Raw genomic sequence first — 144179 nt, 5'->3', positions numbered from 1 at the left:
GTTTTGCAGTTCTGTCTTCTCTAAAAAAAAAAAAAAACAATCTATCCCTGCAAGCTGCAAACCATTTGAGTCTGATGTCATTTTCGTATAAATCTTGACTCCAGCATCTGCATGTATATGCTACCGGGTTGTGTATGAGCACTTCATGCATAAAGATAGTTGAAAATCATCTTGTGAAGATCACAATTTCTGTAAAAAACAGGTGAGGACAGCCATGCGAGTTGAGATCACATGAATGGAATAGACTTGACGTGATGGACATGTGAATACACCCTGACATGACAGTGCCATCATGTCATGATTTCATGACAGCCACTGTGAATTGTTCTTAATTCGTTTGCAAATGTGTCAGTCTTTTCTATGGTTTCTATTCTGATTGGTAGTTAGTTTCACCAGATGATCAACTTGTTTTGGCTATTTGTTCACACTTGTGTGTTTCATGCTTCATCTGCGAATTACTGACAATGACAGTTCACTCCTAATGGAGAGAGCGAGAGAGAGAGAGAGAGAGAGAGAGAGAGAGAGAGAGAGAGAGAGAGAGAGAGAGAGAGAGACTGACAGACAGAGAGAGTGAGAGCACGCTTATATTTATGTAACTTTGAATATTACAGAACATACTCCTATTAACTTAATAAGGTAGTCCCAGAACCGTGTAGAAATGCGAAGGTGAAAAAAAATTCAGGTACAACATGACGCAAATCTGCTATACAGCTGCACTATGCTCTGCAACTCAACACTTATAAACACTACATCATGATGAACTAGCCATGGCTTGCCTTTTGTGCAGTAACTTAGATTTTGTAGCAAGAAGTGATATCAATCGCAGTGACAAAGACTTCAGTGACCTATTTCAGTGTTTGCTATCTTTATGTATGTAGTTCTTTCCTCTTGTTCTATATACAATTTTGGCGCAAACGAGCAGCTCTCGTAAGTTCTGTTTTTAGAAAATTATATTGTTTTATCTTGAACGTGTGGTCAGTGTATTCTCTTTTCATCACTACCATCCACCATAAATAAGATACACAAAGTGATGACTACAACACAAGAAACAAGATATCATGGATAACAATACAAGCGAGACTACAGCAGTCACTGCAGCACGTATAATGTTAATGCAGAGGTAAGCTCTTCACATGCACCTACAGTAGGGTTGCCATACGCCACGGACTTCACGGACAGTCCGTGATTTTAGGGTAAATGAAAACGTCCGGGCCGAAAAGGCAAATGTCCGCGATATTTGCTGGATTTGAAGTCAACTTCCGGTAATTTCAAAAATTGCTGTCAAATAAGCATCAATATATTATCTCTTTGCCTTCACATTATATAAAAATTGTGGAATTTTATTTCTCCATTCCCAGTCATAACGCCAATGTAGAGAGAGTCTTTTCCCTCATGAATTCTCAGTGGACAGAAGAAAGGAATAGGTTAACAGTAAAATCAGTTAATGCAATGATGCAAATACAGTACAATATGAAAAATGTAAGTTGCAGTGAATTTCATAAACTGATTGAGAACCAGATTAAGTTCCTTTCATCTATTCAAGGTTCTGAGAAATACAATTGGTATAAGAAAAGCTCAAATGATGACAATAGAACTTCGTGTACTGAATAATGTAATGCATATTCTTATTTTTTGTAATAAATGCTTTCTTAATGAAACAGTCCTTCCTAAACTCTGGATCATTAATTAAATGCACATTTCCCTTAGCTTATGGGCGTGAGGACTCCTTATTCCTCTTATTTCCTTGGATCGGCTATGGTGACCGTAAGTTTTATCCTGGTTTTGGATTCCGAGATTATGGCAACCCTAACCTACAGTCTCTACAGGAGATAGGAACTTCAGAAATGTAAAACTTCCTACATTTTTGACTAAATGACCACATCTGTGGTTCCAGCATATAGAGAGTATTTTTCGCAACATGGCATTCTGGCTTCGCTGGACAGATTTCATTGCGTGGTGGCGCACTTGGATGATGCCCAAGTTATGCATGCAGAAGATTTGTCACCTTCGCAAAGTTATGAGATCTTTAACACAGGTTTCATTAAAGAATATTCTTTAACTCGAGAGAACAGATTACATAAACTAGTATGAGGGACGCTGACCAGTGACTTGTCGCCAAAACAAATTTTGGAGGAGTTAAAATCACTAGCAAGTAAGTATTTGTTGACAGAAGCTTCCCTGCATTTATTATGATTCAGACAACTTCCGCAAACAATTAACATAGTCTTGACAGCATGTACTGATTTGCCTTTGGCAGCCTTGGCAGATAAATCAGAGGCGATGGCTATGTATTCGTAACATAAATGTGGTAGCATCGTGCAGCAGAGTGGCAAAGCAGTAGGCCCTAAATCCAGCATCAGCAGTGAATTTGGACAATGTGGCCCTAACATAAGTACATCACTAGCCACAGCTGACTGTTTGCATGAAATATCTACATGAAACAGTGGCAGCACTGAAATGCTATCGAGGATTCACGCAGGAACGAAAAGTAAAGACATCTGAGCAGATGACGTCAGTGCAATTTCCCAAACTTTTTCGACGCCCCCGTCAGGGTATAGATCGCCGTCAGCATAAAATGCGCCCTACTATTTCCATTTCTCCATTATCTACTTCACCGGTTTTTAAGGAGTCGAACGATCCTGTACATGGGGAATGTAGTATAGACCCAGGTATGTCACTCAAGAAGATTCGTGGAGGCTCGTCGTTCAATGATCAGGAACTGTTTTCACACCTAAGGATGGTATTAACTAAAATGCAGAAGCCTACGAGAAGACAATATGTGTTAGTGAATGAATCTGAAAATTGTAGTTTCAAAGAGCTCTAGTCTGCAGATAGTATACAACTCACAAAAAAAGATTGGTCTCTCGAGTTCCATGGAAGGTCAGTCTCGTTGATTATTTGTGAAGGACATGAAGCGAGGAACGACATTTTTGACTGACAGTGGCTCTGACTGCAGCGGTTTCCTGTTCAGACACTTCACGGGAAATAGTTTGAAGGTACTGATTATGCTAATAGCATCAAATAATTCTGGTATTGGTAAACAAGTATTTTCACTGGATTAAGGGCTACAACGTACATTCACATCGTTTTTCATCGTGGAAAATGTATCACAGCTGATCTTATGAGCTGACTTTTGTATTTCTTCCAATTGGCTCCCTATTTGTCAACAAACCTCTTGCTCAAGGTAGATCAGTTAGCAACAGTTAACAAAGGATCTGACGCAGATCTGCACGATTTCCTATAAATAATGGAGGTTAGGAGACCAGGAATGGTTTGCAAGCATGAATGACTGCAGTACATTCAGGCATCATGTAGTCCTCTGGTACTGGCTTGTCCTCTCAGGCTAACGCCAGAAAAATTTGTTGTGGCTAAAGAGGACTTTGACAGACAAATTAGTGAAGGCATTGTGTCTTCATCGGATGGCCAATGGGCATCAACTATCCGTCTGCACAAAAAGAAGGATAGTAAATGGCCCATGTTCGAGTATTACAGAGTCGTAAATTCTTGTACTATTCCCAACAAATATCCATTACCTCAGGTGCCTCAGTGCAACAACGACGAGCAGGAGCGAATGTTTTCAGTGTAACTGACTGCCGCAAGGCATATGTGAAAATACCGGTGGCAAAGGGTGACAAGGAGAATACTGCTGTCACTATTCGGTTCAAATTGTTCCATTTCAACTTTGTGCCCTTTGGTCTCGAAAACGTGATGCAATCGTGGGATACAGATCTATACACCAAGTACTAAGAGACCTGTGCTTTCTGTTCTGTTATGTGGATGATATTCTCGTCTTCCCAGATTTAATAGAGCAACATGAAGTGGATCTACGAACGCTTATCCAGATACTTAAGGCTTTTGAAATGGTGATTAACAAAGACAAATGTATTTTCGGTAAAGACAGCGAGCAATTTCTGAGCTTTACCATTTGGCAGAAGGTTTGTCACCAAACCCCGACAGTGTGCATATAATTCGTGATTTTCTGGTTGTGAAGACTTTCAAGGAACTGTGACGAATTTTGGGAGCAATTAATCTCTATCGCTGCCGTCTTTCACAAGCAGTTGCAAAACAGACATCACTGACAGAACTTTGCAGGGGAAAATTCACCTCCGAGAACAAAAAATTAACTTGGAATGAGAGATTGTTTGAGTTGCTCAAGAAGATGAAAGATGCAATTGCTCATGTCGTACTATTGAATCATCCTGTCAATAACATCAAATTTGCAATCATGGTCGACGCCTACCAGGAGACAGAGGATTGATGGTCACTGGCAACCATTGGCATTTTTTACTCTTCTCGTAACAGAGGCACAGCATAAATGGAGCCCTACTGATCGAGAACTCGTCGCCATACATGCAGTGGTAAAATTCTTCAGGGAATTCCTGGAAGGCAAACACTTTACTGTATACACAGACCATGCATAGATTACAACATTTTTTCCAAAACTACGGACCTAGCTCTGCCATGGCAGTGTTTGATGGCAGAATACGTGCACAATACTCCACCAACGTTAGGTACATCTGTGCTGAGGACAGTGTCGTTGCTGAGTATTTATCATGTAGCAGTACCAATGTGAAAGCAGTCTACTGGGAGAAAATAACCCGATATCAATAAGACAAGACGGAATTACCACAATTATTGTCAGCTCAATCATACAGCTTGGTGTTGACCCACACGGAAATTAAAGAAGTGGGTACTACTTTATGGTGTGATGCATCGCAGAAGAGGCACCTTGCATACATTCACTAAGACACAGATGAGATGATTTTGGCACCTCCCCTAATCCAGCATAAGGGCTTCCATTAGATTGCTGTCAAAATGTGTTGTGTGGCACAGGATCAGGAAGGATACCCACTGTTGGGTACAATATTTTTTACAATGTCAAAAAACAAGGTATATCGACACATACCATTCGGATCATTTCCTGAGCCTACCTTCCGCTTTATGCATTTACACATTCATCTGAGTTCAGAGAGTTACACCTTCATGATGACAGTCATGGATCAGTTCTCTCCTTGGCTGGAGGAATATTCCATATCCTATATTTTAGTTGACATGATAGCTGCGACACTACTATATGGCTGGTTTGCCGACTGAGGGGTTCTGCAAGTCATTACATCTGACTCAGGGAGACAATTTGAATTCTATTCAGATCCGGAGCTTCTTCTGATGTACTGATGTCACACATCTGGACAACGAGTTACCATCCAGCAAGCAGTGGGTTAGTTGAAACATTGCATCAGATTCTTAAGGTAGTATTAATGGCACATGGTTCGAAATGGATCGAGGTTTTGCCTTTGGGTGTTATTAGGCCTTTATTTCCTTGTGAAACACAACTATCTATTTTCTCACATGATGTGTTGAGTGCTGTCGATAAGGGATATCAGATTTATTTCATATTTCTAGATTTTGACACCATACTTCACAAGCAGCTTGAAGTCAAACTGCGTTCTTATGGAATATCGTCTCAATTATGTCACTGGATCCGTGATTTCATGTCAGAGAGGCTACAGTTCGTAGTAATTCATGGATAGTCATCGTGTAAAACAGAAGTGATTTATGGCGTTCCCCTTGGTAGTGTTATAGGCCCTCTGTTGTTCCTTACCTGTATAAACGATTTAGTAGACAATCTGAGCAACAGTCTTAGGTTGTTTGCAGATGATGCTGTCGTTTATCGTCTAGTAAAGTCACCAGAAGATCAAAACCAATTGCAAAACAATTTAGATAAGACATCTGTATGGTACAAAAATTGGCAATTGACCCTAAGTAATAAAAAGTAAGAAGCCATCCACATGAGTGCTAAAGAGAATTTGATAAACTTCAGATATACGATAAATAAATCAGATCTAAAGGCCATAAAATCAACTACATATCTAGGAATTAAAATTACAAACAAATGAAACAGGAAAGACATAGAGAAAATGATGTGTTGAAAGTGAACTGAAGACTGCATGTTATTGGCAGAACACTTAGAAGATACCACAGATCTACTAGAGAGACTGCGTACACTACACTTGTTTATCCTCCTTTGGAGTACTGCCGTGTGGTGTGGGATCCTTACCAGATAGGGTTAATGGAGTACATAGAGAAATTTCAAAGAAGAGCAGCGCATTTTGTATTATCGAGATATAGGGGAGAAAGTGTCATGGACATGATACAAGATTTGGGGTGAACATCATTAAATAGAAGGCGCTTCTCGTTGCGGCAGGATCTTTTCATGAAGTTTCAATCACCAAATTTCCCCTCTGAATGCGAAAATATTTTGTTGACCCTGACCTGCATAGGGAGAAACCACCATTACAATAAAACAAGGGAAATCAGAGCTCGCACAGAAAGATATATTTGTTTGTTTTTTCTTTGTACTCTTTGAGAGTAGAATAATAGAGAATTAGTGTGAAGGTGCTTCGATCAACGCTCTCCCAGGCACAGAAGTGTGATTTGTAGGTTAGCCATGTAGATGTAGATGTAGACGTAGATGTAGGATGTTCACCTGTGGAGCTGGTTTTTGCGAAGATGCACGCCTTCCTGCAGATCTGCTTACTGACAAACCAGCAGTCCTTCCATCCGATGAGTAAGCGTCAGATTGGTGTTGGCATTTCAATAAAAACAGTATCGCTGATCAACATGGACTCCCAACATCAGGGCATCAGAACAGTATTTTACACAGGGATGTGGCTACATCAGCACACATATGGATACAGGATGACACTGTCTGTCCTTCTCTTTGCCAGCCTCATATGCGGCCTTTCCGAGTACTACAAAGATTATCCATCAACATCGAGATAGACTGGTATGGAAAACTGGAGTTAGTCTCCATACAGCGGCTGAACCTGCGCAGCTCGACGCAGATCAGTTCAGCAGCCAGGATTAACAAATCTCCAGTTTGCAACTAGACCTTGCTCTACGGATCTCACCAGTGTACCAGAGAGCACGCCAACATTTGCACTGGTGATCAGCAGAGCCAGAAGGGTCGTTTACCATCAGTACCCTGGTATTCCCAGGGCACTGGACTTCAGAAAGGGGGACTAGCGTAGCGACAAGTGATATCGATTGGTTTCAGTGTTTGTTATCTTTATGTATGGAGAACTTTGTTCTGCCACAAAGGTTGCAGTGATCTGCTTCAGTGTTTGTCATATTTATGTATATAGTTCTTTGTTCTTGTACTATGTGTAATTTTCGGAGCTAAAGAGTGGATCTCATAATCTGTGTTTTTAGAAAATTATACAGGCTGAGTCAAAAAGAACTATAAAAATTTGGAATGATATAGAAATTTACTGAGATAGCTTACAGAATCGGTAGGTGATTCATTTTGTAGCAAACAATCTCAAGTTTGATCCACGTGGTGCATCAGTACGCGTTCCGCCACCTGGAGCGTCAGCGTAGTGCACAGTTCAAATAGCTACGTTCATTGATACGGAGTGTGCTCGCTGTGTGTTTTGGTTTCATGAAACGAACTCTGCAACAACTGTTCGGCATAAATTACGCACCAGATACGCTAAAGAACCTCCAAGCAGGCCTACTTTTGGCACAAGAACTTTGCTGAGGTGGGTTTTTCACTGCTATTTGACAAATCACCAGACCGCCCGAGGGCTTATGATTAGGGAGAGTTTCGCCCACAGTCCAAAAAAACATACACGAGGGTGCCTCATGAGACTGGCATTCCACAAAAGACTGTTTGGTGAGTACTGCGTGGATGTTTACACTTGAAACCATGCAGATTAACAATAGCACATCACATTAGTGATGCAGACCATGCTTCTTATGGGGAACTCTGTACGGATATGTTGCATCATTTCGAAGACTAATCGACATTCCGGAACACAATAATCTTCGGCAATGACTCAACATTTCAGATCAGTGGCATGGTGAACACCGACGACTCCAGAGTATGAGGCAGCGAGAAACCACACACTGTCCTGAAACACGTTTGTGACAGCCCAAAGTTTGCACTTAGAAAATTGAAAGTGTTCGGCCCTTTATTTCTCGTGGGGAAAACTGTCACTTGTATTGTGTATATGGATATGCTTCACAGCTTTTTAATTCCACACATCGATAAATATGACCAACTTGGGATGGTTTATTACCAGTAAGACGGTACACTACCTCATTTCCTCACGGAAGTTGGAGGTTTCCTCGATAATCGCTTCCCAGGTGGGTGGAATGGCCATGAAGGGCCAATCACAAGTTCACTTCGCTCCATAGTCTTGAAACCACTGGACTTCTTTCTCTGGGGTTTTATCAAAGACAGTTGTTATGTTCCTCCCCTACCAAACAGTTTTAGCTGACCTGGAAAGTCGTATCTACATGGCTTTGCGAAATTATACCTGATTTGCTGCAATGCTTGTGGGAAAAAATTGATTACCGAGGGGATGTTTCCAGTATCACAAATGGATTCACATCGAATCAAAATGAAACTTGGCACTTCAGATTGTTTACTACAAAATGATATGTGTACAGATTGTGTAAATTATTTCAGTAAATTTCTGTACCATTCCAAAGTTGTAAAGTCCTTTTTGACTCACCCTGTGATGTGTTATCTTACACATGTGGTCAGTGTACTCTCTTTTCATCCCTATCATCCGCAGTAAAGAAGATAACCAAAATCTCATGAAGGCTTTAACTGCCAAGACATCATCATGTGACATTTAATTACATCTAATTTCACCAGAAATGATGTGTTTTTATTAATCTTCAATTTGCCATTTCCTTGATACGAAATTACAGAATCCAATATTGTATTTCACAAGTGCGCAGCATCGAATGTTAACAAAAATTAACTGCATTTCCAGTGGTCTTCGATCTGTGTGTGTGTGTGGCATTAAGACAACCTCATCTTTACATAAAGATGTTTACCCCATCCCAGGCTACAGCATCAAGAGTGCCAGACGCTATGGTGGCAACTGCTGGTCTTCATTCAACATGTATTTAACCACAAACAGGTAAGGCCTGAAATTTCCAGGCAGAAAAGTAAAGTTCGGGTCTCTGTCTGGCACAGTTTTAATCTGCCAAGAAGTTTCATATCAGCATGCACTCCGCTGCAGAGCGAAAATTTCACACAGGTAAGGCTGGTTCACACTGGCCGTCACATCAAAATATTCCACACTGCAGTTCAAATTGTGTCACTCACATAGACTGTCACGTCACACCACACCTTAGAGCAATTCACGCTGGCTGTTATGGCACATCACATCAGGGTGTATTCACACTGATCTTCAAGTCAAATCAGTACAATTCAAATGACGTGATGTCAATTTGAAACGCTATTTTTAACTGTGTGAATCAATATAGGCGATTCGCACTAGCCATCATGAAACTGGCATGTCAGGGTGCATTCACACTGTCTGTCACAACATGTCACATTGCATTAAATCAGGTCACATGATCTCAACTCACATGGCTTTCTCAACAGCTTACAGTCAATAACTAATAACAAAAAGTAACATAGAATGAATAACGAAGACGTAGAATAACACCTAATATCAACCACTAAAACCACGACCTAACAAAAGCATGACAAAACGAAGTATGGAGGAAGTCTCAGCCGCTCCTTATACTATCACGAGAAAATGAACTTGTAGCTCACGTGATCAACAACAGACAATGACGTGACCTGTCAAAATTTTATTCCCGAGAAAACTTGGCAGTGCCGTGATGTGACATGAAGGCCAGTGTGAACGCTGCTATTTGAAATTCATTTTGGAATGTTCTGACATGCTGTGGCGTGCTTTGATGTGACTCCCAGAGTGAACTGACCTGAACAAATAACGAATAATGACAATGATCGAATAAAAAAGACATAGACGAACAACTGATATCGATCACAAAATCCAAGACATAACGAAAGCACGACATAACGAAGTATTCATGTTGAGAGCATGGCTGTATATTGAGAGTCACGTGATCTACAATGTCATTCATCAAAACTTCGTTCCCAGGAAATATTAATGGTGCTGTGATGTGTTGTGCTGAGACGTGAATGCCAGTATGAATACTGCCATTTGAAAAGCATTGTGGAATTTTTTTACATGCCATGACATGACGCGCATTGGAAGTTAACCCATTTTCGCTGCACTCACTCATTTATTTATTCATCCAAGGAACATCTCACACTGATAAAGGATTTATTGAGGAAATACTGTGCCAATTAATGGGCCAAAATATAACACACAGCACACATAACATGCTTTACAAGGATAGCATAGATAGCCTAAGGGGACAGGACAGGTGGTCGACTGTGGTCTTCAATAAGGAACCCTCCTGGAAATTGCCTTAACGATCTAGGAGACAGGGATTAGCCACAGTATGGGGGATGTTTACAGAACGAGATTTTCACTCTGGAGCACACAGTTTTAATATGCCAGGAAGTTTCATACCAGCACACACTCTGCTGCAGAGTGAAAGTCTCATTCTGGAAGCATCCCTCAGGCTGTGGCTAAGCCATGTCTCCGCAATATCCTTTCTTTCAGGAGTGCTAGTCCTGCAAGGTTCGCAGGAGAGCTTCTGTAAACTCTGGAAGGTAGGAGACGAGGTACTGGTGGAAGTAAAGCTGTGAGGATAAGGCGTAAGTCGTGCTCGGGTAGCTCAGTTGGTAGAGCACTTGCCCGCAAAAGGCAAAGGTCCCAAGTTCAAGTCTCGGTCCGTGCACAGTTTTGATCTGCCAGGAAGTTTCATGTACTCACTTGTAGTAAGGATGCTCAATTTTTTGAATAGCTCTTAACAATGTACCTGACTACTACTTTCAGTTATTATTCTTATGGCCCTTTGCTGCATTTTAAATACTGTTTTGTGCCTTTGATCGACAGAAAAGAATCTCATAGCTAAGAATTGATTGTATATGGGCATAGTATGTCGTTAAAGAGTACTGGATGTTACAAACTGATGTTAACACCCAAAGAGCTCAACATCCTGATGGCATTCATTTTGCCAGTATCTTTATACACTCCTGGAAATGGAAAAAAGAACACATTGACACCGGTGTGTCAGACCCACCATACTTGCTCCGGACACTGCGAGAGGGCTGTACAAGCAATGATCACACGCACGGCACAGCGGACACACCAGGAACCGCGGTGTTGGCCATCGAATGGCGCTAGCTGCGCAGCATTTGTGCACCGCCGCCGTCAGTGTCAGCCAGTTTGCCGTGGCATACGGAGCTCCATCACAGTCTTTAACACTGGTAGCATGCCGCGACAGCGTGGACGTGAACCGTATGTGCAGTTGACAGACTTTGAGCGAGGGCGTATAGTGGGCATGCGGGAGGCCGGGTGGACGTACCGCCGAATTGCTCAACACGTGGGGCGTGAGGTCTCCACAGTACATCGATGTTGACGCCAGTGGTCGGCGGAAGGTGCACGTGCCCGTCGACCTGGGACCGGACCGCAGCGACGCACGGATGCACGCCAAGACCGTAGGATCCTACGCAGTGCCGTAGGGGACCGCACCGCCACTTCCCAGCAAATTAGGGACACTGTTGCTCCTGGGGTATCGGCGAGGACCATTCGCAACCGTCTCCATGAAGCTGGGCTACGGTCCCGCACACCGTTAGGCCGTCTTCCGCTCACGCCCCAACATCGTGCAGCCCGCCTCCAGTGGTGTCGCGACAGGCGTGAATGGAGGGACGAATGGAGACGTGTCGTCTTCAGCGATGAGAGTCGCTTCTGCCTTGGTGCCAATGATGGTCGTATGCGTGTTTGGCGCCGTGCAGGTGAGCGCCACAATCAGGACTGCATACGACCGAGGCACACAGGGCCAACACCCGGCATCATGGTGTGGGGAGCGATCTCCTACACTGGCCGTACACCACTGGTGATCGTCGAGGGGACACTGAATAGTGCACGGTACATCCAAACCGTCATCGAACCCATCGTTCTACCATTCCTAGACCGGCAAGGGAACTTGCTGTTCCAACAGGACAATGCACGTCCGCATGTATCCCGTGCCACCCAACGTGCTCTAGAAGGTGTAAGTCAACTACCCTGGCCAGCAAGATCTCCGGATCTGTCCCCCATTGAGCATGTTTGGGACTGGATGAAGCGTCGTCTCACGCGGTCTGCACGTCCAGCACGAACGCTGGTCCAACTGAGGCGCCAGGTGGAAATGGCATGGCAAGCCGTTCCACAGGACTACATCCAGCATCTCTACGATCGTCTCCATGGGAGAATAGCAGCCTGCATTGCCGCGAAAGGTGGATATACACTGTACTAGTGCCGACATTGTGCATGCTCTGTTGCCTGTGTCTATGTGCCTGTGGTTCTGTCAGTGTGATCATGTGATGTATCTGACCCCAGGAATGTGTCAATAAAGTTTCCCCTTCCTGGGACAATGAATTCACGGTGTTCTTATTTCAATTTCCAGGAGTGTATGTTCACTCGATATTTACTGGTAATCAAAGTTCATCCCTAAAACCTTTGTGTTTGCTACAAAATCTACAGATTTATCATCTATGCTTAAAGTGACAGACTTGCTTTCTCTCTTTATGCTGAAGTAGATATTGCTCATTTTCTTCATGTTAAACGTAAATTTATTACATAATAGAGGGTGTCATGCCTTTGTTACTTCTTAATCAGTGTTTTATTATTATGCTTTTTTTGTGGCTGACTTGAAATTTTCCATGACGACTTGAAGGTTTTTTTTTCCATTGAGTGTTCTTTGGCAAGCAATGTTAGATGCATGAGACTGAAAAATTATGTAGGTTTTACAGTAACAGAACAGAGCTGAAACCACACAGTATGTAAATAACAACATAAGTCGATGAAGCAATTTTCGTTCAATAACGTTTTAAGTTCAAAAGTTAGCTCTAAGGAATGAGAAAAATACATTTGTTTATGACTTTATATAAGAAGAAAACAAAGGCCAGTTTACATTTGGTGTCACTTCACATCATGTCATAGTATTGTCACAACATGATGTTTTCATTCTGTCCATTATGTAATGTCAATTCACTTAGGACTGTTCAGAATGGTGAAAATGGTTCTACGAGTCACCGTAAATGATACAAGAATTCGAGACTACACTATCAAAACTTAGGAACTAGCAAGAATGAAGTTTAGTAATAGCCAAAGCAACTTCATGATGTATATCCTTGACGAATATTGTGCAGTAATGTGCTGAGAAGTGAAGCAACATTTCGAAACATCGACATTTATTTACTTGCAAAAATATGTACATACAACTTCATCAAACAATATTTATAAGGGATAAACAGAGCATGTTTACCTTATGCATTGCTTTTTCCTTATTTAGGTAATAACATAACAAACAACTTCAGTTTTCTACTTCATTAGGGCTGACTTTTTCACTTAAATTGTTATTAAATGAAAACTGCTTCATCAACTTTTGTTCATATTTCACAGTGTGGGCATCGGCTTTGTTTTACTGTTGTAAAACCTAAACAATTTTTCACTTTCAGATATCTGCCCTCGCTTGTGGAAAAACACTCAAGCTGGCCACGGTGACCGTGCGGTTCTAGGCACTCCAGTCCGGAGCCGCTCTGCTGCTACGGTCGCAGGTTCGAATCCTGCCTCAGGCATGGATGTGTGTGATGTCCTTAGGTTAGGTAGGTTTAAGTAGTTCTAAGTTCTAGGGGACTGATGACCACAGCAGTGGAGTCCCATAGTGCTCAGAGCAATTTGAACCATTTTCAAAAATGCTCAATCGAAAAAACATCCAGGTCATCATGGTGAATTTGCAATTGCCGGGAAAAGAAAGCACAACAATAAAATAATGATTATGTGGGCACAAAAAACTGAAATCACTATTGTAATAAAAGTTCACACAGTGAAAAAATAAATTCATTTCCAATGTTAGTAACGATGACGCCGTCAAAACTTTCTTCACAAGAAATATTGACATGATGTGACATGACAGTCGTTTGACAGCTAGTGTGAGTGCCGCTATTTGAAATTTACTTTCGAAGGCTTTGACGAAATGTGACAGCCAGTTTGAATTTGATTTAGTGGATAAGGTAAACTAGCTCTACTTACTCTGTTATTGGTACGCATGTGACAGCATGTGTTGTCTGATATGTTCCAAAATGCTGCTCACAAATCGAGATTTTTCTGGGACTCATACCTCAGGTTGTACTGGCAACAGGAAGATATGGTCAAGTGTTTTGGATAACCCCTGGGCTGGCAACCGTTTGTATACTAAACAAAAGGATAGTCTTAGTGTCAATAGCCTACAATACAGAGTCAAAATACACCATGTGATTAAAAGCATCCAGAAATTCCCAAAAACATACGTTTTTCATATTAGGTGCATTGTGCTGCCTCCTACTGCCAAATACTCTATATCAAAGACCTCAGTAGTCATTAGAAACCGTGAGAGGGCAGAATGGGTCGCTCTGCGGAACTCACGGACTTTGAACGTGGTCAGGTGATTGGGTGTCTCTTGTGTCATATGTCTGTACGCTAGATTTCAACACTTCTAAACATCGCTAGGTCCACTGTTTCTGATGTGACAGGGAAGTGGAAACATGAAGGAACACGTACAAAATGTAAGCATACAGGTGGATCTTGCCTGTTGACTGATAGAGACTGCCGACAGTTGAAGAGCTTCATACTGTGTAATAGGCAGACTTCTATCCAGGCCATCATACAGGAATTTCAAACTGCATCAGGATCCATTGCACGTTAGGTGGGAGGTGAGAAAACTGGGATTTCATGGTCGAGAAGCAGCTCATAAGCCACACATCACTCCGGTAAATTCCAAACGACGCCTCGCCTGTTTTAAGGAGCATAAACATTGGACGACTGAACAGTGGAAAAACGTTGTGTGGAGTGACAAATCAAGAACACAATGTGGCGATACCATACATTCCCAATACCTCGAACTCGAGCAACCTTGAACATTTTATTGATGTTCTTATCCTGTTACAAGATATGTTCAAAGGTACATTACATGTACTCGTAAAATCCGATTTGTGGTTAAATTTACATAATAAATAACCGCAGCAAATTGCTCAAATTTTAACGTTATGTTCTTTAGATATTTATCTACAAGTACCATCTTCCTGGTTTCAAAAAAAATGTTATGTTTTATCGGGAAACACCGCAAAATCATGATTTTTAGGCACCAAAACCGAGGCGCTTATTTCAAGCTGGCTGTCCACAGCATATGGTTGTAATTTTTACAATATATTCCCAAGGTCTCGAGCGACTTCGAAAATTTTTCTGCTATCTTCATCAGTTTCAGCGATACAGTGATTCAAAATTACCCTAATTGTACAAGTAAAATATGCACTTAAAATATGGTGTGAGGTGGATACTTAGTTTACAGTGATGTATCACAGAAAAATAAGCTTTAAAGTGTTTCCATTATCATCAGAATTGATCTGGGAACTCCATGTTTTAGAACTGAAGCGCACGCAAAATTTTTGTGCCTTTAAAATCCGATCTGAGATATAAAATTAGTTTTGCGTTACTTCATTTTCGCATAAGTAAACTATCAAAATTTTCTGATCTATAAAGTTCTTTTTGTATGGGCGACATGCCATGTTGTGGCAGGGAAAACTAGGGAACCAGTGGAAAAATGCTTCTATTGGAACACAAAAAAGGCGAGTATGCTCCTGCTCAAAGGGCTCTGACTGTAAAATGAGCTGCCAGCTCCTCATTCTATCTTCCTCAGCACCTTTAAAAATTACCCCAAAAAATTTAGTGTACAAATATATGGCTGTGTGAAAGAAAGACAAGGACACTGTGCCAGTGTAACATTGTTGACAGTGACAGAATGATACTAGAAAACGGTTGGAGGAGAGGAATAAAGAGAAGGAGAACGTGAAAGTCGATGAGAGCCAGTGATAATGAGATACAGGCTCTATGACAATGACAAAGTGGAGGAGAAAGATAGTGACAGTGAGAAGAGACAGGAACAATGCGAAGGAATGAGTGAGAGAGCAGCAGTAAGAAAGAGCAAGAATGGGACAGTGACAGTGACAGGAGATGGTTACTAGTAACAGTAGTAGGACAGAATGAAGGAGACTGTGGCTGCGAGACAGGAGACAGTGACAGAAAGACACAAAGAGATACTGACAATGTGTTGGACTGCACTAGGGTGTGGCAAAACGGTACTTACTTTAAAAAACACCCATTGCACTTTGAATACATGATATTATTTAATTTTCTTTATTGTCACAGGTATGCACTAAAAAGTAGTTTCGGTTGAGAATGTACGCTTTTTTGGTAATGGACTTTTCTGTGAGTGTATCTCTGGAAGTCATCAATCTTTCTTGTTTTGTAATCATGTGCATGACTGTTCAATGTTGACAACTGCTGATTAGTTTTCAGAAAGCACACATGTTAATAAATATGTAAGCCAAGAAGTGTGACTATTTTAAATTCCTTAAATATACCTTTGCATAACCCTCTAAAGTGAACACCTTTCATTATTCTAAAATCCCTTTTTTGAACTTTGAAAGTCTGTTTTGCCTTACCTTTATTTCCCCAGAAGATCACACCATATCTAAGCAATCTGTTCATATAAGCATAATAGACACACAACAGTGATTCAATGCTGCAACGGTCCCAAATCTTTCTTAACACATAACAGCATTCACTTAGTTTTTTATTCAAAAACTCTGCATGCTTCTCCCATCTCAAGTGCTCATCAACCTGTATGCATAGAAAAACTGTGGATGGAGCTTGTGCATAGTTACCTGACTCAGTTATTTCACTACTTCTAGCTTTACTTCTAATATTTTTTAATTCATCCATACTGTTTTTTCCTCATTTGTGACCAAAGCATTATACCTAAACTATTTTACTGCCGCATTTATTGTCTTCAAGACATTCTGCTATAGGTCATCCATTGTGCATAATTTTATAAAAATGTCTACATCATCAGCAAACATCACTGTGTCTGTGGTGCTCAAATGGTTTGGGAAATCATTTATATATACCAGGAACAACAGAGAACCTCATACAGAACCCTGAGGCACTCCATAGTTTTTCTTATATATTTTTTTTTAATCTGAAAAGTATTCCTTGCATTCATGAGATATTTGTATTCTCAGCTGTCTATCAGAGAGCCAAGACCTGAACCATTTTAAGGCCAGTCCATGGACCCCTCACTAATCTAGTTTCACAAGCAGTAACTCATGGCAGACTAGATCAAATCCAGCTTAGAATATCCCATAGCTTAGTTCGCTCCTATCCAAGGCATGTAGGGCCATTTTCACGAACTGAAAGACTTATGTTTTTCTAATCTTTTCTATCTAAAGCAATTTTGAACATTAGTCGGTATTTTATTTTTATTTGGGAAGTCAGATAGCCTTTTATATCTTACTCTTTCAATTACTTTAGAAAAATATGTCAGTAGTGACACTGGTGTAGTATTACTTATTTCAGTTGTACTAGCCTTTTTGTACAGTAGTTTAGTTGTGGATAACTTTAATTTTGATGGAAACACCTCTATCCTGAAAGAAATATTAATAATGTCAGCTGGCTCAGAATCTATGCTCATGGAGATATGTTTGACTACCTTGTCCAAAATTCTCTTAGTACTACTAGATATTTTATTTTTTAACTTATTGATGGCATTTCTTGCCTTATGTTCTGTTACTGGATACAGAAACATTTTCTTTTCACAATTTGGCACTTTCTGTTTTGATTCTTTGAGTTGTATATACTTTTAATTAGGTTTGGTGATACATTCACATATTGTTCACAGAATAAACTGGCAATCTGTTGAGAATCGCCTATCACTTTACCCTCACTTTCCATTTTGATGTTATGGGTTTTAGATTTACATTTTCCCATGGCGTTGTTTATAACCTTCTAAATAGATTTAGATTTGTTGCTTCCCCTTTGGTATATGAACATTGCTTAGTCTTTTAGCTGTATGTCAAAACATTCCTACAGATCCTTTACTACTTTCTATAGTATGGTTTTATTGTTGTATTTATTTTGACATTCCTGCTTATGTTTCTAAAGGTGATGGCCTATTTCTTAATCCCTTGTATAATCTGTGGCTTCTCTTTGACTTGAATATTTTTAATGGGAATGCCACATCATAGCAATATTTGCAATCAGTGAAAAATGTTGCATACTTCTTGTCTACATCACCAGTTTGTTCTCTTTCCCAATATATCTTTTTTAGTATACTATTAAAAATCCTTATGTTGTTATAATTAACAATTTTTCTCATTACATATTTTCAGTGGCTGTACATTTCTTATTGTTCCCATTACTTATCACTAATTTTAAAGCCATGTAATCAGAAAGCCAGTATTTTTTACATCAGTAGTATAGTCACCACCCTGTTTGTTGGTAAATATTTGATGAGGTGTTGTTTTGCACTCGTCCCCATATCTGGTAACTACCTCCACAGTTGCTTGCAGCTTGTATGAGCTAAAGAATTTAATAAATTCACCTTCCTCCCATTACTTTTGTAAAAATTAATGTTAAAATCATCAACACTATTATGCTTTTTGGCCTACTTCTCAGTTCATTTCAAATATCATCTACATAACGTAAGAATTAGGGTTTAGTCATTTGATGGGAACCTGTAAATGCAAGCATTGATAGTTTGACAGTCTGGCAGTTCACATATACAATATTCAAAAAAAATTTCTGCACATTGTACTTTGTAAAATTTTGCTTCTTATAGACACACACTTCCACATTTATAGGTTTTCCTGCAAAAGCTACTTATCAGGTCAAAGGCTGGTAGTTTTGCTGTGTGTCCCGTAGCCAGTACTCATTAATGCACAACACAGAAACATCCTTAAGATTACGATTTAAAATGATTTCCAGCTGACAAAATCACGCCATTTACATGAGGCTCCCGAAACCGGATTTATCGGTGGTCATGTAAACACGTCAAAACCGATTCTGGAAATCTGCTTCTTGTTGCCGGTTTTCCTATTCCGCAATTGATTTTCGCTCCCATGTAGAGGCAAACGGGTTTGAAATGTGGTGGAACTTACCGGTTTCGTCTTGTTTTTAAAAATTTTCGGCTAATATAGACGATGTGGCTTTTTGAACAGTGAAGGATAAGCATAACCAGTAGACTGAAGCTGTTTATGCTTCGTCTAATTGGAGAGAAATATAAATAGGTAAACTGTAACAGCTGTTTTCCAGGCTCCATATTTAACTTGGCTAGCAAATCCGGTTCAGACCTTAACATGTAAACACAACAGTGAAAAACGATTTTGTTGTTGATTTTGATGCAACGAATTTGGTGGCTCCCTCACCTTGGTGTCCCCTTCAGTCTGTTACTTGCTCAATTCCAATACTACACTCCGACTTCTTGTATTACGTTCACTTTCATCATTCGGTATTGTTAGGGTTACCAAATCACATGATTTATCTGGATTCCACCAGGTTTTTTACTGCTCTGTTTCAACCCACCGTTGGTAAATTTCTAAAACAGAAAAAAAATGTTTGAGGACTTCCACTTCAAGTTGTTCTGTGATATCAGATGTCATTTGGAGGACTGAAATTTAAACTGGGCATAAGTGGAGAGATAAAAGTACGTTGGAAACACATCAGGCGGTCGTCGATTGTTGCTGTACGGCTATCTATTCTATTTTTCAGTTTCCCTCTTCTAAAGTAGCGTACTTCACCTGGGGGCGCAGTAAGCAATGCTGAGAAAGTAATGCGTTTTCTTTGATGTGTGCACGACGTCAGAGTGGAAGCAGTTGCGACAAACAGTACACTAGTTCGTGTAGTGTGTAATAATTTTCGCTGTATTTGGTGGAGTACTTTGACGCAGTCAACTCGCCAGCTTTATGGTTTATGGTTTGTCCTCTAAAATACCCAGTGAAGAACGTACTAGTTAGTGTGAAAATTAATTTTTACAGTGCCAGGCTGTGCTTTTACGGGCTGTTTTTCCTACAACCGGAACACACTGGGAACTGACATAATATATCAGTTTCTGGCATAATGAAACATTATAAAAACTATGGCTGTCCAAATGTTGTAAGAAAGACATTGTAAATGTTGTGTATGCACGAATATGATCTCGCCATTTCACAGAAGGAGATTACATGAGGGATTTATAGCCTAAAATGCTCAGTTTGCCCTGAACAAGAAGCTTCAACTCAGATGCAGTATCGTTGTGCAGTTTGCCCTGTAGTGGTGCGATGTTCAATGTGTCACCTGCAACGGAAGACAGAAGCTAACGGTATAAGAAACAAGAACTACATAAAAGGTCTCATAAAGCCCAGGAAAAACTGTCAGCAAATAAAAGACATTTTAATAAGGGCACATTTATGGATGACAATCTTTCTTCTGGCACAGACTAAGTTACTTTGATCAATGTCATAGCAGCGTTAGAACCAAGGAATGCTGCTCTTTTATAAACAATTGTGTGCAACTTAGAGCATGTAGTAAAGAGCCTCAGAGTCATTTGTCGAACACGACTTCTGTGGGAGGAAGAAATTAATAAGGGGTTCTTACGTCTAACTGAATTACTCGAATGTTAAGGAAAAACGTCTTCATCCAATAAAATAAGAAGTTTATTAAATGACTCAAAAAGGGTTCGATGGAATACTGAAGATATTCATAAATAAATTACTCTGGGTGCTATATTTTGGAAATGTTTTAATTTTCTGAGGAAAAATGTCGGATATCCTCTACTGGCAGTGTCTACATTGAAGGCCTGTATAAATCTCTCCTTCAGTTGCACTCCTGGCACTTTGAAAGATGTTTTAATTATGATGAAAATGGAGGCTGAAACATTCACCAACAGGTCTTAGTAAGTTGCATGCAACGCTTGGTGAGTGATCCTCCAATATATACAAAAAGATAATTAGAATTTACGCTAGAAGCCGCACATATTTTTGTTTACAAAGAAAGAATATCTGAGACAACTCGTCGGAAAAACGGAAGAAAATGGCTTACATCATTACAATTATCAGTTCAGAACGTAGTCTGTTTTGTAAATAACAGTTGTGCATGCAGGTACATACATTTTCGTCAGAACTATTGTATGAGTATATACACTCCTGGAAATGGAAAAAAGAACACATTGACACCGGTGTGTCAGACCCACCATACTTGCTCCGGACACTGCGAGAGGGCTGTACAAGCAATGATCACACGCACGGCACAGCGGACACACCAGGAACCGCGGTGTTGGCCATCGAATGGCGCTAGCTGCGCAGCATTTGTGCACCGCCGCCGTCAGTGTCAGCCAGTTTGCCGTGGCATACGGAGCTCCATCGCAGTCTTTAACACTGGTAGCATGCCGCGACAGCGTGGACGTGAACCGTATGTGCAGTTGACGGACTTTGAGCGAGGGCGTATAGTGGGCATGCGGGAGGCCGGGTGGACGTACCGCCGAATTGCTCAACACGTGGGGCGTGAGGTTTCCACAGTACATCGATGTTGTCGCCAGTGGTCGGCGGAAGGTGCACGTGCCCGTCGACCTGGGACCGGACCGCAGCGACGCACGGATGCACGCCAAGACCGTAGGATCCTACGCAGTGCCGTAGGGGACCGCACCGCCACTTCCCAGCAAATTAGGGACACTGTTGCTCCTGGGGTATCGGCGAGGACCATTCGCAACCGTCCCCATGAAGCTGGGCTACGGTCCCGCACACCGTTAGGCCGTCTTCCGCTCACGCCCCAACATCGTGCAGCCCGCCTCCAGTGGTGTCGCGACAGGCGTGAATGGAGGGGCGAATGGAGACGTGTCGTCTTCAGCGATGAGAGTCGCTTCTGCCTTGGTGCCAATGATGGTTGTATGCGTGTTTGGCGCCGTGCAGGTGAGCGCCACAATCAGGACTGCATACGACTGAGGCACACAGGGCCAACACCCGGCATCATGGTGTGGGGAGCGATCTCCTACACTGGCCGTACACCACTGGTGATCGTCGAGGGGACACTGAATAGTGCACGGTACATCCAAACCGTCATCGAACCCATCGTTCTACCATTCCTAGACCGGCAAGGGAACTTGCTGTTCCAACAGGACAATGCACGCCCGCATGTATCCCGTGCCACCCAACGTGCTCTAGAAGGTGTAAGTCAACTACCCTGGCCAGCAAGATCTCCGGATCTGTCCCCCATTGAGCATGTTTGGGACTGGATGAAGCGTCGTCTCACGCGGTCTGCACGTCCAGCACGAACGCTGGTCCAACTGAGGCGCCAGGTGGAAATGGCATGGCAAGCCGTTCCACAGGACTACATCCAGCATCTCTACGATCGTCTCCATGGGAGAATAGCAGCCTGCATTGCCGCGAAAGGTGGATATACACTGTACTAGTGCCGACATTGTGTATGCTCTGTTGCCTGTGTCTATGTGCCTGTGGTTCTGTCAGTGTGATCATGTGATGTATCTGACCCCAGGAATGTGTCAATAAAGTTTCCCCTTCCTGAGACAATGAATTCACGGTGTTCTTATTTCAATTTCCAGGAGTGTATGTGTAGCTGCAGGTGATATTGTGTTTGTAAACATCTCCCGAATTTTGCCACAGCGTTACAAGACTGATGATACCAATGCTTTTGCATATGTGCAAGATTGCCTGGCAGTTTTTCTGAAGAGGAGAAATGGTAAGTAAACTTGTTGTTTATTTATATAGTCATACTTCACAGCAATTACATTCTTATGTAAATTTGCTTCAATGTGATTATAGTTCCTGCTTTATTTGAGTCAACATTCCGCATTTCAAGTGTGTCAATGTGGTTGTGATCTGATATTTTACCGATGTGTAAGCCATAAGCTACGCTAGATCATATCTAAGAAAGAGTTACTAAACGAAATTTCGAGGAAACGTGATATATAATTTCGTGAAAATGTAACCCACTGTGGTTCAAAGTAAATAACGTTTGTAAACCCACAATTTTTTAGTTTGGGAACATGTTAACGATAGATGAACTTCTTGTTTGTTTAGAGGATTTAGAAAATGTGGGTGGAATAGATGTACTATGCCTGTCTCAACATCATATAGTCACAGATATGGAAAAGGTAAATATAGGATAATTTAAGCTTTCGGTGCATGTAAGTAGAGACACTATGGAGAGAGCAGGACTTGCCATATATTTTAAAATCTGTCATAGTATGAACAATTTAGAACTAAAAAAATTTGTGTAGAGCATCATATAGAAGCATGAATGTGAGCTTAAACTAAATAATGGTACTTTCTATAATTGTTGTCTTGTATAGGTCCCCATCGGGAAATTTTCAGCTATTTTTGAAAAACGTGTATTCTTTGTTGTGCTATCCATCAGACAGATAAAGCTTGACCTTGAAGTATTAATTGGTTCTTTCAATTTGATGTCAGTTGTTGAGTTTCCAACTGGGTGGCACAGGAAAGCAGCACACTGAAAGATATTGTTTTTATAGACCAAGATAAATTTAATTAAATAAAAACTTTTCCTGTTAAGAATGGCCTGTCTGATCATGATGCACAGCTACTTACAGTATATGACATAGCTCCATACAGTAACGCAAAACAGTCCCCCAAAATAGCACATTCAATAACTATGCAACAAGTGAAAATTTTAGGGAAGGCCTGCAGCAGTTACACTGAGATGAGGTGTACAACGAACCTGATACTAATTTAAAATTTAATTTATTTCATGACACCTTTGTGAGCGTATTTGAAACAGTTACCCCAAGGAAACAGAGAAATATAATTCTAAGAAAGCATTCAAAACGCCATGGCTTACTAAAGGTATAAAATGAACGTGTAAACAGAAATGGAATTGTATCTTATAGCTAGAAGGAGTAATGATCCAGAAACAGTGAAACATTATAAAAACTACAGCCTGTATTAAAAAAAAAGATATTAAAAAAGTCCAGAAGAATGTGCATTATGTCTAAGTGTAGCACATCTGATAATAAAATTAAAGCAATTTGGAATATTGTTAAAAAAGAAAGAAGGAAACGGAGCACAGGAAGACTGTATTTCTATGAAACTCAACGAAAAGTTTGTCAACAGAAAGTGAGAAGTAGAAAACATGAAATAGGATCCAGCTATTCATTAGAAAGTGCAAGACAGTATATGGAAGAGGCAGTACCTATGCAATTTGATAAAATTGAAATTCAAACCATCTTTCCTAATGAAATTAGGAAAATATTAAATTCAGTCAAAACTTAAAGCTCACATGAAATTGATGGCATTTCCAACAGAGTACTTGTTCTCAAGAAATGAATAGGATTCTTAGTCACATATGTAGTAGCTCACTGAAAGATAGACTGAAATACTTCATTGTAAAACCATTGTATAAAAAGAGGAGACATGTGATGCCAGCAACTACTGCTCAATTTCATTTCTGACAGCTTTATCCAAAATTCTTAAAAAAGTAATGTATTCAAGAGTAGCATCACATATTTGAAAAAATTAAGTACTAACAAAACTTCAGTATGCTTTTCAGAAAGGCTTTTCAACAAAGAACTCTATATATGCTTTCACTGATCAAATATTAAATGCTTTGAATAACTGAACATAATCCATTGTGAAATTCTGTGATCTCTCAAAGGCTTTTGACTGTGTGAATCATGCAATTCTTTTAGATAAACTTAACTATTGTGGTATGAGTGGGACAGTGTAAAAATGGTTTACTTCATATTTAACTGGAAGAATGCGGAATGCTGAAATTAATAGTACAGATAACCTGCAAAAATCGGCAGAGTCCTCTAACTGGGAAGGTAGCAAGATTGGTGTCCAACAGGCTTCAGTCTTGGGTCCCTTATTGTTATTAATGTATGTTAATGACTTATCACCCTATATTCATTAAGATGCAAATCTCATTTTTCTTGTTGATGATGCAAGTATAGCAATCACACCCAAAAAAAAGAATAAGCTGAGGAAATAGTAAATAATGTCTTTCAGAAAACTATTAAGTGGTTCTCTGCAAATGGACTCTCGCTAAATTTTGAGAAAACACAATATATACAAATCTGTACAGTAAATGGCATAACACTATTGATAAAAATAAACTTTGAACATAAGTCTGTTGCTAAGTCAGAATATTCAAAATTTCTAGGTGTGTGCATTGGAGAGAAATTGAAGGAAGAAGAACAGTGATGATCTGCTGCTAGGTTCAGCTACTTATGCTATTAGAGTTGTTGCAAATTTTAGAGATAAACACGTCAGTAAATTAGCCTACTATGACTATTTTCAGTCACTGCGTTCATATGGCATTATATTTTGGGGTAACGCAACATTAAGGGAAAAGGTATTCATTGCAGAAAATCGTGTAATCAAAATAATAGCTGGAGCTCACCCAAGATCACCTTGCAGACATTTATTTAAGGAACTTGCGATAATCACAGTATCTTTGCAATATATGTATTCACTTATGAAACTTGTTATTGATATACCATCCCAATTCAAAAATAGTAGCGAAATGCATAGCTGCAGAACTAGAAGAAAGGATGATCTTCACTATTCTGGATTATATCTGACATTGGCACAAAAAGGAGTTTATTATCCTGCCACCAAAGTATTTAGTCATTTGAAAAACAGCATTAAAAGTCTTACAGATAGCCAACCAAGATACAAAAACAAATTTTGTAAACAAAACTTATGTTAAACTGACATATTCCACATCGTTACATAATGTCGTGTTCATGATCTATGGAACAGGTATTAACATAATGTAGGTACTGGGCTACGCGAATTGTTGTGACGTGACGTGATGGACAATGTGAATACATCCTGCCATAATGGCTATTGTGAATTGACCTTCAGCCTAACATAACAGTAGCGACACTCACTGCTGTAAAAACTTGACAGCTGTAGCGACACTAGGGCTCCAAGCAGAGAGAAAGGAGAACGTGAGATGCGTCGTATGCATAATGTTTGTTTCGCTTATCTTTCCTATGTGATTTACGAAATATTTGAATTACTTTTTTGCCCTCAAGATTTGTGTAATATCAGAAGGCATAGCTGTTTCTAAAAGAGATTCTAAAATAAGCGCAAGTATGGATAAAGCTCATGAATTCAGTGACAAGTTACAGTACATTCGTGAAGAAACACTTGTGAGATTGGAAAGGACTACAGATTATCACTTGATATCGAAGGAATACAAACACACAGATTCACTCATAAGAAGCACAGACATGTACCTCTACATGCAAAAGGGATCGATGCCTCATTTGTCTGTCCTTAGGTATACTGTGTTTTAGTCATTGTCATCTGTTGTCACAAGTAGGACCTTTATCTTTATAATATTGTAAGTGGGACAAGCAACTGCCAGATAGTGGGAGAAATATATTGTACATGAAAACCCCAAGTCCTCAAAGCCAATAACACTGTCAGAAGTGCTGTCATATGTTAAATGTGCAAATGGAGACTTTTTTTTATCCAATGACATATTCTCTAGGTTATCAGTATAGGTGAAATGTTGTACCTTATGCTTTAAAAGGTGGAATATGTTGCCCAGTAATAGTTTTGCATGAAGCGTAACGATCTGCGCATTCTAACACTTCACACCCTTATGAAAGACACGAATAACTGCACTTAATCTAACCACTTCATCGTCAAATCAGGTGTCTGTTGACGATTCAGATAAACCTGGGACTGGAGAGTTGTTCTGGCTGCTTCTGTGCCACAGGAGTGTTTTAAAGCTTTAGACGGATTGCTGGACTTTTGTGGCAGTTTCCTCTTCGTCGTCAGTTCAGGTGGTTTACCAGGCATGTAAAACGCGGTGGGTACTGTATTCCACATGAGTTTGTTACTGTCTGTATTCATGTACCGGTTTTGTTCGAAAGTGTATCGAACAAAACTTAACAGGGTCTTTTTTCATAAGATCTTCTCGTCTGCTGTTCATTAGCCATTTTCTACTCCTAAAACGAAACATCAATCATTAATACACATGTAATCTGCAAGCGAATACTGACGATATAGTTTAGTAACATGATGGTTTATGCCTCTTAGGGTCTTAGGCTGGGTGCACACAGGTCCAGCATTTCATCTGAAGCAAAATGTTGTGCAACGTTTTGCTGCAAGCGTTTTGCTTCTTTGCTGCTCCAGTGTGTGGGAGGTAATATTTTTTCTTCAAGCAACATTACATAATATTGTTTGTATTGTTCTCCTCCAGTAGTGGCACAATTAACATGTGTGACGAGGAAGTCAACGTAGCTATTGCTTTATGGCAGTTATTGCAAATGCTGGACTCAAATGAAAGGAAACATTGGGCTCACCCAATCAATCAGAGGAGAGACATTAAGTCTTTCCTCTCAGAACTGAAATCAGATCTGGGAAAATTTTACAATTATTGTAGGAAAGGTTCAAATGGCTCTGAGCAATATGGGACTTAACATCTGAGGTCATCAGTCCCCTAGAACTTAGAACTACTTAAACCTAACTAACCTAAGAAGATCACACACATCCATGGCCGAGGCAGGAATCGAACCTGCGGCCGTAGTGGTCGCGCGGTTCCAGACTGAAGTGCCTAGAACCGCTCAGCCATACTGGCCGGCTAATTATTGTAGAATGAGTGTCAATAGTTTTGAAGTGTTGTTGGAACTCGTCAGAGACAAAATTTCCAAAAAGGACACTAGTTGGAGATGCAGCATCCCTGCTGAAGAACGACTGTTAACAACTTTAAGGTAAGGTTAATTTACTGCAATTACGATTCAAACGGTTATGTAAAATGTGCAGTTATCACAGTGGTTTCCTACGATGCTTGATGAACTTTGTAAGTGCCGTAATTAGCCTCATAATAACTTTATAATTAAAATTTATAATTATATTTTGTAATGTGGAACAACTGTGCCAGTGATCTCAACCTTTATACTGCTGAGGACCACTTATTACCCTTCAGAATCCGAGGTGGACCACATACAATATTTCGTTTTTAAGGCAGTCATGAGAATATATTTTTTTCTTTTTGGCAGCAATTCACAGTTCATATATGTAACAGAAATAGGACATCCATAAAAAATCAATTGGCTAATTCGTGTTCTAAATTTGTTTCTTTTCTACATTTATCAAGAAAATAGTTGAATTTATTTTGTACCTCTTTGTTTCTATATGTTGCTCATATTGTAATATGATGGTACAAAAATTCAAGTCTTTAGGCTTACATGTCATGCTCGTAGAACATAATAAATAAACGTTACTTATTTATACACTCACACATGTCATTAGGCAAAATGAAATGAAACCTTCAGTTTTAGTAACATATTTTATTAATTATAAAATAAAATTGATACCAAACGAAATAAAACAATACTTTTCAATGGAAATTCAAAATATAATTGTTACATTATAATGAAATGTCAAAAAATATTTTTCAAGGAAGAGTTAATTTTTGATGAACCACAAAAGGTTATTTGTATTATGATAGTCACCAAGCTATAAAAGATTATATTCGTCATGAGCAGATATCTGAGATGGTGTCAAATGACCTGCCATGAGAACTGCAGGAAGTTGATGTTGGTAAAATTTGAGGGACATTCAGTTGTCCTGAATAAACTCCTACTTCTTGATCTTCATCTGTTTTACAACAACCATTTTGAAACGTCTATGAGTGGTGTCAGACAATTTTTCAATTTCTGGCATTAGACTTCTAAAATAAAGCATCATAGGATGTTCTCCTGATTATTTTTTTTGGGTGATCCATTTAATATATGCAGCCATTGGTTCAGCCACTACCTCCACTGGTGTCTCAGCCCTTTTTTTCCTTGGATTCATTTCGACCGCTGCTGTAAGTGAAGATGAAATACCAGCGACTGTGGCAACATCTCTCTCAGTTGTGGGTTATTCCAAGGTCTCTTCTGTCCCTTCCTCAGCTGCTACATCTGTTCACGTTCGAACCATATTGCTGGTTGTACTTTGTGGATGCCCAATGCAGGGCAGCAAAAAACTCATTGCGCCAGCCAAATACCATTTTTTCTTGTTCCCACCTGATCCACTTGGCATTTTTTTCAATTCACACAGATATCTCACATATGAGGACCTCAGAATGTGCCACTTGGACTTGCACTCATTACCTAAAACAAAACAACAAAAATTAGTAAAATAAGTTAAAAACTATTTGTATGCTAATGGTATTTGGTATTTTAAGGTTTCTGGCTACTGGGGATGGATTTCAATACGTCCATTACAATCTTCATGTTGGTGTGACGACAGTCGGAAATATAGTAGCTGAGACATGTACTTATATTTGGGAAGTACTGTCACCATTGTATATGATGACTGAGCCTACACATGAGAAATGGGCATTGGTAGCTGAACGCTTTGAAGACTTGTGAAATTTTCCAAACTGCTATGACGCAGTAGATGGAAAATATATAAGAATTAAGGGTGAACGGAACTGTGGATCAGCCTACTACAATTACAAGAACTTTTACACTATCATGCTACAAGCAGTGATAGATGCTGAAGTAAACTTTTTGATAGATGGCGTAGGAGCACTGGGAAGAAACAATGATGTTGGTATTTTTCTCTCTTCGAGCTTTTGACAGAGATTCGTTGACAAGAGATTAAATCTCCTTGTACCCCGATTGTTGAACCCAAACAAAAACGTTTCGTTTCCTTAAGTGTTAGTAGCTGATGATGCATCCGGTTTGACTATCAATATGATGAAACCATTTCCAAGATCAACACTTCTAAGTAATAATAGAAAAATATACAATTACAGGTTATCTAGAGTTCGCAGAATAGTAGAATGCGCGTTTGGTATGATGGTTAAAAAATTCAGAGTTCTTGAGCAAGCAATGCTCGTTCACCCAGATGTCACAAAACAAATTGCATTAGCCTGTTGTGTGTTGCACAATTTCATAAGAAAAAGGGAGGGAAAACTAGCAGAAGGCTATGATGAGCTTATGCATATTGTTGAGGTTGATGAAGAACCACAGCAGGCTGGAACACGAGTGCTTCTGAGAGCAGCCATATGCGTTATTTTAATGTGTCTTGTTTTAGGTATACTTAGGTAGGCACAGAATTAGTCATTCACGAGTCGCCAATGTTTCAATCAAATGATTGTATATAGCATGTCATGTGACGATAAGGCATCTATGCTAGTATAATATAAACAACTACTTTTGGCTCTGAGCACAATGGGACTTAACATCTGTGGTCATCAGTCCCCTAGAACTTAGAACTACTTAAACCTAACTAACCTAAGGACAGCACACACATCCATGCCCGAGACTGGATTCGAACCTTCGACCGTAGCAGTCACGCAGTTCCAGACTGAAGCAACTAGAACCGCACGCTCACACCGGCCGGCAACTACTATTCACTTTCGCTTTCTGCCTCTCTGAACATCGTGTGACTACTGGTATAGATATGTTAAATCTTACAGAATTTCAGTTAGCGTCTTACTTCTGTAGACAAAATATGGAGAAATGAGGAATTATCACATTTGTTGAAAACAGTTTTAAATTTAAGAATATTGGCATTAACAAATTTTTCTTGGAGCAGCACATAGAAGCATGTGCAACAAACATAGAATTTCATAAAAGGCCCCTTATAATAATAGCCATATACAGAGCACCTTCAGGAAGCTTCAACCTGTTTATAAATGGTGTTGGAAATTTATTACCTCATCTAAAATTAAGAAACAAAGAACTAGTGGTTGCTGGTGAGTTTTATATAGATGTCCTGAAAAACACTGTCAGTGAACAGTTACTGAAATCAGTTACATTGTCATTCTATTTAATTTCTACTATAAATTTCCCAACTTAGGTATACAAATATTCTAAGACTGCCATTGATAATATCTTTATAGACGATTTTAGGCAACTAGGACACATTACAAAACCAGTAGTAAATGGGCTATCTGACCATGACATGCAACACCTAACATTAAATTTTGAAATATGTGAATGAAGTTTTTCGCGACGGCACTTATATATAAAACATTCTCAGTATTCTTGCCACGTCAGTTCTAGATAAAATCTCGAGCTTTCGACGATTACCTCCATCATCATCGTCAGGAGCTAACTGTCTTAACTGCTGCTGTGGTAGCCTCTATATAGCCCGAAGACGGCTTCTGATTGGTCGGCTTATGATTGGTCGGCGATTACATACTGCTGTTTCAGACCGTGTCACTGTGTGCGCCGTTTGAACGTAAACCTTAATTCCCGCTCACGCTGCAGAGTTAAGCATCGCTGATTGTCGCTGTTGCTACTCGAGATGTCGGGACACGGAAGGGGACGCAAAGCTGCTGCCTTGGCGGAGTTGCTGCTCACGCTAGCAGGAACATCTACATCTACATCTACATCCATACTCCGCAGGCCACCTGACGGTGTGTGGCGGAGGGTACCTTGAGTACCTCTATCGGTTCTCCCTTCTATTATATTCTCGTATTGTTCGTGGAAAGAAGGATTGTCGGTATGCCTCTGTGTGGGCTCTAATCTCCGGGAAGAAGGAGAGGAAGACTGCAGCGCAGTGCTTTCGCTGCCAAAAGCTTGGGCACGTCGCCAAGCACTGCAGCGGAGCAGTTGCGTGCTTGAAGTGTGCGCAAGCACACGGCACACGCGACTGCAAAAAGCAGAAGGACGCTGTACCTGCGCCAACTGCGGCGGCGCACACGCGGCCATCGCCCGTTCCTGCGCCTAAAGAAGAAATTGGCGCGGACCGGAGAAGAAGACGCAGAAGCAAGTGACCACCACACACGAAGAGGTGGTCACTTGTACAGAAGATGTCGTCACCAGGCGCCTTAACGACGCCGTACAAGAAACCATGTCCGCCTTCAAATCCGCCATGGCGGAAGAGAGGGCGGCCATGCTGGCGGAACTGGGCGAGGCTCGGCGTCAGATTGCTGTGCTGACGCAGGAGCTTCGCTCAGCCAAAGCAGCTTCCGCCAGAACAGAAGACACCGCCACCCAGACGACTCCTCCACGTGAGAAGGAGTTCGCGACGGTGGCCACGCAGACCGACGAGCCTGCCGAAGGGGAGGCGACACAGCACAAGACGGACACCGAAGCAGCAGTGCAAGAAGAAGAGTGGGAAGAAGTCCCATTCCACCCGCTTCCAGATATGTACAGTGCAAGCGCTGTAACGGAGAAGATCGCTGCATCGCTTCGCGATGGTACATACCCCCACCACGACAACCCTTATCCTTTCGTTCCACCTAACTATCCTAAACCTCTACTCCCACATCGCCCAGTTGGGTATCCAGAAGGCCTTCTTGGTCTTTCTAGGGAGGAATTCAATCTGATTGATTCCTACCCTATCTTCACAGAGTGGCAAATGCGCTGTATCATCATCGCTCTGGTCAACAGAGAATATGATAAAGCAGGATACATTACGCACAGTGTCCCAACCGAGGGAGAGCCCTCAGCAAAAGCAAGAAGAAGAAGAAAAATCGTCGTATCGACAAAATCAAGAAATAGGACATCGGCACTCCTTGCCAGTACAGATCCAACCACCAGTACAGACAGAAGACTCTACAAGATTCCCAGGGGAGTAAAGGCCAACAGGCCACAAACTTCCACTCGAACCTCCTCACAGTGAGGAAGTCATAAAAGGAGCAGCAGCACGTAAACCTTGGAAGGAACGTCTCTGCTGCTTCTCTGCATCAAGCGCTCGTTTCCATGAACAGCTCAGATGGTATCCGCTATCGCAGTTAAAGTTCTTTTGGCTCATTCTTATTTCAACAGCCTCCTTAATAACAGAAACCCACTACGTGGAGGCATGGGACAGAATTTTAGTTTCATCGAAAAATATTTCATGTTTGTTCGTGAGGCTGTGCTCCGCAATTGCCGATTTCTCCAGTTCTCTATTGTTAATGTGGCGTTGGTGTTCTGCACAGTGGTTGGAAACGGTACGAATCGTCTGACCTATATAATTTAAACATAATTTAAAAGAATTTTTGGTGGCCAACTTCTTCCATTCCATCCATGAATTTCTCAACAAGTGCAGTAGACCATTTTAATGAAAATTTATTATACTTTAATTTTTGACAATACTTGGTTGTAACAGCCAAGTAACTAGCTACTATGTGAATGATCGATTTAATGAAAGCAGAAGTAAGTATTAAACCCTTAAATATTAGAAGTTTAATTTTAATTCTTGTAGTTTACTGTTTATTGACTGAGCATCATTACAATTAATGAAACTCAAGTTTTTCTAATCGAGAGGTATGTACCATCATGTAACTAAACTGTATCGTCAGGATTCAATTGCAAACTACATGTGTATCAATGATTAATGTTTCGTTGAGGGGCAGAAAATGGGTAGTTAATAGCAGAGGAGAAGGCCTTATGAAAAAAGACCCAGTTTACCTGTATAATAATATTAGGTTTTGTTCGCTACATTTCGAACAAAACTAGTTCATGAATGCAGGCAATAATAAACTCGTGTGGAATGCAGTACCCACACTGTTTGATATCCCAAATAAGCCGCCTCAACTGACGATGAGGAGGAAAGTGCCACAAAGATTCGACAATCAATCTAAAGCTGTAAAACAGTCCTATGACACAGAAGCAGCCAGTTCAGCTCTCCATGTATCAGTTCCAGGTTCGTGTGAATCGTCAACACAGACCTGCTTTGACGACGAAGTGGTTAGATTAAGTGCAGTTATTAGTGTCTTACAAAATCGTAATGTTTGGTATGTATTTCATTCACTTCTGTTGTTAGTCACATAATTTTCCTTACTGCCTTCGTGTGATGACATTATTTTGTTAGCACCTTGGTCACTGACAGATTGTTTGAAAATTATTCAAATATTTGGTTTTTCGTGAAATGCAATGTAATCAGCTCATTATAATGTTTTCACTATATTTCACCCATTTTTTGGTAGTTGCTTGTCACACTTAGAATAATATAAAGATGAAGGTCGTACTTGTGGTAACAGGCGACAATGACAAACACAGTAGGCCTACAGAACGATAAATGAGCTGTCGATCGCTTTTGCATGTAGAGGTACATATTCTTTTGATATCAACGAGGTAAGCTGCAATTCTATCCAACGTCACAAGTGTTTCTTCACGAATGTGTTGTAGTTTGCCACTTAAAAAAAAATGGCTCTGAGCACTATGGGACTCAACTGCTGAGGTCATTAGTCCCCTAGAACTTAGAACTAGTTAAACCTAACTAACCTAAGGACATCACAAACATCCATGCCCGAGGCAGGATTCGAACCTGCGACCGTTGCGGTCTTGCGGTTCCAGACTGCAGCGCCTTAAACCGCACGGCCACTTCGGCCGGCGTTTGCCACTCGATTCATGGTTTTTGTCCATACTTTCGCTTATTTTAGAATCATTTTTAGAAAAATATATGCCTTATGTTAGCTCACAAACCCTTGGAGGCAAGAAAATAACTCAAATATTTCATAAATTTCGTGGGAAATGGATGCAAAACAAACGTTATGCATACGACACGTCTGATGTTCACATTACTCGCCACTTCGAGCGCTAGTGTCGCTCCATCTGTCAAACGGTAACAACTTTTACAGCAGTGAGTGTCGCGACTGTTATGTTAGCCTGTGTGTTGGACTGTGATGGGTCTGTAGCCAGACAGGCGTCTAAAGCTAGCGAAATGAGGGATGCTCATCTACCTGACCTACCGATAGATGGCTCTACCAGCTGATTACTATCGTCTGTATTGCCCGCCATATTTGAATTTGCCAAGAAGTTTCTCTCGGTCTGTACTCTGTACGGTGTATAAGGGATTAAGGATTATCGAAATGGTGATTTCTTGTTTCGCTTTCAATTGTACGAAGCGATGGAGTAAGGAAAGTGACTTACCATTTCACAGGTAATAGGACTACCGATGCAGTACGATAACAATACAGACTTAGTGCGTTTGCTAATTCGATGTTTTTGAACAGGTTTCCTCTAAAGCACCCAGAGCTGCTAAAGAAGTGGATTACTACCGTGAAGCGGAAAGATTTTAAACCTACGTCTTGCAGTTTTATTTGCGGAAACCTTTTCCGACAAGATGATTACGTAGTAAGCCCTCGAACGTGGAAGAAACGTCTCAGACCCGAAGCAGTGCCATCAGTTTTTGACTTTCCGGCACATTTGATACCACCAAATAAACAGCCACGACGACATGTTGTTAGGATTTTGAGTGACAACGATACTTCTCCATTTGAGGTAGCTAATTAATTTCCTTGCCATGTGTGTGCTTTTGACTTTTGTGAATTTATTTCGTACGGACACAAATGGGCTGGATAGGTCTAAGCAATGTTGTAATACAGGTCCATATTTTTGTTTTTAGCGTTCTGTCCTGGAATCTGTGCTTGATTTGCCCTCTGTAGGAGCTACTGATTGCGTGGAGAATGTTGTCAATGATAATTCTTCCGTGGAAAGCATGTCCCATTTATCCAATACAGAAGCTGCGAATTGTGTCGAAAACGTTAGTATAAGGATGTTTTCACACCCCCAAAGTTTTATTATAATATTTTTTCATCAAGCCTTGAGTCATTTCAATCATATATAACGAAATTATTTCTTTATTTCAGAGCGCAGTTGGTTCGTAAGTAATTGATTGTGGTATACAGTCGAGAGTAGAAATGGAAGACAAGGCGACAGAAACTTGCAATTTTTTTCTCAGACATTGTGCACAAATTAAAACGTAAACTGAAGTGCGTCCGTGAAAAACTTCGAAGAAGAGAGAAGAAAGTGTTTTCCATGGATGACATCATAAGTTCATTGAGGGGCATCGTCCTGAGAAGTTACGTAACTTCCTCAATCATCAGAAAGGAACACAAGTGGAATTAGTGTGCAATTTAGTGAACAACTCTCTCTCGTCAAACGGTAATAGATACACAACAGATGTGAAAATGTTTGCGATGACTGTGTACTTTTATTCACCAGCACCATATGAATACCTGCAAAAATTAATGCCTCTGCCCCATAAATCATTGATTTACAAATGGGTGGCAAGTGTAGACTGTGAATCTGGCTTCTTAAAAGATGTTTTTAAGTACATTGATTTGAACCCAATTGTAAGGGACCAGTTCAGCGATTCATGTCTAATTGTAGACAGTATGGCAATTAGGAAGCAAGTCGTTTGGGACCAAGAAACTAAGCAATACACAGGTTTTTTAGAGTTTGGTGGGGAAGTGCCTCAGTCAAAAGAAGTAATAGAGGCATCTGAGGCTCTGGTTTTCATGCTTGTCTCTATTAAAGGCAAATTTATATGCCCAATTGCATGTTCCTTTATCAACGGTGTACAGGCAAATAATCCGGCCACACTGATAAAATTTGCTTTAGAGAGGCTGCATAGTTCTGGCATTAGGGTTTGGTGTGTTACATGTGATGGCTGCAAGGTAAATATAAGCACTTTGCGTACACTTAGCTGTACTTTAAATTTTTCCAAGGGTGATTTTAAAAGCTACAATGTTTAATGTATCTTGGACATGTGTCATATGATTAAGTTTGCCAGAAATGCTCTAGCAGAAGTGTCTGCTATTGAGTCTCCAACTGGCATTTCATTGAGCAATTGAACAGGGTACAACAAGAAGAAGGTATGACATTTGCCAACAAACTATCAGGACAACATATAAGTTATGTAAATAGAAAAATGAATGTTTCATTAGCGCCACAGACTTTGAGTTTTAGTGTGGCAAATAGTATAGAGTTTTTGAGGGGGGGTTGGTGATCCAAATTTTAAAGGAGGTGAAGCAACAGTAGAATTTTTGTATAATATTGATAGGATTTTTGATATTCTGAACTCCAGAAATCCATTAGGTAAAGGGTATAAGAGCCCCCTGAGACTTGACAACAAATCTTATTGGCTTGGTATTTAAAAAAAAAAAAAAAAATCAGTCCCCTGGAACTTAGAACTACTTAAACGTAACTAACCTAAGGACATCACACAACGCCCAGTCAACACGTTGGTATTTTCAGACACACTGAAAATTATATCAAAAGCTTAAATATCATAGGTGTTCCGTTGCTGCTCCATGCAAGAAATACTTTTGCTTTTGGGATAATTTTCGATAGTCAATCAGTAAGGCACATAGCTCTGACAAGTATGCATCATGTTGAATCTCCTTTGAAGTATTTGCTAACACACAAACTGTCACAAGACCACATAGAGCTTTCCCCCCCCCCCCCCCCCCCCCCCCCCCTGCATTCGGTCCAGATGTGGTTGGAACAACAATCCAAATGCATACCAGATCAAATGTGCCATGAGAAAGTTGCTCTTGGGTAACAGTGTCACTGCAATGAATGGGAATTGCTCAAATTTTAATGTGTGTTGTTTGCCACCTGTTTATGATTTTCATGCAAGAAAGCATGTAGTAGAAAGTGATGAAAGTGCTGCAGAAAATGAAGTAGAGAAGTGGTGTGCACTTCTTGATGATAAGATTAAGTTCTCATTTCACAAGTAAAACACGCTCTATTATATTGCAGGATATGTGTAATTGCGCCTTTCAAGGCAGATCACATGCAAGACTGTCTTCACATACTGAAGCCACCAGTAGTTAAATCTGCATTATAATGTGATTTTCTCTATAATTTTCCCAATATGGCCAATAAAAGTGCATTTGTAAATTTTGTTAACTGGGGAAAACTGGTTAAAACAAGTGACTGCATGTACTCTGTTGTAGAATACTCAGAAACTGTTTCAGATGTTTGTGATTGCTGGGGATATGCGGCAGAAATATATACAGGCCAAGATTTTGCATTGTGTTAAAAAATAAAATAAAATAAAAATTGTAGATTACCCATTTTCTGCTCTTGGTTATGATTACCATTATGAAATTAGGATTGAGGACTTACATCAGACTCAACTTGTTTGTAAGATTGTATCCCTATACTCCTGCATACGCTTAAAAACATATGGAAAAAAAGCCTGCTGAGAAAATTTTAAACAACAAATCAAGTACAAGGCAGAAGTTAAATAAACTCATATTGTTTAATCATGTATAGTGCTCAGATTGGAAAAATTATGTAATGGGACATTACATGCAGATGGGTGTGACATTTTGACAGATTTTTTAAAACTATTTTGTCCATACATTTGTTGTTGTGTAATGATGAACTTCAGAAGATGAATCACATCGAAGTAAAATTAACTCTTTACGTCCTGTGTAGATATTGTAACAAAATTATAATTGATATTATATAAGCTTATTTTAAGATGTTTGGTGTTACAAAATATGCACTTGCCTTAAAACAGGTGATTTGTGTGAAATCAATGGAAAAAAAATGTTCTGAGACTTATTTGACAGATTGCTTTCAGTGTGAGAAAATATTTCCCTCAATAACTATGTTAACTTGAATTTTTCACTTTAAGAAACCAGTTTGATCACAGGATGGGTGTGATCTAATGGAGTATGCAGTGGTTCTATGTTTCAAACAGTAATGTTTGTGGATACTCTGCAACATAAGAGCAATAACATTTTTACTCTGTTAATTCTTGTTTTAATACTTCCTATAATGAATACAATGTTCCAGTTGATCATAAGCATTTTTATTACTTTAGAACCATTCTAGAATAAGGGGGCCTGAGTCAGGCAAAACCTAATTTTCTGAATTTTGTCTTTATTTTGCTAGGATGCCTTTCTATTATATTTTCCTGTGTTTGGGGGGGGGGGGAGAATGCAAATAATCATATAGAATTATCTTTCTAGCACTACAAAGTACAGAATAGTGATTACAGGTACACGTGGAAATCTAGGAAATTTCAGTATTCATGTTACATGCCTAATTTTCATCAACATTTACCTTAATTATACGGTTACACTTTTTGCTGATTTGAACTGTGTACTACATGTTAAAAAGATTTTGTTTGATCATAGTAATAAAAGCATTTCATTTTGTTAGTTCATATGTCCCATACCGAACTGAAATTATCAAGTTATGATGACAAAGGAAGGAAATAACATTAAGGAATCTTACTTCACAGAACTTATGTAACAATGTTTACACTTTTTGCTAGTTAACTTTAACATAAACCATTTAGTTTTCCATTAAGACTGAAAGCAGTTGCACGAGTCACGTAAAGATCAAAGTTTCCCATAGGGAACTAAAGTATTTTACGTTTGAGTCATTGCAGACCCAAAGTATTGTGATCTTCATATTTCTATTTAAAAAAGTTTGTAACTCAAATTCACAGACATTTTGGAATCTGTAAATACATGTGTGTAGCAAGGTACTTTTCATGTGCCATGTGGAACCTTTAATTTTATGGTTTAAATATAATTTATTTCATGAATTACCTTTAATACCAACACTGTCTGAATGCATTATTTACCATTTAGAAGAAGAAATATTAGTGTACAGAATAACAAACCTCATGAAAAATGTGAGAGATTGTTCTGTACAGAACTTGGAATGGCTCTTTATCAATAGCAGGTAAAAAAGAAGGCTTCTATTAAATGTTCAAAGAAACCAGTCAGTACCTCTTAATTCACCATAGAGGTGATACAGTAATAAAACAATTTACTTTTTCAGAATTTCTGCTAAGTATTAAAAGTGTGAAGACCTATTCAATTAGTATTTGCTTTACCAATAACCTGTAGTACAAGCACATGTATAAGCAGGTAATTATGGGAGTCAAGAGTTATGTTAAAATTAAAGATACTGACTGTTATTACTTGCTCACAAAGCATTGTAGTCGCTGTATAGTTTATGCTGCATGTGGTGTACCCAAGGTGATTCCTGGAGGACATAATATTGTTATCCTATGGGAGTGCATTGGTACCACACCTACTGAAAGTACGTTTTGCTGTGGAATAGTTGTATCAGATGCCTGTACCAGAAAACAAATCTCCACTGTGACACCCTCATGTTCTTGGTATGCTATTAGCTATTATTACAGGAATACTCTTCACATGGAGGAGGAAGCATAGTGAGATTTTCTTTTTCATCATTTCCAACATTGTACACAACTTTCTTGCACTTTTGTTATCAAATTTTTCCCTTCATAATGGAGGGGAGAGAGGGAAAAAAATAAATAAATAAAATTTAAGCGAGCTTTCATAAAAACTGAAAACTCTACTTGCGTCATTTGTTATTTTCAAAATGTTGCTCTCTTTCCAAATACTGTTATATTTCTTCAAACCAATTTTTAATTTCTCAGGTTATTACATATTATTTACTGTACATTGTCCACCAATACTTCCGTTGCTACCGGATAGTTTGTAATGTGGCACTGCCTTTGTGCCACTGGTATTGGCTAGTAAACTTTTGCAGATACGAAAATCGATTGGACTAGAATGTCCTGTCAGTATAGGACAAATTCAGACAATATGGAACTTTTTACACTAAATTTGCAATATAATGTCACCCTTGTCTCTCACAGATTGTAGCAGCCATTGGGGTGCCTGTCTGGCCAGCTTCTGCAGCTTTCGATTTCAGGTTTGTTTTTTGCTTGGGCCGTATACTGACAACCAGTAATTCCAGTGATAGACACCATGTCAAAGACTGGAACCAAGATACACAGAAATAAAATTCTACGGTTGTAATTCAAAGTGTAATTAATTTTGCTCACTGACATGTTTTGAATTCAATTTTAAAATTGTTTGGGTGTCAGACTGGAAAATTACAGTTTTAAGACACCCCAACCGTAAAATTAACAGCTGTGATCGAGGTTATTTTCAACAAGTTCCTTCACTTCCTACATCATCATGGATCAGTCCAATATAATATTATTACTAGACTTAACTTCCAAATGATACAGGTCATGCATTTAAGAGGAGCCTTAACATTGAGCTTTGTGTTTGTCTCATTTAAATGTATTTCTTGTCTCGTATCAAAGACTGAAGCACTGTTAAAAACTGGTGCTTCTACCTTATCACCCAGTTCAAATACACCGTGTCACGTACAGGCGTTAATAAAATCATGGTATTTCAATTTCTGATCAAAGAGAGTGCCAAATTCGTAAGTGCATGTTGCAATTACAGTGTCAGCATATATGCAGATCGGTAATGCATCACTTCAGATAAAGAAAAAATAACGATTTTTCTGTTTATACGTAAGTAATACTTTAATAGTTCAGTTGTAATTTCTGTTGTTGGTAAAGATACCCCTAAGCAAACTTTTTTTCAAGAGACGGCTTCACTATTGTCCACACTTGATTTTCCGAATTATACCTGTAGTTAAAAGCTTCGGCAAGTAAGGTAATTTTTTGACCTCCATTGAATCTTAGTGTTTTAAAACGGGCAAATAAGTAAAGCACTTATAAAATTAATAGTAAACAATTTATAGGTAGCTTGTCAAACTTTCAAAACACACTCGAATTTAAGAATTTCATAGCAGAACTGTCACTGTTTTTTCTCGCTAGATTAGAAACACTTCATTATGTTGATGTGTAGATATCTAGAACATCCAATATAAAATACTTATGAGGGCGCAGAACGAAAAACATTTTCATCCGTGTTTTGACACTTCGGTTTTTGCCAAATTCAGGTATGGCGGACACTCAATTATATGATCTCTTGCCGGCACGCGCTAGAGCCATCTATCGGTAGGTCCGGTAGTTGAGCATCCCTCATTTTGCTAGCTTTAGACGCCTGTAGTCGCCAGAGGGGTTAGACCAGCCGTATGTATCTTACTGTGATGATCTTTGCAGATGTTTAACGGAAGTGGCAAACAGCGGTAATTTGGATTTGGACTTAGGAGTATTGTTGAGTTGCTATAATGTCAGCTGGGATGTGTGCTCTTAAGAAAGAAGAAGTAAGCCTTTTTTTTTCTTGCGTGAAAGTAAGGTAGTCATGTTTTGTAACGCATCAACTGGAATATGTGGAATTGTGGTTGTATTTCGTGGAAGCAATGTGTGTCAAATGATGTGGTGCTGCGTTTTGTCAGCAGTGTAGTTCAATAGAATTTTGCCTTAACAGCAAGCAAGTGTCGTGCACAGAGCCGTATGAGTCAGTTTGCGTAAATTCAGAGCGCAAGTTGTTCATGCGCACAGAAATAAGTATTAGTAAGAACTCTTAGTACGACTGTATAAGTGAATGAATGCCGATAGAAATATTTGAGAAACGTGAATGTACCCTTCTGCAAGTGAAGTAGTTCACCGACGGTAAAAGTTTGTACTTCGAACTTACCACACCTGAGCGTCCTAAGTTGAATTGAGGAAATGATTAGATAATTTATCGAGTCTATTGATTTCTATATATCATTCATCTTTATACCCCAAACGAAGTTTGCAATGCGGTCATATTATTATTTATAAAGCCATGATTAGTTTATTGGTCACTGTACATTGCTGTATAATGAAACATACCTTTTTTTTGCCAGTTCTCTTTGGTACCATTAGTTCCAAAGATGGTGAAATAACAACAGAGCTTTAGCCTTTAGCTTTCTGCTTTAAATTTGTCTAGGTATTTGAGGCATATAGTAGTTTAATTTCTTCAGAGATTGAAATTTTTGATTTTATACAGGCTGCATGGACTGGCACAGCTTGAAGAATACCTCATTTATTAGGGCTGATCCAAAAGTAAAAGGTAGTTAGTAAAATAACTAATTTTCCACCTGTTTTGTGTAAGTAGATAGATGTTTTAAAATTTTGCTATTCAGCATTACTATTTTTATACTGCCAATCAACAGTTTTTCATAAAGATTTTTTTGTAGCAAGCGGTGCATAAGTATCAGTTTTAGGTAGATGTTACTAACTTTGTGTTTTTCTATTCAGATACTGAAGATTATCTTATTCCAAGAGGTGGACAGAGTTGTTACAGAGACGTCGAAGGAGATTGGTGTAACATGTTCATCTGAGGTTGTGAATGTATTTGCAGAAATGGCTTGGAAGAAAGCTCGTTCGATTGCTGAAGATTTGGAATTGTTTGCAAAGTACGTGTCTACCCATAAATTAAAGGACGAGTGTGTGTTTATGTGGATGCTTAGAAATGCACAGTTTGTTCTTTATTGTTTGCAATGAAAGCACTTGAACTCTTGTTTCCAGACATGCCAAACGGAGTATGGTATCTTCAGATGATGTGAAGCTTGTTGTGCGGAGAAACCCTTCCTTGGTGAGTAAATATATAAAGCCTTGTTTGAAATGTGCAAGTTCCTCCAGAATATTAGGACATGCTGCTTATTTATTTATTTTTGTAATTCTGTGTGTTCGTTTTTCATTTTTTTTTCTCCTTAGTCCACTTTTTATGTGATTAGCCTGTTAAAGAAAATACATTTTGAGCTCTGTATTCTATTCATGAATGAAGTACCAGAAGAGACTGAGAGATCCATATGTTTGATCTCCACTTTTTCTAAATTTTCCAGTAGTGTGGGCTGTATGGGGAAGATTGATCTGTACGTAGCACGATAAATAACCAATGTTTTGGGGGCTTCAGGAATCAGCCACATAGCCGTGCGGTCTAAGGCGCTGCAGTCATGGGCTGTGCGGCTGGTCCCGGCGGAGGGTCGAGTCCTCCCTCGTGCGTGGGTGTGTGTGTTTGTCCTTAGGATAATTTAGATTAAGCAGCGTGTAAGCTTAAGGACTGATGACCTTAGCAGTTAAGTCCCATAAGATTTCACACACATTTGAACATTTTTTGAATCAGCCACATAACAAAGCAGGCAATTTGCTGTTCATGCCTGAATTTGATACCTCCTTGTGGATGCTGAGAATGTGCCTGTCTTTTTGGCAGCTTTGGACAATGGCCTTTAAGCCAGGCACCCATAGCTCAGGCTGAGTGGTGCATGTGGAGGGGGATCCTCGACCAGAGAAGGCAGTGTCTTGGTGGATATCCTGCAGAGTGAAAAGATAAAAATTAACAGCTAGTGGCTGTGAGGCTCTGGCAGTGACTCAGTACAGAGGTGAATGTTTCAGCACAGATTGTAGGGTTCAATAATGTTCACTCCTCAGCCATGCCATGAGAAGACAGCAGGATCAAACTACAAAAATTTATTCCTCAGTTTTCCATTTGCACCTGGACTGATGAAGGGTCCTTTCTATCTACCAAACCTATGTTCTTTATAGACAGTACCGAAAATGTTTTTGAGGAAATCTCTTTCCTCAAAACTACAAATCTGGTTTGACAAATTGAAACAATTCCTACCTAGTTTCATATGTTACTGTCTTCAAAGAAACTTGCTATACCTGTCATTGCAACATAAGAGCCTGAGGATGGTGCAGGGTTTAATTTTTTACTGGATGTTAATGCTGCAGAAGGATGAGGAACTATACGAAAACTTGAAAAGACAAGAAATCTGCTTCATACATCGTAAAAATCCAAGCCTGATAGAGCAGAAGGTTGACGCCCTCAGTTTTGAGGTGGATTCACTTCATGAAGAAGTTAAAATCGAGGTCTACTGTTGTCATGTGAAACTATATTTCCCACCTCCAATGCAGAGTTTTAAATGCCATCTTTGGGCCTAGTCTTACCTTTGTACGAATAATATAAGTTGTGAAAACTGTGGTTTGCTGCTTCATGAAACCACCTCATGTGACCATCCCTAATTGTTTCAGTTGCAGAGACGATTGCCATGCATCCCCACCACCACCTTGTTGTTTGAAGTATGCTGCCTTTTTGAATACTTAAGGATCTTAGCCTATGACTGCCTCTTATATTTTGAAGGCCAGAAAAAGTCGTGTACATACACATCTCGCTCGAAAGGTATCGAATTTTGTCACTTACATGGCCAGGTCATTGGTAGTACCTCGAGTACTTATTCTATTACTCGATGTTGCCTTCCTTCCATGGAGGCCTAACTAGGATTGTAATTCAATGGAACTTTTATTTGGCAAAATTACTGCTGGTGTACTCTTCTTTGATCTGTGTTTGTATCATGATTCATGGCTCATTTGTATGATAAGTCGTAATGATGTGGAACAAGTCATTTTGTATTTGCATCGAACATTACAGGGTGTGCATAAAGTCCGGGAACACCTTCAATTATTTATTGTACAAGAACCAAACATTGTGCAGATATCATACATATGTCATTTTGAGGAGAGACTCTGAAGGTTTTTTTCGTATATACCGCCAGAGCGTAGTGTGGTAATCTGCCAATAGCCAGCGCTAGTTGCAAACATGATGAGTTCAGGTGCGGAGTAAGGCTTCTGTGTGTTGGAGTTTGACAAAAACAAGTGTGCTACAGCTGTTCAACTGATGTTTAGAACCAAGTACAGTAAGAAGCTACCAACAAGGAAGGCCACTCACACAACAAATTCGTTAAGACGGATTGCTTGTGCCTGGGAAAGAGTAGTGGACGTCCCAATGTGAATGAAGTGAATGTGGAGTGCGTACAGGAGACATTCATAAGGAGTCCAAAGAAATTGGTGTGTCGTGCATCCTGTGAACTCGAAATGCCTCAAATGACAGTGTGGAATGTCCTGCAACAGAAGCTGTCTACGAAACCATTCAAATTTGTGAGTACCTGAACACGGAGCTGCTGCATCACTGGATCGTCCATGCTACAGAAAGGGACAGCTGTTTCATGAAATGGTCTCCCCAGTCACCAGATCTCACGCCATGTGACTTTTCTGTGGGGACACATTAAAGATCTGGTGTATGTATCGACTCTACCACGCAATGTAGCGTGACATCTGTACAATGTTTAGTTCTTGTGCAATAAATAATTGTTCCCGGACTTTATGTTCACCCTGTGTTTTGTGAATACGGCTGCATGCTGATCATTTACAAGTCTTTTTTCTTTTTTATTCTTATTTAAAAAAAAAAGACCCAGATGTAATTTCTGACCACCACCTTCTCTGCATTAAGTGACAGAAATTCTATAGAAGAGTCTTCAAGCAGAAACTTTTTTTAATTTGATGTGATTCTTCAGTTTCTCCTGGCGTATTTGTTGCTTGAACAGTCCACGGGTATACTGCCGGTTCATAGTGTCCAACGGGCACAATATTTTTTAAAATTTGTTTTCAAAATTTTTCTTCGCTGCCTGTCAGACATTTTGTATCACTGAGCAAATGATCAGAAATTTTGGTGCTTAATCTTGAAATAGAGGTGGTCCTTGTCTGAAATAGTTCTGGCTTTGTGTACTAATCTGTTCATCTTAGCTTTCTTCTGAGCTGGATGGTAAAAGCTACGCCCATTGAGATACAGGTCTGTGTGAGTCAGTTTTCTGTACACACAATGGCCGTGTCATCTGTCCGATTTCCGTTTGACCAACACATCTAAGAAAGGCAACTTCCTTTCCACCTCCACTGTAAATCTTATGTTGGATGTATACCATTCAGATGATGAACAAACTGCTGCAGTGCCTCACTGTCATGCGGCCATATTAAAAATGTCGTTATGGCTGAAGATGAAAGATGGCAGGAACAGAGCACTGTTCAATGCTCTTTCTTCGAAATCTTCCATGAGAAAGTTAGCTATGGCTGGTGACAGTGGTGAATCCATGGCCATTCCATCAGACATTTCATAATGATTTCCACCATACAAGAAGTGGTCGTCAGTGTGCCAAAATTATTTCAAAATTTCCGGGGAGAAATGAGTGGCCAACAGTTTTAATGTGTCTTCCACAGGCACCTTCATAAACAAGTAGACCACATCAAGGCTAACCATAACTTCATTTGGGCGTATCCTCATCTGTTTTATGATAACAACAAACTTTTGTGGCTTTTTAATGATGTCTACAGCGACCGACTGTAGCTACCAATGCCTTAGTCAGATACATTGCCAGCCTGTATTTAGGAGAGTCGGTAGCTCTAATATTCTGTCTTTGTGTATCTTAGGCAGACCATACAGCCTGGATGGCCTCGGTGCAGCGAGGGCTATTCCGACAATCATATTGCGATTGGCTGCGCTCACATTACGTCACCCGGCAGAAAAGCTGCACCTGCGTCAGAGAGTGGGCATTAGAAAAGCAATGTTGTTGTTTTATAAATGAATTACCAACTTTTCAGGCATGTTAGACACACACACACACACACACACACACACACACACACACACACACAAAACTAAACCTAAAAAAATAATATGTAACTAACATAGTTTGACATAGGAGGTAAAGAAGAATGCGTAAAACAAACTTACCACCATTCCGTAATTTTCAAGTGCATTGATTGGCTGTAGTTACTGACGAAAAGTGGCTCTTCATTTCTTACATGGTTTAGATGCCGTCCACATGAGATTCTTCCTTGTGTCACTATTCTTTCTTACTTCTACTAGTCTTTAAATGCCTGATACATATAGAAGTTCGTGTTCTAACATACATGAGGAAACTTTATTTTGATAATCGAAGTTAAACTTTTAATTATGTTGTTACATTTCGAAATTGTTAGTCCATGGAAACCTGTAAATATAACTTTGAACTGTTTCACGGTATTCACCCAGTCTGTTGTTGGTGTTAGAAGACTCCCACAAGAAACAGTATTTATCCATGATTGAGAACTTGTTCCAGGAATCGAGCACATTTCAGTGCGTGATCCCAAGGTTTAATCGATAGAACGACTTTTAAATGCGAGATAGCCAGCCAAGTATTGAACAGAGTCAGGAGTAGCATCTTCTATATCAGCACTATTTTGATCTATTTCGTGGACAGTTCTCAGGAATTCTTCTTCCTCTTCGACAATACCTAAGATGTCACAACTATTTGCACGTTTCTAGTGTTGTTCGTCTGTTATCTCGATACAGAGTTCACTTGTGATGATCTTCAAGATGTCGTCATCGTGTGTTTCGGTACCAGTATCTGCAGAAATGGTAGTGACTTTTTCTTCAGCAACTGCTGCACTGCCTGATAAAGGTATGTCGTCTGCATTTCCAGTTAAAAGAAGCCGAATTCTGTGTTTGACTTCTACAGCTGTGGGATTATTGCAGAACGCACCAAGTCCTCGGATTTAGACGTGATGTTAAGATAAACTTCACATTATCTTTCTTTACTTCTTCGAGTAACCCTAGAAGGGATGTGATTGAGACTATAAACCTCTTCTGAAATGTCACCAAACTCTTCCTGCTTCCACAGCACGTCATGGCAAGCATCGCGAAACCTTTTTAAAGCGTTCTTGACTTTTAAAATTCAGACCAAATCCGCAACATAAAGGTGTGACATCATCAATGGGAGTTCTAGAATTTAAAATGTCAAAATTATTGTTTACTAAATCAAAGAACATGCTTTCCCATTCTTTTCCCAAAACATACAAGAGAGCTTTAGCCGGAATGAAAATAAGCGGACTACCATCCTAACATTTTGTCAAGCACGTCCTGTAACACTGATGTGCACTTCTTAAATGTGATGTACTACATTCACATCGCCTTTCTGGCTGGCTAACAAGTTCTTAATTACACTATTGGTTATCAAAGTTCCATCAGGAGGAGATAACCCTTCATCTAAAAAGTGGTTCCTAAGGAGCTTCAGTAAATGTGGCACATTTTAAAAAACCCAGATTTTCCTTTCATTGTGTGCTGGATGTTTGAAAAAGGTTTTTGAGATATTGACACAAAGTTCATTCCACACTTTAGAGTTTTTTTTGCACCCAAATCACACGTTACAGCCACAACATATAGTCTCGAATTTTCAATTTTTAATATTGTACATAGTAGCAGGCCACAGTTCATTGTAACGTCAAAATAGTAATAAATACGCTGCTTCCAAGATGAAAACAAACCACGAATCATTACAACTACAACATTTGTGTGAGGTCCTAAAATCCTGTCTTTTGAAGCATCATAGCAGATTCTACCATCAATGTTCATTTCATTGAAACACAACACAGTTGTCTTCTGTAGGGGAGTAAATGTATGACTCTTTGCTTTCAAAATTGCCAAAACTTCTTCTGAAATACCTGGATTACACTTAAAATTCGTAGTCCATTTTTGAAGTGTTGCTTGATATGGCAAATGAATATTTCACTTCCTCAAATATGTATAAGCTTTTTGAGAAAGAGATTTCATAGTTAGGGCATTGGCAATATCCGTAGCACTCCATTTAACACGTCTTGCCTTGTAACAAATAGTGAATTTGTCCTGGAGTGAAACACTTAGATAAGATATTCTGTCCTTCTTTCTTTACGACACTTTCTTTCTTTAATAAGACGCGTGTAACAGTATTGGCTTTCTTCAGGGCTTCTTCACACTTTTTAAGGCTACTTTCAAGCTCGGCATTTTTCTTATAAAGAACTTCTATTTCTGATTTTAGTCTTTTTATTTCTTCATTCTTCACTTTCAAATCAGTGTGTTCACAAATAGGCACTGTATTTGTATCTTAGTCCAGTTTCCTTTTCCTTGGGGACACAGACTGCAAAGTATCAGTTGCTCTCTTGTGCACATCTCTCATCTGCTAACATAGAGCTCGCTCACGAACATCCTACAGGAACAAAAAAAACCTGTTAATTGTTTCATTTACGTTTAATAATTAGTACTAAAATGATACTTTTTCACCAAACAATAAATCATTTGAGAAGAGAAAGCTTAACGAATTAATACCTTAATCTAACTCATCAGTATAACACAGCAGCTTGCTTACATCGTTGTCAGGTTCAGTGCTGTTTTCAGCTGTACGTAAATCTCCATGCCAGTTAGGTAAATGTTGAGATGGAACTGCATCTGCTTTAAGTTTCTTCTTTTGCGGCACCCCAGGCGTTCGTTCTTTAAATCCCGCCTATAATCCTCAGGAAGACCCACTTTCTTGTGATTAGCTCAGAAAAGAGCTATGCTAAAAACAACAAGGACCACCTTGGTTCTGAGATTAAGCATCTGAAGACAGTGTTAGAATTAATGGGTATTCTGTCCATGGCATTAGATCAACGCTCTTGAGAAAACAGATGGAATGCTGTTCAGCCGGGCTGAGGATCAACACACAGCATGGCTTCCATTCTGCGGTGCAACAACTAGCAACATAAGTAGAACCTTAAACAGGCAAGAAATCTGACCAGTCTTCCGGCCACCCAGAAAAATTAAAAAAATGTTGCAAATAGTTAAAGACAATCTCAACCTGAGTGTGCTGGGAATTTGTAACATTCCTTGTGAGTGTGGTGAGAGTTACGTGTGACAGTCTGTACGGATGGTTGCTGATTGTTGCATTGAGCAGAATCATCATAATCTTAAATACAGGCATTTTGATAAATCAGCGGTGGCAGAGCACAACGTTAGACAGAAGCGCAAGATTTTGTGTGGACGGACGAGAATAATTGCTCACACATTGAACTTTTGGGTCTCTGTGATCAGAGAAACAGTTGAAATTAGACTTTGCTAAGTGCCATGTTAAAGCTGTTTTCACAATGTATGGAAGTGTGCACTTGATAAGGAAAAAACACAAAGGAATACTCCCCACATGATGCGATGGATGGTGCTGTAAACAAAATCTATGGCTGTAGAGGGCACCAACTCTCTATGCGCCTCCATGACATAATCTATCAAATCGGATGCCAGTCTGTGTACATAAGAGAACCTTGGCAGTTCACAACAGTCAGTTTTAGTCCCTGATGCAGGTGATTGAGTATATTCTTAAAAATATGTCTAGAAGATGATTGTGGGTGAGGACAAAGTACTGTTCTTGTTGCACATTTTTGAGAAATAAAGCCTTTCTTCCTAAATATTGAGTTACCCAAGAACTTTATTCCATATGACGTTGAATGAAAATGTGTAAAATGTCAGCTTACTGATTTGTTCTCTGATTTCTCCCTCCCTAAGATATTCAGTGCTTCTGAGTGCACATATGACTGAACAATATTGTTTTAGGAGTTCAAAAATGTGCTTTTTTCTGGTTTAAATTCTCATCGGTGTGGACACCTAAGAATTTGAAGTTCCCACCCTATTTGTTATTTCCTCACCATGTGTTGCACTTATTATTGGTGTAATACCCCTAGGTGTTCAGAACCGAATATGTTGTATTTTTTAAATTGAGGGTGAGACCCTTCGCAGAAAACTAGTTAGTGATACTTGAAAGAACGTTGTTTACCATTTCTTCTGTTGCTGTATGTACGCTTGGATTGATCTACGCTACTAATGTCACCCACAAAAAGAACTAATTCTGCTTATTGTATATTAAACGGAAAATGGCTTAGGCAAAAATCTAGAATAGGGCCAGTAGTGTATGTGTGTGTTTCATGCAGGAATTTGTCAGCGCTTAGTGTGAGATATGATGGGAGCAACAGGTGTGTCTGCTGTTTCTTTTACGCAGCCAATAAGAGAGCAACAGGCAGACGACATGTTTCAAAATTATATATTCAGAAGAAAAAGTGAAACATTACTGTAGGTGAAAATTATAAATTTAATTGCTTTTTGTTTGAGCTGCAACTATTTAAAGTCTGCTAGTAGCTGCACACAAAGGGCAGCATCACAACCCATGATATGTTTGAAAAAGCAGTGAAATATTTCTGTGCTCTGTATTGCTACGCAATCAATCTGAGAGTGTAATGAGTACGTGGGTCAATGTTTTTTAATTACATCATTGGAGGAGGTAAGTGGATCAATGTTTTTTAATTAAAAAGCCTGGAAGAAGGTTGGTAGATCAATGTATGTTTATATATCAAACGCTCAACTTAATTACTGATAAACATTTATCCACCTACCTTCTTCCATGACTGAATTAAAAAAGGTTGATTCACTTGCTCAAAGTGGCTGCTTTTGCTGCCCTTTGCAGGAGATTCTATCCACACAAACCTTTGACCCTTAAAGTAATTTCACTACCACATTTGATAACATTTCTGTTTCAGTCAGTCAGTCAGTCGTTAAGACATGCACCAATGGATGATGTCATTGTGCAGAACTAAATTGTGTAAATAAGTCCACTTATAACACTCACTGCAGTAATTGCAAAATATTTCTCTTGAAACTCGCTAATACTCTGAAAAACCCAAACAAGACAATGTTTTTAATTTCGGTGCTAGGCCTGCATTGCCTCTTGTTGATTGTCAGAGAATCATTCCAATGGTGATGCAAAACTGGTGTGTTGCCAACGTTTGAGCAGTAGATAACCACTGCTGTGACTGTCGCCGGCCATGATCTAGACTTCAGCTGATTTCTTACATATATCAGGAATGGTAGTGGACTTAAAATTGAGCCTTGGGGAATCCCATACATGATTTCTCCCTTGTCAGAATAATGTGCCCCAGCTACATTGGTATGGTGCTCCAAGAAATGTATTTCACGTGGCCGTTCACAAATCCTTAGAGATTTGCGTGCCTTCTGTCAAACTGTACAAGCAACTGCAGAGGTCTTCATGTTGGTCTGTGCAGATGCCATCAGTAAATTTCCCTTCCATACCACAGAGGCAGCTAATGGCCCCAGTAGTTGCCACTTGAAATGTCTATATAATTCTGTGCACAGCCCTTATTTACTTTTGAGATGGCCACCTTAATCCGCCAACAGCCCCACCCCCTTCTTTTCTCATAACTGGGGATTTCAGTGCACACCACCCCCTAAGGGGTGTTGTTCAGTAGGAGCCATATGTTTGACCAGCTGCCTTCTTTGTGCTCCTTCTAAGGCATTTGATTGTATAGGTAATGTTCCTGTCTTAGAAAATATAAAGTTTTATGGACTGATGGCTTTCTTTACGTGTAGCTGGTTTGTCATATGTGACAATAGAATGCAAGAAGTCATGCTGCATGAATGAAATAATGTTGGAAAGGTAGGAAATTTTAGTGACTGGGGAGAAATCGGAAAGGGAGTCTCGCAGGGTTAAATTTTGGATCCACTCGTATTCCTGATGTAGGTGTAGGACCTTCCACTTAACATTCAACAGGCAGAATTGGTACCTTTTCATATATTTCTTCTGTTGTAAAAGACCACATCAGAGAGCAAGCAACAGAAGATATTGTTAATGTTTTCCAAAGCATTAGTGGTTCTCTAAAAATGGACTCTCTTAATTTTGAGAAAACAAACTATATTCAGTTTTGCACAACAAGTATTTGTACCAACTATTGGTGTACCACATGAACAGGAGTCACAGAATAGGATAGAATGCTCAAAATTTTTGAGTGTACTTATTGATGAAAAGTGGAGCTGGATGAAATGTAGTACTGATCTTCTCAAACAATTACATTCAGCTACTTTTGCTCCTTTTATAATTGCAAGTCTTGGAAACGAGTCTGCCTCCTAAGAACATATTTTGCATATTCTTCTTCTTCTTCAGTCCAAAGACTTGATTTGATGCAGCTCTCCATGCTACTCTATCATGTGAAAGCCTCATCTGCAAATAACTACATCAACCTACATCCTCCAGAATCTGCTTAATTTGTTCATCTCTGTCTCTGTCTACAATTTTTACCCCCCTCTCCTATTCCCTACAGTACTAAATTGGTGATCCCTTGAATTCTCGGAATGTATCCTATAAACCAGTCCCTTCTTTTAAGTTGTGCCACACATTTCTTGTCTCCCCCAATTTTATTCAGTACCTCATGAGTTACACGATTGACCCATCTAATTTTCAGCATTCTTCTGTAACAGAACATTTAAAAGGCTCTATTCGTTTCTCGTCCAAACTGTTTATCATCCGTGTTTTATTTCCAAACATGGCTACACACCAGACAAATACCTTTAAAAAAAACCTTCATAACACTTAAATCTATATTTGATTTTAACAAATTTCTCTTCTTCAGAAACGCTTTTCTTGCCATTACCAGTCTACATTTTATCTTCTCTCTTCTTCCACCATCAATTATTTTGCTGCCCAAGTAGCAGAACTTATCTGCTACTTTAAGTGTCTCATTTCCTAATCTAATTCCTTCAGTGTCATCTGATTTAATAAGACAACATCCTATTATCCTTGTTTTGCTTTTATTGACGATTCTCATATATCCTCCTTTCAAGATGCCATCAGCTGTATTCAACTACTCTTCCAAGTTCTTTGCTGTCTCTGACAGAATCAAAATGTCATTGGCAAACCCCTAAGTTTTTATTTCTTCTGCTTGAACTTGAATTTCAACTCCAAATTCTTCTTTGTTTTCCCTTAATGATGGCTCAATGTGTAGATTGGATGTAATGTGATGTCTTAAGAAATAACTTTCTGGGGTAACTCATCACTTGATTGCATGATAGCAAGCAGTAAGAATAATATGTACTGTTCACTTGTGGCCGCCATGTGGGTACCAATGTCATGTGGACAGCAATGATGTAAAATGTTCAATAATGTCGAATGTGGCCATAGATAATGAATAAACTGTCAAACATGTTAAAAATGTATTGAAAGTGCTGTATAGCATAGTAGTCATGAATAACACAACTTTATCCCAATTACTGTATTACAAAAATTAATCAACAATACCAAAATGAAAATACAGTATTATGTACATAAATTAGACGAAGGCTTAAATTTTCTCTTTAAAAATGTTTCTCTTTAAGATGTGGTGCAAATGTGATGTATTGTACCTAAAACATTGAAAATCTGACACACACACACACACACACACACACACACACACACACAACCACAAAAATCAGTAACGAGTACACTATTATTCCACTTCTGCACTTTGAAAAAATTACACATATTGGAATTTAATTTTTAGTTTTTTACACTAACAGAAAAGTTAGTGTTTAGTTTTTAGCAGTTGTGTTACCTTTAAATTCAGTACAATAATGTATACTACAGTATACTGTCCTAGTTAAGGTAATCAGTTATATCTGTTTGCATTTAAGATGTGTGTTTGCATTAGGTTTAACATCTCATTATTGTTATTTCTATTAAACTCTTCTTTGAAAATAAGTTTTTGTGCAGTTTTTTACACAGTGAGAGCTTCGTTAAGTGATGACACAGCAAACTAGTCTCATTCATTTTCATGTTCAACCATTTCTCAAAAAGTCAGATGTCATCCAAGATCTTGCATAGTTCATGAAAACTTCAGGTAGAGAGTGAATGTTTTTAAAACGTTTATGTCTTTTCGACTTTCCGATCACCTGAAGCTTTTCTTTACATGATCACATGATATTTTCAGCAACATAGCTGTGAATCTTGTCTTAGACATTTAATGAAGTTCAGTATGCAGCAACAAAAGTTTCTGATCATTTACCAAATAACATATGTTCGGCAGGTAGCAGAGCAAGTTTTAAATTTGACTCAAAATCATTTCTTGTGGACAACCCCTATTCCATGACAAATTTCTGTTCAAATATTGATAGGTTATGAAATAAGAGAAACAACTAGTTTTTAAGTATAGTTGCATGACTGCTAAAAATGTGATGATTAGTGTTAAAACTAATCATATCTACATATCCTGTTAATTGACAAGTTGCAAATCATTTTGATAAGAGAATCGTTCAAATGATGTGTAGAAATGTAACTAATTAAATCACTTTTGATTTGTTTTCTCAATCCTGGTGCCCTTGCCCACTTTAGTGCAGCTCATGGCACCTATTTGGTTGTCAGTCTTGATCTTTTCCCACAGTCCCATGATTTTGCTAGAACAGTCACTGTATGATGACCTTCGTGACAGCAATCACTTTTTGGGGATGTTTGGGCTTTCCAAAGAACACCACCACTGCAGTCACCCTCATTGCTGCGCGGCTAGAGGTGCCATGTCACTGACTGCGTGCCCCTCCTGCTGGTGGATCGAGTCCTCCCTTGGGAATGGGTGTTGTGTGTTGTTCTTAGCATAAGTTAGTTTAAGTAGTGTGTAAGTTTAGGGACCGATGACCTCAGCAGCTTGGTCCCTTAGAAATTCACACATTTGAACATTTTTCACCCTCATCGTTTGAACTTTCTATAAGTCCCACCACTGGCAGTCAGTATCATGGTGGGCCAGTCCACACAAAAGCTATTCAGGACTATAAGAGGGCCCTCAGTGTGTCAAGTGACATCCTTCAGACTACTCTCATATTTTAAGGGTGTCTGTGCAAAAGCCCTCTACCTGATTAAATGCAGGAAGAAGGAATGGTGCGGGCAGTATATTTCCTCTGTGGGAAAGTGTACTTCTTTGTACTTGTAGGCCAGGGTTCATGGATCAACAACCATTCTACGTCTCATCCTTCATGGTAGTAATTATCCAATTGCTTGGATTTTTGATTAGATTGGCAAACTTGTTAATCTTTGGGAACATTTTTGCTTGTTTACTGTTAATTTTTTCATCTAATAATCTAATACTGTATGCTTGTATCAAATTTTAATTATTTCATATGACTGGTAATTAAAGAGAGAAAAGGTATTTCTATTAAACTTATAATCCAGTATTGTTAGTTATTATTTTCATTTATCAACGTGTATGAAATCTGAATAAAAGTAAAAAAAGGAGTTTCTAGTTACATTTGAACCAGTGGCTTTACGATTACAAAACATCAGCGCTATACATTCGCCTACTATTGACTCAACCGTTCACACTCTGAAATCTTCTCATCTTCAAAGACAATTTATGAGTTCTTTTTGAGAATCATATTGTACAACATTACAAAATTGATGTCCAGCATTAACCATCAAATGTTATAAGTTTTACATTCTAGACAAATGTCATATGTGCATGTTAAATTCAAGTGGGATCAGAAATTTTCAAAATTTGAAATAAATAAATTGGTGACTTGAGTGAATGAAAAAGATTAGAATTATTGGACTGCCATTTAATCCCTTCAAAGGATTACCAGCTGTGCCCAGGTGGCTGGCTGTGTGTGGGATGCATACAAGGCAATAGATTAGGTGACGCTCTATTGAATCCAAATAACGACAACTATGAGACCCAGAAGTATAAGTGTAAGATCCAAAAGAATGCTCAACGCAGATGGGAGTATTAAGGGCAGTTTCCACATAGGGCACTGTGTTCAGACTTCGCTTCTGCAGTGTTGCATCACCTGTGTTCCTGCATAACACACCATTTGCGAACTATGCTCGGGCACAAATGGAGCAAGTAGATAAGGATGTTGTTGTGGTGCTTGGGACTTATTTAGTTTTGTTGAGGAGAAAACAAGAATGCGAAAGAAAGAAATGCCGTTAATGGGTTCACCCTCTATTCAGAGCTAGAGAAGAGGGAGAATTTCACATGATATTTAATAGGCTTGCAGATGATCCTGTGAAATTCTTTTAAGTACATTAGAATGAATTTTACTAACTTCAAGAAATAATGCAATCCATTATTCCTGAGATTGAAGACCCTTGGCTTCTGTTCATCAGGCCAGCATGCCGTAATGTTATAGAGATTGCAGGAGAGGAAGTGCTGCGATCAACTGTGGCTGGACCTACACCAATATCCTCATTTTCTTCTCCATTTACATCATCATATAAGGAACTTTGAACATTGGCAAGTCTCACAGTTTTGAGGAAACAGAATTAAAAACTGCTTTTCATCTTCGTCTCTGTTTCTTTATCTTCTTTGCAGACTGGCTAGATGTGGTTGTGTCTAGCACAAGCTCCAGTAAAATACAACATGCGTAGTGCCTGTTTGCTTCTGCACTCGCCACCTACATGTAAGCAAAATTAAAGCTGAATGTGAAAAATATTACTACTGATACCTTCAGCAAATACACAACAGGTAACGTGAATAGGAAACAAAACATATACTAACTGGATTTGTTAAGCTTCTTACCAATGTTGCTCCATATATTGTCTTTGACAAGACTATTTTGTAATCTATATGTGCCCCATTGTAGAATTCTGGGTGCTGCTGAGCAAATATTACAAGCTCTTCATCCATAATGAGATTTTCAGTGTGCAGTGGAGTTTGCGCTGATATGAAACTTCCTGGCAGATTAAATCTGTGTGCTTGACTGAGACTCGAACTCGGGACTTATGCGTTTCGCGGGCAAGCGCTCTACCAACTGAGCTACCCGAGCATGACTCACGCCCTGTCCTCACAGCTTTACTTCCGCCAGTACCTCGTCTTCTACTTTCCAAACTTCACAGAAGCTCTCCTGCGAGTTCGAGTCTCGGTCCGGCACACAGTTTTAATCTGCCAGGAAGTTTCTCCTCATCCATGTTTACAAAAAACATGCAGAGCCCAGTATGAGGTCAGACATTACCTGTGTATTTGAGAGAGAGTCATAGCAGTTCGGGCAAAGCCGGAAAGAGCTGAACACCGAACAGCTGCCAACAGTCGACGTACCAGTGCCTTGATATAATTCCCACATGACATACTGTATTCTCACTGCACACCTGTCATCTTTGAAACGAGGTGCTTGACACCTATACAAAGTGAATAGGCAGAGTTCAGTCACGATCCCGTGCTTCATGACACAGTTGGAGCACAGTCGAGACAGTCAGAACACGGTACCCTATGTGGAAAATGGTCCCTAAAATCGTATTAATTAACTGCGGAACCATTTGCAACAAAGTGCCAAAGTTTGAAGCGCTTCTGAAAAAAAAAAAAAAAAAACTGAAGCTCACACAATACTAGGTGCCAAAAGTGGTTTGAAACCTGAAATTAATGGCAGTGAGATTTGGGGAACATTTAAGTGTATATTGAAAGGCTAGGCTAGGCTAGGCTAGTGGGGAAATGAAGATAGTGTATTCGTCGCAGTACACAAGAAACTCAGATCCACAGAGATAAAAATTGAGGCTGCATGCGAGATTGTTTGGGCAAGGCTCATTGTGACAGTTGAGCATAAAATGGTAATTGGGTCATTCTGTCACCCACCAGATTAAACTCCTGATGTAAGTGAAAACTTTAGAGCAGGCCTCAGTTTGCTTGTTCATAACTTCCCAAGTCATACTGTAATCATTGCTGGAACTTCTAATTATCCAACAGTCAGTTTTGAAAATTACAGTTTTGTTAGTGGTGGGTGTGACATGTTACTGTGCGAAACTTTACTAAATGCCTTCTCTGGAAACTACGTAGAATAGATAGCTCGAGACACCACTCATGATGGAACAGTGTTAGATCTAATGGTAGCAAATTGACCTGACTTCTTTGAGGATGTCTACATTGAATCTGGTATTACTGACCATGACTCGGTTGTGGCAACAGTGATTACCAAAGTACAAAGGACAAGTAGAAATATCTACATGTTCAGTAAACTAGATAAAAAAAAGCAGGTCTAGTCATATCTCATTGAGGAACTTGAAATCTTCAACACAGGAGAGGAGCATGCAGAGGAACTATGGCTCAAGTTTAAAATAATACACTACTGGCCATTAAAATTGCTACACCAAGAAGAAATGCTGATGATAAATGGGTATTCATTGGACAAATGTATTATACTAGAACTGACATGTGATTACATTTTCACACAATTTGGGTGCTTAGATCCAGAGAAATCAGTACCCAGAACAACCACCTCTGGCCTTGATACACCTGGTCATTGAGTCAAACAGAGCTTGGATGGAGTGTACAGGTACAGCTGCGCATGCAGCTTCAGCACGATACCACAGTTCATCAAGAGTAGTGACTGGCGTTTTGTGACGAGCCAGTTGCTCGGCCACCATTGACCAGACGTTTTCAATTGGTGAGAGATCTGGAGAATGTGCTGGCCAGGGCAGCAGTCGAACATTTTCTGTATCCAGAAAGGCCTGTACAGGACCTGTAACATGCAGTCGTGCATTATTGTGCTGAAATGTAGGGTTTTGCAGGGATCGAATGAAGGGTAGAGCCATGGGTCGTAACACATCTGAAATGTAACGTCCACTGTTCAAAGTGCCGTCAATGCGAACAAGAGGTGACAGAGTTGTGTAACCAGTGGCACCCCATACCATCATGCCAGGTGATGCGCCAGTACGGCGATGACAAATACGCGCTTCCAATGTGCGTTCACCGCGATGTCGCCAAACGCGGATGCGACCTTCATGATACTGTAAACAGAACCTGGATTCATCTAAAAAAACGAAGTTTTGCCATTCGTGCACCCAGGTTCGTCGTTGGGTACACCATCACAGGCGCTGCTGTCTGTGATACAGCGTCAAGGGTAAGCGCTGCCATGGTCTATGAGCTAATAGTCCAGGCTGCTACAAACATTGTCGAACTGTTTGTGCAGATGGTTGTTGTCTTGCAAATGTCCCCATCTGTTGACTCAGGGATTGAGACGTGGCTGCACAATCCGTTACAGCCATGCGGATAAGATGCCTGTCATCTCGACTGCTAGTGATACGAGGCTGTTGGGATCCAGCACGGTGTTCCGTATTACCCTCCTGAACCCATCAATTCCATATTCTGCTAACAGTCATTGGATCTCGACCAGTGTGAGCAGCAATGTTGCGATACGATAAACCACAATCGCGATAGACTACAATCCGACCTTTATCAAAGTCGTAAGCGTGATGGTATGCATTTCTCCTCCTCACACGAGGCATCACGATGACATTTCACCAGACAATGCCGTTCAACTGCTGTTTGTGTATGAGAAATCAGTTGGAAACTTTCCTCATGTCAGCATGTTGTAGGTGTCGCCACCGGCTCCAACCTTCTGTGAATGATATGAAAAGCTAATCATTTGCGTATCACAGCATCTTCTTCCTGTCGGTTAAATTTCGCGTCTGTAGCACGTCATCTTCGTGGTGTAGCAATTTTAATGGCCAGTAGTGTAGTTGATAAGCACTGGATACACATGTACCCAGTGAAAAAGGAGGGACCCCTCCGTGACAGTCATTGTAAAGAAAAATACAAAGAAACAGACTGATGGGCATGGTAGGAACTCAGAGAGTAGCGAAGCAAAATCACTTAAGTGTTTTCAAATGTTCCTTTACAAAGGGTAACCCAAGATTATTGCCCCAATTTAATTATTTAACCACTGAAAAGATGAGTGAAATAGATACTGGTGTCTGAGGTGTTGATAAACAGTTGAAATTGGCAAAGTTGAACAAAGTCCTAGGGCCTGATGGAATCCTTAAGGAATTCTACGTCCAATTTGTGGCCGAGTTAGCCCCTCTGTTAACTATAATCCATCATAGATCAATTGAACAAAAAAAAAAAAAAGTTTCCAGGGATTGAAAGGAAGCACTGGTCGCATGTGTTTACAAGAAGGGTGGTAGAAGTGATCGGAAAAACTGTCCATTATTCTTGATATCAGTTTGTTGTAGCACCACGGAATATATTCTGAGCTCAAACCTAATGAGGTACCTGCAACTGAATGACTTACTCAATGTTAACTGGTGTGGATTATGAAAGCATCGATCATATGAAACCTTACTTACACTTTTGTCATGACATACTACAAGCTTTGAGTCAAGGCAGTCAGGTAGATGCAATTCTCCCAGGGGCTCACCACTCTCTGGTGAGTCCGTGTTTGGCTACCACGGGGCCCCAGGCTTAGCAGCACCTCCTCCCTTTCTGTGCTGCATGTCTCCTCCTGCTATTCTTTTTCTGCTCCCTTGGGGAACATGTCTAGGGTATTTTTAGGAATGGGCTCTGAAGTTTTAATAGCCTTACATCAGAACAGTCCCTCATTAGTTTTTTCTTTCTTTCTCTGTTCTCCATCTCCTACTCTCCCTCTGCTTCGGTGTTTGAGGTTTCTGTGTTTCTACCTCCTCCCTGTGTACTCCTGAAGGCCGGCCCATGCATTTGACGTGTTACAGGTGACTGGGTAGCACATAATTCCCAGCTGTGGGTCGACAGGTAGGTTTTGCATGTGGCCCCTGGTAGAGGCCAGGCTCAGGGAGGGACGGTTGTCTGACCTGTTATCTTCCCAATTTGCCAATTGGTCCCTCTATCAGATGTTTGGGAGGTGTGACCAGAGGTGTGAAGACTCACCTAAGGCAGGTTAGCCCCCTCTGAGAGAGGGAGAGGGAGGGAGGGGGGCAGTTGTAAGGAGCATGCCATTGGAGATATTTGAAATTGTGGGAACTTTTTTGCAGTGAGCCCATCGCCATCTTGGTCTACGTCTACTAAAAGTAAACGGAATGAGGCTGAAGATTCAAAGAATCTCCCAGCTGCACCTCGGTTCCTCGTGGAGGTCAGTCCTTTGCTGTGGTTAATCTGTTTATTATTCAGAAAGGTGTTGATGCAGTTGCAGGCTCTGTGAACTCCCACTGTCATTTACATAATCGAACTTTGCTTCTGGAAACCAGTTGCGATATTCAAGAAGCTCAACAACTGCTTACAGCTTCACTCCTCCACTGCTATTTTGTTTGTGTTGAGGCCCATTGAACACTGAATTGTTTGCGTAGTTATTTACACTTGGCTGCTTGATGGTCTGACAGAGGGTGAAATCAAAATTTAACTCTCTGATCAGTGCATCACTGCTGTCCATCGGGTAATGAGAAAGGTTGATGCAACTATAGCGCCTACGCACACTGCTTTTCTCATGTTTGATCTTGTAGTACTTCCATCAAAGATCAGAATAGGCTATGAAGTCATCACGGTCCGACTGAAGGTCCCAAACCTGATGCATTGCTACCAGTGTCAGTGTTACAACCACACTCGCATGTCCAGTCAAAACACGGCCAGATGTGTTGCTTGTGGTAGGGATGCTCATGGGGTGATTGCCCGCCTCCTTCTCTCCACAGTCTCAATTGCAATGGCGACTATGCAGCCTCATCCGGTGATTGTTCAATGTATGTAGATGAGTGGGCCATCCAGGAGATCTGGGTGAACGAAAAAGTACCTTATCCTGTCGCTTGCAAGTTGTTGGATAGTCAAATCCCTGCGTTTTACCATCTGGCACATACAGCACCGTTCTTGCTACATTTTGCTCCATGAAGGACATAACCAAGCAGACTTGCGACCTGAAATTCAGCACTGCAGTTGTAAAATCATATACTATGGCAGTAGCATCCTCACTGCCACCTCCTCCTCCTCCTCCTCCTCCTCCCCCTCCAGCTGTGCAACAAGCCACGAAATCTTCATCCCCGGTGGTGAAATCACCTGCTTCACAGCTGGCACCCCCCTCCCCCCTCTCTTTCCCCCGAGGGGGCCCACAGTCCTTTTGTGGGTACGTGTGTGGTGCGCACGGGGCCCTGAGCTATTGCAGTCTCCTTTCCTTTCCAGGATGCAATACCATCCCTGTTCCTCTCCCTCTGTATCCTTACTCCTTTGTCCTGCCCCCTTTTTTTCCCTCTTAGTGGACTTTTTTATTTCGGTCTGGCTATCCTCCTGGCTTTGTTTTGGTCTGTGCTAGTGGTTATTTTGCTGTTTCAATCTCCATTTCGACGTTTCTGGTCCCCTTGGGGTTTGACCTCCATTCCCAAAATTTTCCGTTCAGCGTGAGCCTTTTGGGGATGAACTCCCTACCTAGCTTCCATGGTGCACGTTTCTCTCCCCCTGCCCTGCCCTGCCCTGCCCTGCCCTGCCCTGCCCTGCCCTCCCTTCCCCTCCCCTTTCCACCCTGACCCGCCTCCTGCTAGGTCACCAGCACGGTAGCCAGTCCGTGTGGTGGGGCTGTTAAGTACCCACTTGGCTGAGCCCCCTGAAACCACAGGGATCACACTGCTAGTACCTGAGCTGTTAACGCCTCATGTATGCCCAGGAATCAATGCTCGTCACTTTGGGGCACCAGAACTCCTGGCAATGACCACTGTGGCAGACGGCCCTTGCTGTGAATGGGTGGCGCCCACGGGGCGAGCCCCTGATCGGAGTGGGTGGTACTAGGGTGGAAGCCTTGCGCATGAAGCGACAAAAGCTTCACCATCTGGGCCATTCTGTGGTCAGCTCTAGGAGTGGTAGCAGATGTGACACTCCTCCTTCTGATTCTTTGGCCTTCCGCTCTCTGGCCACCCCCTGGGAGGAGGGTCAAGCTTGCCGGCTTGGGTTGAAAACTTTCCCTCGGTACCTGGTTTGTACCAGGACGGATGGCGGAAGTCTTGAATTCCGGTCTAACAGAGTCAGCAGGAGCCTTCCAGCTGATACACAAGGAGGCACTTCATATCCCGCCGACAGTGTGAATGCCCCATTGTGATACCAGTGTCCACAGGCCACGTTAACTGGCATGGGACTCCACTACCCGGCGCCAGATCCAAACATGGGTTCTCTGCTGAGTGTGAGGAAGAGGATGGTGGGGGTGTGTCCTCGGATGGTTTCTGGTGACAGAATAACAACATTTATTGATAACTTGTGGGCCCTCTGGGCGAGGTTTGCATCTGCTCATAACATTCTTGGTGGCATCGAAGGGGGCCAGCAGACGCTCACCCGGGTGCCTGCTGCTGTTTCTATAGCTGCTGTGGTGTAACTCAAATCTGCTGCCTCTGCAGTGGTGCTCTGGCCTCACTGGGTTGTACTGCGGCGGCTGAAACCTCACATCACTGGCCCCTGTTTTGATCGGGACTGGGGGACATGACAACAGTGGGAGAGGTCAGTGCCCCAGCTGGGTGACCATTCCAAGTCGCGGCTGTCTGTATTGGTGGGCCAGGGTCCCCAGCTCCTGCCTTGCTTACTGTATTTGTGGTAGCAGCATCCCAGGACAACAGCAATAGTGCATTACCACAGTGCACCCCAAGCAATGACTCCCATGACACGCAGCTGCCTATTGATGGCGTCCGACGATAGTTACGGCAGCAGTGTCACTCTGGTGCCTCCTAGGCGATGACCTGCATTATGACAGTGACTATTATAATGACTGCAATGGCAGTCATGACTCCAAACTTATGGCAGCACTGACACAGGCTCTGTGTCACTCCAGTGCCTCATGAGGGACAGTGCCAACGAGCTGGCTGCCAGTCCCTAAATACGGCTTTCTTCTGCCGATGTCTGCAGTTCTTCTTCCGCAGTAGCTCGGTGGAATATTCTGGTGTTGCCCAGCTGGAATAACTGACCCGATTACTGCCCTTGATGTTGACAATCTGGCATGCAGTGAACTGCTTCTTGTCACATCCTCCGCTGAGCAGTGACACAGCACTGTCCTTCGTGTTGCTTAACTTGGTGCTCCGCTGACCTAATTGTGCCGTGGTATCGTAGCATAGGATTGCACAACAGAATGTGACACACATAAGATTTCTGGCTCCCAGTATTCCTTTACATTTTAATTAACTTCAACACTGTAAAACTACTACCTTGGACTAACTTAATCCTCTTCTAAATTCTGCCTCTACATCTATTTACACCTGACTCTATTTATATGGCTTTGAACCCTCTACCAATACTGGACTTGTATCATGTTTACACAGTACACTTTCTGTGAAACCATATATTGTATCTTGTCACTACTAATTACACTACAGTTCTCCCTCCTATACACAATTGTTCCTTACAGTCCTGGAGCACACTTAGTCTTTGACTTAATATCTGTTCAGTCATTACACTGCCTTGTCAGGGGGTGTGCCATTCTTATCAGTTTGAACCCATATGCTGAAGATTGAGAGGGGCGGAATTTGGGCAGCTCTTCTCGTGAACAAGAAATACATAACTCTGATTACCACAAGGAATATACAAGAGGCTGATGTTGATGAAGCAGTGAGTACCAATTGCTGTTGCTGCTTACTTCTGTAACTTTTCACGTGCTCTAAGAGAGAGTCCATGGTAACACAAACATGCTGGATAGCAATTGTCTGATCTAGAGAAGTGAGCAGGTCCTCGTCAATGGTATCATCAAGAAACAGAAGGTGTATGGGAGGGCAAAACCGAGGAAGGTAGTCAGGTACATAAATTAAGGGATGGACCATACTGATGACTATGGTTCCCATTATTGTAACTGGTAAGTGGAAAGAAAATTCTAATGTCAGCGCACATCCTTGCTCTGGGTTTTATCATATACTGGTGATTCGGCCTATTATCCTGTTTCCTTCATGTTGCTTGTTCCTTTTTCTCCTCCTTGTCTGCAGTTCGTTTGCCCCCTGGGATCACATGAGGCAAATTGTCTATATCCCCAGATGGGGAGCTGCAATTTAACTTTAGCCATTGACATCTCTATTATCTGGTAAGGGCCATTATACTGTGACACAAACTTCATTTTCCCCTTCAGCACGTTCCCCCATGAATTTGTTAACATAAGCCATTGACCCATATGGTACTTACATAACACTGCTTTCACTTCATGTGCCCTTTCCTGTTTCTCTAAAGGCTGTGTATTCAGTTTTTGTACTTGGCTCCAGATAGTGTCACTCACCTAGTGAAATCCTTCACTGAGGAGGTACCTCCTTGTGGTGGGGCTTTGCAAAACGCAGAGGAGGATGGCATCTTGTCCAAAAATTACTTCATATGGGGATAATCCTGTGCTCTGGTGAAGTTGATTTGTATGCAGTGACGACGCAGGTCAATAGGATGTCCCAGTTATGCTGGGAATTTGTGTAAATCTCAACATTTTTGAAATTGTGGTGTGGACTTGTTCCATGCAACTGTTAGCTCCAGGATGCAGACCACTCGTCTGTAATTTCTCAATCCGCAACAGCCTGCATAGCTGCTACATTAACTCTGACATGAAATTTGTGCCCTGATACATGATTATGGTTTCAGGTGTTCCAAACTGATGTATCCAATGGTTGGCTAGTGCCTGAACCACTGTTGTGGCTTGCTGGTCTGGCAAAGCTATTATGGAGATGTAACGAGGAAAATGTTCAATAATGGTTCATATTTAAGGATCCCCTGTTGGTGTTTGTGCTAGAGGTCCTAGGATGTCCAATTTGGAAGGGCTTATCAGCTTCCAGTAACCTCTGTAGTTTAATTTTGTGGTGATTAAGATCTGTCCTTTGAGCACATTGAATACTCAGTCCTCCGTGCAGAACTGCTGCTGTTTAGCAAATTGCTGACAGTCAAGGTCAGCGCTTTGTGCTGTCCTCTGTTCACTTCTGTCAATGCCTATGAATTCCATAGTGCGTAACTTACAGCCGAGTCCTTCCGCACTAGTGTTCACTTCTGTCAATGCCTATGAATTCCATAGTGCGTAACTTACAGCCGAGTCCTTCCGCACTAGTGTGTGACCTTCCCAGACGATGTACTACATCATAATTGAACTCGCTTAACTGCAAGGCCCATGTTAACAATCAACTCATTGGATCTTCATGTCCTAAAAGCCACTTGTGCTGCGTAATCAGCTGCCACATTACACCATCTACCATAGAGGTAATAACGAAAGTACCCAATTCGAAAAATCGCTGAGTATTTCCATCTCCGTAGTGGAGTAATTTCTTCAGCATTATTTAACTACTGTGAAGTGTATTCAATAGGGTGCTCCTGTCCATCTACTTCCTGACACAAAGTAACTCCTAAATCGCTTGAATAACAAGAAAAATTATGAACATTATCACCACCTGTCTTCAATTTGTCTTGCAGAGCCAGCAGGAGCCTCCCAGCAGAGACATCAGGAGACTCTTCATATACCTACAACAGTAAAAGAGAGGAAGACGTACTCCACAGCTTCAAATATAATTGATGTTCAGTCAAATAATAGTGGTTAAGAGACAGAGATGTTGGACCAAAGAAATGTCATCTTCTTACCCAATTACTTGAAGGAAAACAGCAGAGAGAGAGAGAGAGAGAGAGAGAGAGGACAAGAAAAGAACAAAGCAAAGAATTAATTTGTCGGTTCCGGTAGAATGGGAACACTCTTAGACAGCAGAATAAGCTGTGGACATTATGTGAACCACACAGGTGGGATTGGAAAACACTTCATCTCAACATGTATCACCTACATCTTTGCTGATTACCTTCTCATTTATCTTACAGTGGAAATGCAATGGCTACTATCTCCATGTGGGAGAAATTTGACAACTAATCACAAACTATCCCACAATATGTATAGCAATACAAGGCTCAAGATTTTTTTTGAAGATCATCTTCCTTCTCCTAAAAGGGTATAACATATGTGGCAAAAATATATTGAACATGGAATGAGCATCTGGAGATGTCTTGTACAGTAGTCAAAAACCTTCAGTGGAAAAATTACCTATGAACAGTAAGCTTGTAGTGATAGACCTTAGAATACAGTTGAACATAATGATGCCAATGTGTACCATCTACTTTCCCCTGACAGAGATATTATGTACAGGCAGATGGAAAACTTAAATAGTTAGGCCCAACTTCAATTTTAGTGGGTGATTTTAATGGCCATAATCACTTGCGGGGCAGTGGAACGACTAATAGCTGATCACCACTAGAGAGATTATTCTCAGCTGTTGATCTCTTCCTAATAAACGTGGGAGTCCCAACACACGGCACAATCTATGGCTCCTATTCTGCAATAGATTTGACAATCCGTAGCCTAACTTTGCAGCACCAACATACATTATGCACAAGGACCACGAAGATAAGAGAAATTACTGCTTGTGTGGAAGCATATAGACGGTTGTTTTTTCCGTGCTCCATTTGTTAGTGGAACAGGAAAAGTGGCTAGTAGTGGTCAAGATACCCTCCACCATGTGCTGTATGATGGCTTGTGGCATGTATATGTAAACAGATATGATCCAGTGGGACACCCTTGTAATGGTGGAAATTACCCGATTATTGTATCAGTGCCAGTCCTACAGCCTAATGATAGTTGATCACATTAGTCATTGTAAAGAGCCAATTGGAATACTTTCACCAACAAAGTGATTACAATAAAAATTATGAAGAGACTCATGAAAGAAGTACAAGACACAATGGAAACAATCCTTTAGACTGTGAACAGTAAAATACCATTCTTTTGAGGTCATCCTAGATGGAAACATGTGCCATGTGCCATGACACCATATACCCAACTGGACGTGTGGTGCAAATTGTGGTGGAGTAGTTGACTAAAATACAATAACAGAATATAGGGCATCCTTGAAAGCAGAATTAGCACCTGCTCCTCTGACACTGTTGAACATTCAGCGATATATTATACATAAATGTCAGCATCTAAGAATTAGCGTCATACTTTCACTCAGCATTGCCTTTTAACAAGGTCTTTCATCTAAACAGACTTGGCAATCTACAATATACTCATTATAGCGCAGGAACTAAATAATGCTTTAAAGCGAGAGAGAGAGAGAGAGAGAGAGAGAGAGAGAGCAGTGGGAGCAAAAGAGAAGAGTGAGAGCGGAAATCAGATGATTGGCATCCGTACATAGGCTTGGGTGGAGGGTCTGAACTGCCACACACTGGTGAACTTTAACACATAGGTTAGGGGAGGGCACATTTTGGACCAAGGTTTAAACATGTGGGCATAGGCGGGGAAAAAGTTGTATTCCCAGAATGTCTTCCGTTCCACCACATATAGTTGGCTCTCAGAGCCGTCAGACTCCACCTGCCCCCTTGCTCGTGGGGGGCACCCTCCCTGTTGTTCCTGCACAACCTACTTCAGGAGCAACCCCCCCCCCCCCCCCCAACCATCAGGGAAGTCAGTTCGTACTTCTCAGCCGGAGAAGCGTAAGCCTTCTTCGGCTTCTCTCACAAGGAATGGATTCCTTGGGTCACTCCCTTTCCAGGTTCCTACCAGTGGCAAAGCTGACACCCGCCATTGGCTGAAGCAACCACAGGTAGCTAGTCATAGGGCTTCACGGTCCTCCTCAGTCCCTGAGACTGAATCAGTGAAGCCCTCCCAGCCAGACAAACCTAAGGAGCAGCGAGAGAAACCTAAAAAGAAAAAGACTCTCAAGAACCAAGGCACTGCGGTAGCACCCACACCACCACCACTATGTACAAGCTCTGTCTCTGAAGATGTGGTGGAGCTTCTGGCATCCGCTGGTGACCTAGATCTCCCTGGGCCCTCGGATACAATGGATGTCGATCGCACAGGTACTCATCTGGTGGCAGCAGGTGACCTTAAGGCGTAGACTGCCCCCATTGAGTGTTTCATACCTTCCCAGTCTCTTGATCACGTAATCCTCCAGTGGAATTGTGGGTTTTTTTCCACCACTTGGCTGAGCTATTGCAACTGTTCAGCTTTACACCTGCTATCTGCATTGTCCTCCATGAAACCTGGTTCCCAGCAATGTATACTCCTGCCCTCCGTGGCTACAAGGGATATTATGGGAACTGTAGTGAATGTAATAGTGTGTCAGGTGGAGTTTGCATCTAGATTCTGAACTCAGTATTCAGTGAACCTGTGCCCCCTTCAAACCCCTCTTGAAGCTGTGGCTGTCAGGATAAGGACGACACAGGAAATAACTGTCTGCAACGTATATCTTCCTCCAGATGGTGCAGTACCCCTGAACGTATTGACTGCACTGATTGATCAACTCCCTGGGAGATTCTAACGTGCACAACCCATAGTGGGGTGGCGCCATGCTTACTAGCCGAGATAAGGAGGCCGAAAATTTACTGTCACAACTCGACCTTGACCTCTGCCTCGTAAGTACGGGTGCCCCCACACATTTCAGTGTGGCACGTGACACATATTAGGCCATTGATCTCTCAGCTTGCAGTCCTGTCCTTCTTCCATCTATCCACTGGAGAGCACATGATGACCTGTGTGGATTGACCACTTCCCCATCTCCCTGTCCCCCCCCCCCCCCCCCAATCCTTCCCTGGCATCATGCCCATGGATGGGCTTCAAACAAGGTAGACTGGGAAGTCTTCACCTCTGCTGTCACCACTGAATCTTCCCCATATGTTGCCATTGATGTTGTCACTGAGCAGGTCACTACAACAATCGTTTCTGTGGCAGAAATCATGATCTCTCGCTCTTTAGGGTGTCCCCGGCGAAAGACAGTCCCTTGGTGGTCTCTGGAAGTCGCTGAGGCAATTAAAGAGCGTCGGCGAGCTCTACAGCGACATACGCAGCACCCTTTCCAAGAGCACCTAGTAGCCTTCAAGTGCCTCTGTGCCCGCGTTTACCAGCTTATAAAACGACGGAAGCAGGAGTTTTGGGAGAGGTACGTGTCAATCAGTGGGTGCCATACGCTACCTTCCCAAGTCTGGGTGAAGATCAGATGTCTTTTTGGGTACCAGACTCCATCAGGTGTCCCTGGCATTAACATCAATGGCATGTTATGTAGAGACACAAAAGTGATTGCCGGGCACTTTGCGTCGGAGAACTACCCACCAGCCTTTCGCACTCTCAAATGGGGGATGGAAAGGAAAGTCCTCTCGTTCACTACACGCCACAGTGAACCCTGTAACGCCCCATTTACAGAGTGGGAGCTCATCAGCACCCTTGCACATTGCCTCTACACAGCTCCTGCGCCCGATTGGATCCACAGTGAGATGATTAAACATCTCTCATCTGAGTACTAGTGACATCTCCTCTTAATCTTCAACCGGATCTGGTGTGTTGGTGTCTTTCCATTGCAATGGTGGGAGAGCACTTTCATTCCTGTGCTCAAACCCGGTGAAAACCTACTTGAAGTGGATAGCTACCGGCCCATCATCCTCACCAACATTGTTTGTAAGCTGCTGGAATGATTTGTGTATCGGTGGTTGGGTTGGGTCCTGGAATCACGTGGCCTATTGGCTCCATGCCAGGACGGCTTCCAACAGGGTCGCTCTACCACTGATAATCTTGTGCCCCTATTGTCTGTCCTCTGAACAGCCTTTTCCAGACACCAACACCTGATTACCGTCTTTATAAATTTATGAAACGTGTACGACACGACCTGGCGACATCGTATCTTGCCACATTGTATGAGTGGGGTCCCCAGGGCCCGCTCCTGATTTTTATCCAAAACTGCCTGTCTCCCCATACTTTCCGTGTCCAGGTTGGTGCCTCCCATAGATCCCCCGGATTCAGGAGAATGGTGTTCTGCAAGGCTCCATATTGAGTGCGTGTCTATTTTTAGTGGCTATTTACAGTGTAGCAGCAGGAGCAGCTGTAGGTCCATCGGTCTCACCTTCTCTGTATGCGGATGACTTCTGCATTTCGTACTGCTCCTTCAGTATTGGTGTTGCTGAGCGGTGTCTACAGGTAGCCATTCACAAGATGCAGTTACGGGCTTTGGCCAAGGCTTCCAGTTTTCAGGCACGAAGTTGTGTCTCATGCATTTCTGTGGGTATCACACCATTCATCCAGAACCAGAAATTTACCTTAATGATGATCCACTCACTGTAGTGGAGACACATAAATTCTTAGGACTAGTTTTAGACACCCAGTTGACTTGGCTGCCTCACCTTTGTCACCTTAAGCAAAAGTGCTGGCAGTACCTCAATGCCCTCCGTTGCCTGAGCAACACCAACTGGGGTGTAGATTACTCGATGCTGCTGGAGCTCTACAGAGCTCTTGTTCAATCCCGCCTTCATGGTGGGAGTTTGGTTTATGGTTCAGTGGTGCCCTTAGCGTTGCGTTTACTTGACCCAGTGCACCGCTGTGGCGTTTGACTAGTGGCGGGAGCTTTTAGAACTAGTCCGGTGATGAGTGTCCTGGTGGAGGCCAGAGTTCCTCCATTGAAGGTTAAGCATGCACAACTGCTCACCAGTTACATTGCACATGTTCGTAGTTCTCCTGCACATCTGAATTGCCGTCTCCTTTTCCAAACCACAGTGGTTCATCACCCACATCGGTGACCCAGGTCTGGGCTTAACATTGCAGTTCACATCCGGTCCCTTCTCTCTGAACTGGAGTCCTTCCCGTTACCATCTCTCCCTGAGGTCCATTCACGTACACCTCCATGGTGTACACCTAGGCCGCAGATTCTTCTGGACCTTTCGCATGGCCCTAAGGACTCCGTTAACCCTGCTGCTCTCCACTACCACTTTCTCTTGATTCTTGACGTGTACCGGGGCCATGAAATGAAATGTTCTATGCCAACGACTCGATGGCTGATGGTCACATAGGCTTTGTGTATATACATGTATGATATATTGAGCAGCACTCCTTGCCAGGTGGCTGCAGTGTTTTCCCTGTGGAACTGGCAGCCATATCTCGTGCTCTTTAGCACATCCGCTCATGCCCTGGCACGTCATTTCTCCTGTGTGCTGACTCCCTGAGCAGCCTATAAGTTATCCACCAGTGCTACTCTTGCCATCCTTTGGTAGCATCCATTCAGGAGTCCATTTATGCCCTGGAATGGTCCCGTCGTTCAGTGGTGTTTGTTTGGACTCCAGGACACTTCGGAATCCCAGGCAACGAACTTGCCAACAGACTGGCCAAACAGCCTATGGGGAAACTGCTTCTGGAGATGGGCACCTCCGAAATTGACCTGCGTTCTATCTTATGTTGCATGGCTTTTCGGCTTTGGGAAACAGAATGGCATAACAGTATGCACAACAAACTGCTTTGCGAAGGACTTTTAACTTTTGAGGGTGGGTTTTATCATTTGATTGTAGCTTTAGCGTATGCCCTTTGTCCCTCTGTGTCCTCCACCCTAGTGCGCCACAGGTCCCCCGCCACCATAAGCTCTGGTTGTGCTTCAGCAACCACCATGCGGTGCAGCGGTGGAATGTTGCGTGTTTCAGAGAACAGGGACCTTGGATTCACTGCCTGGACTGCGAGGAAGGTTCCGTACCTCTCAAAAAAAAAAAAAAAAAAAAAAAAAAAAAAAAAAAAAAAAAAAAAAAAAAAAAAAAAAAAAAAACTCGGCAACCTCAAGGTGTGCTCTGTGCTGAGGTGGTGAATGCCTGTTGAGGTAAAACAGTCTATAGCAGGCAACGTCTGGGGCACCTTCCACTCCCAGTTGTATAAGACTTGTTCAGGCATGTAGGGCTCTGCCTGGGTTGACGATTGTTTCCTAGTGTGTCATGTGATCCCTATGGAACTTGTCTCATGAAGCTACTACTACTCCCCCCCTGCGGGTCTTGGGGTTAGAATAGGCCCGAGGTATTCCTGCCTGTCGTAAGAGGCGACTAAAAGGAGTCTCTTAAGTTTCGGCCTTTATGATGGTCCCCTGTAGGGTTTGACCTCCATTTTTCAAAATTTTCATGAAGAGCAAGCCAATTGGGGAAGGGTGCCTTACATGGTACATTGTGTCCATGTGCTGAGACCTATCATGTCATTCGCCGACGTGGATCTGCATTTCTGCTCATTCTCCAACTGTTTGATGAGGTCACCCTCCTGGGTGCATACTTTTCCATCAACTGTGCAGTATTGTTTTCTTCACCGATGATGATTATGATGGACTTGTTTGCTTGGTTGCACATGATTTCCGGCACGGTAGCCAGTCTGCTGTGGTGGGTCGCCATGTACCCTGCTGATGCGTGCGCAGTTAACACCCCATGTATGTCGAGGAGTATATGCCTGTCACCCTGGCGCATCGGGAGTCGTGGCAATGGCCATCCTGCCAGGTGGCCTTTGCTGTTGCTGGGCGGTGCCCGTTGGGAGGGCCCCTGGTCGGAGTGGGTGACATCAGGGCGGATGACACGCCATTAAGTGTAATACGTCATCTCTTGCTGCTGGTCTGCCGTCAGCAGTCTCTAAGTGGGCAAAGTCTTACTTCAATGCTAAGAAATATGACCCCAAATTGTTCCCCTCCGTGGCCACACCATGGGAGGAGTGCCAGGCTAAGGATGGTAGTGAAGCTCATTTACCCTGGTACCTCACATGTACGAGAGTTGATGGGGAACGTTTCATGTCCGTGAAGCCTCAGTTTTTTGTGGAGCATTTGGAGGGCACGTTTGGGGAGGTGGAGAGTTAGTTCAAAATGCACTCTTGGTCAGTCTTGATAAAAACAGCATCCACTGCCCAGTCACGAGCATTACTCGCTTGCGACAAATTGAGGGATATTTGTTACAATCAGGCTGCATAAGAGCTTAAATATGGTCCAGGGTATTATATTCCACATGGACCTTCTTTTGCAGTCAGACGACGAGCTGTGTGCCAATTTAGAGCGGTGAGGTGTTCATTTCGTCTGGCGCGTCCATTGGGGTCTGAGGGATAATCAGATTGCTACCGGTGCCTTCATCTTGGCCTTCGAGGGTGACACAGTGCCCGAAAATGTCAAGGTGATGGTCTACTGCTGTGATGTCAAGCCATGTATCCCTCCCCCGATGCGGTGCTTTAAGTGCTGGAAGTTTGGCCATATGTCTTCCTGCTGTACTTCCAGCGTCACATATTGAGATTGTGGACATCCATTACATCCCAATACTTCATGTACCCTGCCTCCCATCTGTGTCAGCTGCGGAGAGCATCATTCACCTTGCTTGCCAGATTGAAGGATTTTACAGAAAGAAAGGAAAATCATGGAATATAAGACACTGGACCAACTGACCTTCACTGAGGTTTAGAGGAAATTTTGAGCACCTACATCCTGTGGCTATGACCACCTCTTATGCCACCACTAGAACAGTTGTCGTCCCATCAGTTCCTTCCTGTTGCCTCTCAGAACCAGAAGACTGCACCTGCCCCCTTGTGGTGGGGGACACTTCCCTCCCTGTTGCTCCCCCACCACCTGCTTCAGTAGAAACACCCCCCCCCCCCCTCCCAAACATCGGGATATCAGTCACCACTTCTGAGCTGGAGAAGCGTAAGTCTTCTTCGGCTCCTCTCGTTATGGAGGGGGTCCCTTGAATCAACCTTCCAGGTTTCTTCTAGTGGGAAAGATGACACCCGCCATTGACTGACGAGTCCAAAAGCAGCTGGTCGTAGGGCTTCATGCTCATCCTCATTCTCAGTCCTGGAGACTGAATCAGTGAAATCCTCCCAGCCTGGGAAACCCAACGAGCAGCGAAAGAAATTGAAAAAGGAGGTCCCCAAGACCAAGGGTATTATGGTGTCACCCACACCACCACTACCTACAAGATCTGAAACTATTCCTACTTCTGGGCGATCTTAACGCTCATAAACCTCTTTGTGACCTAGCACCGTGTTTAGTGGCAGAGGCAGAGATGTCGGAACTTTAGTGTCTCAGTTCGGCCTCTGCGTCTTAAATACTGGGGCCACCACACATTTCAGTGTGACTCGAGTTAGCTACTCGGCCATTGATTTACCAATTTGCAGCCCAGGACTTCTCCCATCTATCCACTGGAGAGTACATGACGACCTGTGTGGTAGTGACCACTTCCCTATCTTTCTGTCACTCCCCCGGCATCATGCCCACAGACGCCAACCCAGATGGGCTTTAAACAAGGTTGACTGGGGAACTTTCACCTCTGCTGTCACCGCTGAATCTCCCCTACACGGTAACATCACTGTGATGGTTGAGCAGGTGACTAGCTCAATTGGTTATGCGGCAGAAAACGTGATCCCTCGCTCTATAGGGTGCCCGAGGTGTAAGGCAGTCCCTTGGTGATTGCCAGAATTCACCGAAGCAATTGAGGAGTGTCGGCGAGCCCTACAGCGATATAAGCGGCACCCTTCCCTGGAGCACCTCATAGCCTTTAAACAGCTCCATTCCTGTGTTCGCCAACTTGACAGACGATGGAAGCAGGAGTGTTGGGAGAGATACATCTTGACCATTGGGTGCTGAACGTCACCGTCCCAAGTCTGGGCAAAGATCAAACATGTCTTCGGGTACCAGATCCCGATAGGTGTTTCCAGTGGTAACATAAATGGTGGGTTATCTAACGACGCAATCGTGATTGCTGAGCACTATGCTCGAGCCTCTGTGTCGGAGAATAACCCCCTCCCCCCCCTCCCCAGCCTTTCGCACTCTCAAAATGCGGCTGGAAGAGAAAATTCTCTGGTTCATTACACGCCACAGTGAATCCTATGGTGCCATATTTACAGAGTGGGAGCTCATCAGTGCCCTTGCACATTGCCCTGACACAGCTTCTGGGCCAGATCGGATCCACAGTCAGATGATTACACATCTCTCATCTGACTACAAGCGACATCTCATCATCTTCAACTGGATCCGGTGGGATGGTGTCTTTCCATCGCAGTGGAGGGAGAGCACCATCATTCCGCTGCTTACACCCAGTAAAAACTTGCTTGAAGTGAATAGCTATCAGCCCATCAGCCTTACGAATGTTGTTTGTAAGATGCTGGAACGTATGGTGTGTTGGCGATTGTGTTGGGTTCTGGAGTCACATGGCCTACTGGCTCCATGGCAGAGCGGCTTCCGCCACAGTCACTCTACCACTGATAATCTTGTGTGCCTAGAGTCTGTCATCCGAACAGCCTTTTCCGGACACAAACACCTGGTTACCGTCTTTTTAAATTTACGAAAAGTGTATGAGACAACCTGGTGACATCATATCCTTGCCACATTATACGAGTGGGGTCTCTGAGGCACACACCTGATTTTTATCCAGAATTATCTGTCGCTTCGTACTTTCCATGTCCAAGTTGGTGCATCTCATATTTCCCTCCATATCCTGGAGAATGGGGTCCTGTAAGGCTCTGTATTGAGTGTCTATATTTTTAGTGGCCATTAACGGTCTAGCAGCAGCTGTAGGGCTGACTGTCACACCTTCTCTGTATGCAGATGACTTCTGCATTTCATACTGCTCCACCAGTACTGGTGTTGCTGAGCAGCGCACACAGGGAGCCATCCACAAGGTGCAGACATGGGCTCTAGCCCATGGTTTCCAATTTTTGGCCACAAAGTCATGCCTTATGCACTTCTGTTGGCGTCGTACCGTTCATCCAGAACCAGAACTTTACCGTAATAATGATCCACTCACTGTAGTGGAGACATATCGATTCTAAGGACTGGTTTTAGACGCCCGATTGACTTGACTTCCTCACCTTCGTCAGCTTAAGCGGAAGTCCTGGCAGCACCTCAATGCCCTCAGCTGCCTGAGCAACACCAAATGGGGTGCAGATCGCTCTATGCTGCTGCATAAAAGCTACTGTCGCCTAGCGACAGTAGCTTGTAGGACAGGTCCAATGACCAGTGTCCTTGTGGAGGCCAGAGCCCCTCCATTACCGGTTAGGTAAGCACAACTGCTGGCCTGTTACGCTGCACACATTCATAGTTCTCGTGCGGATTAGAATCACTGTCTCCTTTTCCCACCCACGGTGGTTCATCTCCAGCATCAGTGGCCCAGCTCAAGGCTTCCAATTGCGGTTCGTGTCCGATCCCTTCTTTCCAAACTGCAGTCCTTGCCTTTAACACCTATACTTGAGGTCCATTCATGTACACCTCCATGTGTACTCCTAGGCTGTGGCTTCGCCTCGACCTTTCACATGGCCCTAAGGACTCAGTTAACCTTGCGGATCTCTACTCCCACTTCCTGTCGATTCTTTACGTGTACCGAGGCCCCGAAGTGGATTACACTGCTGGCTCGATGGATAATGATAACATTGGCTTTGCATATGTCCATGGAGGACATATTGAACAGCATTCCTTGCCCGATGGCTGCAGTGTTTTCACTGCTGAGCTGGTGGCTATATCTGAGCTTTGAGCACATCCGTTCATGCCCTGTGGAGTCATTTCTTCTGTGTACTGACTCCTTGAGCAGCCTACAAGCTATTGACCAGTGCTGCTCTCGTCATCCTTTCGCAGCGACCATCCAGGAGTCCATATATGCCCTGGGATGGCCCAGTCGTTCAGTGGTGTTTGTGTGCGGCCCCAGGTCACGTTGGAATACCAGGCAACGAACTTGCCGACAGGCTTCACAAACAGGCTACGTGGAAACTGCTTTTGGAGATCAGCTTCTCTGCAAGTGACCATCCGTTCAGTACTACGCCGCAAGGTTTTGCGGCTTTGGGAGACGAAATGGCATAACCTCAGCATGCACAACAAACTGCGTGCCATTAAGGAGGCTACGAATGGGTGGAAGTCCTCCATGCAGGCCTCTCGCAAGGACTCTGTGGTTTTCTGCCGGCTCCGCGCTGGTCATGCTTGGGTGACAAACAGTTGCCTCCTGTGCCCTGACCCCCTCACTGTCGGGGCGGTGCCCATCTGACAGTGGCCCATATCTTGGTGCTCTGTCCTTCTTTGGCTGCCCTGCAACGGAGCCTTCAGTTACTGGACTCGTTGCCATTAATTTTAGCTGACACGCCTTGTTGGCTAATTTAGTTTTACGTTTTATATGTCATGGTGGGTTTTTATCGTTCTGTATGTGTTTTAGACCATGTCCTTCGTTCCTTTGTGTTCTGCACTCTAATGCTTTTAGGGTGGATGTTTTAATGTGTTGCAGAGTGGCTGGCTTTTCCTCTTTATTCTCATGGTCGGCCAGCCACGGTCATCTATGCTCTTGTTTTTACTCCTTCTACCTGTTTCTTGCTTCTCCCTGTGGTTTTCTTTTCCTGTTTTGTCCATAGTAGTGTTGGTTGTCCTTCTGGTTCTTCCTTTCTCTTGTTATTGTGCTGTACACCTTTGTTTTCTTCTTTCCTTGTTTATTTGTTTTACCGGGAACAAGTTACCTACCGTTGACCTCGCAGTTTGGTCCCCCGCCCCCTTCTTTTAAACCAACCAATCAATCCAAACCAAGGTAGTATCCCAGGGGGTGAGAGTTCTAGCATGATAAATGCACAGGGTGCCCTTGTGGTTCCTGTGAACTCGCTTGGCTTAAGACGCCTTGGGGTAGTACAGGGTGGTTGTAATATGTTTAATGCAATTGTTAAAGCAAAACCCTTGAAAGGTCTTGGAGAGGAAAGCTGGCATGTCAACACTCACCAGGCTCTTTGGAGGACCAAAACAAGAAATGATCTTTGATTGTTGCTGGACCGTGGTCTTGGCAGTGGTTCACCGCATAGGTAGCAGCCATGCGAAACGGGAGAAGGTGACCACAGCTACAAGGATATACTTATTGCCCCTTTTGGTACAGGGTAGCAGACCAATATAACTGATAAACATACAATCTGGAGGGTATTGCTCCTGTTAGGATTTCAGGAATCCTCTATGTGGTCCCGAGTCGGGTTTGGTGCACTTGCACTGATCACAGTTAATGACATAGCACCGAATGTCATAATATAATGTAGGCCTGAATAGTGTCTTACGGATCTGGTTCAAAGTCATACACAGGCCCAGGTGTCCACCCACTGGTGAGTCATGGAAATAGCAGTGTACCATCTTGACCAGTTCCCTTTACCGGACCAGACTTACTTACAAAGAACACCCTTCTGTAGGCAAAATCCAGGAACCACCTCTCCTCCTTCCAACTGATTACAGAGCAGACCCCAGATCGGATCCTGGGACTGTTTGATACTAAGATTGGAGAAGAGCCTGGGTGTTTTGGAGCGAATAGTGTTCAACTGTAGGTCCAACTTTGTATTACTCTCCCCTTCCTCTGACTCTGCTTCAAACATGCGACTGAGCGCACCCTTGATATAATTATCAGCTCCCCTTATATGACTCACTCGAAAATGAAAGGCTGAAATACGTACTGCCCAGTGAGCAATATGAATGCTATTGCAGGGCTTGGCCAAGACCCAGCTCAGAGCCTGGTTACCTTTCTCAATTATGAATTCTTGGTGTTCAAGATAAAAACTGAACCTTTTGAGGGCAAATAGGATTGCCAGAGCTTCACATTCATAGATGGAGTAATTACGGGTGGGATCGGTAAGATGCCGGGAAGCATAGGCCACTGGGTATCTTTCTCCTTGGTGTTCTTGCAGGAGAATGGCAATAATGCCAGCATGAGAGGTGTCTTTTTTAGACAATAAAGGTACAGCTGAATTCGGGAATGGCCAGGACCGGGGGATTAGCAATGGCAGTTTTGAGAGCCTGAAAGGCCTCCTGCTGCTCCTTTCCCCAGACAAACTTCTCATGCTTCTTACGCAACTCATTAAGAGGAGCCACTATGTGGGCAAAATTTCGAATGAACTTAAAAAAAAAAAAAAAATTGCCATTTCCCACAAAAGGGGCGATACCCCACTTAAGTGGAGGAGGAAATTCTCTTAGAACCTTGGTCCTGTCCTTGTCAATGTGGATCCTATTGGCCAAAATAAAATGGCCCAGGAATGAAATATACAGTCTGCACAAGGTGATCTTCGATGGTTTGACCATAAGACCCTCGGAGTGCAACCAAGCAAAAACTTGGTCCAAGTGTTCCAGATTTTTGGAGAAGGAGCGACTGAAAAAAGCAGGTTGTCGAAGTAACTGTAAACATAGGCAAATTCCAAGTCACCTAACACATTGTCCAAAAGATGGGACAAGACTGCTGCCCCTGTGGTGGGACCAAATGGAATATGGTTATATTCAGACAGGTTCCAGTCCGTACAAAAGGCGCTGACCGGCTTAGACGCCTCAGCGAGAGGAATCTGGTAATAGGCCTAGTGTAAACCCAGGGCAGTAAACACCATAGCCCTGAGAAACCATGTAAAGCAATTATGGAGATCAGGTAAGGGCACAGATTCTAAGATCACCTTCTTATTCAGTGCACGGTAATCAACCACAGTTTGAAATTTCCATGTTGATATTGTGTTATCCAGATTTTTTATACCAGTTTCCAACTTTTCATTCAAAACACACATTCAACTCGTATATGGATTAAAGTAGAACTGTTTGTGTCGATGACTTTGTCTTGGCACTTATTTTCCCAAATAAGTTTTCTCTCTCATCAGAAAATTCTTGGTGAAATTCTCTGCAATACATATGTTCAGCAGATGGTGCCACAGCTCTGATTTGTATTATAATGCGACACTAATGCATATTATCTTAAGACCCCCACTTCATTGAGATGTTACTCCATCAATGGCTGAATGAAGTAACACCAAGCCTGCCGCTCCCATGCAGCTGTACATATAAATAATAAACAGAAATTCAAACAACACTGTGTCAAAATGTGAATAGGAACTTCTTGTGGTGAACAATTTGGAATCGAAATAAGATATAAGTAAGTAATCACATATCTAAACTAAAAGTGCTGCCTAATATCTAAACATGTTTATAAATTTGAATAATGATTGGTCTCTCCATGGGCAACTCCCCCCCCCCCCCCACCCCCCACCCCACCCCCCAGGTGGCTCGTGCGGGGCCCCTGAGCTATTGCAGCCCATTATTCCTTCCTGGCCTGCATTTCTTTCACCATGCCTCTCCCTCCTCATCCTGGCTCCTTCACTGCCGCCCCCTCCTTACCATCTCTCGGAGTTTCTGCTTATGTCCACCTGGCTATCCACCTGGTTTCCTGTATTCCATGCAGTTTTGTTCCTCTAGCCTGTTCTTTCATCCATTTTTGTGTTTTTGGGCCCCCTTAGGGTTTGACCTCTACTTCTAAATTTTCTGTGTTTAGTCTGAGCCATTTGGGGAAGAACTCCCTACCTAGCCTCCACAGTGTGAGGTGCTGTAGCCCCCCCCCCCTCCCCCCTCCACTGCACTTGGTCACCAGCATGTGTAGCCATTTATTATGGTGGGGCCATTATGTACCCATCAGGCTGAGCCACCTGACTACACAGGGATCAGACTTCTGATACCTGAGCTGTTGCCTCCCCATGTATGCCTAGGAGTGGTTGCTTGTCGTTCTGGAGTCTCGTAACTCCTGGCAACGGCCACTTTGCCAGATGGTCCTTGCTATGGCTGGGTGGCACCGATGGGGAGAACCCTTGATTGGAGTCCGTGGTATCAGGGCATATGCTTTGTGCGTGAGCATATCAGTCTGCAAAAATCCAGCCATTCTCAAATAGTTATCTCTTAGAGTTGTTGTGGATCACTGAATGCTGCTTCATATGACAGTGCAACCTTCCCTTCCCTGACTACACCCTGGGAGGACCGCCAGTTCGCTGCCTTGGGATGAAACACTTTCCCCATTACCTGGTGTGTACTAGGCCAGAAAGGGACACAAAGCCGTTGTTTTTTGTGGATAGTATTGAGGACAAGTTTGGTGAAGTGGAGTCTCTCAGTGAGATGGGATCAGGCTCCCTGTTGATGAAAGCTGCTTCTGCAGCCCTTTGTGCTTGTGATTGCCGTGACAACATTCTGATGTCTATTACCCCTGACCTGTCTCTGAATATTGTCCAGGGAGTGATTTTTCATAGGGACCTCATCCTGCAAACTGATGAATTCCAGGCTAATCTGGAGCGACGTGGCATTTGTTTTTTTGATGTGTGCAGAAGGGTCATAAAAACAACTGCAGTGATACCGGCGCCTTTATTATGGGTTTTGTGGGGGAGACCCTCCCATAGGAAGCCAAGGTTGTGTGTCCCTGATGTGATGTGAAGCCGTCTGTCTCGCAACCCATGAGGTGCTTTCGGTGCTTGCGTTTTGAGCATACGTCTTCCCACTGTACAGTGGACCCTATGTGTGGTGACTGTGACAATCCACTCCATAAGGGAAGCTCCTGTGTTCTGCTGTCTGTGTTTCACCTGTTGTGACTGCTACTCTCCATGTTCACAAGATTGCCCAGTTTACAAGAAAGAAAAGAAGATCCAAGAGTAATAGTCCCTGGATCGTCTATTTTATGCTGAGGCTCACCAACAATTAGATTGACTCCACCCAGTGTAAACTACTACTACTTTTGCCTCTGTTACATACTTCCCCATCCTACCTCTTCCTTACCCCAGTCCTGTCCCCCTCTCATCTCACCCTCTCCTGCGGTTCCCATGCCCTCCCTCTGAGTGCTGCTCCCCCTGCGTGGTCAAATATGTGCCTATCTTCTTTGCTGACTGCCAGTGGTGCCCCCCCCCCCCAACCGCCCTCCGACTCCTCTCCCCAACATCTCTTAGGTCGGATGCCTGCTACAACAACTTGGCCACAAGGTGCACCATCTGTGCCCCACAAGCTCACACACTCGTTCAGGTTCGGTTCTGGATCTCGTGGAAGCCGGCTCTCCCCCCTCTTTGCTCTGCGCCCCCTCAACCTCTGGAGGAGGAGGAGGAGGAGGAAGGAGAAAGGAGTAGTAGACCCAGGACACTTTAGCCACATGATAATCTAGTGGAATAGCAATGGATAATACATCACCTATTGGAAATAAGACATTTTGTTTCCTCGTATTCTGCATTCTGTCTTGCTCTTCAAAAAACATGCTTCTGTGATGACCACTGTCAAACATTTTGTGGTTATTGGGCATTTTGTCGGAACCGTGCTGGACCCAGGATAGTGTCTGGAGGGGTCTCCACTTTGGTTCACACAGGTTTCATTAGTGACTGGATCCCACTTTATACCAGCCTGGATGCAATAGCAGTAAGAGTGCGAATGACCCCAGCAATCATTATTTGCAATGTCTACCTCTCTCCAGGTAGGGTACTTCCTGATGTTGACCTGCCTACCTAACTACAACCACCCCACCCCCATATCTCCTCCTCAGGAACTTCACTGCACACCACCCCTTATGGGGGGAGTGCCACTTCAATGGGTAGAGGTCTTCTAATTGATAACTTTGATTTCTCTCTCCTCAGTGACAGTTCCCCTACACACTTTAGTGCTCCTCGTGGCACATTTTCTGATTCCGATCTCACGATCTGCTCCCCTCGTATCGTGGCTTCCCCACATTGGTCACCCCAAGACAATTTTTGTGGTGGTGATCACTTTCCGGTGATTCTATTGTACCCCTGACGCTGTCAGACAGACAGCCCCCCACGTTGGGTATTCCACAGAGCCACTTCACCTTTACATATGTCTGCTGGTACCTTCGACACCTCTCTCTCGGATTGCATTGGTGCGGTCGTGCAAGACATCTCTGCCACTCTTCTCCATTCCGCTGGCACTACTATCCCCTTATCCACAGGTCCCTGTCACCATTGACCGGTACCAAGGTGGACCAAGGACATGGCATTCGCTATCCGGGACTGCCGATGGGTGCTGTAGCGATTTCAGCAACACCCTTCACTGACCAACCTTATCGCTTTTTAATGTCTCCATGCTAAGGCTTGCTACCTTGTTAAGCAGAGTAAAAAGGAGTTCTGGGAATGCTGTGTTTTCTTCCTGGGAATGTATACCTCTTCATCACAGGTTTGGTCAAAGCTCCATAGCCTTGTGGGCCACCAGCAACAGTCAGCTGTCCAGAGTCTTACCTTACAGGGTGCTCTGTGTACTGATCCACTGGTCCTTGCCACTGCAGGGGGCTCGCTGCTCTTTGGTGGGGTTTGGGCTTGCCTACCACGGGGCCATAGCCTTTGCAGCGTCCTTTCGCTTCCGTGCTCTGTGTCTGTGTTCTTTCTGTTCTTTTCCTCCTCCCTTGGGGAACATGTCTGGGATGTTTTTGGAAATCTGTTCTGCATTTTCAGTAGTCAATATCAGACAGTCTCTACACTGTTTCTCATTCCTTTTTTTCTTTCTTTGTTCCCCTTCTCCTATCCTTCCTCCTCTTGAGCATTTGAGGTTCCTCTTTTTCTTCTTCCTCCCTGTGGACGCCTGAAGGCCAGCCCACACGTCTGAGCGTAAAAGGTGACTGTGTAATGCATAATTCCCAGCCCCGAGTTGACAGGCAGGGTTCACACGTATCCCCAGGTTCAGGCCAGGTCCAGGAAGGGGTGACTGCCTGACGTGCTACTGATTGGTCCCTCTGTCAGGTGGTCCGAAGTACGTACTGCAGCCTACATCCTTCTGAATCTGCTTAGTGTATTCATCTCTTGGTCTCGCTCTACGATTTTTACCCTCCACACTGCCTTCCAATACTAAATTGGTGATCCCTTGATGCCTCAGAACATGTTCTACCAACCGATCCCTTCTTCTGGTCAAGTTGTGCCACAAACTTCTCTTCTCCCCAATCCTATTCAATACCTCCTCATTAGTTATGTGATCTACCCATCTAATCTTCAGCATTCTTCTGTAGCATCACATTTCCAAAGCTTCTATTCTCTTCTTGTCCGAACTATTTATCGTCCATGTTTCACTTCCATACATGGCTACACTCCATACAAATACTCTCAGAAACAACTTTGTGACACTTAAATCTATACTCGATGTTAACAAATTTCTCTTCTTCAGAAATGCTTTCCTTGCCATTGCCAGTCTACATTTTATATCCTCTCTACTTCGACCATCATCAGTTATTTTGCTCCCCAAATAGCAAAACTCCTTTACTACTTTAAGTGTCTCTTTCCCTAATCTAATTCCCTCAGCATCACCTGAGTTAACTCTACTACATTCCATTACCCTTGGTTTGCTTTTGTTGATGTTCATCTTATATCCTCCTTTCAAGACACAATCATGAGGTATTTTCCTGCAGTGAGCCAGTCATCATCTTTACAGTCAACGTCCATGAAACATAAATGGAATGAGGCTAATGATTCAAAGACTCTCCCAGCTGCACCACAGTTCCTCGTGGTGTCACGTACTGAAGACGGCCTGTCCTTCGTTATGGTAAACCCATTTATTATTCAGAAAGGTGTTGATGCCATTGCTAACCCTGTGAAATCCTGCTGTCACTAACACAATGGCACTTGTGCTTTTGGAGATGGCTCCTGATTCTCAAGCACAACTGCTTGCAGCTTCACTCCTCCATGGCCATCCTGTTCATGTTGAGGCCCATCAAACGCTGAATTCTTTCCGTGGCGTTATTTACACTAGGCTGCTCAATGGTCAGATCGAGGCAGAATACCTCTCTGATGCGATTGCAGTCCATCGAGTGTTGAGGAAGGTAGATGCTGCCTCAGTGCCGCCCCCCCCCCCCCCCCCCCGCCCACACACTCTCTCTCTCACACACACACACACACACACACACACACACACACACACACACACACACACACACACACACTACTTCTGACTGTTGATAGTGATAGTGGTGCTTCCGTCAAAGATCAAAGCAAGCTATGAAGTTATCACTCGGGCAGTACATTCCTCATCTGATGCGCTGCTACTAGTGGTATTGTTACAACCACACTCAAGTGTCCTGTCGGCACCCGGCAAAATGTCACCTGTGGTAGGGATGCTTACGAGAGCAATTGTTTGCCTCCTCCCCCCCACTGTATCAGCTGCAATGGTGACCATGCTGCAACTTCCTGAGATTGCCCCATGTATCTCAATGAGCGGGCTGTTCAGGAGATTCAGATGAAAGAAAAAGTGACTTACCCAGTTGCTCGCAAATTGTTGGCTAGTCAGAAACTCCATGCTCTACCATCTGGCACTTACAGTACTGTTCTTGCTTTTTCTCGCTCTGTGAAGAACGTGGCCACGCAGACATGTGACCTCAAATTCGTCAGTTGTAAAACAGCACAGTGTCGTGGTAGCTGCCTGTCCCCTCCTCCAGCTGTGCAACAAGCCACCAAACTTTCGCCTCTTCAGATGAAGTCACTAGCTTCACAACCAGCAGACAGGAAAGGACTGGACTATTCTTGTGAATACTTCCTACATCCCTCCAGCCAGCCAACATCTGAATCTCCCTCTGCCGACGGGAAAGGCTCCAAGACGTCAAAAAAAGGCAAACAGTCTTCTCCTTCACGCTCAAAGATCCTGTTCGATGGTTTCACCGTACAATACCTTTGCTTGGCTGATGTCCATGTCGCTGGTGCACACTACCAACCATTTTACTGCCCTGGTCTCCACAGACTGACATGAGGAGAATGCAGACACCTCTGTAGATCTTGTGGAGCAGGATCCTCCAGCCTCTGTGCCCTGTAGCAGTGACTTTTTGAAGGGTGGCACTCAGCAGCCACCGAGGTGCAACCCTTCATTTTTTCCATCCTCTTGTTTCCTCGTCATGACTCCCTTCTAGTGGAATGTTTGCGGCCTTCATTGCAACAAAGAGGACTAATGGCTGCTCTTAGTCACAGCATTCACTTGTTCTCTGCCTTCAGGAAACAAAATTGTGTCCCCGTGACTGCTTTGAGCCTTCGCATTTCTTCCCCGTCAGTTTTGACCTTCCCCCTGAGGTCTGCATTCCATCTAATGAGGGAGTCATCCTGCTAATTCGGGATTACGTTCATAGTCAACCCATCCCCCTGGTTGTCCAGCTTCAAGCTGTTGCAGTTCACCTTTTCCTTCCTCACTTGACCTTGTCCCTCCTTACTTGATCTTTACCCTTTGTATCATTTATATCCCTCTGCCATTCAGTGTCACCAGGGCAAACTTCATCCAGCTTATTGGTCAACTCCCTCACCCGTTTCTGCTGCTTGGTGACTTTAATGCGCACCATTCCGTATGGGGGGGCCCCAGAACCTATCAGAGTGCCCTCTTGGCTGACCTACACAATTTAACCTCATCTACCTTTAAACTGGAGAACCCATGTTCCATTCAGACTCCACATGCACCTATTCCCTTTTGGACCTCTCCTTCTGCACTGCCCAGGTTGTCCATCTCGACTGGTTCGTTCTCTGACACTCGACCGACCATTTCCCATGTGCTATCCTTTTGCTGACTTCTACCCCTCCTATGTGTACACACAAATGGTAGCTTTCTAAGGCCACCTGGAGGCTGTACTGCTCCCTGGTGATCTTCAGTGAACCACATTTCTCCAGTTCTGATGACCAGGTAGAATATTTTACAAATGTTATCCTTACCACTGCATAGTGTTACATTCCTAGCACTTCCTTTTTACCGAACTGTGTCCCAGTTCCCTGGTGGGCTGAGTCGTGCTGCAATGCCATTTGTGTGCGGTGACTTGCTCTCCATGTTTTCAACCATTACCCTACAATGGCAAAATGCATTTGTTATAAACAGTTACGTGCACAGTGTCATCGTGTTCTTCGGGATAGCACCAAAGGTAGCTGGAGTTGATTTACTAGTTCTTTTAACAGTTCCACCCCTTCCTCTGTCATGTGAGCCAACTGCCGATGGCTCCCTGGGACCCAGATCCATTCCATCATTTCCAGCCTCACAGTAGCAGATGGGTGTTATTGTGGACCCTAGTAGTATCTCCAACATCTTTGGCCACCATTTTGTGGAGGTTTTGAGCTCTTCCCGCTATCACCCTGCCTTCCTCGATCGGAAACGCTGAAATCCAATCTTACCTCTCTGATCAGGGTGTTGTTGCCATCCATCATGTAATGAAAAAGGTAGATTCCTCCTTAGTGCCCACCCACACTCTTTCTCACCTTTGATAGGCTGGTGCTTCCATCCAAGATAAAAGCAGGCTATGAAATTATCACAGTCTGGCCATACTTTCTGAACCAGATGCGCTTCTACCAGTGTCATTGTTTCAACCACACTAGAACGTCTTGTTGACACCCAGCCAAGTGTGTAACCTGTGGTAGGGATGCACATGAGGGCGATTGTCTGCCGCCTCCTCCCTGCTGTATCAACTGCAATGGCAGCCATGTCGCCTCCTCTTGGGATTGTCCCATGTATCTTGATGAACGGGTTGTCAAAGAGATTTGGGTAATGGAAAAAGTGCCTTACCCAGTAGCTCGTGAGTTACTGGCTAATTGCAAATCCTGTGTTCTCCCGTCTGGCACCTATAGCTCTGTTCTTGTTACCCCTTGCTGCATGAAGGACATGGCCACGCAGACATGCAACCTCAAATTCAGCTCGGAAGTGTGAAATCACCCAGTGTCAAGGTAGCATCACCATCCCCTGTCCTGCTGTCCAACAAACTGTCAAACTCTCGCCTCAGCAGGCAAAGCCACCAGCTACACAACCAGTAGGCAGGAAAGGACAGGAGGAGTACTCCCGTGAAGACTTCCTCCATCCCTCCAGTCAAACATCATCTGAATCTTCCTATAACCATAAAGGCTCAAAGAAGTCTACCAAAGGCAAATGGTCTTCCCCTTCGCCAACTTGAAGATCCTGTTAGACAGTGTCAGCATGTGGTACCTTAGCCTGGCTGGCCTTTGTCTCACCAGCCGTTTTTCAGCATTGGACTCCACAGACCAACTGAAGAAGCAAACTGATGCTTCTGTGGACCCCAGGCAGCGGGATCCTCCTGCTTCTGTGCCCTGTAGTAGCGACTCTACACAGGCTGTCACTCAGCGGCTGCCGAGTTGACACTCCTGCATCTCTTCCTCCTCATGATTGTCCTCCAATGGAACGTTAGCAGCCTTTATGGCTGCTTTTAGCATTGCAGCATCCCCTTTTACTCTGCCGTCTTGAAACGAAATTGTACCCTCATGACCGCTTTGAGCTTTCACATTACTTACCGATTCGTTTTGACCGTCCACGTGAGGTTGGCATTCCATCTCATGGGGGCGTCATGTTAGTCATACTGGATGATATTCATAGTCAACCCATCTCCCTGACTGCCTGTCTTCAAGCTGTTGCAGTTCTCCTTTCCATTCCCCGCCTGACTTTTTCCCTCTGTACCATTTATGTACCTCCTTCATTCAATGTCACCAGGGCAGACTTCCTTCAGCTTGTTGGGCAGCTACCTCACCCATTTTTGCCACTCGGTGACTTCAAAGCGCACCATCCTCTTTGGGTTTCTGCCAGGACCTGTCAGAGAGGTGCCATCTTGGCTGACCTTCTTAAGCAACTTGGCCTCTTCTGCCTTAACACTGGAGCACCTCACTTTCCTTTCAGACTCCTCACACACCTTTTCCCATTTGGACCTATCTGTTTGCACTGCCCAGCTTGTCTATCGTCTTGAGTGGTCCGTTCTTTCCGACTCCTACTCGAGCAACCATTTCCCGTGTGCTATCCATTTGCTGACTCCTACCACATCCACATGCCCACCCAAATGACAGCTTACTAAGGCTGACTGGCAGCTTTACTCCTCCCTGGCAACCTCCGAAGAACGAGATTTCGCCAGTTATGATGACCAGGTGGACTCTCACACCAACGTTATCCTTACTGCTGCAGAACGTTTCATTCCTCCCACGTCCTCTTTATCACATTGTGTCCCAGTCCCTTGGTGGACTGAGGCATGCCGCGATGCAGTTCGCGCATGGAGACGTGCTCTCTGTGTTTTTAACCATCATCCTACGATGGCAGACGGTATTCATTCTTCCTTCCCCAGGCTGCATTTCCTTCCCTGTGCCTCTCCATCACTCCTCCCCCCTCTACCCCCCCCCCCTCTCTAGGTGTTCTTACCAGGCTACCCACCAGGTTTCCTAAGTTACTTGGAATTTTGTTCCCCATGCTTTCTCTGTGGCGTTTTTGGCAGTTTCGGTCCCCCCTTTGGGATTTGACGTTCACTTTTAAATTTTCTCTCTGTAGCGTGAGCTATTTGTGGAAGAACTCGCTCCCTAGTGTCTATGGCATGGATTCCTCTCCCCCTTCCTTCTGTCATTTCCCTCCCCTCTAGGTCACCAGCACGTGTAGTCAGTCCGTGTGGTGGGGCTGTTATGTATGCATCTGGCTGAGCCTCCTGACAACACAGGGATCACACTTCTGATACCTGAGTTGTTGCCTTCCCATGTATGCCTTGGAGTTGCTGCTTGTTATTCCACAGCATCAGAACTCCTGGCAATGGCTGCTGTGCCAGATGACCCTTGATGCGGCTTGGTGGCATGTGTGGGGCCATACTAGGTTGACCCATGGGTTTTTACTCCACAATGACCCCCTCCGCCATTTTTTTGTAATTGCAGGGTTCCGCTCAGAGTGATCCATCTTTCACTGGACTGCCCCCACCTTTTGGCCCTTCATGCTAAATATGCTCTTCCACCTTTTTTCTCTCAGGTGTTTGCCGACTACCCTGGCATGGTTATGTCTGTACTCATATGTGTAAGTGGTTTGTCCTCCCAGGTGTAAGTTCTTGAAGTTTCCTCTGGAATTTGATTGCCTCACTGAGCACAGGCATTGGTTATGGAGGCCTTGACCTTACCTCTACACTGGCCATGTTCTCCCTGCCTTTTTCCTACATTTTGTGTGGTCTGTTCTGTTTTGTTTCCCCTTTTCTTGGGTCTTCTTCCCGTGGTGGCATCCCCATTGTATTGTGATAATGGTATGGTAATGTATGGGTGTCAGGATGGGTTGGTGGCAGTGCTGGTGCTCCAAAATGCGTAGCGTTTATGGGGCACCTGTACTCTCCATGTTTCCACCCACCCCTTTTTGTTCTTTCCTCTTCCTGCTTCCCTGACATCCCTTTCTCCTCTTTGTTTGTGTGTTAGCCCTTCCCCTTGACTGGACTGTACTGTTAATGTTGTTCCTCCCTTGATTTCTGCCATCCTAGATCATGAGACTGATGACCTTGCTGTTTGGTCCCTTCACTACCAACCAACCAACCAACCATCCTTCTTGAGTTCCAGCTCCGTCTGTGCATCAGTTGACAGCCTCTCTTGCAGTGAGCTACAGCCAACAGTGTATTGCACTACGCGTCAGCCAAGCCACATCCTGACAAATGTCAAACAAATGACCCAAATCAACAAGTGCCTGGAACTGTAACCACACAGCTTCCCAGTGATCAAGCTTCTGAAAGCCTCCCTGGTTACCATGCATCCACTGCATCAGTTCACAAGTGAGAGATCTTGTAGCAAGAACAGAATGCACAGGCAAAATCCATATAAATGCAAATTCCTTATGAATCAGTCGCAGAATCAAACTGCAGCTACAGACTTCACAATCTATAAACATTTTATTTAAATAGGCAAATTGTATGCTGGTTTACCCAGTGAACACTCTCGGTACCAGTTCATTAGATATAATTTCTAATCATAATCATCACTTTTTTCAAATTACACATATTTTTACACCTTTTTGAATTCTGCCCAGCTCACAATCAGCACCCCCCCCCCCCCCCCCACACACACACACACACACACACACACACACACACACACACACACACACCTGCCTCAACTTTGGGTGCAACTTTCCTTACTGTACTAAGGAAGAGTATATTTCCCCACAAAAGCTTCCTTCATATGCCCTCATATAATTCCTCATACAAATAAAATTATTGTCATTCTTGCGCACACACACGCACACGCACGCATGCCCACACACCCACACTCACACTCTCTCTCTCTCTCTCTCTCTCTCTCTCTCTCTCTCTCTCTTACTGTAACAAACACCCAAAATTACTGTTAAACAAAGTAATAACACTTCCAGCACAATAATTATTTACCATTTCATATGTTCATTCAATATTAGCACAACATTCCCCAAATAGTACACCCATTTGTACTGGTAAATTTGTAGAACTCAAAGACCACCACCACAATCTGCTGGATTACCATCAATAACTTTAGTATCAGGCACAGTGCTAGCATCTGGCCTACAATTTTGAAATAACACACAATGTACACTACTTTTCTCACTACGACAAACATGGCATATATTCCTTCTAGTCAGATATTTCTCTCTTGGTTTGTCATCAGTTTTCTCCATTAAACCAGTATCCGTTTCCATCCCAATCTCTCTCTCTCTCAATTATACATACACATGGACCCCTATTCCCATCTTCAATCTCCTACCTCTTCCATTTCTGAACAACTTTTTGTAACTTTAACACCACCCTCAATACTGTTATCAAATTCAGTTACATTGTCCTCAGAGTTACCTAATTCTTCAGACTTCTATTTTTTCACTAATTTCAAGTTCTGCATCCCCATTATGACTTCAAGCTTCTCACTGTCTGATTTATCCTCCTCCAGATTACCTTCTCCAATTTTCTCGCAAGAATTATTCACCTTTATTACTTCATCTATTTTATCAAAAAGTTTGGCTTTTAAATCCCCAACTTCAGACTTAATACTATCACTAATTTTAAACTTTAGATCGTCAAATTTTGATTCCATTGTGTCAATGATTTTCTCATTGAGTGAGTAGAAGAATAGTGTAAACTGATTGACCGTGGCTGATTTCTAGCAATAAGAGATCCATAATGCAACTGACATTTGTACTTAACTTGTGGCTGCTGCAATGTCAACTGTTAGTGACATGTGGAGCAGGTGACAATGAGCCGTGCATTGGGGACACTGTGACAGCCGACACCTCGAAAATGATGTGGGACGAACTGTGGCGATGGCGCATATATGACAGCGTAGCTTGGCTGCACTGAGGGCATGTGTGCAGGCCAGGCAATGACATTGAGGCAGCCAAGTGAAGGTGCACGCGTGTGCGGTTCGAATGTTGAACCTGGAACAACAGGGAGGCAAGAAATAGCATCTGCACTGGCTTGCTTAGAAATGGGATGATACAGTCTCATATTGATAATATGACAAAAGAAGAGCCCATTGTTGTAGCTTCTATGCTGAGAGAGTTTGGGCTGACTGAGCAGGGCCGAACAGTGATTGTAGAAGTTTACGGTCAGTCACCAAGTAAAACTTTTGCCAAAAAAAAGTAAAATAAAATAAATGCTGTGAAATTTAGTGACACCGTAGACAATGGAATGAGTCTCATTTCCAATTTGTAAATACTTACATTGAGTTTGTTCAGCAACTTCGAATCAAAGGCCATCGGCCTGTCAACAGAACCAAATTTATGCAACAAAACTGCACAGACGCTATAAGAGAAAGCACCCACAGGCAAGATGACAGGTTTAGCTGGCTCAAAATGAACAAGACATTGATCACTAAGCAGAGCATCTTTCAGCTTCTGGCAAGGAGACTTGCACTTAAGACCAAAGAAGAGGAACATTCTTCCTGCACAAGTGATGCAAGGGTGCCATGATGTGAGTGGCTGTAGGATTAAATCAGGTGCGGTATGTGGGCTTCCCTAACACAGACTGCAGCTCCTGCATATTGCATGGGGGTGGAAGGTCACGGATAGCAAGCAAATGTGATTTTAGTGGGTGAACATCCTGTCTATTACTGACATGTCCTAAGTGCTCAAGTTCTGTCTGAAAACACACACACTTGTCTTCGTTACATTTGAGACCAGCTTCAGACAACACTTGAGAGTATGAAGATTTGCTAATGTGTGACCTAAGACGACAGTGTCCTCTAAATAATTTGATGACAAAGGAACTTTTGCAGTGAGCTGCTTCAGAAACTGCTGAAATGTGGTGGCTGCAGAAGCACTGGCAAATGGCAATCTCAAAAATTTGAAGAGACCCAGTGTCTTGCATGAAGTCATCTGCACCATCATGCAGCAATTCATCATTTCAAGCAGTTGCACCATTTGTTGACTCGGAAACTGAATAAACTGACTTAGATCATATGCAGGTGACACAGTAGGTGAGAGTGGCTTGGCAGCCATAATAAGTAAGCAACACACTAGTGCAAAGAGCGGAAGGTAGAAATAGCAGACAGCAGAAAAGGATTCAAAAATAGCAACTGCGGGAAGTAGAACATAAAGAGCACAAGCAAGGCAAATCCTGGGTACCCAGAAGACGAAAAAACAGCAAAAAATCAATCAAAAATGACAGAACAGAAAGAAGCAGCAGGGTGATAGCCCCACATTAGGGATGATGACTTGTTGCCAGGTTTGTTGTGTAAGACTTCGTACTCAGTGGTAAGGAGAAGCGAGCTACAGAGAGGTGTGGCAGCTGTCATAAAAGCTAGACAAGAGTAGAATTGATTAGCAAACAAGTTAGCACAACAAACAGGAGATTGCTTAACTTGTACTTTTCCAAATGTATGAAGACTCTTTAGAAGTAATGCATCAAGAAATAAGTCCAGCTATTAAAACAGCAACAACAAAGAGGCTCACTGCACGAGGCACAAACACTGGTGTCATAGCAAAGAGGCTCAAAGTGTCAGTGGGAGCCTAGGCTGTGTGACATTAGCATAGTGTCCTATAGTGAAGTGGCTCGAAGCATGAGTGGCCGTGTCGCTGCTATCATCTGTCGTGTATTGTGGCAGCAGAGGGCACTCATAGTCCAGAGCTGCTAGAGTTGTGGCTCAATGGGAGTGCACCGTTGGGTCCACTGGATCCATCACTGCTATTGGCCAACGGTGAGACGGTATCGATATGTGATACTAAAATTGTAACCATGAATAATGCTATGGCTAAAATTACAATAAATTATTTCTCTCTCCCTGTGCGGAAATCATGAAATGTCAGAGTGGAAGGATTGTGAACTCCATGATGTATGGAAGTTTGGATTGGTCTTGGAGGCATGCTTGGCTAGCTGAAGTGGTTAAGGCAACAGTTCCAAATAAGTGGGAAATCTGCGTTACAGTCCCGGTCTGACAGAAATTTTCATCTGTCACAAACAGCTGATGTCAATCTGGATTCACAAAATGTGAATCAGTTTTATAATCTCTGTAAATTGCATTGACACACAAAAGGCATATGATACCTTTTAAGCTGCAGATGCTGTGGTTATTACAGAAAGACAATAGGGTGGAATAATCATGGTGACCTCAACTTATCTGTTCTTCTTCCGTGGTTGTTTCACATGATTGTGGATTATTGTTGTTAGAAATCTTTCTGCTGGTTCTATGTCTCTGTAAGCTTTTTCAGTTTTCTTTTGCTTATTTTTGTCATATGTTTGGCTGATTGGTGACAATTAAGCCCACAGAATGTTTCTCTTACTTCTATTGTGTGCAGACTGGATGTTGCTGAGGGTGTAAACATAGAAGTTTCACATCCTGTGGCGTTCATGAGCACTACTTTGGCCAATAAGTTCCCATTGGTTTGGCTGATTACCCCCACCTGTCTGTCTGCTTTTAGCATGTGAAAGTGATCACCACACAGTAATTCCTCTATTTTGTCAAGTTGTGTATGAACTATGTGCACAAACTTAATCATGTTCGTAGCAAAAGAAATTTCAGCACTCTTCTAAATAAGTACTTGATGTTACTAGGTATACTTAAATTTCAGTTTGAGTGATAATTCACTATGTGCTCCATTAGGTACAAGATATACGGGGAAGTACCCTTCGTAAAACAGTCCTGCCACCACCCAGAAGCATGTTGAATATATAAGTGCTCCTATTTTTCTGTGGCTGTGATATTCCTTAGTAAGTAGTTTCTGTATTGTAGACAGTGGCTTTGGGAATAAAACACAGCCTCTTGAAATTATTTTCTTTGCTTCTCCTAGCAGTGACACACAGTTACTTGCAATTTATCAAAGCTCTGGCAACAATTTTTGGCCAGTACAGACTCTATTGTTGTTGTATCAGATGCCAAATGTGGCGTATAGACACAAAATGTAGTGGGTGGGTGTCAGGTGGTGCCGTATTAAAGCTCGGCGTGAGCACTCCAAATGATTTATTCATTTCCACTACAGTGCTTCATTCACCTCGGTCTGTGTCACAGGGTCCGGCAATGCTGAGGCCACTTCCCCAGCGACCTAGTGCAATGCGCTGTGTTGAGCCGGCCTTGTATGCCAGCGGAGTGCATCGTCATCAGGATGCCGTGGTTGACTCGGTGGTCTGCGTCTATTGTGCACCAAGATTTTGCATGCTACTTATTGTCGTGTAGCGGGCTTTGCACCCAACATCTTATGGATTGCATACTTCTCGTCTCCTGTGCCGTCCCATCCTTCATACCCATGATAGTTCTGGACCATTTTGGCACCTGAAATCCAGTGTGGTAGCCAGTCCTGACAACACAGGATTACACTCCCGATGCCAGAGCTGAGACCCCCGCATATGCCAAAGAGTAGGTGCCCAACCTTTCTGGGGCACCAGGACTCCCTGCAATGGCCATCCAGCCAGGGGGCCCTTGCTGAGGCTGGGTGGTGCCCGTGGGGAGAGCCCCTGGTGAGAGTGGGTGGTATCAGGCTGGATGACCCGCAATGAAACAGGTAATTGAATCAAGCTGGTGGTCGCTTGGCCCCAGCTGTCTCAGAGCATGTAAGGAATGGTTTTGATGCTGCAGCCTATGATTGCCGATCGTTCCACTCCCTGGCCACACCTTAGGGTGACCGTAGGGCGACCAGTCAGTACCTAGTTTGCAGCAGGACTGATGATGCCCAGTTTTTTGTCGACCATCTTGAAGATAGGTTTGGGGAAGTGGCGGCATTGTCCAAAATGCGCAGCGGGTCGATTTTGATCCAAACGGCTTCCCCAGCCCAGTCGCGGGCGTTGATCGCCTGTTGACAAGCTGCAGCCTATGACAGCTGGGTGACATCCTTGTCTCGATTATGCCCCATAAAAGCCTTAACATGGTCCAGGGTATTATTTTCCATTACAACCTCCTTTTGCAGTCGAATGTGAGGAGCTACACACAAACTTAGAGTGTTGGGGTGTCCACTTCGTCCGACGTGTGCATAGGGGTCCCCAAGAAAACAGGGTTGCTACCGGTGCCTTCATCTTGGCTTCTGAGAGTGACTCGTTACATGAAAAGGTCAAGGTGACAGTTTACTGTTGTGACGTGAAACCATACGTCCCCCCTCCTATGCCGTGCTTAAAGTGCTGGCGGTTTGGCCACATGCCATCTCGCTGTACCTCCAGCACCACAAGCAGGGATTGCAGTCGTCCTCTGCACACAGGTGCTCCATGTGTGCCTCCTCCCACTTGTTTCAGTTGTGGGAAGCACCACTCCCCCTGCTTGCCTGACTGCCCTGTTCTCCATAAGGAGTGGGGAATAATGGAAATAAACACTCTGGACAAGCTCACCTATCAGTCCCATCTCGATTATGGGAGCCTGGCTTATGGTTCGGCAACGTCTTCCGCGTTTCGGTTACTTGACCCCATACTTCACTGCGGGATCTGACTCACAACTGGAGCTTTCTGCACAAACCCTGTAAACAGCCTACTTGTGGAGGCTGGTGTCCATCCATTGCAGATCCTGCACCAACGACTACTGGCCGCTTATGCTGCACATGTTTGTGGCTTGCCCAGGCATCCAGATTACTGTCTCCTGTCCTCCAACTTGGTCATCCATCTTCCAGAACGGCAGCCCCGGTCAGGGTGTAAAATTACGGTTTGTGTCCGGTCTCTGCTCTCTGGGTTTGAGTTTTTCTCTCTCCCACCTCTTTTCTGGGCCCATATATGTATTCCCCCGTGGTGTGTTCCCCGCCCAGGCCTTCAGCCGGATTTGGCACAAGGCCTGAAAGAGTCAGTCCTCCTGAAGATCTCCGCCAACGCTTTCTTTCAATCCTTGTTGCGTTTCACGGCTCTGCCATAGTCTATACCGACAGTTTGATCGTTGCTGGTTGAATTCGTTATGTTTTTACTCTCGGGGATCGATTTAAACAATGCTTGTTGCTGGATGGCTGCAGTGTTTTCACTGCAGAGCTGGTAGCCGTCTCTTGCGTCCTAGAGTATATCTGCTCCTGCTTATGTGAGTCCTTCGTCATCTGTAGTGACTCCTTGAGTGGTTTACGAGCTATCGACCAGTGTTTTCCTCACTCTGATCTGGTGATGGCTATCCATACACTTGCCTATTTCGACCACTTCATGGTTTTTGTGTGTTCCCCGGGTTATGTCGGCATCCTGGGTAATGAACGTATTGACAGGCTGGCCAAACAGGCAATCAGTGAACCGGCCCTGAGACTGGCCTTTTGGAATGTGATCTCCTGTCAGTCTTGTGGCAGAAAGTCCTTGGTACCTGGGGTGATGAATGGCGCACCCTGCCTTCACCAATAAACTTCGGGTCATCAAGGAGAGTACAGGTGTGTGTGGCACTCCTCCATGCAAGCCTCTCGCAAGGACTCATGTTGTTCTTTGCTGGCTACGCATTGGCCACACCTGGTTGACGCACGGTCATTTATTGCGCCGCGAGAACCCACCTTTATGTTGCTGTGGATCGGCATTGACAGTGGCCCACATGTTGTTCTACTGTCCTCTTTTAGCTGCGCTCAGGCAGACAGTTGCACTGCCTCATATGCTCCATGCACTTTTAACAGATGACACTGCAATGGCAGGCTTAGTTTTGAGTTTTCTTCGAGCAGGGGGCTTTTATCACTCAATCTGAGAGTTTGTTTCTTTTGTGTGTTGAGTGTGGCCTTTGGCCTACGGTTTCTGATTGGGGATTTTAGTGTATCTCTTAGTGGTTGGCTTTTCCTTTTTTTGTTTTCTTGGTCAGCCAAACACTGTAAAACTCTGTGTGCTTTTAATTCCTCTTTTCTTGTCTTTGTCTGTGTCTTTCTTGTTCTCTGTCGTTCCTTGTCATCTCCGTTGCTTGTTTTTCTTCCTTGTGGGTGTTTCATATTTGTGGAAAAAGGGACTGATGACTTTTGCAGTCTGGTCTCTTCGACCCCACAAACCAACCATCATATTGAAATGTGTACTAAATTTCAAGCCTCTGTTGTGTACCAAGGGGGATCAGCTCTGCCGTATCTGGCTGCACGTACATTGTTCATTTGGAATGAGTGGAGATTGTCTAACAGGAAGGCTTGAAGTGCACTTTTACCTTCTTTTTTGAATAGATATATTTTTCATTAATTTTTGGAGGATTTGGGAGTTTGGAATTCAGTCTTGCAACAACAATCCTGTGTTTACTATTCTCTGTATCCATTTTGTTGCTTGTTATTAGCTCAGGATTATATGTTCCTAGGAGATAGTATTTTTTTCACAACTGTTTACTATTGGAGTGGGCTCATGAGCTAATTGCTCAAAATAATTTTTGGAGAATGCGTTTAACACAATTTCTGATGACATTTGATGCATGCCTTTGGATTTAAATGTGTAGTTTTGCCAAAATATTGAGAGTAAGTATAAGTCTTCATCAACTATAATTGTATGAGTTGGATACGTATTTGAAGTTAGACTAAAGTTTTCTTTTGAACCTTTCAGCAGTTGTATCATCTGACCTTGAAGATGGGTTATTTTATTCCAGTTGTGAAGAATGACCACTACCCATACTGACTCACAAGAACTATCTACTTCAATTTAGTTGCAAGGTAAACTACTTCTAACAGCAACAAACATATCACTGCCAACGGTATTTAGCCTCTCCTTTCTGAACGCTGCTAGATTGCTAAAATTTCGGCTGAACTTATCTCCAGCCTTGGTCAGCTTTCAGTGTTTTTCTATTGGCACTTGAAGCTCTTGTACTTCCCAACACAGCTATGACAATTTACAACTGTTATACCAATGGTTCCCAGATCTGCATTTTCTCTGTGTGTGTTTGACATGCATTCTTTGAGACTGAAGCCCTTTCTGTGCTTTCTTGAGACCCTCTAACCTAAAAAAAAAAAAACACCCAGTCCATGCCACATAGTGCCCGCTACCCATGTAGGCACCTCCTGTGTGTTATGGACTCCTGACCTATTTGGCGGAACCCGAAACCCCGTCACCCTGTGGTGCAAGTTGAGGAATTGCAGCTTACACCCTTGCAGAACCATCTGAACCTCTTACTTAGACCCTTCACTCGGTTCTGTACCAGAGGGTTGGAGTCGGTCTTGTTGTCTATGCTCTAAAATCTAAATGGTGAACTCTACTTTCATCTTACAAGCAAGACCGGTTGGTAGTCTCTACCACTGCTGATAACCGCTTGTAACCAGAGGGTATCTCTTCTGATCCAGAGTGACATACATCATTGGTACAGACATGAGCTACCACCTGCAGTTGGCTGCACGCTGTGCTCTTCATGCCATGAAGTACTCCTCAAAGTTACACGAAACAGTTGCTGTTGGGACTTGTCACCTTTTGTTCTGAATTGCCCAGTGAGTGTGATTTCTTAGACACACACTTATGATGTTGGTAGTAGGTGCATTGTATCAAGAGTTTAAAGACTGAATTATAAGGAAATAAACTTTTGAACAAAACAGTTAAAGTGCATAGCAATTTGGAGTAAAATTTTAAGAATATATGGGTCTGATTCAGTATTCTACACACTCATAATGAAGTGTGCTAATAATTTGAGAAAGGTTTTAATAAAATGGTTGGTGGTGGTCAACAAGGAAGATCAAATATTAGAATGTCTGCTGTGACATCTGATGGCCAACAGAGCATCTTCATAGAATTAATTTGTATGGTTGGTGACTGCTGCAGTTGTTGGGACAGAGTGCAAATAATTAGTTTTTGACTTCACTGTTCTTTTTTTAAAGTTTGTTATATTAACAGAACTTGTGCTCAAGGGAGATAAGTGTCTTCACCTGTGTAGCCTACTGTACAGAGAAAACTGTGGCTGTTTTCTTTAGCTGTGTAAGGAATCTTTAACACTCTCTTTTAGACAAATTGTGTCCATACCTGTGAAATTTAATTTCATTATATTCAGTAAAACACCAACAGTAACTAATAATTCTTCGCCAGTGGAGTGTGTTTTGGTGTCTGTGTTATATTATGATTGATAACTGGTGTTATTAAGGAGCTTACATTGTGTAAACCTACTGTAGGTTTAAGAGGAACAGAAATGTGCTACCCTCTTCAGACAACATATAAGTGATTTGTTAGTACCCATGATTCTGCTGATAAATATTTAGTGTTCCAAAATGCAAAAATGAATCGCAGTACTCTTTTTGTTACCTGATATAGTATTAATCTGTATTAAATTCTCTAAAATTATTTTAACAGGTATCAACAATAACTGAACTAGAAGAAAAGATGGGTACATCAAAGAAAAAGGTGCAACGAAAAGAAAGAAAGAAAAATAATCCATTGGACACTTGATCCACTATAGCAAGGGATTATTTGATGTGTTTGGAAGTGAATTGTCAGATGTAATAGGTTATATATTTTCAATAACTTGACATTAAGGATATTCTAAAAACTAAATACACCTTTCTGTTTTAGTCAAATTAAGTCATAATATAAAAGCTGACTGTATGGTGGTTTTACTTCAGTAATTGGTCTAGTGTCTTCTTTTTAATGGAGTGTATTGTGGCTGCAACCTTTGTGCCTCTACAGTTTTAAGATGGTCTCAAAGTTATGAAATCAACCTTATCTTATTTTGTGTAGGGAAAGAAGGGGGAGGGGGGGGGGGGGGAGGCAGAAAGCCCGAACCTGAGGAGGAAAATGAGCTTGGAAGAGAGAATTTGTGTGAGTGCAAGCAACAATTTAAGTAACTGTTTAAAAGTGGAAGTATAATATAACTGAACATGATATTACTTCTTTCAGCAGAAAGTCTATATTAAGCTGCAAAGAGTAAGGTGGAGCATAACCATCTTCACTCAGTCATCTTGTATTAAAGGCCTACAATTCTATGTTGGAGTTCATGTATAACTTTGATACACTAATGTCGGACAATGCTAGCAATAGAATCATCATCATCTTTTAAGACTGATTATGCCTTTCAGCGTTCAGTCTGGAGCATAGCCCCCTTATAAAATTCCTCCATGATCCCCTATTCAGTGCTAACATTGGTGCCTCTTCTGATGTTAAACCTATTACTTCAAAATCATTCTTAACCGAATCCAGGTACCTTCTCCTTGGTCTGCCCCGACTCCTCCTACCCTCTACTGCTGAACCCATGAGTCTCTTGGGTAATCTTGCTTCTCCCATGCGTGTAACATGACCCCACCATCTAAGCCTGTTCGCCCTGACTGCTACATCTATAGAATTCATTCCCAGTTTTTCTCTGATTTCCTCATTGTGGACACCCTCCTGCCATTGTTCCCATCTACTAGTACCTGCAATCATCCTAGCTACTTTCATATCCGTAACATCAACCTTATTGATAAGGTAACCTGAATCCACCGAGCTTTCGCTCCCATACAACAACGTTGGTCAAAAGATTGAATGGTGCTAGCAATAGAAAAGACAAGTAAATGGGTGAGGTATTTTCCGTTGTGTTAGGGATGCATTCATCATGCACAAGGAACTTCAGATGGAGTGATTCACCACTAAAGACTTTCTTCAGGAGATGTACAAATATTTATTACATCCTAAAGTAGCTTGCACCAGCTACTCCAGCCTTTGTTTACTGATCAAGGCATACAGACCATATGTAGAGAAAATAAAATATGTAAGCTACAAACACCAGCCTGTTTATTCAGTGTCTTGACAGTGCGCTCTAAGGAGTTAAAGGGAACTCACAGTCCAAACTGCGTGAATGTGTTCAGTATTCCCAAGAATGAGCAAGCAATATTTCGAAAGTTACCATGAAATCTGCTAGAACTTTTACTTAAATTCAGCTTCCAGTCATCAAACTTATATTCTGAAATGGGGCAGTGGTTAGTTGTGGCAACATTTCATACCAGTTGTTTGTTTTTTAGATGAACTTCTACAGACCTGTTGTAAAATATATGTCCAGCTAATAAAAGTAATAGGGCACAAAAGAGCTGAATTAAAATATGCAAATTACTGTTCGTGCCACACACTCTTCCCTGTGGTCTATTTTGGTGGTCTTTACATGCTCCTCATTGTTAACATGAGAAACATTGTTGGTTTTCTCAGAGATAATGGTAAAGAATTTTGCTTCTCTAAATGTTGCTAAAACTGTGTGTTTTAATTTGCTCCTTATCCGTGTCAATAAGTTGATTTTAATTTTGTGTGCACAGGGTGACTCTTATGCATAAAGCATCATCATTTGCAGAAAATAGATTATTTGCAGATACACATTCCTCTTTGTTTCATTTGTTTGGCTAACAGTTTACTCAATAATTAATGTAAAAGATTTGTTGTTCTTAACTATGAAAACTTTTGAAACTACTTGCCAGGCAGCCACATGGGTGACTTTTCCTAGTTCGTAACAGGCGACAGATATACCAAATTCAGTTGTTAACATTAGCCAATTAGTCTGCTCACTAGGCCCTGAGGAAATATAGTGTTTCCGAAGTTACGACTCTTTCACTAGCCGGCCGGAGTGGCCGAGCGGTTCTAGGCGATACAGTCCGGAACCGCGCGACCGCTACAGTCACAGGTTTGAATCCTGCCTCGGGCATGGATGTGTGTGATGTCCTTAGGTTAGTTTGGTTTACGTAGTTCTAAGTTCTAGGGGACTGATGACCTCAGCAGTTAAGTCCTATAGTGCTCAGAGCCATTTGAACCATTTGAACTCTTTCACTTGGTTTACTGCTGAAAATGGAATGATCCCTCTGTCCACTGGCCATAACGGCCTTCCTTGTAATTTCCAGCAGCTCCAAAAGAGTACATCTCCCACAAGCATGTCCACCTATGTCACCAAACGTTAGCCAATGGAATTTTGAGCATCTCCCCACCACATAACACACTGCATACAACACTTTGACAGATTGTGTGCAGTTGAAATGTAGTCAAAATAAACATTAAATCTAAATGTAAATGGAATTGGGCCACCATTCCTACACTAATAATTCTACAGTTAATTTAAATATGTTACATGAAATATTATTTAATAATGTGTCTACTGACACTAATTATTATGCCTTTAAACATAGATATTAGTGTGATTTACGTAGACAAAGGTGTGTGTTTATTGCACTTTCGATCAAATGCCAGCGGCAAGGTTAATACGTTAAATTAATTTGACATACTAATAACTGCATACCACCTCATTCATAAGTGTGTGTCCGGAGCACTTTCCGATATGACACAGTGTAGACACTTATCATAGCATGTTTTATAATACGTAATTTGCATTATTACTCAGGATAAAAGCAATTATGTAATGCCATTATCCGATTTTATGTCTACCATGTAAGGCAGCCTTGTTTGTTGTTATAGCGTGTAAATGTTTACACTGTAGTTTAGTTAAGCTTGTAATTATGGTTGGTGCTTGTGTACATAAAATTACCTTTCTTGGACTCACATATAACCCTTAAGGTTACTGCATCAGTGTTTCTTGTGTCGTTCTAAGTTGTTAGAATGTTTGTTCTGTTCAAAGTTTTGGCATTTCCAAATAACACTTTGCTTCTGATATCTGCAGCTGTTAGCGATGCTCTTGGTTTTTACCTGTAAGTGCCTGCCACTTAGTCACTCTCTCTCATTCTTGCTAATCTCTCCCTTGTCCATAGTCACCCATCATGCTTACCTCAGCTGAACCCATTACCATTTGCCCAGCCTCTGTTTTTAAACACACAACACAATGAACAATTTTCTGTAGTAATTCACTGTTGGATTCATTTCCCAACAGGAACCATCCAACCTGGCATTCAACAGCTTAAACTAATGGTTACATTCCTCTGCTACTCCGGCCTTTCCATAAAACTCCTTACAGAACATCTGTTATTGTTCACACTTCTGAGCATTCCCACAACAGTGGAATCTTATGTAGTTTCTCCGGCTTTAACAAATTAAATGACCCTAGTCATGTTACATGCATACCCACACTTAGGGCCTGTTGTGTAAACCATTTGACTGTATAATAATGCAGAAAGTGACCTCAGGTCCAGCTTAACTCAGAAATCTGCATTGTATAATCATTAATCCTTGATTGTATTGCCATGAAGTGTGGTCAACTTTGACTTTTGAAAATTTGTGAATGGAAGAGGCTGGAATATCTAAAACGCTCGTTAAACTTTCTATGATGACCCTCAGCAAAACAAACTGTAAAGTAAAAATACAGGGCGAAATCTCCAGAGAAGTGGAAGTGAAGAAGGGACTTAGACAGGGTGACAGTATCTTCTCATTACTATTCAACCTTTGCCTAGAAGAAGCCCTAAGTCAGATAGAGTTAAATAAAGGAGGAACTGTCTTAAATCGTTCACTACAGTACCTACCCTACATTGACAGTGTCGCATTACCCGCACGAAACACTGCTGTGCTAGGTGAGGCCTATCAACTGGAGAAAGGCGCAAAGGAACTTGGCCTGACAGTCAATGTCGAAAAGACCAAGTATATGGCAATGACCAACCAACAAAACCTACCAAATCTCAGGATAGCCGACAGGGAGTTTGAAATGGTGAGGGACTTCAAGTACCTTGGGTCGACTATCACTGAGACAAATGACATTGGCAGTGAGGTGAAAGCCAGAATAGCAGCAGGTAACAGATACTACTTTGCCGCATTACCCATACTTAGAAGTTTGCTTCTATCACCAAAATCGTCATTTACAAAAAAATTATAAGACCAGTTGTTATGTATGGTGTCGAAACGTGGCCCATGACTGTAAATCACGTGTGGAAATTATAGCAAAGCGATCATGTCAGCGTACCAAAAAACCTGTGTACTGCTTTAGATCTCAATGATTGATGTGCTCCAATAAATGTTGAACGAATCAATCCAGAACTGTACTACATTTGAAAATATTATGTTTAACTTATTTATGTACACAAAAATATTCTAAAAGTTATTACTTGTACACTATACTGTACACTACAAAAATGGATTTCCACATGCAACGAATATGATTCCACTTAGCCAGATCTCTGTCTTCGAAATTGTGAATGGAAACAAATTCCTATGGTGGCACTCAAATTACAACACATATAGCCATAGTACAAAAGTTATATTTAAACACTTTCCCAGTGAATTTGAGCTGTGATTTGAGAAAGGACGTAACAAGATTTACCTGTGGCAGTATTATTTTAGGTTGAGTGTTGTTTTTACCAAAGGAAATCAACTGTATCACAATGTCCTTTCGTGCACTTGCACGACTGTTTAATTAAAAAATTTGATATGGAATAAATGTGGTACTTCGTCCTATTTAACTGATGTGGCGTGCAAAAGTGAAGATATTCTTTTCAATGAGTACAAACTTTCAGCATGCTGGAATAATTGGAAGTCAGCAACTTCTGTTAATCAGTACAACGAAAAACCAGCCTAAGTTGCAAAATTCACTTTTTTTTATTTACTCGATGACTAGTTTCGGACCAGAAACCATTTTCAAATCATGGTAACAGATAGTCAAAATGGTATATCCGAAACTGCAAAATCCACGTCAAAAATATATACATACAATGAAGTGCAAATGAACAGTTACAGCGCAACTATGTGCGCTGTAACTGTTCATTTGCACTTTTGACAGGTCTGGTCCAGGTAGAACATCCCTCCATTTTGTGGCAGCCACTTCTTGGTTTTTCATTCTGGCCCTAAATTAGAGCTTAAGTTTTTATTTTTACCTTAACAATGGATCACTATGGTATGATTTGTTTAGGATGCATTCGCTATATTGGAATGTGGCTGTTGTGTTCTATGACATATCGCATTTTAGCGGCGTTTTATTCTGACAACGAATGGTGGGTACGAAGTTCCGAGCTTTTCCGCTCTAATCTTTGTTACATGAATACTAATATTTTTGATATTCTCATGTAAAAGGTTTTAATATTTTTTAAAATAATTCACGATGCCAGTATCTATCTCAGGGTTGTTATTCCTTCTGGATTTATTGTTACACAAATATTCACCTGAAGAAGTGGCTTTCAGTGCCGCAAAACCGGTAGTGATCCAATAATAAAGGACTAAATACAGCAGAAGCGTTATATTAATACCCAAATTATTGTTTGTTTTTATGTTCTGTCCTCTATAATGAATTCAGTGTTAAGTGGCAAAGTAGGTTTTTTAAATCGTACGGCAGCATAATTGATACAAAATGCTTTTGCCATTTCTGTTGCAGATTATTTCACAGTAAGCAGTCACTGAAGCATTTCCTAGCTTTTGCTAATTTTAAGCATACGATGTACAATGCAGTTTAACTCTTTTTGTTCAGGCAATTCTTGTACCTCTTTTCAAAGTTATCGACAAAAGGGCATCATTCGTCATTATAGTACCGCCTGTGAATTGTTTCATAGAGCAAAGAGAAATGTCAAGCTAGGTTAACACCTTAGTTTTGACTTACTAATTTTTTAGAAATTAAACATTGTTTTCCTCGGAACTGTGTACAGCATAGTACTTATCTCCCACTGCTCATGACATTTTTAATAGAAAAATAGCCATAGAAGTAACCAGATTCAAAACTAGATAACCACAGTAATAAACACAATGACAACATGAATGAATGATAGCGCAATATTAAGGGGAGTAATCGTGACTCCTAGAGTAATCCCATTAACGAAACAATGAGCTGCCCCACTCGATTGCTAGTAAACGAACAGAAGGCTGCCGTCAGACCGTGATGACAATGTCAGGCTAGGCGCAAATTGAGACGCGTATAGCACGTGTGACGTGACACGACACTACAGCGCGACACGCACGAGTCGCGCGGGTCCAGCGCATATTGCTACGCGTACACCACACTTCGCACGCGCCGACTGGCGAACCTCTGCGCTGACAGAACCGAAGCGCGCGCAACCTGTTATCTTTCTCAAACGATTTTACAGAAACTATTCACTGAAAATATTTGATTTTTGCCTTACTTGTAGCGTTATGTGTCAGCTTCGTGGCGAAGTGCCCATCACCTCGCTAATGACCATTCTTATTGTGATGTACACGTTTTAGTAAGGCATTATGCAAAACTCAAAAAGTTTGCAATGAAAATTAGGGGTCGCTATGATTTTGCGTTTGGTGCGTATTACAGCATATGTTGCTGCGTATGAAATTTAGGTAACATGCTGAATTTTTATTTAGACTTGGTAGGAGGTCTATATCTGCCTCCGATCTCGAGAAAATGGATCCCATGTAGCGCGCTCACTGCCGATATCTCGCCCACGAGAATGAAATACTCGCAACATCTCTCATATCTCCTAAACCGCTCGAGACATCGAAACGAAAGTTTGGCGAATGATAGCACACAAAGGGGAGAGTGTTTTGCCAGTTCTTAAACACACGGAACTTTCTTATCTATGGCGATATATCAGTACTTATAATTCCCTTTTTATTTATTTCACACCAGTGACTAATTTTTTGAGAGTTATCGACAGCTAGCGAAACAAGAGCTTTCTAGTATGAAAATAAATATGAAATTTCTTCTTTTATGTTACTGCAAACCGACACTATGACGTTTTTCGTAAGCTTTGGAGCTCTGTGATTGCCAATTACTTGTTTAATGAGGCACTCCGTCTCGGAATTCTCAGTGGCTGCTGTGAGATGAGTTTGACAAATTACACTGTGACAAAGGAAGTACAATTAAAACAGTCACCAAGAGAAATGTGGCCGTTACTCACAAACGGTGATGCTTCTTCGAATGATAAAAGGTTAACAACTCTCACAAAAATTGATTGCCAATTCTGTTGGAATTTTGATGGAATCCCCGTAACCCATCGTATTTTTAACAGTGATCGACTGGAATGGAAACTTGCCAAAGCATTTTATTCCTTCTCTTGGTCTGAGCTGTATTAAAATAATGACGAGCGTTCCTTCAGGCGGAATGATAGGCATATGCCAGATACTGGTTACTCACCTACGGCTTGACAAACTGACAATGTGTGATGCGAATAAAATAGTTGTTACTTAGAAAAAATACAACTGATCTGTCGCACAACACAATGGTATTGTCAGCAGCGGAGGATAATGCGCGCGACAGGAATGCAGAAGCTAGCCATGTGTGCCTTGTGAGTTGGAGCTCGAAAAATGCCATGAAAGTAGATCTGCCTTTGTCATCTATACATTTCAACAAATTTAATATATCTAATCATAACACTCTTTTAGGATATTACTACTTTCGTAATAATACCGATCATTTTCTTCATTTGTGTAGTCTGTTGTATAATTAGTTTATTAATGCTCATAATGTGCATGCAACAATTGAAATGCTTTTTCTCATCACGGCGAACCAATTAAAACATTATTTGTGACTGCATTCCGACTGTTTCTAGCTTGTAGTGGAAATGTGATGTTCACATGCATGTAATACAGTGTGTCGTATAACATTATTACATCCATATCAGAGTAATCACAGTGAGACTTCTATACTTCTTGGACGCTTTTTACCAGGAGCGCAAAGTGATCACAACTGTGGAGATTATCCCTTTCTAAATTTTTGTAACAGATCGTACAGATACGCCAGCATACTAGGCAGCGAGAAGATAACCTTGATTTACTTTCCTGCCTTGATTCTTAATCACATGATTTTATAATATTCATTGCTTCCTTATTCACTACCCACTGTCCCTTCTTGCGACCTGAAAACATCGCGGAGGTATATGATTAAATTCCAGCGGTGTGACGTGACACGACACTATAGCGTGACATGCACGAGTCGCGCAGGTCCAGCGCATATTGCGACGCGTACACCATACTTCGCACGCGCCGACTGGCGACGCTCTGCGCTGACAGAACCGAAGCGAGAGCAACCTGTTATCTTTCACAAACGATTTTACAGAAACTATTTACTGAAAATATATGATTTTTGCCTTACTTGTAGCGTTGTGTGTCAGCTTTGTGGCGAAGTGCCCATCACCTCCCTAATGACCATTCTTATTGTGATGTACACATTTTAGTAATACACTTCGCAAAACTCAAAAAGTTTGCAACGAAAATTAGGGGTTACTATCATTTTGCGTTTGGTGCGTATTACACCATATGTTGCTGCGTATGAAATTTAGCTAACATTCTGAATTTTTGTTTACACTTGGGAAGAGGTCTCTATCTGCCTCCGATTTCGAGAAAATGGATCCCATGTAGCGCGCTCACTTCCGATCTCTCGCCCGCGAGAATGAAATACTCGCAACATCTCTCATATCTCCTAAACCGCTCGAGACATCGAAACGAAAGTTTGGCGAATGATAGCACACAAGGAGGAGAGTGTTTAGCCAACTCTTAAACACATGGAACTTTCTTATCTATGGCGATATATCAGTACTTATACCTCCCTTTTCATTTATTTCACGCCGGTTACTTCGTTTTTTAAGAGTTATCGACAACTAGTGAAACAGCTTCCTAGTATGAGAATAAACATGAAATTTCTTCTTTTATGTTACTGCAAACCGACACTATGAGGTTTCTCTTAAGCTATTGAGCTCTGTGATTGCCAATTACTTGTTTAATGAGGCACTCCGTCTCGGAATTCTCAGTGGCTGCTGTGAGATGAGTTTGACAAATTACACTGTGACAAAGGAAGTACAATTAAAACAGTCACCAAGAGAAATGTGGCCGTTACTCACAAACGGTGATGCTTCTTCGAATGATAAAAGGTTAACAACTCTCACAAAAATTGATTGCCAATTCTGTTGGAATTTTGATGGAATCCCCGTAACCCATCGTATTTTTAACACTGAACGACTAGAATGGAAACTTACCAAAGGATTTTATTCCTTCTCTTGATCTGAGCAGTATTAAAATAATGACGAGCGTTCCTACAGGCGAAATGATAGGCACATGCCAGATACTGGTTACTCACCTACCGCTTGCCAAACTGCCAATGAGTGATCGCGTATAAAATAGTTGTTATTGAGAAAAATAAACAATTGATCTGTCGCACAACACAATGGTCAGTGTATTATCAGCAGCGGAGGATAATGCTCGCGACAGGAATGCACAAACTAGCCATGTGTGCCTTGTGAGTTGGAGTTCGAAAAACATTGTCATGAAAGTAGGTCTGCCTTTGTCAGCAGTGCATTTCAACAAATTAAATATATCTAATCATAACATTCTTTTAGGATATCCCTACTTTCATAATAATACCGACCATTTTCTTCATTTGTATAGCCTGTTGTATAATTGGTTTATTAATGCTGATAATGTGCATACAACAATTGAAATGCTTTTTCTCATCACGGCGAACCAATTAAAACAATTTGTGACTGCTTTTCCACTGTTTCTAGCTTGCAGTGGAAATGTGTTCACATGCATGAAGTACAGTATTACATTATTACATCCATATCAGAGTAATCACAGTGAGACTTCTATACTTCAGATCTTGGACGTTTTTTACCAGGAGCACAAAGCGATCGCACCTGTGGAGATTATCCCTTTCTATATTTTTGTAACAGATCGTACAGAAACGCCAGCATACTAAGCAGCGAGAGGATAACCTTGTTTTACTTTCCAGTCTTGCTTCTTAATCACATGATTTTATAATAGTCCTTGCTTCCTTATTCAGTACCCTCTGTCCCTTCTTGCAATCTAAAAATATCGCGGAGGCATATGATACAATTCCAGCGGCCAATGGTTCATCGGTTACTGAAGTATGCATTTTTCTTGAAAGAAGAAAATCGAAACAAAACTAAACTACACAGATATAAATAACAGAAAGGTATAACGTACTAACGAAGAAAGCCGGAGTGTTTAAATGGCGAAAAGCGAAACACTACCCAAAGGCAATAAAATTTAGTACACAGTGAGGCAAAATTTATCGTATGGGCAATACTACCACTGCTCATATGCGCCGTTCCGATGTGAGCATATGGCCGGGCTACTTTTCCGCTCCCCGCCTCAAATTCCCTCGGCGCGAGAAACTGTGCCTCAACCACAACGTCGCGCGACCTGGCGCAGGCGCGTGTCGCGTCCCAGTCGCGTCACGTCGCAATTTGCGCGGTCCCATTTGAACCTGAGATGTTACAAAAACGCGCGCTGCGCTGCGTCGCGCCACTCTCGCTATACGCGTCTCAATTTGCGCCTAGCTTCAGAGTACAGGGGAATATCTCGGGAGCCACGCTTCGCCAGCCCTGTCTGCGTTATTTGCATAATATGTACCCTGGATAGCAATCATGTCAGCATTACTTTCCGAGCAGAGTTCTCATAAATATTGGCATTCTGTTGACATATAAAATTGTAGTATTTGCTCCAAAATATGTAAGCCTTTGGTTCTTAAAAGCACCGTTGTTGATATATTAGTAGCCGTAGTGATGTGTTGTGCTAGATCACGAGGATTGTCTAGCGGCCAACGTTGTTTCTTGCTTAGCACCACCCAGGTGTCACGTGTAGATGTAACCTTAAAATCTAACTTAGCAGTACAAAGGCCGTAATTGCGTATATTCATCGTGATGCCGGCACGGTAGCTCAGCGTGTTCGGTCAGAGGGTTTAGCTACCCTCTGTCATAAACTGAGTGAAAAAGAAATCGTGGTGTGAGGTTATAAGCATGGAGTCACGAAGTGGAAAGCAGTTGGTTCGCGTCCTGCCATATCCGATCTTTTTTTTTTTTTGTCCTTTCGCCTTCGCGTTTCTAAAAAGGTTTTTGGACTTCATTGTAGACTTTATATAAATATGTTATGTAATATTTGCTATGGTCATCTGGTAAAACGAACTGTCATTCAGAATAAAAGGCATAGGAAAAACTAACAGATTTACAAAAGAAGTAAAAGGTAACTGTCTCCGCCAACGATAAAGTACAAAAGAAAATTTAAGAGCTGGCTCTTTTAGTGCACTTCCGCTGCAGAGGAGGAGGTCTTTAATTAAGTATATCTTTACCCACCAAAACTAACGTTTTTCGTCATTTTACAAGAACAAATTTTACTAATACTGGCGCGTTTTCGAGAGGTCCTCGAAATTACTTGGAGTTTTGAAACATTTATTCATAGAACATAATATGAAAGAGCTGCTGCTTTAATTCGTCTGCTGGAATGGCTACCTACCATTTTTAATGAAGCGACTAATTTCTGAAACTAGTTTGATTGTCTGAAAATAGACTTACGTTGTTGACTGACTTTAATGAACACGGTTAAATGTGTATGTTATTCCATTCAACGCTAGCTGGCTTCAGCTTTTTTTTTTTCCTCATGTAAGTCAGCAGCACATCTCACTTTTGACATTGATGAAGCCATACTAGGAAAAAGAGTACAGTTTAAGTAAGTTCGAGTTGGTTCTTGCGAACACTTTCTTTCCGTTGTCCACAGCGCAGTCCACATGACTGCAGAACTTTGATGCTCATAGAACACATCGATTCTTTGTATAGGTTACATACAGTGCTTGCTGAAGCGCTATTGGAAAAACATACATTGCAGGAAAAAAATGCAACCACCTCAGACTTACGTGACACCAAGGCATAATACGTGCGTACTGGGTGGGTTTGTAGTGCTACTGATTTCTCTCTCATGGTCATCAGCAATCAGATGGTTCTCACGAGCCTTTCCTGTTTGGCGCTGTAGGCAGTAACTGTGCTGAGTTGAGGTGAACAGTGGTTGCAGCATACATTCTGGGGTACAACTATGCCACACCAACACGTACATACTGATGTTAAACAACTTCAGTCATTTCAGTGGGGCGCATTGTCGGACTACGGAAAGCTGGATGGATGTGTTGACGGATTGCTGCACATGTTGCGCTCGTGTAGACCATGGTCTGGACGTCCACATAGTACAGACGCACGCCAAGATCAAAGCATTGTGCGAGCAGCTATGACCGACCGATGATCATCCAGGGACAAAATATGTTCATATGGTGCACCTGCTGTGTCATCAGCGACCATTGGGAACAGGATGCTTGCAGCAAGATTCAGATCACGTGTGCCTGTGGCCAGGCTACCACTGACATAACAACAACGCCACTCTACATCTACATTTATACTCCGCGAGCCACCCAACGGTGTTTGGCGGAGGGTACTTTACGTGCCACTGTCGTTACCTCCCTTTCCTGTTCCAGTTGTATATGGTTTGCTGGAAGAACGAGTGCCGGAAAGCCTCCGTGCGCGCTCGAATCTCTCTAATTTTACATTCGTGATCTCCTCGGGAGGTATAAGTAGGGGGAAGCAATATATTCGATACCTCATCCAGAAACGCACCCTTTCGAAACCTGGCCAGCAAACTACACCGCGATGCAGAGCGCCTCTCTTGCAGAGTCTGACACTTGAGTTTGCTAAACATTTCCGTAACGCTATCACGCTTACCAAATAACCCTGTGACGAAACGCGCCGCTCTTCTTCGGATCTCCTCCGTCAACCCGACCTGGTACGGATCCCACACTGATGAGCAAGATTAGATTAGATTAATACTAGTTCCATGGATCATGAATACGATATTTCGTAATGATGTGGAACGAGTCAAATTTTCCAATACATGACATAATTAGGTTAATTTAACAACATACTTAAGTTAATATAACAACTTTATTTTTTTAATATTTTTCTTTTTTTTCTTTATTTATATCTAAAAATTCCTCTATGGAGTAGAACCAGTTGTCATTCAGAAATTCTTTTAATTTCTTCTTAAATACTTGTTGGTTATCTGTCAGACTTTTGATACTATTTGGTAAGTGACCAAAGACTTTAGTGCCAGTATAATTCACCCCTTTATGTGCCAAAGTTAGATTTAATCTTGAATAGTGAAGATCATCCTTTCTCCTAGTATTGTAGTTATGCACACTGCTATTACTTTTGAATTGGGTTTGGTTGTTAATAACAAATTTCATAAGAGAGTATATATACTGAGAAGCTACTGTGAATATCCCTAGATCCTTAAATAAATGTCTGCAGGATGATCTTGGGTGGACTCCAGCTATTATTCTGATTACACGCTTTTGTGCAATAAATACTTTATACCTCAGTGATGAATTACCCCAAAATATGATGCCATATGAAAGCAATGAGTGAAAATAGGCGTAGTAAGCTAATTTACTAAGATGTTTATCACCAAAATTTGCAATGACCCTTATTGCATAAGTAGCTGAACTCAAACGTTTCAGCAGATCATCAATGTGTTTCTTCCAATTTAATCTCTCATCAATGGACATACCTAAAAATTTGGAATATTCTACCTTAGCTATATGCTTCTGATTAAGGTCTATATTTATTAATGGCGTCATACCATTCACTGTACGGAACTGTATGTACTGTGTCTTATCAAAATTCAGTGAGAGTCCGTTTACAAGGAACCACTTAGTAATTTTCTGAAAGACAGTATTGACAATTTCATCAGTTAATTCTTGTTTGTCAGGCGTGATTACTATACTTGTATCATCAGCAAAGAGAACTAACTTTGCCTCTTCATGAATATAGAATGGCAAGTCATTAATATATAATAACAACAAAGGACCCAAGACTGACCCTTGTGGAACCCCATTCTTGATAGTTCCCCAGTTTGAGGAATGTGCTGATCTTTGCATGTTAAGAGAACTACTTATTTCAACTTTCTGCACTCTTCCAGTTAGGTACGAATTAAACCATTTGTGCACTGTCCCACTCATGCCACAGTACTTGAGCTTGTCTAGCAGAATTTCATGATTTACACAATCAAAAGCCTTTGAGAGATCACAAAAAATCCCAATGGGTGGTGTTCGGTTATTCAGATCATTCAAAATTTGACTGGTGAAAGCATATATGGCATTTTCTGTTGAAAAACCTTTCTGGAAACCAAACTGACATTTTGTTAGTACTTCATTTTTACAGATATGTGAAGCTACTCTTGAATACATTACTTTCTCAAAAATTTTGGTTAAAGCTGTTAGAAGGGAGATTGGACGGTAATTGTTGACATCAGATCTATCCCCCTTTTTATGCAAAGGTATAACAATAGCATATTTCAGTCTATCAGGGAAAATACCCTGTTCCAGAGAGCTATTACACAGATGGCTGAGAATCTTACTTATCTGTTGAGAACAAGCTTTTAGTATTTTGCTGGAAATGCCATCAAGTCCATGTGAGTTTTTGCTTTTAAGCAAGTTTATTATTTTCCTAATTTCAGAGGGAGAAGTGGGTGAGATTTCAATTGTATCAAATTGCATAGGTATGGCCTCTTCCATTAACAGCCTAGCATCTTCTAATGAACACCTGGATCCTACTGTATCCACAACATTTAGAAAATGATTATTAAAAATATTTTCAACTTCTGACTTTTTGTTCGTAAAGTTTTCATTCAATTTGATGGTAATACTGTCTTCCTCTGCTCTTGGTTGACTTGTTTCTCTTTTAATAATATTCCAAATTGTTTTAATTTTATTATCAGAGTTGCTGATTTCAGACATGATACACATACTCCTGGATTTTTTAATAACTTTTCTTAATGTAACACAGTAGTTTTTATGATTTTTGATAGTTTCTGGGTCACTATTCTTTCTTGCTGTCAGATACATTTCCCTTTTCCGGTTACAAGATATTTTTATACCCTTAGTAAGCCATGGTTTGTTACAAGGTTTCTTACGAGTATATTTAACTATTTTCTTGGGGAAGCAGTTTTCAAATCCATTTACAAAAATGTCATGAAATAAATTATATTTTAAATTGGCATCAGGTTCACGGTACACCTCATCCCAGTCTATCTGCTGTAGGCTTTCCCTGAAATTTGCAATTGTTAAATCGTTGACTGAACGTACTACTTTGGAGGACTGTTTGGTATTGCTGAATGGAGCTATGTCATATATTGTAACTAGCTGTGCACCATGATCAGAAAGACCATTCTCAACAGGCTGAGCATTTATCTGGTTAAACTTATCTTGGTCTATAGAGAAGTTATCTATCAGTGAGCTGCTATCCTTTACCACCCGAGTAGGAAAATCAATAACGGGTGTCAAATTGAAAGAACCGAGTAATACTTCAAGGTCATTTTTCCTATTACCCTCTTTCAGAGAATCTACATTGAAGTCCCCACAAATAATAATTTGCTTCCCCCTGTCTGACAGATAGCACAAGGAGTCCAAATTTTTCAGAAATAGATGAAAATTTCCTGATGGGGACCTATATACAGTTACAATTATAAATGTGCCTTTATTTAATTTAAGCTCACAGGCACATGCTTCTATATGTTTCTCTACACAAAACTTTTTTGTTTCTATACTTTTTGCACAATGATAACTTTTGACATATATGGCAACTCCTCCTTTCTCCATATTTTCTCTCATTATATGTGCAGAGAGCTTATATCCACTTACATTTACCTTATCCATATCAGTAACAATGTGATGCTCAGACAGGCATAGTATATCTATTTCATTCTCAGCTTCTAAATCTTCTAAACAAACCAGAAGCTCATCTACTTTATTCTTTAAACTCCCAATATTTTGATGAAATATACTTACATTATTTTTAATTATACTTTTCTGAGAACCTTTCCTTATTCTAACATTTGCAGTACTCTCCTGTCTGAGTTTCTCATTGTGCTTAGGCCTAGTTCCTATACCAGTGGTCACACGGTGTTCAGAGAGGCAGATTATGTCAACTGGGTTGGGTGACTTTAATTCATCAATGCAGTTACCTAGGACTGAGATACAACTTGGTGGAGATAAAATTTCTGGTGATTGGTGAAAATTTATAATTGATAGCTGTGATTGGTGATACAACGTGCTAGAATTGTGCTGTTTAATTTCTTTCCTAAACTGAAGATTTGTTTCAATCCTGACCTCTCGTAGAACTTGAAATCTTTCTGTCTTACCTATCCTAAAAAAGGTGCTGCTCCAACACCTGTAACCACTGGTATTTTACCATTCATGGCAGTGCCTCCCCCCCTTAAATTTCCTGCTATTACCCCAGCCAGTTTCCCCTTCCCTTTCCTGTTGAGATGTAGGCCGTGCCTGGTATAGTCCCACCTACTGAGATAATCAATACTCAAGTATAGGTCGAACGAGTGTTATGTAAGCCACCTCCTTTGTTGATGGACTACATTTTCTAAGGACTGTCCCAATGAATCTCAACCTGGTACCCGCCTTACCAACAATTAATTTTATATGATCATTCCACTTCAAATCGTTCCGTACGCATACTCCCAGATATGATATTTTACAGAAGTAACTGCTACCAGTGTTTGTTCCGCTGTCATATAATCATACAATAAAGGATCCTTCTTTCTATGTATTCGCAATACATTACATTTGTCTATGTTAAGGGTCAGTTGTCACTCCCTGCACCAAGTGCCTATCCGCTGCGGATCTTCCTGCATTTTGCTGCAATTTTCTAATGCACTCTAGTGTCATGAAAGAGAGTGGATTGGTGCTCTGCTGTGATGGGAGCAGCTTCTGTCTGTATGTGATGGATGGATGGATCTACATGTGTTGTTAGTCCAGTCAACAAAGGAAAATAATTGGAAAAATGTGTATACTCTCTCTTTTTTTCATAGTGCTAGGAGGTAGTATCGTGAACAACATACTAAAAATTCTGACCAATGGGGTTTGAATGTTGGGATGGAGGGGCGTTTAAAGGTCATTTTTTATATTCTACTCGGAAAACAGCGGCTCCCACCGAAAATTTTTCGCAGTATAAACTCGAACTACATTAAATTTCCTACAAAACAGGCCGTATCCATTTTATCCGCTAAGACAAATAGTTTGCACATTGCAGATTATAAAAAATTTCGTATTAGCGATATAAAATTGTTTCTTTAAATGAATTGTGCTAAAAACAAATATGAAATGGGCGCCACATCTAAATGCAGTAGAGACGTATTACGGGATAAATTTTGTTCTGGGGGTGTAACAGGCTGAAAGTACCAGGGGCGGGGGGGGGGGGGGGGGGGGAGGGGGAGAGAGGGAGAGAGAAGAGAGAGAGAAAGAGAGAAGAGGGGGATGTGTGGTGTAGAAGCTCAAGGGTCGCCGGGTTGTGTTCGTGCACTTTTCTCCTTCATAGGTCTGTAAACTGAATATCGAATACATGATTCCCGACATTATGTACCCCACTAATGTCACAAGAAGCAACTACAGTGTGTCTCACATAGTCGTACCGACCTCCACAGCATGCCTTATAAACCACTGGTGACATAATGTGCAGTCATGCCTAGGGTATGTTTATTTTCCACAAAATGCGTTAACACTACATGGCATGCAGATGGCTCAAATGGTTCTCAGCACTATGGGACTTAATATCTGAGGTCATCAGTCCACTAGAACTTAGAACAACTTAAACCTAACTAACCTAAGGGGACAAAATTGTTATGGCTTTCGTGGCCACTTGTTGACAAACTGCCTATTGGCTTCTGTCTCGGGTTCTTCGGCCGACGTTCATCTAATGATTTTTCAGACGTTTCGCCAGCACGAGTGGCTGGCATTGTCAAAGCTTCACCACCGGCAATGGAGGGTGAAGCTTTGACAATGCCAGCCACTCGTGCTGGCGAAACGTCAGAAAAATCATTTGATGAGCGTCGGCCGAAGAACCCGAGACAAAAGCCAATAGGCAGTTTGTTAACCTAAGGACATCACACACATCCATGCCCGAGGCAGGATTCGAACCTGCGACCGTAGCGGTCGCGCGGTTCCAGACTGAAGCGCCTAGAACCGCTCGGCCACTTCGGCCGGCGGAATGCAGATATGAGTTACTAGAAACACTAATACAAGCAACACGTATGGACAGAATCTATGTAAGGCCGAGTTCACACATGCAACAAAAGTGTGCTATGGTGAAACGGCAATGAAATTGCATGTGTGAACTCCCAGTTTTCATTGGCAGAACTTGAGAGAGATTTTGTCGTGCCACAAGTTCAACTTGGCTGTACTTCGTTACGCCACTTTTCTTCCACCACTGCTCGCAGGTGGCTGTATTTCGAAACATGAGCACTCTGTCGCAGTTATGGTGTAATTGCTGCTGTACTCCATTCGATTTCAGTGGGTTTTCGTTTTTTTGATGAAAAGTCAAAACAGTGGTCTGCAGGTATACTTCAGCAGCGCCTGAAACTTGTGTTATAAACTTCATGATTTGTGGGACCAAGTACAGTAGAAATTGTGGATTTTATGCGGGAAACAGCCCTGGAGTTTGATGTGGAAGCTGCTGAAATAAAAATTTTATTGGAAATACCTAGATCAACGAAAACAATAAGATTCTAAAGTTCTGGAAGAGTGACGTGTGTACAGATGTTGTTTATACACGACAGATGTTAATTTGCCATAGCATTCAGCATTTTCGAGTTGTGTTATTTCTTCTGTAAATGTGCTTTTGGAGCCTGATTTATCCCTGCGTGAAATCTATTTTCGCATCTAACATTTGGATTTCGTCTTTCTTGTATTTAACTCTTGTCGCAGCTCCAATGCCATAACGTGCACTATAAAATTAATACCAGCCCATATAATTTCAATTGACGCTGTGTTGAAAGTCGTACAATTACATAGAATCTGTGTCGTCCTGTGTGAACGATAGCTCACGGTGCTTCTGCAGAAAGCCACAAGCTGTATCACTCCCCGTCAGCTCACAGTCAGTGCTGCGACCACTTCTTGCCATTAGTCTAGCAGCTGCCGACGAGAGGCAGGGAGGCGTGAGGAGTGATTTGTTTGGATCTCATTCTCAGAGATTGTTGACGCAGCGACCGGAGACGGCGGTCATGTGAGCACGAGTTGTCTGTCACAAATCGAAAGTACATACTCACACAATCACTCAAAAGCTACAGCTGAAAATTTAGTTGTGAGTGTGTAATTGTCTTTTCTACGTGCAGGTCTGAGGCTAAGCAATCATCTTCACGGTGATTTGCTACTTATCCTCACTAGTATTCATTCTCAGAGTATTTGTGCAAGTTATCTGTTGTACGGATTGATAACAGCGGTCTCATTTCATCAACATGATGTCTGTGAAACACCACACGAGTGGATTTCTGCAACGGACGAAAACAGCAGGCCATTTCTGCGGTTATGTCTTAAGGGATCGGGCCTGTCCGTCTGAAGCCCGTCGTTTCCCACTAAGGCTAATACCACACTAGGCGATTTTCTCCCCTCGATAATAATCGCGGCTGAAATAGTCGCCTAGGGTGCCACACTTCACGTGATTATAATCGCGCCGACGGAACTGTGTACCGCACAAGCGATAAAAATCGGTGGTCCCTGCAGTTGGGTTGCAACCAGCCACGAGAAACACCATACATGACGACCTGTCATTCAAAACTGAAATATTTAGCTGCAGTAGCATTATATGTGGTTCGACACTGCTAAAGGCGTAACCTTAACGAAAATGATGGATTCATCCAATTATTATGAATCGTCCAAGTGAAGGAAAGTTTGTGTTGTTGCACAAGAAACTTAGGAGTTATCGGGAGAAATTCATTGGTTATTACCGCATGTTCGTAGCAACTTTCGACTTACTGCTCTCGAATATAGAAATTAACTTACAAAAGACGGATACCAAGTTACATGACTGGGTTGGTGCAGAAGAAAAACTTGCAGTAACATTGAGGTACGTTTTTTAATTAAATAAAGTAATTTATGGACATGAACATATACTTAACGTTAACATAAACTAGGTTAGAATGAAAGAGTTTACATACAAGCTCATGTGTGCTGCCTAATCACTTTTTACACTATTCAAATGACAAGATCGAGTCTTCATCCGTCATTCCTGTATCTGGTGAATACTAAGTTATTGGACTCTCAAGTTTAGGGCTTTGTGTGCTTGTCGATGTCGACGTACTTGACGACGCAGTATTTATGGAGTAGTCAGTAGCAGTGCTGCTCTCTACAGTCTTTCGGCTGTAAGATTTTGTTAATTGTAATGTTTTGGTTTGAAAGTCTAGATTCTCGTCGGTAGTCATTACTTTTAAGTAAGGCAAAAGAAAGGTCAAAAACAAGTCAACAGGATCATTTTGTGGTACAGCACAAGTTGAACTGTGCGCCAATACTCTATCAACTTTCTTTCAAATGGGTTCTGAAGTTTCCTTTTATTTGCTCTAGCAGAGGAAGGCTTAGCAGCAGTGCTAGGTGGCGGTGCACTGTCTTCATAATGCTTTTCCGCTTCATCATCCTCAGGAATAGAGGCATCATTCATATTTTCTGAGGTCCTAAAATTAAAAGAAACATTTTTGGAAAAACCCACGCCACTTTGTACTGTGCAAATGAGTGTGATGTGATAAGTATATAGTAAGTCTGTGTTGAGTAGGTAATTAACTACCATGTCCATTGTAAATACATTTGTTACAAAACTGCAGAAGAAAGTTTTTACTTACTGCTTCAATTCCGTGGCTTTTTGCAGGAAAGCCATCCGTCTATAGTCGTCATATGTTTTTTTAGTAGCCGTTGCTCTGCCACTCTTTTTATTTTTTTTGTTAATTCTTTCAGGCTTCCACTGTATTTCTCGCATGTTTTTCCACCGTTTTTGTACTTTTCCTGTAGGAACGTTAAAAATAATTATTCTTGCACCTGCTCGCTGAAATTAATTAATTTCCATTTACCTAATATTGTGTTTTATACTCATTTATAACATGTATCTTGGAACGTGATGCTCCATGAAGTCTCTGCGCTATGAGTTTTTACTAGGACGCTCAACTATTGCATCTATAATTGAAGATATATGCAGAGAAATGTGGAACTGCCAATGCTAACGAAAAAGGACTTACAAGAAATAGCTCTGAATTTTGAGAAAACTTACAAATTTTCCTCATTGCATATGTGCTATTGACGGTAAGCACGTGCGGTTGGTGAAGCCCTGGAATAGAGGAAGTGAATTTTGTATCATAAACAGATTCATTCCGTAGTGCGTATTGCAGTTGCGAATTGTGACTATTGCTTCCGATACATTAATATAGGATGATATGGACACGATGGTGATTCAAATATTATAAAAGGAACTAACTTCGGAAGAGCACTTTATAATGGAAGGTTACCTTTTCCAGACGCCAAACATTTGACAAATGAACCGAACAATGAAAATGTGCCTCTCGTATTTATTGGTGACAAAGGTTTTGCTCGTAATAAACACTTGCTTGCGGTCTTTTGCTAGAAAATCACTCACATTCTCGATGAGTGTGTTTAACTATAGGCTGAGAATTTTCCACTGGGCCATAGATGGCTGAAAGTATTATAAAAACTTGTTGCGTGGTGCCTAACTTTGTGCGGAAACATGATAGCTATTGGTTTGACGATTTAACTTGTTCTCTGGAATCTATAGGAAACGTTGGACAACGAGGTAGCAACCGTGGTTGTGACATTAGAGATACGTTTTGCAACTACTTCTGCTCTGTGGAAGTGATCGCATGCATTGTCGGCAAAGATAACTAGACGTCTGATGGGGATGTCATTTTTGTCATAAGCTGTACTTAATAGCTGATACATTTCATGTTCACATTGTCATGTTACACTATTTGGTTTGTGACTTAAATACATAATGTTACGAATATGGTCACAAGAATACAGTTCTTTCAAACAACTCTTTGTAGTTTTCCTTTTAACTTTTGAAATAAGTTACTCCATAAGACCATAAGTTTTCGATTTTTTCCAACTGTATCCTCATAACTTATTTTTTTAATCTTAGGTAATATTACATTAAGATATTAGTAAGAAAAATTTGTACAAATTCAGAGTATTTATTTTTGACATTTTAAATACTGAAAATAGTCTGAAAATGCCTATTAAAACATATTTAATCATGCAAAGTTTCAACACAATTAAATTCTTTTGACGCAACAGGTTTGTATGTATGTCAAACTATTAGAGGGAGAAGGAAAAATAAAAATTACTTTTTTAGTAGTTGTCTAGGCAAAAGTTGTGCCGATTGTTATGAAACTTTGCATGCTCCTATATACAAGTATGCACTTCTGTCTTCTTACCTATTACATTTTGTGCATCCAGTGATAACGAGTTTCACTTTTCAGCCCCAACAACATCTGCACACACCTTCTTCCATGCTTCTGTCGTCAGCAGACGATCATTATAATCTTGCGATTTTGTTTTAGAGACAGGAATATTTCTCCACCTCAATTATTGTCAGTTCACTGTCCAAATGATCCTTTGGAACGACGTCTACAGTGTTTTTGGACATTGCCATACACAGACGAAACAGAAATGAGTGCAGTATCCTTGTGGCTGCTGCGCGACTGGTGATAACAACAGTCTCGTGTGGCAGGGATGCCGACGGTTATTGCCGCCCCAAAAATAAACCCAGACCCACTCGACAGCGACAGTCGCGCGCGGAAACTTAATGGAGCGACAATTAACAGCCCAGTGTGGCACCTTCCGTTTGCAACGTGGAGTTCCAATTCTGGCGCGACAAAAATCATTGACCTTCAGTGGAGAAAATCGCCTAGTGTGAAACTAGCCTAATGTGCAGGACCTGCGCGTCGGATCTAGTCTCGCCGATCTGTCTCCAGGCCCGGTCAGTCCATGTGTGGCGTAATACGGCGGATTTTCTTAGTTTATCCGTGGACCCAGAACTCCGTGGCTCCTCGGCACGCCAGAGGCCACGGGCGATGGGTTTCAGGAATTAAGACCCTCACACCACAAGTACATTGTACAGTGCGGCATTTTATACACATTTTATTTATTGTAGTACATTTTAGCGCTTCGAAAGTAGTGTACATATATGTATGGACGATAAGAAAAGAATTGTGGCAATCGCGGGCGGTTTTGTATGCTATGTACTCATATATTTCTCCAAAGTAAAATCGCACAATACCTGCAAAATATTGCACATAACACAGTGGGTAATATCCAACAAAAGCAAACATGGTAGAACAAACATTTTGTTGGCAGTCACCTATAGTGTCGGTTTACACAATTCTTCCGTGCCTTATACACTTCTTTGAAGAGACTTTTTCGTGTTATTTATCAAACAGTGAAGGTATTTCAAATCTGTCTTGCGACTCCAAGGAAATGTGTGTTTTCGTAACCGGATGTGTTTCGTTTTATTGAAACAAAACAACAGTGGTCTTAACGAAATGCACAAACCATTTGACTTGCTTTCTGCATCTAAAAACAGTTCTTTACAAAAGTTGTTGATGTTAGTATTTAAGATCGTTGCTCACATGGGGAGAAATACAGGAGTCCTTACATATTTCTGAGATCTCAGAATTTGTCAGGGAAAAATGCTAAAACATGTATGGAAATCAGGGAAATATTAGGGAATTTCACTTAGGGAAGCTTTTTGCATGTGCGAACTTGGCTTAAATCTCTGCTCACTGTTCTGCTTTGCTAGAGGGAAAATTGATTTTTAGCCATCCTGTATGACAGCTGTAGTGTTCTTCTGGGAAAGGCAACTTCCCCCACCATGTGTGCTGCTCGATTTTCAGTACAGAGCCCCAGCATTTCCCGTCCAGTTCTTTTAGATGAGAAGACAAAATAGCTTTACTGGGCTGGTTTTCATGAAGTGGAGTCATTTTCAGTTTATCCCCTGTGTCCTTTTTGCAGCTGTTAAGTGAGATTTGATGTAAAATAAGTTCCTTTAAACAATATCTGAGAAGTGTTTTGTTTGTGTGATGATGTCAGTGACCTTCATTGTGTTGTTGGGAAAGGGACTGGGCTGGTAAATGACGCATTGCTGCTCTCTGTATTTGACAGCATGTTGTAAAGGCAGATAATTTTGTTGTAACTTGGTGTTGAATTAATGAATGATCGGAAAGTTAACGCACTTCTTTCACCATTGTTACTAGTAGGCTGCATACATACTCTCCATTCAGGAACTGCTGGTACTTGTAGAGTGGGCTGCACTGAGTGGAGACCCTTGCCACACATCCACAGTATATCATCCAAGTGGGTGTGAATGTGTCTGATGGAATGGGATTGACTTGTATTGAAGTCTCTGAAGTTGTATAACACCTAGGTAACCTACTTGCTTTGTAGAGGCATCCAATTTAAGCCTCTGTCTCTCTTCAGATGTTGATAAAGCTGAGACTGGGGTGATGCACTATATATCTATCATGCTGTGAAAAGTTTCCAAACTGTGATATTGGAGACAGTGACATAGACATTGCTGAGCACACATTGACACTAAGTTAACGTGGCACGGACACTTCAGTTCCAGTTGTTGAACTATTTTATATGATAGTTCACTTAACAACTGCAAATAAGCACTCACTCAATAAGCCGAAAATAACTCCACTATATAAACATGAGCTCACTGAAGTTATTTTGTTTACTCACAAAAGACACATTCACACCCACCTGGATGATATATTTTCTGTAAACCGAAAATTGAGCAGTAGTGAGGGAAGAAGTTACCTTTCCCAGAAGAATAATACAGCTACCTCACAGAATGAGTAAGAATAAATTTTCCCTGTGGAAATTTTTTAAACACATAGATTCTGCCCATATGAGTTTCTTGTGTTAGTGTTACTAGTAAATCATAACAGCATTTCATGTAGAGTTAACGCATTTTATAGAAAATAAACATGCTGTAGGCATGTCTGTGTACTGTTACACCAGTGATTCGTATGGCGTGACGTGGAGGGTCGGCATAACTTTGCAAGATACCCTGCAGTTGCTTCTTGTGGTGTAGTGGTATAGATAGAGTGGAAAATCAGCTGTTCGATCTTCATTTTGCAGACTGTTTGAGGAGGGAAGTGCATGAACACAATTGGGCGAACGTTGTGCTTCTACCCCATATATCCCCTCCTTAACCCTGTTACTCCCCCAGAACATAACTTATCCATTAATACGGCTCGACTACTCTTAAAAGCTATATACACATTTAATATTTGTTTTTAACCATTAATTTTATACTGTTAAAACAAAATTTTTACTAATCTACGATTTTTCCATCCCCTGCAACGGCGAAACTAGTCCTAGAGAAAAATAAAAATGTATTAATTTAGTGTAGTTTAATTTTGTTCTGTGAAATATTTTCGCCAAAAGCCGTGGTTTTCGAGTTATTCGAGAAAAACATAAAGTGTTGAACATCTTCCACTCCAACAGTCACACCTCACCGGTCAGGATTTTTGATATGTTCAGGACACTTTCTGCTAACATTGCGCAAAAATTTGCGACTACACGATTTTATTCCCTAAACCTGTTTTGGTCTTTGTTCACTGGGCACATTTTTGATTTGCCGTGTTACGAATAAATCATTGCGTCCATAAATATGCGTTTAGTGTCAAAACCATACAGGTAGTTGATAGTCGGTAACTAAAACTTTCGATATATGGAACCTTTGGTCAGCAAAAGCAATTTCAGTGGTTACGAGGTGTGTTTGAGGCACTTCTTTGTTTTATTACAAATTCGTGCCTGCCGCATTGACGTTGGAGGTGCTACAGTAAAAAAATAGTACATAATCATGTCATGGGTCCATGATGGAGTTTGCCTCTATTAACAGTTCATGACTAATTATCAAAGATGGAACTTGCATTTAATGTATGGTGTAGCTAGGTTTAGAGCCCAGAAAACCAAACATGTACAAACAACCACAATAATTATCATCAAAACTGCAAGAATTTTACAGTGTGAAAAAAATTTACGAGGTATTTGGTCGTTGAAGCTACAGAGACTCGGCCACGTTTCCCGAATAAGAATATTTTACATAATAGAATTTGAATTATGGTATTGGATTGTGTGGGAGGCGATTCATCAGTAAGTCCGCAGCTCGTGGTCGTGCGGTAGCGTTCTCGCTTCCCACGCCCGGGTTCGATTCCCGGCGGGGTCAGGGATTTTCTCTGCCTCGTGATGGCTGGGTGTTGTGTGATGTCCTTAGGTTAGTTACGTTTAAGTAGTTCTAAGTTCTAGGGGACTGATGACCATAGATGTTAAGTCCCATAGTGCTCGGAGCCATTTGAACCATTTTTTTTTATTCATCAGTAAACACCCGTCTACTGGGCTGCGAAATATCCATTTTTGAAGCATACCTCCTAGAGAGCGCTGTTGTAGCAGCAGTTGTAACCAAATACTAAACGTATGAAAGCACTTGGGCCAAATAGTTTTCAACCAAGAGTTCAGTTGTGTTGTGGACTATGTTGTAATCATACATTTAGACCGTCGTTTATCACTTCGAAGAGTTGTTGTGAGCTCAAGATATTGTTATGAAATGTGTGATGCCTATGTCAACAAAAAACATTCATTCCCGACCGTTTGTTTCTTACCTCAAACTACTCAAGTTAGGATCCTATACCCTCTTTATAAGTTTGAGCCTATAGGTTTCAGGCGTACTGTTGAATATTCAAAGACAGATACATCATAGGATATTTGTTATATACAGAGACCCTGTAATTCAGATGAAGCATCCACAATATGTACAGGCCTTTTATACACGCGTGTGTAAACTGGTGTCATATTTCCTTTTGCCAGCTTGTAAGTAAGTATGTTAAACGTTTATCTGTTTTATGGTAGTGAGTAGTCATGACACATAAGCACTGCTACATCTTTCACATCAGTAGACGTGATTTAAAAATTGTCTGTGATATAGAGGGTGTCCCAAAAACACACTGACGATATTTGGGAACAGGTTCCTTAGGAAAAAAAAGACTAATAAACAAGGGATCCAAAATGCATACCTTATAGAGCCATGAGCATTGTTCAGTAGAAGGGATGTTTCACTCTAGTGAAGATGAAAACGTGCTCATAGCTCTTAAAGTATGGATCTTTACTAGACCTCCTCCCAAAATATGGAAAGCAAAGACTTTACAGTAGAAGAGATGTTACACAGTATCTAAGACGAATTACTAAAGAAATAAATGTATCACATAAAACAAAAAGGAAACTTCATTTGTTAGTCAGACACTGTTCTCATGTTGATGTGCTGATGCTGTTGCACGTTACAAGACATTCTGCAAAATATTAAAGCTAGTAATACGGACATCAAAGGAAATACACTACAAGGACAAGATGATCACATCAGATATCGAAATAAAGACATTTGGAATATAGTGAAGCAGGAGACTGGTAGAGCCAGACATGAAGAGGGCTGGTTCAGATGGCTCTGAGCACTATGGGACATAACATCTGAGGTAACCAGTCCCCTAGAACTTAGAACTACTTAAACCTAACTAACCTAAGGACATCACACACATCCATGCCCGAGGCAGGATTCGAACCTGCGACCGTAGCAATCGCGCGGTTTCGGACTGAAGCGCCTAGAACCACATGAAGAGGGGTAAATAGCATTAAGAGTGAACGATATATTGGTAACAGATGGTTGCAGTGTTGAAAAACTTTTTAACAGACATTTCACAACTGTTACTAAAAAGATGGGATTGAAAGGTTCAGTAGATGTTGCCATGGAGTATCCCAAACAAAGACTGCACTCACAACTTCACAAACGTGAGTATCATCCTCGCAACCCAAGCAGAAGTAATGTCCATCATAAAATCTTTAAAATAATAAAAAAAAGAATCTATTGGGTATGGTAAAATTTCAGTAAAGTTATTCTGCTTCTGAGTTTAGTAGCATATTAAACTAATTGTGTAACCATTCATTTATCAGTGGAACATATAGTGAGTGGTCGAAATAGACTGGAGCTAAGCCTTTGTTTCAGAAAAGAGAGAGAGAGAGAGAGAGAGAGAGAGAGAGAGAGAGAGAGAGAGAGAGAGAGAAATAGTGTCAAGTTTCACTTTTGAAAGCATTCCCAAAAGTCAGGAAGGGTAATATACAGTTAACGTCTTGTCCATCTGAGAACAAATGACTGAGGGCCCTTTCGTCAGTAACATTGCCAGATGCCAAGTTTATTTTGTTTGCAGTTGTTACACACATTGCAATAAATAGCAAATAAAGTGTAGTCTTAGAATTTTCATGGGCATTAATAAATGGTTCCTAGCCAATTCTTTGTCCCCCCCTGCGGGTTCGGGGGTAAGAATAGGCCCGCGGTATTCCTGCCTGTCGTACGAGGCGACTAAAAGGAGGCTCAAACGTTTCGGCCTTATGTGATGGTCCCCTGTTGGGTCTGACCTCCATATCTCAAAATTCTTCCGAAGAGCGAGCCAATTGGGGAAGGGCGCCTTACTTGGTGCATTGTGTCGATCTTGCGATCAGACCTTTCGCCAGCTTATTTGTCGTTGCGTTGCCGTGCTGCCCGCTCTCCATCTTTTGGGCATGGGTACGTTCCCGCGTGCACTTTCCACCTTGCGCTGTGCAGTGCCACTTTCTGCACTGACGACGACAATGGACCACATGTCACCTAACATCCAGCACGGTAGCCAGTCCGTTGTGGTGGGGCCGCCATGTACCCTGTTGGTTGTAGCCCCCTGACAACACAGGGATCGCTCTACTGACGCCTGCGCCGTCAACTCCCCACGTATGCCAAGGAGTAGATGCCTATCCTACTGGGGTATCGGGACTCCCGGCAACGGCCACCCTGCCAGGTGGCTCTTGCTGAGGCTGGGTGGCGCCCGTGGGGAGGGCCCTTGGTCGGAGTAGGTGGCATCAGGGCGGATGACCCGCAATGAAGCGTGGTACATCATCTCTCGCTGGCGGTCAGCCGCCAGCAGTCTCTAAGTGTTCTCGGGCTCAATTTAATGCTGAGAAGTACGATCCGAAAACGTTCCCCTCTCTGGCCACACCGTGGGAGGAGCGTAAGTCCCAGAAAACAGTGACAGTTATTTGCCCCGGTTCCTAGTATGTACGAGATTTGATGGGGAGTCTTTTCTCTCCACAAAGCCTCAGTTCTTCGTAGAGCATTTAGAGGACAAGTTTGGGGAGGTGGAAGGCCTGTCCAAAATGAGCTCTGGGTCAGTCCTGATACAAACAGCATCCTCTGCCCAGTCACGCAGGTTACTTGCTTGTGACAAGTTGGGGGATGTTAACGTTACCATCACGCCACATAAGAGTTTAAATATGGTCCAGGATATTATTTTCCATAGGGACCTTCTTCTGCAGTCTGATGACGAGCTGCGCGCCAACTTAGAGCGTAAAGGTGTTCATTTCGTCCGGCGGGTTCATCGGGGTCCAAGGGACAATCAAGTTGCTACCGGTGCCTTCATCTTGGCCTTCGAGGGTGATACATTACCGAAGAAGGTCAAGGTGATGGTCTACCGTTGTGACGTCAAGCCCTATATCCCTCCCCCGATGCGGTGCTTTAAGTGCTGGAAGTTCGGCCATATGTCTTCCCGCTGTACTTCCAGCCTCACATGTCGAGATTGCGGACGCCCATCTCATCCCGATACGCCATGTGCCCCGCCTCCCATCTGTGTTAACTGTGGAGAGCCTCATTCACCTTGCTCGCCAGACTGCAGAATCTTCCAGAAAGAACGCAAAATCATGGAATACAAGACCCTGGACCGACTGACCTATACTGAGGCCAAAAAGAAGTACGACCGATTACATCCTGTGAGGCTGACATCTTCCTACGCCGCTGCTACAACACCTGTGCTAGCCCCATCAGTTTTGCGAATTCCGGCCGGATCGACGAGTAGTACAACTCCTCCTTGCTCCTGCACCACCTACCTCAGGAGCAACACAATACCACCCATCGGGGACGTCCGTCCCTGCTTCTAAGCCGGAGAAGTGTCCAACTTCTTCGGCTTCTCACGCTCGCAAGGGGTCCCTTGGGTCCCTCCCTTCCCAGGATTCCACCAGCGGGAAGGCTGACGACCGACAGTGGCGTAAGTGCCCACAATCGGCTGGTCGTAGTGCTTCTCAATCCTCCTCAGTTCCGGAGACTGAATCGGTGAAGCCCTCCCAGCCAGTGAAACCCAAGGAGCAGCGTGAGAAATCTAAGAAGAAGAGCTCTAAGCCCAAGGAACTCGCGGTGGCACCCACCCCACCGCAACTCTCCCACTCTGCGTCTGAGGGCGAGGTGGAGATTCTGGCGTCCGCTGAGGACCTCGATCTCGCCGGTCCCTCAGACACAATGGATAGCACTAGCACAGGTGTTCAATCGGAGGCAGCAGGTGACCCAGCGGCGTAATCTGCCTTCCCAGTCCCGTCACGCCTTTCTCAGACATGGACAATATCATCCTCCAGTGGAACTGCAGCAGTTTCTTCCACCATCTAGCTGAGCTCTGACAACTTATCAGCCTTCACCCTTTCTTCTGCATTGCTCTTCAGGAAACTTGGTTTCCCGCAATGCGAACCTCCGCCTTCCGTGGCTATTGGGGTTATTATAAGAACCGGGCAGCTTATGAAAGGGTGTCTGGTGGCGTCTGCATCTATGTCCTTAACTCTCTTCACAGCGAGTCTGTCCCTCTACAGACAGCTTTAGAGGTTGTCGCTGTTCGGGTGTGGATGCCACAGGCTGTTACCGTCTGCAGTCTTTACCTTCCACCGGATGGTGGTGTCGCGCAGCATGTCTTGGCTGCGCTGATGGCCCAATTGCCACCGCCTTTCTTGTTACTGTGCGACTTCAATGCCCATAACCCTCTGTGGGGTCGGTCAGTGGCAACAGGTCGAGGCGCCACCGTCGAGCATTTATTGGCGCAGCTCGATCTTTCGATTTTAAATGATTGTGCCTTCACACACTTCAGTGTGGCGCATGGCACATACTCCGCCATTGACCTTTCGATCTGCAGCCCTAGCCTCTTACTGTCTGTCCAATGTAGTGTGCATGACGACCTGTGTGGTAGTGACCACTTTCCGATCTTTCTGTCACTGCCATGGCGTCCCTCTTCTGGGTGCCCCAGCAGATGGGCTATGAATAAGGCTGACTGGGACTTGTTCTCCTCCATTGCCGCTATTGAGCCTCTATCTAATGACGACATTGATGCGGTGGTTCAGTCAGTCACCACCAGCATCGTTGCTGCCGAAGAATCGGCCATTCCCCGTTCTTCTGGGTCCCCTCGGCGGAGGACTGTGCCTTGGTGGTCGCCTGAGATCGCTGAAGCGATTAAAGATCGCCGGCGGGCGCTACAGCGTCACAAGCGACATCCCTGCATTGAACACCTCATCACCTTCAAACGGCTGCATGCGCGGGCCCGCCGCCTTATTCGCCAAAGCAAGCAGGAGTGCTGGGAGCGGTATGTGTCCACCATTGGCCTCCATGTCTCTCCATCGCAGGTCTGGGCCAAGATCCGACGCCTCTATGGCTATCGGACCCCTGTCTGCGTCCCTGCGCTCTCACTGAATGGAACAGTTTGTACAGACCCCGACGAAATTGCCAACAGCTTGGCAGAGCATTTTGCTCTGAGTTCCGCTTCTTCCAATTACCCACTGGCCTTCCGCTCCATTAAAGAGCGGATGGAACGTCGGAGCCTTTCTTTTCGCACCCACCATCCTGAATCCTACAATGTTCCATTCAGTGAGTGGGAATTTCACAGTGCCCTCGCCGCTTGTCCTGATACCGCTCCTGGGCCAGATAGCATACACTGTCAGATGCTGAAACACCTTTCAGTGGACTGCCAGCGACGGCTCCTCGACCTTTACAACCGCATTTGGGTCGAGGGTGAGTTCCCGTCGCAATGGCAGGATAGTATTGTTATCCCCATTCTGAAACCAGGCAAGAACCCTTTGGAGGTGGACAGCTACCGTCCCATTAGCCTCACCAACGTTCTTTGCAAGTTGCTTGAACGGATGGTGAGCTGGCGTTTGAACTGGGTACTGGAGTCTTGGGGCCTTCTGGCTCCGTCTCAGGGTGGGTTCCGTACTGGCCGCTTCGCCGCCGACAATCTGGTGAGCCTGGAGTCGGCCATCCGTACTGCCTTTGCCCGCCCTCAGCACCTGGTCCCTGTCTTTTTCTACATGCGGAAGGCGTACGATACATGGCGTCATCACATCCTTTCTACGCTTCATGGATGGGGTCTTCGGGGCCCTCTGCCGATCTTTATCCGAAATTTTCTGTCGTATCGTACCTTCCGCGTGCAAGTCGCGGCCTCCCATAGTTCCTCCCGAGTCCAGGAGAACGGGGTACCACAGGGATCTGTCCTCAGTGTCTGCCTGTTTTTAATTGCCATAAACGGGCTCGCTGCAGTGGTGGGAAATTCTGTCTCCGCTTCCCTGTATGCTGACGACTTCTGCCTTTACTACAGCTCTGTTGGCATTGCCGCTGCTGAACGTCAGCTACAGGGCGCTATCCGTTAGGCACCGTCTTGGGCTGTAGCTCATGGGTTCCAGTTTTCGGCAGCCAAGACCTGCGTTATGCATTTCTGCCAGCGACACGCTGTTCACCCGGAGCCGCGGCTTTATCTTGACAGCGAAGTTCTTACTGTGGTAGAGTCGCATAGGTTTTTGGGTGTGGTTTTTGATGCCCAGTTGACTTGGCTGCCTCATATTGGGCAGCTTAAACAGGCGTGTTGGCGGCATCTAAGTGCTCTGCGATGCTTGAGCCGCACCAGCTGGGGTGCCGACCGATCTACCCTGTTACGGCTCTACCAGGCATTAGTCCAGTCTCGTCTGGATTATGGGAGCCTGGCTTACGGCTCAGCATCCCCGTCTGCGTTGCGGGTGCTGGACCCAATCTTACACAGCGGAATACGACTTGCCACTGGTGCCTTCCAGACCAGCCATGTGGACAGCATACTAGTGGAGACAGGTGTCCCTCCACTGCGGTTCCGGCGCCAACATTTGCTGGCCGCTTATGCTGCCCATGTTTGTAGCTTCCCCGGGCACCTGAATTCTCGTCTCCTGTTCCCGCAGCCCGTCGTCCATCTCCCAGAACGTCGGCCCCAATCGGGTTGCACGATTGCGGTCCGCGTCCGAGAGCTTCTCTCCGGGCTTGGGGTTTTCCCAGTTCCACCTCCTTTCTGGGCCCCTCTGCGTACACCCCTGTGGTGTGTGCCCCGCCCTTGCCTTTGGCTCGACTTGGCACAGGGCTCGAAGGACTCAGTCCCTCCGGAGGCCTTCCGCCGCTGCTTTTACTCCATCCTCGCCACGTATCAGGGCTCTGGCATTGTTTACACTGACGGTTCGATGGTTGCTGGTCGTGTTGGTTTTGCTCTAACTCTAGGGGACCATTCCGAACAACGTTCATTGCCGGCTGGCTGCAGCGTTTTCACTGCTGAGCTGATCGCCATCTTTCGTTCCCTAGAGTATATCCACTCCTGCTCAGGTGAGTCCTTCGTTATCTGTAGCGATTCCCTGAGCGGTTTACGAGCTCTCGACCAGTGTTTCCCTCGTTCTCGTCCGGTGATGGCTATCCAGGAGTCCCTGCATACTCTTGCCCGTTGCGGCCGCTCTGTGGTCTTTGTTTGGACCCCAGGCCATGTTGGGATACCCGGCAATGAAAGTGTTGACCGTCTGGCGAAAGAGGCCACCAGTAAACCATCTCTGGAGATTGGCCTCCCAGAGACTGATTTGCGAGGAGTCCTCCGCCGAAAAGTTTTTGCGCATTGGGACGCTGCATGGCGCGATCGGACCACGCCCAATAAACTCCGTGCCATAAAGGAGACGGCGACTGTGTGGCGGTCTTCCATGCGAGCCAACCGCAGGGACTCAGTCGTCCTTTGTCGGCTTCGCATTGGCCACACCCGACTGACACACAGTTATTTACTGTGTCGTGTGGACCCACCTCTTTGTCGTTGTGGGGCAGCCTTGACGGTGGTCCATATTCTGTTGGAGTGCGCCCTTTTAACTGTGCTCAGGAAGACGCTTGCGCTGCCTGATACGCTCCCTGCCCTTTTAACTGACGACTCTGCCATAGCGGACTTAGTTTTGCGTTTTATTCGGGCAGGGGGCTTTTATCGCTTAATGTGTTTGTCTTTTTGTGTTGATTCTGGCCTATGGCCTACGATTTTAGTGTTTTTTTTTAAATGTGTTTCTAGGTGGTTGGCTTTTCCTTTTTTGTTTCTATGGTTGGCCAACCACCATCACACTCTGTGTGATTTTAGTTCGTCTTGTGTGGTGTTGGTCTAAGTTTCTCTTGTTCTGTATCGTCTGTCATCTATTCTGTTGACCGTTTTTTATTCTCTGTGGGTGTTTTAGTATTTAGAAAAAGGGACCGATGACCATAGCAGTCTGGTCCGTTTAATCCCACAAACCAAATCAACCAATTCTTTGTCACCAAACTTTGAAAATACACACTACATGCAATTCCGAACTTGTAAGAGGTTTTCCACCTGGACATGCCTAAAATGTGATGACATATAGAAGTAGTGGACGGTGTTAAATTCTTCAGATTACAGCTTAATAATAAATCCATCTGGGAGCAGCACTCTACAGAACTGCTAAAGTGTCTAAACAAATCTCTGTTTGCAATGCGAATGTTGTCAGACATAGAGGATATAAAAGGTAAAAAGCTGACCTGCTACGCTTCTCTCATCCTCTAATGTATGGGATTCTTCCTTGGGGGTACTCACCAAGTCAAGCTAAAGTTCTCCAGGTACTAAAACGAAACGGGTAATAAGAATTATTTGTTGTGTGAAACCGAGAACATCCTGCAGAGGCCTGTTTAGGAAACTGGGGATATAAATTGCTGCTTCCCAAAATACACTGACGGAAAAAAAATCGCAAGACCAAAACACATTTAATATAGAGTAATAAAATTTCGGGAATGCATTTGTCTGGGTATCATATTTAAGTGATTAACAATGCATGATCGTAGGTTAATGTAAGCGCGAGATAATCCATTGCAAATGTGAAATGTTACAACATGAAAAACCTGTGCAACCAGAAGAATTTTGAATGGAAACATGCAAATGTGCATCAATTGTGTTTTATAGGTGCTAGATGTTAGTTTGCGGGGTGGAGTTGCACGGCTGTTGCACTATGTCGGTCAATACAGGGGCCGTTACTGCTGGTTGTGAATAACGCTAGAGTTGTCGTTCGACGACGTCCCATATGTGCGCCATTGGAGACCGATCTGGTGAGTGAGCAGGCCAATGTAACTTAACGACACTCTGTAGAGCATGTTGGGCTACTACAGCGGTGTGTGGGCGAGCGTTGTCCTGTTGGAAAACGCCCCCTGTAATGTAATTCATGAATGGAAGCTCAAGAAGTCAAATCAACGGATTGTCTGTAAATTTGCAGTCAGAGTGTATGGGATGACCACGAGAGTGCTCCTGCTGTCATACAAAAATGAGGTGTGAAATCTTATGGGACATAACTGCTAAGGTCATCAGTCCCTAAGCTTACACACTACTTAACCTAAATTATCCTAAGGACAAACACACACACCCATGCCCAAGGAAAGACTCGAACCTCCGCCGGGACCAGCCGCACAGTCCATGACTGCAGCGCCTGAGAACCAACGCACGGCCAGCACTGGCATCGAGCCAGAATCAGCTTTCATCAGAAAAAAAAACAGTCCTCCATCCTGCCATCCAGTGAACTTTCGCATGACACCACTGAAGTCGCAAATGGCGGTGGTTTGGGGTAAGTGTAAGGCACGCTACAGGGCATCTGGCTCGAAGCTGTCCTTAAAGTAACCGATCAGTAACAGTTCGTTGTGCCACTGTGGACCCAACTGCTGCTCAAATTGCTGCTGCAGATGCAGTAAGGTACGCCAGAGCAATACGCCGAACACGATGGGCTTACCTCTCGGTAATGTTACATACAGATGATACATTCCTACTAAGTCGTTCTGAAATATTGCAGAAGGAACATCCAGGTTCTCGTAATTGTGTCATTATGACCTCATTCAAACTCAATGAGCTGTTGATAATGGCGCCTTTGTCACCTTGAAGGCTTTCTTGACTAACATCAACTCACCACGTCCAGTCTCAAAGGGAAGTAACGCTCACGAGGTTATAGCGTTATCTAAGGAAACATGATTTTCACCCTGATAGTGGCGCTATTATCGCGACTGTTATGCCACTGGTACGAAATTTGAATAGATATCATTTTTCAGATGCTGAAACACAGCTACCAACTTTCGCATATGCTGCACAACTCCTCCCTGGTGTTGCGTCTTTTTTCCGTCTGTGTATTTATTGCCTAATGACATTTGTCATGAAAAATATATCTCTTTTTCAAACCAACAGCTCAGTTCTTGGTGTCAATACTAGAAATATGAATAATATTCACAGCTATTTAAAGTCACCTACTTTGGCCCATAAAGGTGTCCATTACCCCACAACACACATTTTCAGCTACCAATAAATTTCAGTTTAAAAGGCTCCTTAAAGATTTATTGGCGGCCATTCCTACTTAATGCATTCTGACTTATGTGCAAATTCAGAGTAATACAATCATTGTAAATAAGTGTTGTAAAATGATTCTTCTATTCAGTGTTTATTACCTTAGGCCGGCCGCGGTGGTCTCGCGGTTCTAGGCGCGCGGTCCGGAACCGCGCGACTGCTACGGTCGCAGGTTCGAATCCTGCCATGGGCTTGGATGTGTGTGATGTCCTTAGGTTAGTTAGGTTTAAGTAGTTCTAAGTTCTAGGGGACTGATGACCACAGCTGTTAAGTCCCATAGTGCTCAGAGCCATTTGAACCATTTTTTATTACCTTATAAATGAAAATATGCTCAAAAATTTTTTGAATTATTCCACATACATGGCGATCATTCCACTTGGGATCAGTGGAAGGTACAATAGTATATTTGTTTTTCATTGTAAATATTTATTGTGTATTCTTGTTCTTCTGGCATGTTCTGCATCACGAAGGATCTCCTCACTATGGATCTGTTGGAACGAAAAGTATATCTAATCTCTAACATAATCTGACAAGTGCTTATACCTCTTAAGTTATGCATTTGAGAGTCCATGTTTATTGGATATCTTTTACTTGTTTCTGTATAAGGAACCTCTCCCTGAAGTTCATCTGTGTTCTTTGGGACACTCTGTGTACACTCAATACTCTCATGAGTAACTGAATCGAAGATGGATGTATATATATAATCTTAGCATTGTAGATCAAATAGTTCGCTGTGATATAGTCAGATCTTGTACTAGCCATCAGCACAAGAGGCGTTTGCAAGATGGGCAAGATGCACGGCATCAATACATATTTTGGTTGCAGCCAGATCCTGGTCTCCTGATGTATGGGATACTCCATCTTTGTGGTTGTGCAAGGGCAGGGATTTTCATGTGCTATCGCCCTGGAGTGAAACATGTGAATTTTGATTTAAAGAAAAGCTCACCACTAGAGTCAACTACAGTGGGCAGCAACGTGTTGATGAAAGTGGTCGGCATCTACTGTCTTAGATTGCGACAGTGATTAGATGGATTGTAGTGCAGCAAATCACTCGCCAATTCAGTTGCCTAACAAGAAACAAGAAGCACTGTACGAACCAGAACTACTTCCTCACTACATATTATGTCACAGGGTGCAGGACAGGACTACCTCCGTGGCACACTTTAAAGCATGATAAGAGAGCACCTGGACTGATAAGTTAGCATACACTGATGGCTAGGTTATGGATACTTCAAAAATTGGACGAATCAATGCATCCTAGTTGCCAACAGCACATTGTTCAGGCAGCTGGTTGAGATATTATCAAGTGGCAGTTTAAATGGTTCAAATGGCTCTGAGCACTATGGGACTCAACTTCTGACGTCATTAGTCCCTTAGAACTTAGAACTAGTTAAACCTAACTAACCTAAGGACATCACACACATCTATGCCCGAGGCAGGATTCGAACCTGCGACCGTAGCGGTCTCGCGGTTCCAGACTGCAGCGCCTAGAACCGCACGGCCACTTCGGCCGGCAGTGGCAGTTTAAATGAGGCCCCTGGTACATCTACCGTTATGTCAATCAAATGATACAGAAGCATACTGTCTGACCATGTACATCTACCATTATGTCAAATGATACAGAAGCAGACTGTCTGACCATGTACATTCATATATAAGTCTGCAGATGATGGTACCTTCGGGAAGGTGATGCACCATCCTATTACTCCTGAATTGTCATATTAGTTTGAGGAACATTATTGGTTTACAGAAGCTGAAGTGGTGCTCCAAGTCACCCAACGACAAACCTATTTGTGCTTGTGTAACGTCCCTGCTCCACGTTAGACCCTCCTAACAATGAAGTGCGCACGCTTAAGCTAATGCCACACTAGGCGATTTTCTCAATGAAGTTAAACGATTCTTGTCGGCTAAGGATCAGAACCAACTGATTCAAACGGGAAGTGCCACACTGTGCTGGAATTTCTCACTCAGTGAACAGTGAAGTTGCCGCCCGCGATTGTCGCTGTGAAATGGGTCAGGGCCTGCCTCTCTCTCTCTCTCTCTCTCTCTCTCTCTCTCTCTCTCTCTCTCACTCATTATTTTTTTAAATGGGCGCTTGTCGTTTGCGTCGCTGCCACGATGGTCTGCTTGCTTCGCCAGTTGCGATACAGTGTCGAAGTGTACCATACTGCTTCATTTCCTCTGTGTATCGTTGTATCTGAAAAGTGTATATAGTTGTCTGAAGAATATTAGAAGTGATCTTTTAACATAAACTCGTTAATTACAACCTAGTTCTTGTTTATGTTAATGAATTACTCACACTATTTAATAACAAAAACTTATCTCAGTGTTTTACTTATCTCATTGTTTTACTGCTGCACCAACACAATCACATTGCTTAAGTTTCTTTTTATGTGAGTTAGTTTTAGTATTAGACAACAGTAAATCGAAAACTGCTACAAACATACGCTAGTAATCAAAGAATATTACCACAAAAACCTCAAGTTTCTTGTGTAATAACATATACTTTCCTTCACTTGGGCGATTCACAAATACTGGATGAATCTAATCATTTTAGTAGGCAGTCACGTCTTCTGCACCGATGAAAAACATGTACGTTCCTGCACCTACATGTTTTAGTTTAGAATGACAGCTCATCTTGCAAGGTTTGCCCACTCGGCTGTCTGTACTACGCTACACAAACCACAGATTTTTGTCGCAAGTGTGATACCCGATTTTTATTTTCGGGTCTCTTCATTTGCCTCGATTACAATAGTTTCAAATGTGGCACCCTTCGGCGACTGTTTCAACCGCGAATATCATCGAACGGGAAAAAAATTGCCGTGTGTGACGTTAGCCGCAAAACCATCTCGGACCACTCACCATGACTGGGCTGCGGTTGAATGGTGATGGATCAGAAGAGTTCCGCAACGCTTTTAGCGGCGTCTTTCATTGTAGCCATACCACAGTGCATCACCTTCACCAGCATGCAAGGGGGTGCTACCATTTGTCAAACTTTTATATATATATTGTGTGAGTGAGAGAGAGAGTGTGTGTGTGGATGTGTGTGTGTGTGTGTGTGTGTGTGTGTGTGTGTGTGTGTGAGAGACAGAGAGAGAGAGAGAGAGAGAGAGAGAGAGAGAGAGAGTGAGTGAGTCACGATTGCCAGAATACCTAGTAAACGTGCATTAGCATATTCATTAGCAAATAATTTTGCGACTTCTGTGCCAGTTCGCAAAAGCAACATTCGGCGACATTATTGATTAAATTCTAACAAACCTTCTCTGAGAAGTCATAAGTAGCGTCATCGCGCATTTCATCTGAAATATACCCGGCAGGTCAATATGACATTTAGTGCCTACAATACTATACACAGTAATACTATTCTTAGAATTGGACCGTGGTTTTGACCGCAAAAAAATGTAAGGCCCCGAAGTCTTTCGACTGTTACTGACTACAGATTCGGAACACGGGAGCTCAGCGATCAATTCGACATACAGTATGCGTTACTAAGTTTGGGTGAGTAATTAAGTTGCTCATGGGTGTAATTTGGAGTACGAAAATATAAATTGTGTGTGGCAGACTATATAGTTCTAACCTGTGAGTTGTGTATTTTTTCTAATCCATTTATAGAATTTATATTCCGTACTGGCATAGTATCTTGCCCATGATAGTGTCATAGAAAATGCCCTATCACATACAAAACTTATCGAACAATGGATAATAATAAAAAATAACGTAAACCTGAAGTGTCACAATCAAAGTAACATTGAAAATTACTGGAGTGCTTTGGGAAAATGCAAATCAGGAAACTCAACAGATTTTAGTAACTTCAAGTCATACGGTAATATCACTATCACGCGATCCTAAAGTATTCAAATATGAATAATATTGAAGCTGTTCCATTCATTTCAGTGAGTGATACTGAAATAAACACAGTGAAGTAAACCTAGTGTATTCCTGAAGGATACAAAAGGACTTTGCCTGGAAGAAAACCTCCAGCTTGCGTTGCAAACTTAATAATTGGCTGTAACAGGTTTTATGTGTCGTGAAGGCCTACTGAAGATGTTTGTAGATGTATAAAAATCCGGGACTACTGTAGCAGGGGATGCAACCCGTCGGCTTTGGACAATGACGTCACAAGTCGCCAAACGAGAAGCGATTCTTCTTACAAGGGAACCTCCCCATCGCACCCCTTTCAGATTTAGTTATAAGTTGGCACAGTGGATAGGCCTTGAAAAACTGAACACAGATCAATCGAGAAAACAGGAAGAAGTTGTGTAGAACTCTGAAAAATTAAAAAATGGCTCTCAGCGCTATGGGACTTAACATCTTAGGTCATCAGTCCCCTAGAACTTAGAACTACTTAAACCTAACTAACCTAAGGACATCACACACATCCATGCCCGAGGCAGGATTCGAACCTGCGACCGTAGCAGCAGCGCGGTTCCGGGCTGAAGCGCCTATAACCGCTCGGCCACCACGGCCGGCTCTGAAAAATTAAGCAAAATATACAAACTGAGTAATCTATGCGAATGATATGCAACATCTGGGACAGACTGAACTCAGGAGCGCCATGGTCCCGTGGTTAGCGTGAGCAGCTGCGGAGCAACAGATCCTTGGTTCAAGTCTTCCTTCGAGCGAAAATTTTAATTTTTTATTTTCAGACAATTATCAAAGTTCAGGCACTTACACATAATCAACTTCGCTCTCCAAAATTCCAGGACATGTTCAGATTTGCTTCGACATATGCAGTATTTGTCGGTCTACACACGGAAAAATTTGAAAACGTTAAAAACATATGTTTTGACAGAGTACAAGGAAAAGTGAGCGACTGTGAAACTGTTGGATTCATTTGTTGCAGTTTATGTGACAAACTCTTATATTTTCATCACTTTTTTGGGAGTAATTATCGTATACATAAGAAAACCTAAATAGGGCAACGTAGGAGAATGTTTTTACCCATTCGCCAAGTGTACAAGTTACGTGGGTGGACAACATATTCCTGTCATGTGACGCACATACCGTCACCAGTGTCGTATAGAATATATCAGACGTGTTTTCCTGTGGAGGAATCGGTTGACCTATGACCTTGCGATCAAATGTTTTCGGTTCTCATTGAAGAGTCACGTCCTTTCGTCTACTAATCGCACGGTTTTGCGGTGCGGTCGAAAAACACAAACACGAAACTTATTACAGTGAACAGAGACGTCAATGAAAAAATGGACAGATCGTAACTTTGCGAAAATAAACATTTTTCGCTCTAGGGAGACTTGAACCAAGAACCTCTCGTTCCGCAGTTGCTCACGCTAACCATGGGACCACAGCGCTTCTGAAGTCATATTGTGCTTGATGTTGGCTATCTTCGCTTGGACTACTCAGTTTGTATATTTTGCTTATTTTTTCATAGTTCCACACAACTTCTTCCTGTTTTCTCGATTGATCTGTGTTCAGTTTTTCAAGGCCTATCCACTGTGCCAACTTATAACGAAATCTGAGGGGGGTGCGATGGGGAGGTTCCCTTGTTAGTGTTGTAGCTCCCTTCAGTAGCTGATAAGTGTTTTTTGGCTTTTTTTAAAAAAATCTCACGAGATAGAATAAACAGATCCACTTTATTAAGCAATCAGTAAAAAAACGAAACTGAAACATAACAGCAAAAGCGAAAATGGTAAACTGCTCTCTGGCGACTTGTGACGTCATTGTCCAAAGCCGACGGGTTGTATCCCCTGCTACACTAGACCCAAAAATCCTCAGCTTATTAGACTGAGGCCCGAATAAAAGTAAAGGTAGCTGGATCCAGTAGCTATAGGGTTTTTAATGTGGTTTCCATGAGAGCTTACCAGCCACCCTGAATACCAGAAATCTGGTGTATTATTTCATTAATCGTGCAACCACTTAAAGAGAGAGGAATGCCATCGCGAAGTGAATTGTGTGCAGGAAAGTGAACGTTTATGTGTTTTAATGCAGTAACGGAGTCAACGAAGTGGCTACGACGAATTGCTTCTCTCCAGAACATAATTTCCTATATTTTCGGTTTCAACAATTGTATTTTTTTCAATCAAAAACATGTGCAGTATACAGTTAATAATTCAGCGTTTAAGTACGCAAATGTCGGCCGCCTAAGCACGTGGACAAAGCTTTAATCTTTGGAGGCGGCGGACTTTCTAAACGCGTGTGTTGTAGAGGTGGGCCAAACGGTTATTGTGGAGTAACCGTTATCACAGTTCCAGTTATTCTTTGATAACCGTTATCGTTAATGGTTATTAATAACTGCCAAGTTATTTTTCGCTAGCGAATACCGATAACTCCGACAGTTAAATAACGACATAGTTGGAATCCATCAGTTTAGTTAAATAACGACATAGTTGGAATCCATCAGTTTAGTTATCAGTATAACTGCGAGTAGTTTGAAATAGCAGGAATGTCGTATGAATCGTGTCATAACCTTAGC

The 144179-nt window shown here is 42.4% G+C and overlaps 1 protein-coding gene, 1 long non-coding RNA gene and 1 other non-coding gene across 4 annotated transcripts; 2 read left to right on the top strand and 1 right to left on the bottom strand.

Moving 5' to 3' along the window:
- The first annotated feature begins 10567 nt into the window (after nucleotides 1-10567).
- Nucleotides 10568-10641, top strand: Trnal-caa. The gene has a single exon. It is a non-coding gene; the product is annotated as a tRNA-Leu (tRNA).
- A 30708-nt stretch (nucleotides 10642-41349) lies between these two features.
- On the top strand, nucleotides 41350-101393 carry LOC124721948 (centromere protein S-like). 2 transcript variants are annotated; one of them, XM_047247111.1, is made up of 4 exons: nucleotides 41350-41475; nucleotides 42437-42594; nucleotides 42707-42773; nucleotides 101126-101393. In XM_047247111.1, the coding sequence occupies exons 1-4, from the start codon at nucleotides 41440-41442 to the stop codon at nucleotides 101219-101221; spliced, it is 357 nt and encodes a 118-aa protein (XP_047103067.1). In that variant the 5' UTR covers nucleotides 41350-41439; the 3' UTR covers nucleotides 101222-101393. The 2 variants fall into 2 exon arrangements, with proteins under 2 accessions (XP_047103067.1, XP_047103068.1); XM_047247112.1 differs by lacking the exon at nucleotides 101126-101393 and adding an exon at nucleotides 66692-67233.
- Nucleotides 101394-121303: 19910 nt separating this feature from the next.
- On the bottom strand, nucleotides 121304-123916 carry LOC124723117. The gene is made up of 3 exons (XR_007006510.1): nucleotides 123659-123916; nucleotides 122060-122219; nucleotides 121304-121894 (listed from the first exon to the last, which is right to left on the bottom strand). It is a non-coding gene; the product is annotated as an uncharacterized LOC124723117 (long non-coding RNA).
- Between the last annotated feature and the right edge of the window lie 20263 nt (nucleotides 123917-144179).

The sequence above is a fragment of the Schistocerca piceifrons genome, chromosome X (genome assembly GCF_021461385.2).
Source record: "Schistocerca piceifrons isolate TAMUIC-IGC-003096 chromosome X, iqSchPice1.1, whole genome shotgun sequence".
NCBI classification, from domain to species: Eukaryota; Metazoa; Arthropoda; class Insecta; order Orthoptera; family Acrididae; genus Schistocerca; species Schistocerca piceifrons.
Note: the sequence above shows the minus strand (reverse complement) of the source record. Positions and strands in the feature narration are given on the sequence as shown.

Excerpts from the sequence above, each read along its gene's own strand:
- LOC124721948 (XM_047247111.1), top strand. The coding sequence starts at position 41,440 with ATGTCAGCTGGGATGTGTGCTCTTAAGAAAGAAGAA. Across the intron at positions 42,595-42,706 it reads GATTTGGAATTGTTTGCAAA|ACATGCCAAACGGAGTATGG; the intron begins GTACGTGTCTAC and ends TCTTGTTTCCAG. Across the intron at positions 42,774-101,125 it reads TGCGGAGAAACCCTTCCTTG|GTATCAACAATAACTGAACT; the intron begins GTGAGTAAATAT and ends TTATTTTAACAG.